General features: G+C 38.0%; 1 protein-coding gene across 4 annotated transcripts; it reads left to right on the top strand.

Annotated features, from left to right (window-relative positions):
- The first annotated feature begins 1,084 nt into the window (after positions 1-1,084).
- WWC3 (WWC family member 3) lies at positions 1,085-98,407 on the top strand. Of its 4 annotated transcripts, none has more exons than XM_027735279.2 (23): positions 1,085-1,217; positions 36,892-37,001; positions 41,656-41,859; positions 44,920-44,996; positions 46,846-46,925; positions 53,214-53,343; positions 58,889-59,038; positions 60,569-60,642; positions 69,687-69,929; positions 73,115-73,204; positions 74,354-74,928; positions 80,976-81,096; positions 81,838-81,912; positions 82,943-83,029; positions 84,581-84,773; positions 88,481-88,648; positions 89,345-89,496; positions 90,175-90,334; positions 91,491-91,655; positions 92,970-93,062; positions 93,982-94,209; positions 94,951-95,078; positions 95,877-98,407. In XM_027735279.2, the coding sequence occupies exons 2-23, from the start codon at positions 36,986-36,988 to the stop codon at positions 95,941-95,943; spliced, it is 3,276 nt and encodes a 1,091-aa protein (XP_027591080.1). In that variant the 5' UTR covers positions 1,085-1,217; positions 36,892-36,985; the 3' UTR covers positions 95,944-98,407. The 4 variants fall into 4 exon arrangements, with proteins under 4 accessions (XP_027591080.1, XP_027591079.1, XP_027591077.1 ...); XM_027735278.2 differs by having other exon boundaries at positions 1,086-1,217; positions 93,979-94,209; XM_027735276.2 differs by lacking the exon at positions 1,085-1,217 and having other exon boundaries at positions 36,909-37,001; positions 88,481-88,630; positions 93,979-94,209.
- The last annotated feature ends 3,029 nt before the right edge of the window (positions 98,408-101,436 follow it).

The raw sequence follows: 101,436 nt of genomic DNA on the forward strand, positions 1-101,436 counted from the left end.
AGTTTTGTGGAATTTAGTTCTAGATGGTAGCTGGAACCCTGCTCTGCGGTCTCCAGCAGGCTCAGGTCAAATCACACTCAGCTGCTTTCTGCTCTACAGAATGGGGTTAAGGGACCAGGTTAAGATGTCAAGCAAGCAAGATGTACAATTTTCCATTCTCCTTTATCAGAGCATGGATACAGCATGATCTCTGTGACTCGTGTGGTCTCCAGCACCTCTGCTCCATCACCTTTTGAGGCTCTGCAGCAGACCCCCCTCCCTTCCCCGTGTCCCTGTGCACATCCAGATTGCTCAGCACCTCCGAGGCTTTTCGGGAGGGCATTGGGGGATGCATGACCCAGTGAGGGCCAGCCACGGCTCCCCTTTTCCTTCATCCCCCCACGGGGCCGTGGCACAGGCACAGGCCCCGAGGCAGGACAGGACGGGCCCCGACGGGGCCTCAAGTCTCCTTCCCCCGGCCCGGGCGGACGGCTGCCGCCCTCTCTGAGCGCCGATGTGCCTGGGTCTGGGCCCGGCTTCCGCGGGGCGCGGCCCCGGGCTCGGCCCCGCTGCTTCCCCCGTGCCCCGGGGAGCGGGCCGGGGCGGGAGGGCTCCGCGGCCCCGGCGTGGGAACGGCCGGGCGGGGCGGAGGGAGGGAAGATGGCCGGGGCAGGCGCCGGGCGGGAGGCGGCGGCGGGGCGCTGCTGAGCGGCGGGGCGGGGGCACTCGGGCCGGGATCGGGGGCTGGGAGCCGCGGCGGCGCGGGGCAGGTCCCGGGCGGGGTTAGGAAGCGCGGCGGGGCTGGTCCCGGCTTGGAGCGGAGCTGGCGCGGGGGAGGATGAGCTCGGCGCGGCGCAGCCGGAGCCGCCCGAGTCCCGCTCCCTGCGGGGCCGCCTGTTAGTGCTGGAGGAGGAAGAGGAGGAGGAGGCGGCGGGCGGCCGCGGCCCGGGCGGGACTGGAGCTGCCCCGGCGGCGGGCGGGCAGCGGGTTTCGGCCGGAGCGGGGCGGCGGCGGCCCGGCGGCGGAGCGGCCATGCCGTGGCTGAGCGGCGGGCGGCGGCGGCGGCAGCAGCAGGCGGCGGGACAGGGCGGGGGGCCGGCGGCGGGCGGGCAGCGCGGCCGAGAGAGCTCCGAGCTGCCGCTGCCCGCTGGCTGGGAGGAGGCGAGGGACTTCGACGGGCGAGTCTTCTACATCGACCACAACACCCGGCAGACCTCGTGGATCGACCCCCGAGACAGGTATGAGGGAGATCCCGGGGGGAGGAGGGATCGAGCCCAGTTCACCTCGCTGGGCGCCGGCGCCGGGCCCGTCGGCGACATTTTCCTTCCCCCGTCCGCCGGGAGGGTGTGGGCGGCGGGGCCGCCGGTGCCGCTGCCGGCGGGGCGCTCCGAGGCTTCTCCCTGCGGCGGGGCGGCGGGACGGCGGCCCGGGGTGGGGGCTTTGCCACACTGGCCCTCCCCGGCCCATCGTGGAGGGACGCGAGGGGCAGAGCCCCTACCACTGCTGCTGACGGGTTTGCCGCCAGCCTTAATGTTAAATTAGATATAGAAAAAAACCCAACCAAACAAAAAAACCCCTGAGGCTTTCCTTCCTGCGGTGGGTGCTCTGACCAAGCGTAGTCTCAGTGCGGGGGGAGATGGGGAAGCAGGAGCAGTGACACCGCCCGTGTTTGTACTCGCCGCGTACCGGAGCAGCCCCGCTGTAACCGAGCGGCTTGGCCATCCTGATTTATTAGCCGGGCTGAACTAATTGGCAGCAGCAGGCTGGAGGCATGCTGGAGTAATTTGGTAGATTACCTCCTCATAAAAGATAACGCTGCGTGGAGGTAAGCAAACCGGGAAATTCCTGCACTTAATTTGACAAATACGCGGTCTGCTGCAAATTAGCAGCAAAAATCTGCTGCTGTGTGGTGTTCGGGGCAGCGTCTGCACGGCCCGGCGGTGCTGGGGACACCGAGTTAGGCCTTTTCTTCTCGTTTAGGGTGAATAAATACGGGCAGGTCTTATGGCTTCTAGCAGAATTGCGTTATAAGCAGTATTTAAGCGTCGTGGCTGAAATCTGGTGGAAGCGTGGGCTCTCTGTTGCGGGTACTGCCCGGTGAAAGCGACCTCGCTTCAAAGCGTTCACTTAAAAATTTCCACGCGGAGTTAGTGAACACAAGTGTCAGTATTCTAGGTGTCTGCGAAATAAGAAACATATGTCTCTGTGTATACTTTTCTATATTAAACAATGTTTTTATAGTAAGTGAAAGTTGGACAAGGACAGTTTGAACCTCAGCCAGAGCTACCTTGCCAGAAGTATGCCTGGAATGTTAAGCAGGCCACAGAAACATTTAAGCAGAGTCTGGTTTAAAGACTGTAGTAATTTGCGAGATTCCTGCCGTCTTGCACGACGATACATAACTGTTTAAATGGCCTAAATGTTTACCTACCGGATCAAGATCTTTTGTCTCATTATTTGGACGTACTTATGCATGCACATATTTTTTTTGCCGAGGTATTAAATCTTTGTTTGTGTGCTTTAGATAGCACATTTTTCTACATTAAAATGCACATACACGTTGTTAGCTTACTTTTAAAACTGTGTTGTAAAGGTAACTGATGACACCACTATGTGTCTGTTGCTTCTCTGCATGTCATCCTTACCATTAAATTTCAGAGAGTATGAGGTTTTGTCTTCTAGAATATCTTCCATACAGACAGTAACAGAAAAGATTTAGCCATTTACTACAGTGTTAAAATTGAGTTACTGTTCGACTTAAATAGTGTTACTAAAATTAGGACGCCATGTTTTGAAGAAATAATTGGAATGCCATATGTTGCTTGAAATTTTGTCTAAATATTTCACACCAAGGTTTAAACTTAGACTTATTTTTCACATTGGGTAAGAACAGGCTGTAGAGCAGAGATTGAGAGATTTACATTGGGGTAGATAGAAAAGACATGATGTTTTCATGAGTGTGTTATCATGTTATCTGTTCTGCAGTACAGAATTCAAGTAGCAGGAGCTAGTTCTGTGACTGCAGAGTTAATCTCTGGTTGGGAATAGGCTACTGTTGTTGTTTTAGTGAGATGCCTGGGTTCTGGATAGTGGAAAGTGACCAGTCTTTTTGGGTTTCATTGAAGCTATTCAGATTCCCGTGGGCAGCAGCAAAGTAGGAAAGGATCGGGTTAGTTGTTTTCTGCCAAGGTTTGTGAAAGATAGGTAAGAGTAGCAGTGAAACGGTACTGAAGCTGTATTTTTGCAAAAAATGGTTAGGTGGAGGGCAGAATAACCTGCTTATAGCATATGTACCTCAGCGTTATGAGTTTGGCATGGAGTGACAAGAGTTCAGCCCCCCATTTCTGTGTTCAAGTGGTTTTGTTTCTATCCAGGAGGAATTGGACTAAGAAGTGAGACCTCCGGCCCTGCTGCACTTGATCAAGGGCTCTGAGAATCAGCACCTCCAAGCTTTCCTATGGGCAGTAGTCTCTAAGCATCCCCACAGGCTCCTCTTTCCATGTAGCTGGCATTCAGTAGTTTGTTTTTCTTTTCAGCATTCCCCCTGAGATTTCTCAGCCTTTTGTGTAGTTTGGTTAGTGAATTTGATTTGAAGTAATTATTTGATTAAAAATCCCCCCACAAAACAACACAAAAATCCCTTCTTTCCCCCACCCCCAGTGTTTTCCCATTGAAGCCAAGAAGACAAAGAAATGCTAATTGGAGAAGTTGAGGCGAGAAATGTGCTTTATAAAGGATTTTGGAGTTTGGGAAAGAGATGATGATGAGGGCAAGGGAGGCCAATCAAAATAATAAGAAGTAAGAAGGGATAAAGGAGTCAGAAATGGGTACCTTATGGTTTTCTGTAAGAAAAAAGAGGTAGAAGAGTGATAAAATGAGCAGATTTGAGAAGGATCTTTAGTATCAAATCAGTGGTTAGGTTCGGGAAGATACTGTGTTGCTCTGTGTGGATTGTGTGTAATGAATAGATTGGGGGCAGTTGTCTGGCAGATCCTGTAGGTCTTGGATAGGAGCCCTTCAGTGCATGTTTTCATCTTGTGGTAGCAGTTGTCTTTTATCTTAATAGATTGTAAGTTTTTTAAGGCAGTGAACTGCCTTTTTATCTTTTGTTTGCACAGTACTTGCTACATTGAGATTCTGGTCAATAACTGGAGATTGTAAATGATTTTATAGAAGACTGACTATGTTTGTGGTTGATATTGATGATCCTTGTGGCACCAAGGATCTTATTACTCTTACTGTTTGTTACAAGACTCTGTTTTCAAGTGATTAGAGCTTAGCCAAAATTCTTGGAGTGTGGCAGAAGCTTTCCAAGCTGGTGAGTCTTGCTAGATTTGCTCTATGGAGAAACTTCAGCTAAAATACAGTGTTGTTTTATTGGAACAAGTCTAGGGGAGAGGGAGTGTTTCCTTCAACTTCTTAATGAGACTTGTCTTGTTTTTTTAAAGATTTAAATCATGTTGTTTTGGAGTGAGGATTTTAGACTTCTAAGGTGTAGAAGTGTTTTTGCATAGAGAAATCATCTATTTGGACCAGTTTGGGAGCAATTAAAAAATCAGTATGGGCTGGGTAAAGACCTAGGTTGTAGCAGATGCATTTGCAGAAACTTCCTCCAAGCTGGACTACTGGTATGGTAATTGAAATCGGGGAGCTTTTCTGTCCTGTGTCCTCATTAGCATCTTAATTCTGAGGCCTAAAAGCTGAATAATTTGAGCACATGAGAAAAAGCTTGGCCTTGTTGAACAGTGGGTTGGAACAAGGAGTATAGGATCAAATGGGATTGGCCCTGGAATTTGACAGAAGGGGGAAATTTTGGTAGATTTTGAAAGCAAAGTAATCAGGAGCTGGGGGTAGGGAGAAGGAGGATGGCACCTGAAGCCTGGGAAGAAAAAAGTAGGGAAACTGGACTGCAAACCAGTAGGGCAGGGAAAAACAGGTAAGGAGGAACCGGTCTGGTGAAGGTTCAGAGTGTGAGGGTGTCAGCTCTTTTCTTGGCTGTACAGGGAACCCTAAGGGAAAAGAAGGAACGCGGAGTTTGGCTGAGGAATCTTCAGAGTGATAAAATATGCATAAGGGGCAGCATGTGAAGTCTAGGTGAAGAAGGAAAGATGGTTGGAAAGTAAAGCATAAGAACTATATGTGAGATATGAGAATGGAGGTCAAGAAGTGTAAGATGTGCTGGACAAGGAGATTGTTGAAAAGTCAGAATGGTAAAGATTGGAAATAAGCAGGAAAGGCTAATGGGCTTGAAACAAGGAATCAGCTTGGGAAAGTCACTAGAGGTAGATATCTGTTATTAGGGATGCAGAGTGGAAATGTCAAGTGAGTAATGGGCAGAAAAGTCCAGAAGTGCCAGCTGCTTTTTGCTGGACTATTTCAGGACTCCTTATTCTCATAATTTATTTGATTTTAGCAAATATCTGTATTAACCGATTTGCAACTATTCCTGTTGAGTAGGACAAAGACAGTCCATTACTACTGTTGTTTGCTCTGTTATAGCAAATGGCAAAGCAAGGTGTTCAAATGCATATGCTGGTGTGATGCTGCATAATATGATTTCTCTTTCCCCACTCTGGCTTTTTAAAGGAGTAAGAAATTGCAAGCTGGAAGCTTGAATAAAGAGCATATTTATGTCAGATATTGAAATCTAGAAAATCCCACACTTAGTCACTTAACTACTGCTTGTTTTGTATTAAGAGAGTATTTTTAGGGACACACCATATTCTCATATATTTTCTTGCCTTATTTGATACATGGAGAGAAGCAATTCTGAGGGCAGATGGTAGAACTGTGAAGTGATGAGAATTGCTTCTGAATTTTTTTGCCCAAATTGGAAAATGGGCCTCTCTCTAGTGAGGCAAAGGATCTTTTGACATGCCACCACAGGATAAGGTTAGAAAATCAGTGTCCTCTTTGTCAAGGCAAGAGAATATCTCCTGGAGGGTTGGAATTTATCTGTCCAGTTCCCAGTACTTGGCAAACCAAAGACAATCAGAAGAAGCATTAATTTTTTTTCACAAATGGCGTTTTTCTGGGCTTGCCTTAAGCCCCCACACTGAGTTGAAATTAGTGACATTCATTATTAGAACTCAAATACTTCTATTCCAAAGTATCTGAAAGATGAAGGCAACAGTGTAGTAAGTACTACTGCCATTTTTGAAAGTTTTCTTAAAGTTTGTGTATGCTTTCAGACCTTTTTTGTCTACTTTCTATTTGTTGTATTTTGATACAACTGTCAACTCATAGTTTTGTTTTGAGCTAATGACATTTGTGGAATGGGAAGAAAACAAAGCAACTGTTGATTATTATTTTAATCTTCCCTCTGAAAATGTTATGATGACTAGACATTTAAATCACATGCTGTATTTGATTATGATGCAGGTTTTTAATGTAAAACATAAAATGTAACCTACAGGGTACAGAGATGTACTTTTGGAAGTGATGCTCTGAAAATGTTTGAAGGGGAGCAGAACTGTTGAAATACTAATTTGATTGTGATTTTGTAAATCACTGGCTTTCCAGGCTGTTAGTACCAGACTTGCAAGAGATGAAGAAGCTTGCAAAGGGAAAAAAAATTGCTGAATGAGTATAGATCTGAAAAATATGCTCTCCCATGAGAGCAAAAGAGCTGGATTTATTCAGTTGAAGAGGTGTTTAAGAAGTGGTTTGAATACTGTTCATAAAAAAGAGATGGTACCAGAGACTTCAGAACTCTTTTTCTTTAGTAGATTTATAATAGTATCTGATAGTCAGAAGTTGAAACTAGAAATATAATATGGCTTTAATAGTAAGAGATATTAAATGTCAGAGTAGTTTTTCCACTCCTTTAGCTTTCTAGATGAAATTACCTAATTCAATTTTTCCCCCAATTTAGGTCGGCTATCACTTGGAGTCCCATTGTTTGCGACCATCAATTTTTAATGCCTCCATTGCATGATATATCATTTGACCTGTATATAATATATATATGTAGCTAAGTATATCTTATAAAGATTGGCAGAGCAGCCAATTAGAAAGTGGAGAACTGCTCTGTTTGGTTGTTTCTCTTGATGCACCCAGGAGGGAATCCTATTTATCCTCATCACTTGAGGCATCTGGGTCACTGCAGTTATACCACTTCATTACCTCAAGTTAGCAGTAAATACGCTGGACTTGATAGAATTTATATTAAAAGCATTGCATATAAAGTAATACTTGAGATCCAGATGTTTTGAATTTTCTGTGCAAATGTCAAGCCTGGATGCAGCCACAGCGTGGATGGGAAAGCTGTGCAGCTGTGCAACTGCTCTCCTGGCATGTGACTGGGAATACATGCTGCAGCATATGGTGTTGGGAAAGGGCTGCGGTGCCCCGAGCCTCTCTGAGCAATCTGCACATATTTGTACTTCAGTTCTTGTTCAGAATAATTCAGTAATATTTTTAAAGGCGTGCTGTAGCTGACATTTTGTTTTGAAAGCTTCATATACATATGTGCCATGATAAATCTACTTCTCTGCCTTTCATGAGGGAGATGCACTCATTTTTTTTCATCCTGTCCAGTAGGTCTTCAGACAGATATTTAAATTTATATTATGAGTAAACCCCATGAAAATGTTTATGATTAAAAATGAATGAAGATGCAAGTGTCCTAGAGTTAATGTTAGTTGGTATTAGGTATGATTTTGATTGGTAGATTCTGATTACATGTAGATGTTAATCAGCTGATTCATGGTGAATACTTCTAAATTGCTACTTTCCCTCCCCTCCCCTCTTGAGCTCACCTCTCTGATTTAAGTGTTTTAAAAAAAGTAACTTTTAATTTCTTATGTTTCTTGGGAAAAAACAATGCCTGTATGAAGTGAGCATTTGTGTTTTCTTGTAATTCAGCATTCCTACAAATGAGTGCTACATTTCCAGTCATTGGGCATTATAAATGGTTTTAATAGTTTTTTAGCGTCTTGGAAAGTAGAGGTGGGAAGCATCCACTGTTTCTTCCTAAGGGTGAAAGGTTTTCCTTATAGTACAATAATAGTGATTTATGGTTTATGTAATTGGTTTTTTCTAGTTAAAATACATATCCTTTGAAAATCTGGCTTACGTAGCACAAAACTGCAAGACCTAATGCATGTGTGCTAAAGCATCAAAACATCTATTGAGCCACTGAAACCTGATTAACAAAAAACCACTGTTAAGAAGCTTAACATTTTGTTAAAGGTGAAGGGTTTTTTGTTTGTGTGTGTGCATGTAGTTTTTACCTCTTAATGGAATTGTTTGCAGCAATTAGATACAGAATGAAGACACCTGCCCTATTGTATTTGTGTGCATGCTAGAAAGGACTCGTGACTTCAGTGTGGAGCAGCACGATGGCACATGTTATGAAGGGTTTCTCGAAGGGTTCTGTGACATGGTACTGGCTCTCACATATGCATTGGATCTTGCAAACTGAGAAACTGTGATCTGCTAGATCTTGTCAGTGCTTGATATTTATTGTCATTAAACAGCACCAGGCATTGTTCAAATTGGGTATTTGCATTATCGTGTCTTCTGAAGGGTATGGGGAGGGAAGTGTCTGCTTTTCAGGATCTACAGTCTGTACATGTGAGAATGCAAGATTTGAAATGTCACAAGGCTAGGGCTGGGATTTAAGTTCTATTATCCGGACCAAAAATTCCTATTTAGGCTTGGATTCTGGTGATAAGTTTAGTTTGAGAGATAAGTTTCATGGTTTTAGCAAATGTAAATATAGTGACAACACTGTATAAACATAAGAACAAATGACTTGTAGGCAATAAAAAAAATTAGAAACTTATCTATAGCAAAGTCCTGTTAACAAGCTTCTTAGAGGTGCCTGTTAAATGTAATGTTGGTTTATAGTTTTGTGTTGTTTGCTGGAAGGTAGAGCTTTGTAAAGTTGTATGTGAGGCCAAACAGAAGTGTTTCGTTGATATTTTGTTGAAACAAAGTAAAATTAATACTTTTTCTGCCTACAGTTAAAAATAGAACTTCCTGAATATCTTATCTGCTGCAGATGTGACAGTTCACATTCACCAGCAAAGCCAGCCAGTATTGTAGCTTTTAAGTAATCTTCAACTTGTTTCTGAAAGAAGCGAGCTAAAGAAAACATGCTCTAGGTACTTTTCCTACCTTCCCTCTCTGCCTGCTGTGGCAAGGCAGTGAGCACGCTCAGCAAGGTTTGGCAGTACAGCACTCCTGAGCTAATAGTTCACTGCTGCCAAAACCAGCAGTGTCCTCCCTGCCAGCCACATAGTCTCACCCCTCTTGCACTGGTACCATTGCTTATCTGACCCTACAGTAAGAAAAATTAGGAAATTCCCCAACCCTATGCAGTATTGGTATCTTTTTCTGGGGGGAAGGGTAGTTTTCATCTGGTTTGGTTCCCTAAGCTGACTTAACCTTCAGGGCAGATGGGTATTTAAGTGGTTTATGTCAATTAAGTTTGATTCAATCAGGAATTGGATTAGGCAAAAGTGATGAGTCAATTTAAAACCTTCTTTGAGTAAATCCTCTTTGTGAATGGCAGTCTTGACTACTGATTTTTAAAATACTCCCATAGTAAAACAACACATTTCTAAACATGCTTCAAGTTATGTTTAAAAAGGAAGGATTCACTTTTCAGGTGTAAGATGGATATTTAAAGTCAACAGAAGAAAAATAGGTGTCAGAGTCAGTTTTTCAGTCAAGTAGCAGCACTGAAGTGGCTATTAAGAGATGAGAGAGCTACAGAACCGTTTTGGGGACTGAGCTTGTGATATCTTTACCAACTTGGAAACATTCCTGAAAGATTTGATGAAATCAGTGGTGAGTCTTGCCTTTGCTGGCAGGGAGCAAAGTTGATGTGTGAGGGAATTAGATCTAGGACCAGATGGGTGTCTGGGGAGGATATCAGTAGTGTGGTACCTTGGGGTGTGTGTGAAAGGGAAGTGACTGTAAGGTCAGCTAGATGTGGGGAGGATCTTGGTAGTGGAACACCTCCAAGGAAGATCTCAGTTGGGTGTCAAGTGTAGGGCGTGACTGGAAAAGGATGGAGCATGAAAAGGCATGTCAAGGTAATAACAAAAACCACTGAACAGATATTGGGGTGACTTGCAAGGTGGTTTTGTCACCAGTGTTTGGAGCTAGAACTCATTAAAAGATCACTACAGTGCATCTGGGCAGTTTTTTAAGGGAGCTGAATGGGTTCAAGTGGAAATTGCCAGGTCACAGAGGAGAAGGTTGTAATATTTGAATTAAATGAACAAGTTTTTTGTCTCTGCTTCTGGAGAGGAACAGGGACTCCAGTGTAATTTTTTGCCTTGACACCAACCCCAAGCCTATTTTGTGGATATAAATCTCTCAGTTCTTAACTAGTCGTTAATAGCAAGGTAATGGGGGTATAGGCTTTGCTCTGCCGTGCTACAAGGGTCTTGATCTCTTCTTGATTCTGTTCCAGATAGGAAAATCAATTTGGACTTAACACAGTGAGAGTGTACAAGACACGATCTGTCACTTTTTAATTGCCCATTGAATCGTTTGAGTCAGCCATTTAATACAGCCACCCTCCCAGCAAGGCTTCCTCTAGATATATGTGTTATGATCAAATAAGATGGAATATTTCTCAGTTTGTTTCTCTGCCTTTTTGTGGGTGTTGGCTGGAGTAGGAAAGGATCTTGTGTCCAGTGATGAGCTTGGTGGTCTCTCCGTGGTTTGCAGGATGGAGGCAGTTCTGTGCTGTACTGTTAGCTCTTTGGCTGAAAGAGCTGATTGCCATCAAGGGCTGAATTAGTACATATCAAAACCTAAAGCAACTAGTTTTTTTATTTTTGTTTTCAATGACTTTTTTATTTCAGTATATTTAATTGGCAACGGGACAAAAATAAAGTACAGTGATATCAACACCCTTGAACCAAAACAGTATCAAAGGCTACCTTTCATAGAGTTCTGAAAGAGTTATTTTTCAAGATTAAATAATCTATGGAGAATCTTGTTGAAACTATTTTGATTTATATTGTACTTAGGGTGAAGCTCTTTCGCACACAGAGTGCTTAGGGTTCTTTATGGCAAAGTGCAAAATTTGATATCAAAGCTGAAAATGCATAATATTACAAAATAGATTTATTTACTGTTGGATTGCAGTTTAAACAGCTAAAAATAAGACTTTTAAAAAAACTTAATGCATAATGCTTTCTTAGAAAGAGTGGCCTATCCATGTTTGGGAAGGCAGCTGAAGTACTGCATAATTATCTAATTCAATAACATAAACAAATTGTGACACACTTCTCAAAGGTGGATACTGTCCAAAGTTACTTGACTTGAACAGCAATTCCATGAGTGCTTAAAAGAGAATTACAGAATAAAAAGTAAACTACCTTTTTTTTTTCCTTTCTTTTTGCAGTGTAGGGATAGTTAGTAGATGGAGAAGTGCATGTGTTTGGAAATTACTGTTTAAACCCTTGTGTGTTTTCTGCTTCCCCCAGGTTACATCTTTTGGATAAGACTAAGACTTACAGTATTAAAGATATGAAAAGGCATGTAGGTAAAAATCCCTGAACCCCAAACTTCAGAATAAGTTAACCACAAAACCCAAGAAAAATTGATTTTATGACTATGATGGCTTTCAAATCATAGGCCAGTTTTAGTAGCATCTCAGTGGTCTCTGACACTATAATTGATGGTTAATGCAAGTTAACTTGATGATCATCTGTTATGAGGTAGAGAAGCATAATTGACTTCTTTTTATAATAAAAAAATAAATAAATTGGAAATGCATATGAATGGAAGTGCAATAGGTAATTTGTCAAAATTCAGTTAAAGAACATGGATATTCATATTGCATATTTGTGTGCTTGTTTTCAACTGTATGCAGTGTACTGATTGACAAAAAAAGTGTACAATACTTTGTGTTGGTTTGAGTTGTCTTATCTTTTGCCTCAATACACCTACACCTGTGAGCTTCCAGTGTCTTCATTTGATAATGCTTCAGATGATGAATTTTTCTTTTAGAAGTACTTTGAAAATCCATTGTAGCCTACTTCTTAATTACAGTTGGATTTTGATGCTTCTGTCTTTCCTGTATGGCGGAAGATGTCATTTTAACTAAATCTCTGTTTCACAAAGGTTTTAAAAAAATCATTTTCCCCAAATGGAAAGAAAAAGCATTTTAATTAGAAATGGTGAGATATTTTTGGATCAGCTGCATTTTGCTTCTGGACTGATTAGCCATAATTTTGTGTTTGTTCTAGGGGAACTTTGGGAGTAAATGTCATATCACAAAGAGGAATATTTGTTGTGAAAACTTCTTGATTTCACGCAGTTCTCAACCCTTGGAAACTGCAACTTCATGCATGGTCCAATATTTTAATGTACTTGTTTATAGCCAGGACTTCAGAAAGAGGTGACCCTCCAGTTACCTGCATTACTACAGAGTAGCTACAATGTATATGGGAGTTCAAGAAATAAGTGATTTCTTAAGCGGTTACCCTAGTTAAGGGGAGCACAGAGATGGAATGAGAGATCCTTGGGCTTGTATTCATTCTTGCTTACGTGCTCTTTGTGTTTAATAATTCTTTGAGTATTGGGTCTCCTGTACTGCTTCAGGTAAACAACTCCTTGATTTCTCATAACACCCTGTAATATACTGAATTTCAGAAGCATTTTCTTTGATCTTAGTGAGTGGCTAGTTTCAGCTAAGTTCCTTGGAACTGATCTGCTGTGTGAAGCATGATTACTGTTCTTGAAGTGTGTTACTTCATGTCTTCTATTCAGGAAGATGATCATGTTGTTGAGGGAAAAAATTAAGTGTTGAACCCTGCATACTTGTGTTAAGCAGAGTTAAAGTGGTAGGTTGGTATTTTTTGTGTTCTGTATGGGTTGATTGGATTTTTTTTTTTAATAGGATTTCCCAAGAAATCCCTTTAACTTTTGGTTTTAAGCAAATCTTTCCCTTTAGCCTATTTTTTGGAGTAAAATGTCAAGATATCTATGATCAGGCCGACTCTTGGATTCTGGTGGATTGATGGTGCAATGAAGAGACTGTATTTCCAGTTCCAGGAATTAATTTCTTACTGTAAAATAAGCTGCTTTGCAAATTCCTAGTTGTCTTTTTTAGTGGTTTTGTGTATGCACTTCTATGAAGTTTTGGTGAAGTGTTACAAATTTCTTCGATTAAATATGATAGAAGGCTTTTGGAGCAAAGAGCCCTTTTAGTTCATGAGCAAGTATCCAAACACAAATGTGTAGGAAGGAGTATGTGAATATTCTGTCATTTAATTGTCTGAAATTTCAGGCAATTTATAATCTACAATATTTGTTTACAGCCGTAGTCTCAATGCTGCTGTTAGTAAACATTATTCTGATTTTGCATCTGGAAGGCTGAAGTTGAGAAATGTTTGTGGGAAGTGATCTGTGGAAAATTTGCAGTGGGTTTTTGTTGTTTTGTTTGGTTTTTTTTTTTTTAAGAAAAGGCATAGTAGTGTTTCCTGTCATTGGCTGTGAATGTCACTCAGAACCTCCTTACTCCTTGTACTGAGTTCTTAGGGATTCGAGGGTGTTTTATTGAATTATCAGCTTTCTTAATTCTTAATAAATTTTCAGAAACTGCTTGTGGGAATTTTGGCACAAATTTTTATATCCCAACTTTTTCTGGAGTGTGTCATGTGTCTATAAAAAAAAAAGTCATGTATTTCCCAGAAGGACATCTAAAAAAAAATCGCTCGAATGTTTCACTGAGCTTAGATGTAAACCTGTTTTCAAGCTAAGCCAGGTTGTAGGGTGTCTTTTATGACTTAATAAAAGGCAAACCAGCAGGTGATTAATGTGGATGAAGATATATATGAATATCTTTTTAAAACCAATGTTCATAAAATTTGTCACAGTATTCTGGAAATAGGCTAAATAAAACTCCAGTGATTATGGAAAGTATTCCATTTGTGCAAACTTCTCCCACTGAAATATCAAATGACTCATATGTAGAGTGAATTCTCGTGTACCAGAGTATCCTGTTAGGGAAATTACTCCTGGGAGTAATCTTGGAGATCTGTCCGTGCCTGTTCAGGGCTTCTGTTTGGTTACAGATGATGTAGCTGATCTTGTTCTCTGGACATCTGCCTGCTAGGAGTGAGATGTGTCCTCTGTTCCATCTCCTAATATCTGCCAAAAAGCCCTAAGGCAATAACATCCTTTCATTACTATTGATGGGACCTGATTTGGATCCTTGAATTAAAGACTTTCTCCCTATGTCTGTTTTCTGATTTGTACAAATATTTTTGGCTATTACCTGTTTCTTCTGGAAATAGTATCTTCAAGGGAATATTGATTATTTTTTTTCCTCTAACGCCTGACATGTAAGGGGTTCAGAATTTTTAAAGAGTTTTGTTATTTTAAAATACAGCTGCATCATTTTATCATTAAAACATACTGTAATAAATTGCTGGAATATCTCCTTTGAGGTAATTATGTTTGGTATGTGAACATCTGGAGTTTTTGAAGTTGTGCACATATGACTGTTTGCCCACATGGTTCTTAAGCTATTTGTTTTATTCTTTCTGAAGTGAGTTGATAAAGAAAATAATGTTCATTTTTTACCTTAATCACAATTGTAAGTTTCTTTTCTTAACATTTAGAATCTGTGGAACATTTATAAAAGGCTTTCGTGTCCTCTTTAAAATATAAATAACCCTGTGTCCAAAACACTGGTTCTGCTAGGAACACCCCAAAACTATGGATAGTGTCCTGATTGTGCAAATTTTCTTCCCACCCTCCAGTCCATGAATAGCGTTCTTTAAAATGCAAGTCTTTTGAGATCGTATGTTCATTTTTCTGTCTTAGGCCTTTTTATGTGTGTGCTCAGAAGCTTATTTTTGAAGTGGATGAAGATTTTCATACTAATACCTGTATCCAGATATTTTTAGTTTTCTTGTAAAGAAAAAAAAAATCCTGAGATGTTATAGAGACTAACAGGTTCTTAATGTAGTGTTAGTACATGATGTTAAAAGTGAATTAGTTCCCCTTTACTCTGCTTTCTTTCTCAAATTAGGAATACATTTTTTTCCTCCCCATTAGCAAAGGTGGTCAGTTGCCCAGACTTTTACAAGAATGATTTTGAAATAGTTGTGAGAGCACTTTATTTAAAGAATTTTTGAACATTTTAAGATACTACACCTGGTAGAATTTAAAATATATGAATTTTGTTGGCGTTTGAGGTGTTTAAATGTTTGGGGGTTTGTTGTTTTTTAGGAGAGGGAAATCTGTGTTATGAGTAAAGTGCTAATACAGGATATTTTTCTTGCCTTCACGTTTTGCTCATTTTATATACTCTGTGTATGCTAGGCAGGCACACTTTTAAAATGTTGGGATTTTTTTTCATGGCAAAAATAGCTTGCAGCTTATTGAAAAACAAGGCAGACCTGTGCCTCAAAATCCAAATGAAACTGCTGCTTGGATGAGGCTCTAAAGAGGGCATTTATATGTTGTGGAATGAATGGCATGTCTGCGCTAACTCCCGCAGGCCGGATATTTCCAAGGTATCAGACAGAGCTGTATATACTGCACTCTTCCCCCTTTGGATCCAAAGATTTCTCCCTTGGCAAGGTCTGAAGGACCCCTGGCCTCGGTGGGGAGGATGAGATGGGGACTGAGGGCTCGTGGGGGGAAGGAAAAATGAGCTAGGTGACTGTATTTGTGCATTTGACTCTTTTTTTTATATTATTTAATTTTCCACCCAGACTACCCTTCTTGTACTTCGTGAGCTTGCGTTGTTTTTCTAATCATTGTTCTTTGAACAGTGTAGTTAGGAATTTCCTGTTCACGTTTTACTACAATGGTTTGTTTAAAATGATAGACCGCAGTCTTTCCTGACTTAAAACTAGATTAGCCTTGAATGTCGAAAAGAAGTCAGACAAATAAAGAGGATAGGCTGTATTTGCTTATGTCATGGAGAGAGGCCTTTTAACCACGGGCTCAGTTGTATCAAATACCACAAGTCATGTTTCTTAAATATTTATTAAAACAAATAAACATAGTTATTGTATGAACTGGCACATCTCCAAATTTCTGTTTCTGATTCTCATGGGTGGGTCGCTTTTAATCAGGAGAAATATATTTAGTCAAGACTGCCAGTATCTACTGAATTACTGAATCCAGCCTTACCTCAGTTCTACCCTCTCCCCTGCTTTGTTACATTTTTAAAATGCAACAAAATAAACCTCAGCGAAGTGAAGTTTTAAAATATCAAGCAACAAATTATCAGGAAATGCATTGGGAATGAATCTGCTTTTTCTTGATGCATCTGGTGCCTGTGGTAAGGAAAGTTTAGCATAGTCTTTGTATGTATTGCGATATGTTTGCTTTCAAATTTTTGGGGAAAAAAAATCTCCCAAGCCCAGCAGTGTTAGATGTACAAGGAATTGCAGCATCCTTATTATACAATTTATGTTTAATTAGGGCAGGTTCCTTGTATAACACTGCTAATCTATGGAAATAGTGCACATCTATATTGATGGAACAGTACAGGTAATAAGGCTATTGATTTTTATCTGGAAAGAGATAAAATTTCAGTGTTAAAAGCAATATATGACCTCCACTTTGGGTTTTTATTTTACAGAAAAAATACGATATCATAATTTATCTTATGGTGTGGCACAAAAGTTTTATTCAGTTTTGGAGGGATGGTGTATTGACCTGCCTGAGTTGGCTACTGAAGTTATTACTCACAAGTATCAAACTCATCAATATACACTTTTATACAATGCTCGAGTATTTTTAATGCAAGAATGTCTGTGAACACGTGCATGTGAAATTCTGTTAAACCTGCTAAATTAATTTTCAAGCTGGGAGATGTCAGATTTGTAAGGTTGTGGAGTCTCTAGCTGATATGACACACAGGCATGTCATTACAAGGGTGTTGCCAGTTAAAATACTCAGCTGTTATGGTATTTCCAGCTTAGCATCTAACTTTGTTCCACCCAGCAAATAGTCACATAAATAGGACTAGCTGTGGATTTTTAAAGGAAATATTTAATGTATTTTTAAAGAAAATAACATTTGGAAGGGAAAATATTTGGGTAGCTTGTCTAGGGTAGGGGAGGGAGATGCCTTGCAGGGTACAGAGTTTGATGTGCTGAAGAAGCTCTCAGTAGATGTTATGTGGAAAGTGTTACCATTTATAGAAATCAGGTGTTTCTGTCAGTAGCAGAACTAATGAAGCCTGGTTACCTGTGGGTTTGAGTCTTACAGCTCGTTGACTTTGGTGTCTGAGAAGGTGAAAGTTGTGCTGGATGTCTTTTGCCTTGTGTTTGGGGTATTTGTATTCACTTGTTCCTGAACAGATTTTCTGACGCTGATTAGATGTGAACATGCATCTCTCACTTTCTGTGAGGCCTCCTACTTTCATAAACTTTCACAGGTAATGGAATTATCTAGGGGGTTTCCCTAAAGTTTGAAGCTCATCAGTAGAACAAAACCCAAATAGACTTAGGTATATTAATTAATATTGTTACTAATAAAAATCACATATCCATATTTTTATTGGAAATGGGACTATGAGTCCTTGGGTTTTTTTTGTTTGTTTTGGTTTTTTTTTTAGTACCTCTGTTATCTGCTAGCTTCTAGTAGCCAGTTTTGTTTGAACAAGAAGCCAGTTCCTAAAAATCCAATGATGCTTTTACCTACTACATGATAGAGATACATTTTGAGATTAATGTGCCAGATGCTGTGGTACAGGCTTGGACTACAATTGTTCTGTAGTGTGTGTGCAATGGATGCAGTATTCACCCACAAATGAAACAAAGCATTGGATGGGTGAGTTGCCTGTGCTTTTTAGGTTTGGTTTTCTGTAAGCATGAACAAAAAATGGAATCTTGACCAGAGATCCAGAGTCCCACAGAAGATTTATCAGTGAGATACCTGCTGTTAGTGCACCTCCTAGAGCTGTTAGCAGTCAGTTTTTGTTCTTAAGTCTCAGAGATATGTTGTGTGAAATACTGTCAGGGGCAGTGGGTGCCATTGGTTTCACTGTCAGCAAAAATCGTTCACTTTGGTCTTGACCTTCGCTAAGCACAGATTTTTCTACCTGGAAAAACTCAGTAAGTTTGGATGTGAATAAACAGGGCCCCCGATCTTCTGTACGAATGCCTTTCGGGTATCAGCATGGGTGAGTAGTTTATTCCACTAGATGCAGTAAGTGAGGTGAATAAGGTGAGTAAGCAATTTCATTATGAAATGCTCTCAGTTGTGTCTAAATGCTATGTTGCAAGTTCGGCTCATGCTTTGAGCTGGTCGTGAGCCAGGTGGCTGTGGTTAATTCATCACTGAACCTGAGCTGACAAGCCCTGTGTAGGGTAGGTTATATTAGATGGAGCGCCGTGCCACACTGAAGTAGCTGGAAGCTGTACTCACAGGAGCCAGGGCAAAGCAGCTTTGAGTCTGCTGGAAACATCCTGTTTAGACAAATCTAGAAGTGTTTGTGTGGGGTAAATAATTTACTATATGAATTTACAGTAACTTTAATGTTACTTTCTTTACAGAGATCAGTTAATGTTCTTTTTGTGTGAGTTGCAGGCACTGGTTATTTCTCTTAGGGTTGTATTTATAAATTATGCATAAAACCTCTATTATCATAGGATGTATCACCAGTGTTAGTTACATAGGTTGATAGTGTTTTTACCTGTTGGTTTGCAGTAGTACAGCATTTTCTATACAGTACAGTTATCTTAAGCAACGATCTTTGAAATAAAGCCATGACTTCAGGAAGATTTCCATATAATCCAATCACAATAGCTGCTTGGAAGGCTAAGTTGACTCTTCCCGCTCCTGCAGGCTGAAAGGAGCTGGGGGAGCCTGGTGACAGAGCTTGGTGACGCTGGCATGGTGTTCACAGACACGCTGCTGGAGCTGGCCATGCTTGTATTGGAACAGGCTGCCCTCAGCTCTGGAGGGCTTAGGTTGCTCCCAGTGCTGTGAGAAGGCATTTGTGTGCTTCCAGGAAAGAAAAATGGAGACAGTACTAAGAAAGCATTTTTGTCATTGTTTGGATAGCTGTATGTTGTGTACAGTCAAAATTTACACTTATGAAAGCTTGTAATTGGCAGTAAGGGAACAGAGTAATCTGTGCCATTAATATGTTTGTGCATGGGAAAGCGCTTGCCTGATCTGGAAGGTGTGTTTGAGAATGCTTTTGTAGTTCCCTTGTTTTGGAAATTGAAGATCAAAGGAATGTAGGTTCAAAACAATGGAACAATGTACAGGGCTTAATTGTAAAAAATACATGAGGATGAGCTGTTTTACTGAGGGCAAGGCGAGTTCATTTTCACAGCTATTTTTAAAGGAAGCAAGAATAAAAGTAAAATTAATGTTGGATCTTTGAAGACAATGATTTCTTATTTCTTCTCAACATTGAAGTTTGATGGATGGTAAAAGTTGCCAGAAGAATTTGTCCATGCTTACAATATCTTTAATCCCTGTTAAATTAAACCATTTGTTGGACAAGCTACTATTAAAAATGGCATTTGTGTACTTTGTTTTCCTTTGTAAAATTGATAGAGTCCATAAACATTTTTGTTTACTTTTATACTGTTCTTGGATCATGTAAATTGTTACATTGTTTTGACTCAGCTGTCAATAAATTGTATGTTACCCTTTTAAATGTTCTGGATTTATATTATGGCAACAGCGATGATCCCATCCCCTGCTTCTGTCAGCACTCATTTTCTACAAAGAAGGAAAGTGCCCCTTTTATGTGTTTGCTGGAATTTTGAGAAATACAGATTATTCAATCAGTAGAAATGTGTTTGCATCCATGGGTGTCTGCCCTTAGCATTGCTGTAGTGCCGCCTCAGAAAGCAGTGTGATTCAGAGACGTCTTGGTTAGTTGATATGCTGCCTTGCATATTGCTCTATTTAGAGAGCTTAGGGTTTGGTTTTTGGGGGGTGGGTGGGATCGATATTCTTCCCCAAATCAGCGTTCCACTTGAAACTTAACTGCTGTCTTTAAATCAGTGTATTTATTACTGCTTCTTTGTTGAGAGGAGTTAGGGAAAATTAATTGTCGCCATAAAACTAACTTTTGCAGGAATTAGAAGCGTTAAGTCGTTGTAAGATGCATTGCTCAGTATATGGCCAGAGGGAAGGAGAGGGTCTAGACCAGTCATATCTGTAAAATCCAGGCTTCCATTAAAAGGTAGCCCAGCAACAGGGCTTAACTGAGTGTGCAGCGAGGTTCCGTGGCTTAGAAGGCTGTTCTGAAAAGCAATTAAAGATAATCAGATAAACTGAAAAGTAGTGCTCCTGAATGGTCATTAAAACACCTCATTAATTGGATGGGGGAGGAACAGATTTAATGCAATATGATAATAATTTGTTTAATTGGTGATATCTTCATTGTATTCTAATTAGAAATCGAGGGCGAAATTGTCAAGGAAGTTAATTTCTCAATGACATTAAAAATTTAGGATTAGACTTTCAACTATGATGAAGAGTAGGGAAGAGATGGACTGAAGACCTCTGCTCTTCTCATAGCTTCCATCTTTAGTAATTCCTTGTTGTTATGCTGCGGCAGCATGAAATCAGAAAACCAAATCCTGTGATTAAGAATCCTGTGGATTTCATGCTGAGAAGAGCAGAGAGGCTATGTATGTGAGCATCTGGGTTCACTTATAGGGAAGTAAGACCTGCAGAAGGAAGCTAGATGAAGGGTGGCGGCAGCAGACTGGCTTTCCTGGCAGCAGTGGTCTAAGAAATGGTGAGAAAATCTCTTCAAATTAGTTGTTCAGTTGTGGCATAAGTACAGGATGGGGGAGGTAAGAGGGAGTGCTCTTGTTTCTTTTTCCACAGCTATCTTGAGAGGCTTTCTTCTTGCTTAATAGATAATAGTAAAAGGTTTTTAGAAAATGATACATGAAATTGTGTGGAGCAGAGTATGTAAAGAGTCATTACCACATTTTTCTGGGATTTTCCTGTCATGCTTGTACGCTGTCCTGCCTTCCTGTGCACCATAGTTTCCCTTTCAGTTCCCTTGGGTTTCCTAATAGCCTTTGAGTTGCTGGTGGTAAGTTTTGAAGTTCTGCTCTCTTAAACAGACTTAAGTCACAAAGTTTTCAGCACATTAGGCATTTACTGTCTGGAATAGCAGTCATAGTTCAGTTTGCATCATGTGCTCCTTTTAATGGATTTCCTGAAGTATTGCTCATCAACCCAGCTAAGCAAGCAGGCTTACAACACTTGTGAAAACTGTGGGGATTTTTCTCTTTTAAAGTACTCATGGATTGAATCAGTAAATCTTTCAGTAATTGGAAATAGCTGGTATTGTTGGGAAAAGTTTGCCACCTGTCTAAAATTTTCCTGAAGAGCTTCTAAGTCCAGGAGACAGTTCTGCCTACCATCCTCACTTCAGAGACTGAGGAGGGCCCATTGATGGCTAGGTCTTGCATATAAGTAGTTTTGAAGAAAGTAGGTGCATTGGAGTTAAAGAAACTAAAACTTTAGATGCTTCCTCTGCTAGCAACACAGAAGGCTGTGAAATGCAGGGAACATCTCTGACAAGATTTTGCATAATTTCTGTGGGCAGGTAATTTTCTTAATATATCAGATATAAACTCCACTTCTCTTCTGAATTCATCTGTCCAGCCTGCTTGTTACTCAGTGTCAGACAGGCCTCGTGGGAATGCAAATGTTTTTCTACCTTGAATTTCCTGCTGTTCATTTAGTCTGCATTTCTAATGTCTTTATGGGTTTTGATGATGCATGAGAGTGAGTGCGCTCTGCATTAAAGATAAACTTATATGAGAAAAAGAAGAGAAGCTGAGATGAGATTTTAATTGCAGTTACTATGGAACAATAGCTTTTAGTGGGCATATAGTTGAGGATATGACTCAAAACACAGTGGCTCTCTCCCTTTGCATTCTTTTCTTTTAATGGTTGTTTGGTCAGTCAATCATTACACGTGCATGAGTAGTTAATTTCCTTCATGAAATTTAGTTATTTCCTATGCAGCTCCCAGAGTGTGTTGGTTGGGTGTGTGGTGGTTTTGTTTTGTGGTTTTTTTTGGTTGTTTTTTTTTTTTTTTTTTTTTTTTTTTTTTTTTTTTTTTTTTTTTTTTTTTTTTTTTTTTTTTTTACAATCTTGACAGATAAAGGGATTAATTAGTTGGTTTCCCAACACGTTATCCATGTCCATTTCCTATGTTGTTATGTGTGCTTTTGTGAGCACTTAAGGAAGTGTTCATATTGGACATTATTCCTGGGGGCAGCAGTACCATTGCCTAGCAGTGAATATTCAAAGGTACTTTTGAGGTTTTAGGTTTTCATTTGCTATGTACTTGAGTTTCTCAGAAACTTTTAAAATAGACTTTATTCTTCCCCCAAACTTTAGAAGGCTCTTTAAGATATGGATCCTGGTGCCTCAATGTTCTCTTCCTAACTGAGATGCTTTTGTCATGCATCTGTATGGTTTTTTCATGTTTATTAACATTGCATAGCCAAACTTAGACCAGATGTTGTATTTAAAATGCCAGAATTCAGGTCTGCATTGTCATTATTTTGAAACTGTCTTTATGTGGCTGTTCTGATTTTATTTGGGTGGGTTTTTTTTTTTTTGTTCTTCTTTCCCCCTAACCCCAGAGTTAGGCTTAGCATATCAGTAGTATACTGCAAGTTGGATTAATAGCTTGTTACGAATAGTAGGAGGTCTTGCTCACCACCCACCTCTTCTACATTGCCTTTTTTTCTCATCTGATAGCAAAATAAACTGATTTAGTTCAGTAACCGTGCCCCCCCCCCCATTGCTTCTTTCCTCCTTCCTCATTCCTTTTTTGTAGTTCTGGTGAGTTGAAGCATACCCACTGCTACTTTACTGTATGATTAGATGAGTGTCAGAAGTGTGTCAGATGAGTGCTATGAAGTGATGGGATTGTGCAGTTCAGGGCAGCAGAGAGGGACACATTGGAAGGCAGCAGTGATCTCTCCAGTTTGATGGTACCAAGCTGTTAATCCAGCTTTCATACAAAACTACAGGTGGGATTTATGGTGTAGTTGGGGTGGAGAGCACAGGGGAGGCTAGAGCCATATTCAGAGTCTCAGAGCTGAGGGGTGTAGAGGGCAGTCTTTCCTTTCCACATCAGCCGGTTAGACTGTGGCCTGTTCACACCACTGCTGGCCAGTCCCTTTGCTCCAGCTCTCCTGTCTATGCCTCCCTGGATCATTCATTGTTTTCTGATTGCCACCTTCTCTTCTTCCAGCACCTGGTTCCCATGCTCTCCATCCTTCTGTGCCACCATGTGCCCGCTTCCTTCTTTTCCTGGTGTTCAGATGCTAACAGGGTTCAGATGCTTTCTCCTTCAGACCAGAAGGAGAAACTGACTTCCTAGTCTCTTTTCCTGCAATGAGTAGGGTTGTACTGGAATTATTTTTCTGGAGCTCCTCCTTGCTGGAGCAATCCTTTTGGATGTCCTGGAACACTGGGGTTGGGTGGCTGTGTAGCCAGGAGAGGTCCTGAGAAGCTGGCACATGTTCAGTGGAAATTAAATCTCCAAAGACCGGGGCTTCCGACTTCACAGAATTGTGTTGAGCATTGTGCAACAATATTGCCCTCTTCCACTCTCTTGTACCTTCACCAAACTTGAATGACTTTCCTTGGGAACAGTAGGATGCCTAAAAAATTCAGGTCCTGTGGTTAACAGTGCTGAGATTATCTAGACTATTGTAAAACTTGAAGCGGGGGGTGGGGAGGGACTTGACAGCATTTTTCCTGTGCTTCATCATTTCAAATGGCAGAGCTGTTTTAATTGAAGGTCTCACAAGAGATTGGAAGGAGTAACACCCTCAGGAGGGAGAACTTCAGGCAGGGCGACTTCACTCTAGCAGAATAAAAAGCAATCAAAAAATGAGGGAATGCCTAACGAAGCATACCAGACTTTCTAATGAATGGATGTCACTGCACTGTAGTTGTGTGTAGGTGGTACAACATCATACTACATCAGAGTTTAGATATGTGCTACTTTTTGTATGTTGATATGCAGTGCTTCCAGATAAAGAGTTCAGATGCTTATTCTGCAATGTACATATTTTCAGTATAAAGAGACATATGGTCTAGGTTGCCCATGAGATGTTGGGCTGGATGCAAGAAGTGCCAGCTACAGTTTTGTAACTTGTATTATGCGGGAGGTCAATTAGAGAATAACAGTGACCTTCTGACCTTAAAATATGGACCTGGACAGCTGGGGCTGCTCTGTGCTGCCATGGTGGAAGTTAGAGGCTTCCTTTGGCTCTGACTTCCTCAAAGGCTCAGGGCTAGGAGAGAGGGAGCTGAAGCTGTATTTCTATGGCTCTTAAGCTCTCCTTCCTAGTACTGGGGCTGCTTTTGGATGTGGGGAATTGAGCACTGTGCACTGAAAATATCTGTGTTTACTAACTGCAAAGGAATGCATAAATATAGAAAAATATGCCAGTACAGCTTACTCCCAAAATATGTTACTATGTGGTGCAAGGGGCCTTTGGGTGAGCAATATCCAAAGGGAAACTTCAGAAGAGAAACCTACAACTTCTAGAGAGAGTTGTCATTTAGAAGTGATAATAATAACACAAACCACAGAAGTCAGTTTCCTGAGTTGCTGTAAATGTGTGTTTTTAACACTCCTTTTCTAACACAAATGTAGGAAGCTGGCAAAGTAGCTAATTTCAGTGCTCTAGAAAAGCCTAAAGTGAAATAATCTAAGGAAACGGAAGCCTCTATTTTTAACCTTCTCTGTCATGGGAGATGGGGAGAAAGAAGAGGAGGCCATCTACTGTTGAAGTCTCTTTGGTATGTTACTATAAATTTAATCTGATTTTCACTGCTGTGGTACTTGATGTTCAGTTATGTTCAGATTAAGGTCACCATAGGTTTGATAGCACAGTGTGTATTCTAGAATTGTGCTTAATCTCCTGTTGCCTGGTTTTTAATTTCTGATTTTTTGGTATATGTGAAATTTTATACTGTAAAATAACCCTCAACATTGCTTGTATTGTCTCACTCTGATTTATTTTCTTATAACAAAAATTAATTTTTCTGATAATTCTAAGTACTTTTTAATGTTGGATTTGAGCAGGTTCTCTTAGGATTTTTTTCCATACTGCATTATTATAGTTCATTAAATTACATTATCTGTCTGGATTTCTCTGGATTTTTTCACAAAGTATTTTATATTTTTATATATAAACAAAATCATGACAGTGAAGTTATGAGTAATTCCTTGTGTTACTTATTTGGAAGTACTTTACTGGTCCAACTCGAAGCTTAAATATGATATATTGCACAACTACTGGCAACCATAGAAGTAACAGCATCAAGCTTCATAACTTTAACCTCTTAAAAAATTTCAGATGAACATAAATCTGTAAAACCGTCTGTCTTTGGGATATAGTGCTAAATTACAAATATTGGTTGGAGAGAATACTGCATTAGTTTGCAAGGTCAGCATTAAGGAGGACTATAGGAAGCAAGTGTGTTTGGGGAATGATAATAATAGTAGGATACTTAAATATTGGGAAAAAAGAGACTGGACTGAGTTTCCCTAAAAGCTTGAAAATTACTGTCTGACAAGGATGTTGACCCGGAGTGTGGAAGCAGTTGTAAGAGTTTAAGTGCATGTTTTAGAGAATATTCTCCACAACACCTATATTAACATTATATTAATATAGTTGGCTGTTTGTACAGAAGGGGAATGATATGATGGAAAGCAGTGCCATGGAAAGGAACCTGGGGGTCCTGGTTGACAGCAAGTTGAATATGAGTCAGCAGTGCCCTGGCAGCCAGGAGGGCCAACTGTGTCCTGGGGGGCATCAGGCAAAGCATCGCCAGCCAGTCGAGGGGGGGGATTGTCCCACTCTACTCTGCACTGGGGCAGCCTCACCTGAATATTGTGTGCAGGTTTGGGCACCACAATATAAGAAAGGTATTAAGCTGTTAGAGAGTGTCCAAAGGAGGGCAAGGAAGATGGTGAAGGGCCTTGAGGGGAAACCATATGAGGAGCAGCTAAAGGCACTTGTGTTCAGCCTGGGGAAAAGGAGGCTGAACAGTCTACTTGTCACAGTCTACAACTTCCTTGTGAGGGGAAGAGGAGGGGCAGGCACTGATCTCTTCTCTGTGGTGACCAGTGACCTGAGGGAATGCCCTGAAGTTGTGTGAGGGGAGGTTTAGAACCTTTAGAAAAAGGTTCTTCACCCAGAGGATGGTTGGGCACTGGAACAGGCTCCCCAGGGAAGTGGTCACAGCACCAAGCCTGACAGAGCTCAAGAAGCATTTGGATGATGCTCTTGGGCACATGGTGTGACTCTTGGGGATGGTCCTGTGGAGGGCCAGGAGTTGGACTTGATGATCCTTTGGGTCCCTTACAACTTGGCATAATCTATGATTCTGTGTGATTCTGTGATTATGTATTTGTAGATAACGTGACCTTCTGTTTGTGACTGGTAGATTGAGAATGCTGAGAATCAAAAGTTTAGAAATTATATAAATTAGCATGTCAGCTGTGGAAAAGAAAATATATAAAGGCTGCAAATCATTGCAGAACCATTGCTTTTTCCCTTAGGTAGTTATTTGGCTTAAAGACATTATTTTACTTTGCAGGGGGTTTCTTGCTCCATTGGTATAAAAGCAGCAAAGATTTCAGGGAGATAAAATTTCTTTTGTTAGCTCTCCTGATATGTTTGGAAAATCAGACACATTTTAAGCATGGTTTTCTTTAATAGGTTTATTTTTAGAACACTTTTAATATCTTGTAGGTAACCATTACCTGTTTTTGTAATACCATTTAAAATATGGAGGTTCACAATGAACGGGTAGATGGAGGATGTCTATACATGTGTGCTAATGTATACAATAGTCACTAATGGCTTGTCCATCACCAGTTCTAGGCAGCTGAAACATGCATCCATATGTGCTTGACTAAGGGTCTGTTACTCCTGGAAGAGTGGAAAAACCTTAAATAATGAGGTGACTGCCATAGATCACTGCTTGCAAGAAATGGACTCTGAAACCAAAAGCATCAAAGATCCTGTCAACATATTTCCACTTCAGTTGCTTAGTGCTAAGTCAAGCTTAGTAACTCTTCAGGCAAGTGATTGAAATGGTGCCCTTCGATCCTGTGTGTGTGTCACATTAGTTGCACTCTTTCATTCCTGTGTACCCTATTGCTTTATTACTGCAGTTCAGAAACTTAAGAAGCAGCAGTCTGGAAAGCCTTCCTTACAGATCTGCAGCATAGTTTGGGCAGGGAGCTGCTGGAGTGCAGTGTAATGCCCCCTGGTTGCAGGTTTCCCTCCATGTCCTTGGGCACCCACTCCACTGAGGGGGGCTTGGAGCCACAGCTGAGGCCTTTTACAAGGCAAAATTTCTCTCTCTACAGGCAGAGTCAGTGTGTGATAGCACAGTAGCCTGTTAGAAGACATTACATAGAAATGGTACAAGAGTCCATAAAACTTCTAGGAATGTGATACTTGAATGTGTTTGAGAAATGCCATATGTGGTACTTTTAGAAAAAATACAAGATGAGTATAACACTATTTTAAAGTGGGTTGGAAGAGGAGAAGGAGCAAAGCTGTTCTGAAAGGTTAAATGAGAAACTCTTGTCTTGAATTTTTAGTATTAGCTGGCAGTGTAGACTTTTCTGGGTGTGAGGCCTATATTTACTGTTGTACCTCACAATTTGTTTTGAATAGGATGTATGTGAAGTCATGGTATGCATATTCTTTTGGCACTTATCTACACATCACTTTGTTCTAAGGCTTGAAAAGAATAGTCTCTTGAATATATATTTTTCCAACCATTGTTTTATACTCAGTCCAGTTCCATTTACTTTTTCCTCCCATTGTTTGTCACTTTTTGCTTCATTTCTCTAGAAATGGTTTCTGGTAACTTTTAATGTGAGTTTTCTCTTTTATTAATATCACTGAATAACACTTATCGGTGAAAATATTGTTAGGAAATTAATTTCAGTGAAATTTAATTTATTGCAAGTATAGTAAGTTTTTGGAGGATTGGGGCTTAAAATATTTTAAAACATCAGATTAATTAATTTTTCACCGATAGTAGTGCTGGGCTTGTTTGTGCACATAGACATAACAGATGTCTGTTTCTAATCTCATTAAACTGCAGTTTACCTCTAGGGGAACACGAGCTGTAGCCTGTTCTAAAACATTGTTTCTCTCAAACTACAGATATAAAAAATCCCTTTAGCATCATGTTTGTTGGCAAGTTTTATAGAATGATGGACCTTCTTAGTGTATGAGGAGGATTTTCTTCTGTTAATAGGCAATTGTGGACTGCAGCAGGATGTAATTGCGTGTATACCTCAAGATTCTGGTGCTAACCTCTGTGCATCTTCAACTACTTGCCTTTCTATTTGACCCAAAGATTACCAGTTAATGTAAGATTCTCTGTTTTGCTGACTGAGATTTTTCTAAAGTGGTTTGAAGTGTTCACAAAAGTGTTTCACAATGCTTTTCTCTATTGAAGAATGTTTAAGTTAAACTGTCATTTGACACTTGAATGGTATTTGGACAAATCAATTAATGGTATGTGTGGACAAATCAATTGCGTGTGTGTATGTGTGTATATATATATACATGTGCGTGCACACACACACATATATATGTATATTTAATTATTTCCAATCTGGCTAACTGGTAAAGAAGAATGATGAATTTAAGGGAGGGGAACGCCTTCAGCAGTGCAGAGGTAACCGTACATTACCAGTGGCTGTTAGAATGTTGTAGAAAAACCTCTACTGTAATCACATAGACTTCAAAATGTCAAAGAAATGGTTAGTCAGACTTAAGGGTAACAAGGTAGTCAGTTAATTCTGGCATAATGTTTCTGGATTTAGGGCATATGAGGTTAGCGAGAGAACATAGTAGATGGGCAGACAGTTTTGAAGAACTTTACCCTTTTGCTTCTGTACTGCTGTAGTGAGCACTGATAGCCCACACATCTTAATAAACTAGAAATGAAAGAGGCAATGTAATAGTTAGGATGTGCTAGTCTCTTTTCATATAAACTTTAAGTGATCCTGCAAGAGTCCTCAGGAAGTATTCCACTGCATGGTAGTGTCTTGCACCATGTAAGACCATTTTAGTTACTTCTTACTGAGATGTAAAGCTTATTTTGATGCCTCCTATTCTTCTAACACATGGAACTTCATGGACTTGAATTTGGACTTTTATGTCCCATTTTTGTTCCTCCTTGTCTGCTGAGGACCTCCCTTTTCCTGTCTGCTGCATTTCCTTTCTGCTTTGAACTCCTCCCATTAGTTCGTGTGCAAAGGGCTTATTAAGAACTTGCTGGTAGGCTCTTGCAGGTGCACTTTTTCACCCTTGCTCAGATGACTTCCATAAGCAAAGTGCAGGTGTTTCCTCCTCATTTGATAGTTGCATATGGAAGTTGTGACCAGCAGTCAGAAGTGAACAATTCTGTGTGTGTGTGTATATATGCATATGCTTATGCACAAGCATATGTACAGTCTCTTTGGGGATGATACTGTGTAGGGCCATGAGTTGGACTCAATGATCCTTGTGGGTCCCTTCCAACTCAGCATAGTCTATGATTCTATGCTTACTTGCCTGCTCTAAAGCTGTGCTGTGCCTGGACAGGTGTAGTGTCATGTTTGGCTTCTTACGTAGGTGGAAGAATTCAGCTTGCTTCTCAAATTTTGAAATTCTCTGTTAAATTTTCTTCCTGTTTTAGTTTAGGCTTTTGATTCTTATCCATTTGGTTTTAGTTTTTTATTTTTTAAGGCTCTCCTGTTATGCCAGTCCTCGAGAAAATCTTGTAAATATTTAGAGATTTTGAGTAGCAAAGGGAGGTTTATTAGGATTGGCAAAAGAAGAGTCATAAATGTTTTGCGTGTTATGGTTTCTAGCTAAGAGCATATTCAATATGAAGGTGCAATTTGAAATCAGTTTGGTGCAACTGTAGTCTCCTAATTTCTCCTCCTTAACTGTCTTATCTGTCACGTATCCCTGCTGTCCTCTTGTGGCTTATTCCCAGCTGCCATATGTAATTTTGTCTGTTTTCTGCTTTAGATGTCAAGTTGCCTGCTGTCCAGGGTGCCTTTCTTCATTCAGCAAGTCCCTCCAGCAATTGCATCTGGCCCATTGCTAATCTTAGCTTTTGGCTAGTGGCTTTGTACAGTTGCCTGTCACTTCGGGCTATCTGTGCACACACAAACTATGTTTTAAAGTGTTCATGGAGAGTCTTACTTAACCCCTCTGCCCCATTTTTAATTGTTTATCTTCTGTTAAAAAAATAATAAATTGCAAAACCAAATTCAGTTTTCTTAAAACCACTGACATATAACCCAGCTGTGATTTTTGAAGGGGGAATTTGGGTTGTGTACATAAAATGTGGGTATATTTTCAGCAAGAATTTCCCATAATATTTGTGTTCTGAATTTGGATATGGACCATAGCTGCTGTTAAGAAATGGATAGCTGCTTGGAAGACTTGTCTGCTTGTGTGGAACTGTTTCAGCAGTTCCTGAGCAGCCAGACAAGTTATGCGTGAGCTGCAGTTGGACATAGCATTTTATTTTATGTTTCAACACACTAAGCCAATATTTCTTAGTTGTTTTGGTTTTTGGAAATATGATAAAGGATAAAAACAAAAGTATATTATTTTTTGTTGTTGCTTGTTAGTAAATATTTATTGTTTCTAAAATAGTGAAAGGTAAGGGGATACATTTCTTAGAGGTGTTTGTAGGCAATACCGAGTGCTTTTACTTCTTCCAAGTCAACAAATTGGATAGGTTCTCTCTTACTTGTACATGTGGCTTCACATACATTTTACATCACAAAATCTAATTGTTTGGAGTTTAAATTAAAAAAAAAAAGGTTTAATAGTGATCAGACATTTTTCTCACATTTGAAGACGTTGATTCATTACTATACAAATGGCTGCCTAATTCCATCCTGTGGCTTCTGTTTTGCATGGTGATGTGTGCTGTGCTGGCTTATGTTATTGTCAAAATAATTGAAGCAAATAAACTGATTGGACACTATTAGCACTCCTTCATCTACTTATTTGCAGTTCTTGAAAAAAAGAAATAATGAAAATTATTTCTGCAAAATACAGTGTGGTCTTAAAAAGACAGAATTTTAAGTGACCTTTAGAAGAGCTTGTGCTGTTATTTCCTTGCTCTAGGGTATGTTTTTATTTCCAAGGGAAATGCCTCCCAGTGATGACTGAATACAAGTTACCTTTTTAAGTCCTTTTGTCCTGAGCACAGCAACTCATTTGTGTAAGTTTCTGTCCAGCCATCTGTATTATGGATTTATTTTAATGAGGGATTGAATAGACACTCAGTAAGTTAAGAATTTGAGGTTAAATTATGCAGTAAAATGAAGATACATATATATAATTTGGATTAAGAAGCAGGTTATAAGGAATTTTTACCTTGGAAAGATGCATATAGTTTGATGACCTTTGTTGTACTTTTGACTAAGCACTTAGTATGTCATTTGCCAAAATCCAGTCCATTTTTGTGACTTGGCTGCTTGTGGAGAGCTGAATCTGTGATGGAGGACAAACAGGGAGGAAAACCATGGTGTACTCCAGAGTGCTTTACAGGGGATCTGGATTTCATGGTGGCACTTGCTGCAAACAGCCTGAGCCTGACTGGCATGTGCTGCCCCAGGGTGAGGCCGCAGGGTCTGACTGGTGTGTGCCTATTTCTGAATTGTGGAGGAAGCTCCTGCTCAGCAGCCAGGCAGTGCCTGACAGGTCCCTCCCTGCCCGGTGGGGTGGGAGGCAGGGGCTGTTGAGGAGGGGAGTGCTCCTTCCAGGGGAGCCTGCTTGGAGGAGTCTGCTGGGGAGCCATGGCTCAGCTGGGTGGCCACAGACCCTCAGAGAGGGTCTGTCTGCCCAGACCCGAGCTATGGTGGTGGAGGAGGATGTCCATGAAGTGCCTCCAGGACAGCAGTGTGACTTCTGAAAACAAAATAATAATAAGCCCCCCATTCTTCCCTTTGGTGTAAACAGCTCTTCTTGCTGGTGTCTATGAAACAACAAAAAAATCGTCTTCCATTACTGCTCAATTTAGGATAGTTAAATTTTATAACAGTGGCTGTAGCTTAACTTCATGTTTGAAAGGAGGTACGAAAAAAATGTCTGGCTGAAAGCTTCAAAGTGTGTGCATGTTTTTTCATTTTGCCTTCTCTCTTGCCTTTTGACACTTCAGTAATATACTCAGTGTAATACTTTCCTTGGATAAATTGTTGCTAGATTTATCAGATTGGTAATTCTTATCTGTTATTTATTTTTAAATTGCTTGGTATTCTTCAGAGCTGTAATGTGAATTAATACAGTTTCCTAGTTTATAGTCTACATTTCGCAGCAAAATCATCTATCCCATTAGATGGCAATTCACACTGAGACCAGATTTAAGACATTGTTACTCCTAGTTGTCTGTTGAGGAGTATCAAATTTTATTAGACATTTTCTGCTTCTTCTGTTGGATCTGACTAAAATCAGAAACAAAAATAAAAGCATTTTCGTCAGCTGCTGTACTTGAATCCTTCCCTCTGTCACCCCTATAGATGGTGACTTTTCTTCAGAACTTCATGGTTCTTTTTCATAATTAACCCTCGTGGTTAGTGCTTTCCTCTTAATCCAGGGCCACTTTGGAAGATAGGGTGGCCCTGGATGTAATTTAGGTATCTAGGCAGTATTTGAGAGATGGCAGCTAGTTTGCAACAGTGTTTCTACTTTGGAAACACCTTTTCGATTTCCTGTTCAAGATCTTGGAAAAACAGGCTCTGTTTGTCTTAATTTAGTTCCTCCCAGGGGAAGTTTTACTCAATTAGGCTTAGGGATTTCAGGCAGCAAGGGCCCTCTGATGTGGCATCAGGGCCATGGGAAGACTGAGAATCTTATCTAATATTTTCTGAAGCCTTGTGTATTTAGTGGTCTGGTTCTGGTTTTGAATGTCTATGAGAATGAAGTTACTGCCCTGCTCTATCCATCAGACTGTGTTTTGGAGATTTGAAGTATACTTTTTCTTTGAACTCAGGAGTGTTCCTTTAAAGGTAAAGGTTTTCTGTGTTTTTTTGAGGGGGTTGAAATTAGATCCTCTTAACAAAGTGTCTAAAGCTGAGAGTACTTTTGCAGTAATTTATCCAAAATATATTTAGCCATTGTCTTTTGCTTTCTTTTCTTCTTCCCACCCAGTCCCTGCCGTGAACTGATGCATTCAAGAAATACTTGTTGCTGCTGCACATTCAGAAAGCTGTAGTACTGTATTCTGGAATCCTTCTGCATATGGTAGTGGCTAAAGATATGAAAATGTATGCAAAGCGGAGGAAAAACATCTCTTAGTTTAGTCACATGTTTGGTTTTATTTTGCAGTTTAATTTCTGTATTCTAACTGTTTAACCTGGTAATTGATGCAGAGAAAATGTTAAAACTTGGGGTTTTAGATGTGTCTGTTTTACTGCATACAAATACCGGACTTATACTTCTATTTAGCAAAAACATGTAATTTGGGCAGACTTAGAAGCGACAGATCCAAGATGCTCGACGTTGCTCAAAGATTTTTGTGTCTTGGGTAGATGTGAAGGATTTGGGTTATGGAAGCTTTCTTACATGATTCTGTGTTTGCTTCTGAAGGGTTTCAAGGTCACCAAAGGTTAGGTGTCTAAGGACTGAAGAGCATCATTACTTTTGGAAAGGATAAACCTTTCGAGTTGATGAAGAACCAGCAAGTCAGTTAATCTGAAGTTATGGTTGGTTCTTTGATCTATCCAGTATTGGCCCCCATGGACAACTGTCACTCGTACCTGCCCTGTAGCTTCAGTGGCCACAACCAGTTAATGTTGTAAACTGATCCCAGAGAATTTCTGAGTCTTCAGCTGAAAGTTCAGAACCTTCTTATTAGTGTGTACCAGTTGTTGTGGGTAGAACAGGAGATGATTAGGGGGGAATGCCTTAGCTATTGTTTACTACTATGATCACAGAGAAGTGCCTTAGTTGTTCTTTACTGCTAGCTGTTATTCTTTACTACTATACTGTGAATAGCACAGATCTGGGCAGCCCTGTTTTTTGTGTAATTAAAGATGGCAGCATTTTTGTTCTGTCTTTGTCTTTATAATACTTTGAAAAGTTTTTTGTCTTTCATACTTTGAAATGTTTTAACAGATGTACTTGTACCTTGTACAATTCTTTATATAGAAGCAGAAAAGATCTGATCTATTTTATAGTGCTTAAGCTAATTAAAAACAAATCCAGAGGGTAAAGCAGTATTTCCAGAAGATACTTAATTTCAGCAGTCTACTGCTGTCATTTGTGGCTGACCTCCAATATACATATCTGCATCTGTTCCATTTTGTCTTTGTTGTTCTGAAAACCCTTAGTTTCCCTAACTGCAAAAAACTAATCTTGTACTCAGAGTTGTGCTGCTTAAACCAGAAAGGTATTTTTTCAGTTCTTAGTTAAAGCAGTACAAAACACAGGGAGAAACTTCCAGTTCTTAGTTTAATATTTTGACCTGGGTTAATTGAATGAAGGTTCAGCTACATGGGTATAAATGTGACTGAACTGAGAATCAATGTGACATTATGCTTTGTCAGGAATCCAACTTTGAGCAACTTTGATTATAGTTTAAAATGAGCAACATCAACTTAATAATGGCCTGAATATCTGGAAGATAGCTTTTTATGTGTTAGGATGTTTTTCTTAAAATTTTTCCTTCAAAACCATTAATTAAACTGTTCACACATGCTTTATATCATTGGAATGAAAACCAGTTAGACCAGATGCATTGGTTTTCTTCAGTCTCCCTTTTCCCAAAAGCGAACATTGTCCTTGTCCTGGAAGTCTGAGCCCTGGTGTGATCACGGAGAGCATTGAATTAAAGTTCTTGTTGTGTGAAAGGTTAGAGTATCATGTGCAGGTTTTATTTATGAATAAAGGGTTGAGGGTATGTTTGTATAACAGGCAAGCAAATCTCATAACTCATTCCAAAGAAAATCTTGTCTATAGTGCAGTAATTTAGGAGCCAATGTCTAGACTACTTTGAGAAATTGTAAACATGATGTCTTCAGAATAAGACCATGGGAGTTAAAGAAAAAATGCCACATGTTGTATTTTTAATATTTGACTGAATTCCAGGGAGATCAGAAGTATTTTGGCAATATTTGGTCTGCCTGACTGCTAGATGAATTACTGAGAGAGTGCATATGTCAGTTCACAGTAACATTTTCTTTCTTGAATGCAGCAGCTTTGGATTTGCTTGATTACGTGATGTGAACTACGTATTTGGCGGTAACGGAAAACTTTTACTTTAAATAGTGGCGCACAAGTTTGTGTACAAGTCTGTGTACAAGTCTGTGTACAAGTCTGTGTACATCTTCATCTTACTAAATGTTTATACATGTTGGAGAATCCAGAGAATGTGATCTTTGTACTGTTGTGCAAAGCTGTTCAAACATTACATTGAAACTAGTAAGGACACTTTTATTATTTTACTACAGTTGATTTTGAGCACTGTAAGAATACTTATGTAATGTACTACTAGTTTTAGGAGGCAGGTAAACACGGTTTTTCTGTTTGCTGTGTGCAAAGTTTTGTGCTTTTGTTAGTGGTTGAATAGTGTGCTTACTGGACCATTGGAATAGCTGGAATGTAGCTTCCGTGGTATTTCCATCATTTGAAGGCTTTATCACTGGATTGGGTTGGTTTTGTTTTGGGGAAGGAATTCTGAGTTCAAAGACAGACATATTTTAATTCAAAGTTACTGTTTTATATCAGTGTTATCAGATGAAGTGCAAATACCTGTCCCTCTCTATTCCGCAACATGTTTGTAAGCACCGTTCAAATGTGGTGTCAGTAAACCTGAGTTGGGTATTATACCATACTGCTGGAATTATGAATAACAGTGTTATGTCATAGGTTGTGCTAAACTTAAGTCTGTCCTGAAATTAATGAATGTATTTAAGGTTTGCAAAGTTGTCATCATTCTAGGTGTTAGAAATGCCTCAACAAATACGTGAGGAAGGTGTTGGATCTGTATCCCATGTATCATTGAAATTACTGTACTAGTAAAGGAAACCATTATCTTAGGGGTTAAGTAAAGATTAAAATGATTTTGGAAATAGGCATGATTAGACTGAATGCAAAGGCTTTTTTATTTGGATTATTTGTTCTTCCTAGTTTTTTATATACCTTGATGTTCTAGAGCAGTGTTGATTTAAAGTCTTTCTGTAGAATTTGGAATCCGATATTTTAAACATTCCTGTCAACACTGATATGCTGTTTTGGTTTTCTGTTATCCACTGGTCTAGGAAGAGTTTGCCTATCCAGAGATGTGACATTTTAAGCTGCTAGATAGCAATGCTGTTACATATTAATTACTACTTCTACTCTAATTGCTTCAGAATTCTTCAGACGTTTGTTTGTCTCTTCTTTTTGAGGGAAAGGAAGTAATTTGGATGTGTCTGGACCACAAGAATATCATTAATAGTTGAAAATATGTAAACAAAAAGTGGAAATCTGTTATATAGTGCTGTCTTAAGTTTTATGTTATTTTTTCAGGACAAGCAATTATCCTGCTTTTTCACCTTACGGAAGTTAAAACCTATAAAGGTTCTAGTAGTTTTAGCAGTGGTGAACTCCAGCTTCACAACTGTGTTCTTTGCGGTATGGGAGAAAAACTGGCAGGACTGCATGCCATTATAATTAAATTGTTATACATGGAAACTTGAGGGGAGAAGCTAGTTTTACCTGTTTGGGGAGTATCTGTCAGCATATTTAAATAAAATTTTATTTTGAAACTGTATGACTGTAATTATCAGCACATTCCTAAGCAGCATAACTAGTTCGTAATCAAATGGTGGAGGTATCTTCAAAACATGTAATAACATTCATTGCATTATAAACTCTGCGCCTTTTGTATTTATTCGTGTTATTTTTGTTTTTACAGGATTACAAAGCCATTGACATTTGCTGACTGTGTCGGTGATGAGCTTCCTTTAGGATGGGAAACTGTTTACGATCAACAGATTGGAGTTTATTATATGGACCACATAAATCGTGAGTAGATGCATGATTATTTTGAGGAATACTAGCAAACTGATGTTAACTCATGGCACTAACTTTGTTTCCAATACCATTTATGCACCTCATGCTACAGTGAGAAAATACGTGCAAGTAATTTCTTGCAGAATCTGTTTTCTCATCTTTCACATGGGGCACAATGCTTCTTCCATTTGTAAAGAATTTTACAAACTATGATTGAGTTATAGTGTATAAAACTTGTTTTGCTGTGTCATACTGTGAAGTATCAATAATTTTGTTGTTGCTTTTTGTCATACGTCAGTTACAAAGATTTTTCCTGTTTTTCAGTCACCCGTAGTTCACTCTTCTGTATTGAAAAGCAAAATGTGCTCATTTTTAATCAGAAGTGTCATGAAATACAGTAATCTCATCCTCGCTTAAGCAGTGCTTGTTTTATGCTTTAATGCAGTATAAAGTGCTATAAAAAAGACAACAGATGTCCCTTTTGGAAACTAACTTCTAACATTTTCCCTTTTGGACTGTTGCTGAGCTTTGTATCACCACTGTCTGGCATGTTTGCCAGTTCTACTTTTAAGAAAATGTCTTATCTTTATAGCTTTGTACTACTGCTGCTGTTACTGTTGTGCTGCTATCATTAAGCTTCTTATCACTAGTGAGTGAATGCCTTCAATACTGTTGGAATTGGCAGTTGGTGAGGAGTGAGTAAAGAAGCAAGTATTTATATGGGCTATCACAGCAGTAGTAAATAGTATAATCTACAAAACCCACTTCAATACTATCTACTTGAAATCTAGTCAACTAAAAAATAAAAGTGTAGAAATAGTTTTGGGCTTCCAGCCATTATTGGAATGACTTGTCTGTTGTGGTTTCACACTCACTTATTTTAAAAAACCCAAACAACATAATAATAAATGTTTCCATGGTATTTTTTGACCCACACAGGTACTTATTTGTTGTGAAATTTAACAAAGATCACTAATTAAATTACAGACTTTAAAGAGCTGTTAATACACGAATCACAAGGATAGATAGCCAAGAAAATTCGAAGACAATAAATACAGATTGTTGGGTAATTCTTACAATAACTGTGTTTAAAAGAAGCAGTAGTTTAAGAGTTGCTGTCATGGTAACTTTAGTAATGTTGAAGTTTAGTAAAAAGTGAGGATTACGTTGGAGTAATCCTCCAACGTAATAATTGGTGCACTTGCACCAATGTATGTAAATGTGTGTGAATGCACATATTTTAAAAAAAAGAAAAAGAGGGTATTGGCAACTCTTTTTTTTTTTTTTTTTAATTGTAAAAGGTTTTAGGAGTCCCTGTAGAACATGAATGCTTATAGGCATCTTTTATAGCAATAACAATCACTGTCATATGCAAAAGAAATCAGTCCCTTTTGCTTTTCAGATTTTGTTATTAGCAACTTTACCACAGACATGAAGTTTGAACTTACAGAAAGGATATTAATCATTGTAGGCATGTCAGATCTGGCTTGCCTTTTTTTCTGTGCAATTGAGAGCAAAAATTGTAGAAAAGAGTCTTTGCAGAGATAAACTGAGTTCCCAAATGCTCAATGGGTAGACACAGAAAGAAAAGATTAATATTAATGGGTCTGAGAAAGTAAAGCTAATCATATTAGGTATGAAACAAAACTGATGTGTGAACAGAGGGATAGAAACTTCATAGGGCCAGTGCTGAACTGAGTAAAAGGAATCATTCAGCAATTAACAAGGTTGCAAAATTAGTCTCTTTCATGATAACTAATTACTTGCAGCCCACAGATATTATCCTAAATGGTAATTCAAACGTCACAGCCAAATGGGTTTGTCACCCTTAGGCTAATACAGTGCTTGCATATACCAGTAAGAATTATATTAAGAGGGAAGACAGACTCAATATTATAGCTGGATAATCATTATTCAAAACTAATAGGATACTCGATCCAGTTTTTAAACTGTGGACAACAAAGGGAGCAATCAAAAGACTACATTAACTTCCTTTGTAGAAGTGAGAACTAATGAGTGCATCATGAGATTGTGTCAGGCAAGTGGCAGAGATAGTGTAGGAGCTAAAGAAATGTTTTTCTGAAATGAGTATGTCTAAAACACTTGGAATGGCAGCTTCATGTGAAAACATTTAGGCTGCCTTTTGTGTCTGACTGGGTTCAATGCTTTACAGAGCATTGGAGTTCTGTGTTAATTGACAAAACAGTTTAGAAGTGCTTTGGTTCCAAGAAATACTGTGAGAAAGTGCAAGGGATAATTCAGAGTCTTTCTACAGTTATGCTTACCAGGGACCTCTCATGCTTTGTGCACTCTCACAAGCTTTTTGCCCTTGCACCTTCTAAAAGAAAACAGCAATACATCTGATTTTTCTAAGCCTCTTGCGATGTTTGTTTACCCAGGAAGCAAGGAAAAGATTTCTAGGCAATAGCTTTCCATTTATATTGAAAAAAACCAGGAACAGAGGAATCTTCTGTAAATCTCAATGGTGCTTCCAATCCTGATCTCCATCTTGTTCTGTAAATTCAGTACTTTGTTGACACCCTTACTAAGCTGCTCTTGGCTTTTGTCCAACCATTGCTTAAAAACCTTGGCGGCTGCCAGCCACAGAATTCCTTTCCCTCCTCCTCAGAATCTTGGAAGCCTTTGAAGTCTCCTTTAAGCACTTGAACATTCCCTAGTGAGGGAGTAATATATTCTCTGCATTTGTCTGGGGCTGTTCTTGAGTTACTATAGTGTTTTGGGTTTTTTAATTGGTTATAAAGAAATGAAGGAAGTTAATTTTATCATAACAGTGTAGCTTTAATGTTGTTGTTATGTGGCAAACTTATTTAGAAATCCAGGGCAAAGTTTCATAAAACAGAAGAAAATGTCACTACTGTACTAAAGAAGCTTTCTGTCTCAGAAGAATGCTGCCAGGTTTTCAGAAGGCTTCTGAAATAATTCTATAAGAGGTGCAGTGCCCTGAAGTAAAGGATAAATAATAATCTCAGTAAACAGCCAAGGCCAAGATGTTATGTGATAGAACATAACATCTTGGCCTTGGCTGTTTACTGAGGTTAGGACTAATAATTTCCTATTCAAAAAGAAACGCTTACTAGGATCCAGCTTCTCTGTCTTATAAAGATTTATTAATTTCTGCATAGTTTCCATGAGGGATTAGCAGTTTTAGGAATATTAAATTTGCACAGATTTCAGGAGTACTTATGGACAGGTGAGATAGCATTGCAAATTGACATGCTGTCAGTGAAGGATGGGCAGCCATCTGAACTCTGTTTTCTTCTGCTTGCCCTCCATGTAGAGAAGGATTTATTGTAACTGAACAAGTCAGAGCACAGCCTGTCCTTGGCTGCAGAGATAGTTTGGGGTCATGGGAGCCAGAAGGTGCTGCTGGGAATCAAGGATCCCAGGGATGTGGGAAGAAATTCCAAAACGATGGGAAAAATCTTTATACTGTTTCAGTGTGAGGAGTTGCAGGGAGAGAAAGGGGACAGCTGTTAAGAGAAAAAGTTGGAGCAAATCTGTTGGAAGTACTGCTCTTTGAGCTTTCTGGTTTTGTTTATACACTTTTCACATGGCTCTCAAATGGTAGAGTTGCTAACGTGACCTGACACCAGTGGAATTCTTAATTTGTTGGACTCAGTCTTTTACAGTTTTGTATTTCATCACTGACACCAATCTACTGAATTATGTACTCATGATTAATGCAAAACATAACTGACTTTCATCTCTCATAAGAAACCAAATTTGGAAAAAACTGCTAGGTGCTTACCTCCTCACTGTGCTGCAGGTTCTACCATTACTTTGAAAACTGGCATTGTGTCTGCATCAACTTCTTACTGGTAGAGCTTCAATCACCAGAAATTAACCTTATGCTTAAAGATGAGACTTTACGTGGACATCCTCATGTAAAACAGTTTTGTTAGTTCACAAAAAGAAAACAAATGAACCAATAATTTTTTAGGATTTTAGTGCACGTGTCCTTCTCAAATGCCTTTGCAGCTGCAAAGAGATTGTTTTGCAGTAACTTTGAGAATCAATATATGTATGGGAAAGATTTTGTGGTGGAAACTTTGATTTGTGTTTGAATATAAACTGTTCTAAACCCTGGAAAGTGAAAACATGAGACTGCTGTTTCTTAAAACAAAAATAGAAGCGATTTGAATGCTTTATGGATTTGAGATTAAAATGCTGACTTTTCTGTTGAATTACCTTATTCTTTTTAAGTATGCAGAGACAGTCTCTGACCTTTCAGGATGTTGCACTTACAAAGTTGTATGTAGTATGATAAGGTAGTTCCAGCTCTCTGTAGAGTTATGGGTTAAGCATTGGGATACCTTTCACTGTCCTTTATGGTTCTGGGCTTTTTGGTAGTTCTCAAAATTTTCAAGTTGGCTATGGGGGAAGGTTAGAGCCAAAGTACTGTTTTCTTCGCGTTTGCACTAGTTGGTAAAGAAAAGAATCAAATTTAAATGCCTTTTATATTTGAAAAGGCTTTTCCCATTCTTTCACTCTGCATCCTTTCTTCTTCTCGTCCTGGCTGGAGCAATTTTATGCACTGTAGTGTTAGGTATGTTAGTTCAGAACGGACACGAACAAAATAATTTGTACCTTGTAGCATAAAGTATCTTACAAATTTTTTTTAATGCTTTTAATTTTTTCTCCTTAGAGCTCACACAAATTGAGGACCCAAGGGAGCAATGGAGAAGGGAGCAAGAACGCATGCTGAAGGAATATTTAATAGTTGCCCAGGAGGCACTCAATGCCAAGAAAGAGATTTACCAAATAAAGCAGCAGCGTTTTGAACTAGCCCAAGAAGAATATCAACAATTGCACAAAATGTGTGAGGATGACAGCCGTTCTTATGCCAGCTGTGAGTTTATAGTCTTTTCTTGATTTTACTCACCTGCCTCTCACAAGATGTGTTGTAAGAAATGTTGTGAAGTATTTCTGTCACTGGATTCTTCTCTGAATGAAGATTCTGACTACAGAAGTGAGGTGCTATCCTTTCACTCTGCTATTTCAGGTCTTTCATTTCCTGTTAGTTCTATTAGAATACAGATTTAACATTTAACAGGGAAAAATATTAACACTAAACTGGGATGTAACACTAAACAGGGATATATCCCAGCTAGCATCTCTACCCATCTTGGAACCAGCTCTAGTGATGCTCTCTGCAAGGCAGTGAAGGCAAGACTGAATGTCGCTAGACCAGCCACCCACTTGCACTCCTAAACTCACAGATTGTTCTACCCTCAACGTGGGTGGAAGCCATCAACTTAGGGGAAAACTTCTGTAGATCCATGGTCTGTTTAGCAACTTTATAAGGTGTTAGGGGCACACCGTTGTGGTCAAGGGCACCTCTGACCACAAAGTAGGAAGCAGTATTTCCTTAGTGCACCTCATTCTTGAATGTCAGCCTGTGATATTATTGGTGGTGTAGGTCGTAGAGCTTTGATTTCCTGCCCTTTTCATTTTTCTGAATTCTAAAGATGTTGCACTGCTGTCACAGCTGTTGGCTGGTGCAATAGGAAAAGGTGTCTTTGCCAGAGAGCCAAACATTCGAGTTCAAAGAAGTGTGTCAAGTGGATATACCCAACAGCCACGTGGAAATGTGGTGGAGTTTTACTGCACTGGTGGCTTTTCAGTGGCTGCTGTGTGTGCTGACATTGTTTAACTGCGGGTTTCATGTTAAATGACAAGTACATGGTAAGAATGGAAAACTCTGCTTTAGCCTTTTCTGAAAACATTCAAGAAACCTGACTGTGGAGGGGAACTTAGAGCAGGCATGTGGATAGAAGTATTTAGCTACTGATCCACTGGTATTTATTAATCCAAGGTAATTCATATGTAAGCCAAAATCCTGTGTTTGTAGGGCTGAAGTATCCCACATGGATTGGACCAAGTATTCTGTTACTGTTGAACTGGGATTCTCATCTATTTGTTTAGTTTTAAATACATGTGTTCTGTGATTTAGTTGTGACGTAACTGAACAGTTGTGACTAGTTTTATTTCTCCCTGTTACGTTCAATCTTAAGAAGTATTAAGATTTTTTTCTTACTAAGAAAGAAATCTTTAAAAAGAAATTATTGTTTAAAGTGTGTTTACCTACTGTTTAAAGACTTGGAATAGGATAAAATAGTGTCGTCAGTATTTTTTGAGATTATAAAATCAAAATAGACATTTATTGCAATACCTTTCTAGGAACTTGGGCTTTTTGTTTTTAAAAAAATTGCAATAGTTCTGTGGAATATTTTGTTGAATTACTTCAGGTGAATATACAGAAAGAAACTTCTCTGGAAGATGAAAATATACTAGAAAAATATAACCTGTTTTTCATATTTTTGAAGCTCTTGGAAAAACAAGTTGCTTGAAGCGGCAACAAAATATGGCTTAAAACAACAAAATTGGAGCTTATCTGTAACAAATGGAAATGCTCTGTCAATTGACTTATGTTTCTCAATCTTCTGATAGTTTTGGGTTTTTTAGGTATGTCTGGAATTGATAATGAGACTCTGTAAGAGCATTTAAATAAAATCTTCTCTTTGTTTCGAGGTGAAAAAATATTTAAATTTTCTACAGATGTGTTAATATATTTTATATTGGTTTAAGGTCATATGCATCTGTTTCGAGAAAATGGGGCAGGCTGATTTAGCCAGATTATTTTTTTTTTAAATTTCCTCTTGGGGTTTAATTGTGCTGTCAACTTAAGATTCCCAGAGGCTTCCTCTCCACTTGTTTTTCTTAATTTGACTCCTCCACTCCACTGTGGGATGCTTGCTTCTCCATTTATTGTGCAGAAATAGTAGGCTTCTAATTTGAGTGCAATTACATAACCAAAGTTGGGTGCTTATATTGCGAATATCCTTGCCTCCACTACTACTTGTTTCAGGTTGTTGCATTGAAAGAACTAAAACTTCACAAAGTGTTTTCCTCCACTTTGCTTGTGGGTGCTGCCATTGACTCAGTGTCGTACGCTCATGAGTGGGAGGTGTTGTGAGCTCAGCGGCTGTGGATTGGCAGGGAGGTGCCCATGCAGCAGTTTTGTGACTCAGTTGTGATCAGCACTGTTAAAAAAAAAAAAATCCATAGAAAATCCTGGATTTAGAGAATTAGTCCAGGCATGACTACTCATTTTGGCAAGTTCCTGCACGCTCGACATGACCTTGGTGTTGCAGTATTCTTTCGAGAGTCGAAAGGTTCACTGCAGCGCAGACACGGATATGGGTTTCAAAGCAGCAGCCTTCAGCTCTGCAAAAGGATGGAAGGTCTGACAGCACAACCCCATCCACTCACATACCAGGCATTTTTCAGTGGGCCAGTGCTGCCTTGAGTGGCTCACTCTATAAATCATGGTTGCTCTTGCCCAGCCTCCTCTAGGACCTTTACTTCATCTGTCTAGGCTTTAGCTTGTAATGGCACAGCTTGAAATCATTGCCTGACTCCAGATACACTGCGTGGAGAGCTCACTTGCCAGAGTTTGATCTGTATGTTGGTTCTCTACACTGTTGCTTTAGGAGGCAGCTTTTCTTCCTAGCTGGTGTGATTTTTTTCTGACAATTGGGATTTTTTTTATATCTTTAGTCCCTATCATACTGTTAATTCAATATACCTAGGAAGGAGCTAGCAATTGTTAATATTATACAAATTCCTTGCATCAGTAAATGCTACCATCCAGTCATAAAAGCTAGTTGCTTTTAGGAATATGCAGTGCTGCTATATGCAATTATTGTTGTTCAGATCAAAAACGTTTCAGGTGGGCCAAATGGAAATCTTCAGTTGTACTTTAGCACAGAGGATTATTTTAAAGCCTAATGACTTGTAACTCAAAGAATTTAATGCAACTGTTTATTAAAATAGTGCCACATCTTAACAAGTGTATTAAAGAAGAGTGTTGGAAAAAAAAATAAAATGCTGTTTTCTATCTGTTTAGCATTCTCTGGATTTTCAACTAATACCAAGTATGACCCATATCAGATTAAAGCAGAAATAGCCAGCCGTCGTGACAGAGTGAGTAATGTTTTTTTAATTTTTTAATTTTGTAAAAATATTAATTATGCATGGGGAAGGGAGGGAGACTGTTTTTTAGCCTTTAAAGTTGAATACATTTTTAGAAATATGGTATTAAAAAACTGCTTTTTTATTCGAGCCTGTTGTTCTGTTAAAAGGACTCTACATTAACTGCATTTCAGTGACTTGCAAAGTAATGCTTTTTCCATGTTACAAGTGTAAACATTTTTGTCACAGATGTCAGAGGCAAGCTCAGCCAGGCTTCCAGAAATTGCTTTCTCTGTGAGACAGCCACAAGTAGTAAATACTCTGCAGCGAAATTCTTTCATTATTAAATGGAGTTCAATCCCACTCTCTTCATACCATTTACCCATTTCAGTGAGGTTCCACTGAACTCTAGATTTAGCCACTTATTTGGAAATCTCTTTACGATTCAGTAGACCTGTTGACCAAATAGAATTTTTTAGCTGATTTGGCCAGAGCTCCTTTTTGAGGAGAAGTTCAAGTATTCTGACAGTGGTAAGCAGTTCAGTAATAAAAATGTTCCATACTTATATATTTATATATTTAAAAAAAAATGGAATCGTGGTTTTGGTACCATGTTTGCTGAAGGCAAAATAGTTGACTTCTTGAATTTCTCTCATGATACTTCAGCACAGAGATAAATATTGCACATTGGCTTCAAGCAAATTGATTTAACAGTCATAAGAAATTATAAAAAGCAGTTTATAGTACTAAGCTCTAGAACCTATTTAAAAACTGTACCTTTCTTTTTCTTAGAGGATAAAATGGTTTTTAGCATGCCAGGTGCTCAACTCACAAAATAAATAAAAAAATACTTCTCTTCACAGGATAGTGTTCCGTTTTTGTTGGAGTGACCACTCTTCACATGAATGCCTCTGAAAATAAATCCCATTTGCCACCCTCCAAAGGCATTTATTCTATCTGTATATATTTACTACATGCTGACTAGTGTTTGCTTGTTTTACATATTCTAAATGTCAGCATATTCCGAACAAGAAAATAAGCCTTATTTCTTATTTATTTAAAGAAAATAAACAGGGTCTTCACTTATATGACTATTTGCCTCTGTTCCTCCATCTTAAAACAAAATGACCTAATGAGTGAATGGGATAATGTGTTCATCCAAATGTGTGCATAGCCATTGAGTTATTGCAGGAAATAGAATGAAATATGCACTATAAAATGTTTGTGTACATGATGTTAAGTGGTGCATTTTTTCATTTTACTTTTGGTGAGCTTGTGAGTGTTCAAAAGAGTTGGTGAGGGTACAGGAGTGTTTTAGAGGCTGGTACCATGAGTTTTGAGGAAAGGGCAAGAACAAATGGGGAAGGGGGAGGGCTACACAGGATGGTGGGACTCTGACAGTCCTGGATACCCTAGATGCTGTGAAGCCCCTCACACAGGCCAGTTCTGCTGCCATAATTTTGTTTTCCCAGATGGAAAAATTATCAGCATTGAATATTCAGGCTTTTTAAAAGTTGACTAAAGAGTTGAAGACAGTTGAGATGTGTCTCTACTATGAAGAGAGAAGAAAAGTTCTGTGGATTGAAACATGCTGTTAGCATAACCTATTGGAGATAGAAACACGACAGAATAGATGAAGCAATTGATACTTTAAAAGCTGAATGTTGTGACTGATGTTTTATCGGATCTTATGATATTTGAGAAAGTCCTCTGTTATTTCAATGCAGATTTTAAAGCAAAAAAAGGAAGAAAACTTATCACTTTTTTGAAGTAACTTAAAATTTTATATTTAAACCCAATTATTTTTTTAGGGAAGTTTCTGTTGAATATTCTTACTTTTAAGTTATTTTGTTCTATTCAGCTTTCTCGGCTAAAACGGGAGTTGGCACAGATGAAGCAGGAGCTGCAATATAAAGAAAAAGGAGTGGAAACACTGCAAGAGTAAGTTAAGAGTTTGAGGGAGGATTATTTTTATTTATTTATTTATTTATCCATCTATTTATCATTATCATTATCAGTATCATTATCATTATGATTATTATGATTATGATTATGATTATTATTATTATTATTATTATTATCTGATGGGTTTTTTTAAATTTGTCTTGGAATTAATTTCTTAGAACTGTGTTGCCAAAAAGAAAAAGTTAAATGCTTTGCTTCAGACTTTCTTCTGTGATAATGATGCAGGGTGAGAGCAATGTGAAATGGTGGAAGAAATGTTGGACAAAATTGGTTGGAGTGGTGATTTTATGGATTCCCGCGCAAGAACAGTTTTACAGGCCCTGTTCTTTAACTCTTCCTGAAGATATTGTCAGAGTGGAATTGGATTTTTAAAATATTTTCCAAATGTTTTCTGGAAATATCTACTGCCTGGAGCACAGCCCAGAGCACCATGCTGTGGAGTAGTTTTCCTGTAGCAGTGCCAAGGCTTTCTGGCTGGGCACAGTACTTCTCCTTGGGGGGAAAACTGTACACCACAACAGTGCTGCTTCCTTTTACCTGGTGGTCAGGCCACCTCATTCTGCACAGTATAACTGACTCGTGCTTGTAAATCTGGTGGTCTGTGGGACCTTGGATTTTGTTGCATGTGTGCAAAATGACTGCAAGTAAATGTGACTCCTTGTCTTCTCCTAGCAAGGAAAGGAAACTCTGGTAATATGCCACTGCTCCCAGGGCTATTAGGCAGCCCGTGCTCTGTTTCCTGTGTGTTCAATGGTGTCAAAGGTTGTGAAATGGTGTGGTGACACTCTCCCTGCCACTCTTCCAGCAGGACATCAGATGAGAACTGAGTGACTTCCATCTGTGTGCTGCTTAGTCACCTACACATGTAGCACATACACAGGATTCCTGCTGGGATAGGGTGAGAGGTTGCCAGGCCATAGAGAAGATGGCAGGTAAACACAGGTTGTTGTGACTTGCAGATCTGTTCAGCGAGGCCAGGGGCTAGACCAAGAGCTTGAACAGCACTTGGATTTGCCTTGGATATGTGGCTGTGCCTTTAGAAATCTTGGCCTTTTTTCCAGCATGCATATGAACGAACTGCCTAATGCAGGAGCTTCCTGCAAATGTTGGAACTGTTGCATGTCTAATGCATTTTACAGCATAAGTACAGTATCTGCAGAAACATTTTGAAGCTTTGGATTTATTGCATTGGTGCTAAAAAGCATGGGCTCACACTTTCACTTCAGGAATTCTAACAAAGTCCCAGGGATCCTGGAGCAGTTAAGCTGCTTATTTTCCAGCTTTGATTTTGATTGGTACTACATTAACAAAACAATATAAAGGGAGATATTCAGATTTTACTTTTAAAGAAGAGGGAGTAGCCCATGCACTTCATATTTTTGGTGTCTTTGTTTTTTGTTTGTTTGTTTTGTTTTTGGGGTGTTTTTTTGTTTGTTGGTATTTTTAAATCAGCTTATGAGGCTCCTTTGTTTTATAAAGCATTTAAAAAGTTTCAGAGAAGAAAACTTGTTCAACCAAAATTCTTCATTGGCAGATATAATGTAATAATTTTCAGGCATAACTATGTTGTTATTGAAGCATTTATAGGTAGTTAGGGGAATCGTTAATGTGTGATATTAACTGAAAATTAGTAAAATAAAGCACTCAAATATTTGCTGTTTCGATATGCTAAGTAATATTTTATGTATGATCAATGTCTCAGTATGGTGACCTAGATATGTAAGCAGTAACAGAACAAATGCAATTTTGTCTTAAGATTCTTACTCGTATTTTCTTTGAGTAAGGATTGCCTTGCCTTTTCTGCTTTCTTTATTTGTTTTCCTTCTTCTGGTTTTTGGGTTATTTTAAGGGTATAGGTTCAATTGTTTTATAAAAGGACTAACCACTTGACTAGGATGATGAAAGTATTTGAAGGCCATTTGAAACTCAAGATTGTTTTAATTAGTATAATTCATTTAAGATAGTCCAGCAAAGTAGTGCAACTTTTTGAGAAGTAAAGTCTGCAAATGATTAAGAATACAAATGTTAATCTTGGATATAGCCCAAGTCAAGTTGCCCATGCTACAGGATGGGGTTATAGGAGAGACATTCAAGAGAGGAATTATTTTAAAGCATATCTGATTCATCAGTGGGTCTCTGTAATCATGTAGTGTACAAGTTCAAGCATGACAACTTGGTGCTTCAGTGCTGCCATTGCTGCTGTTGGTACAGTCACAGTCTGTTCCATCCGTGCACTGGGTGGCACTTGTCATTGCTTGCTGAAGCTGGGGAGAACCTTTTGCCTGTGTGTTGTCTGGAATTGCATTGAATTTCTCTCAGTGTTTGTGCCTTGCTGAGCTCTGCTCTCTGCAGTAACTCCTTTGCTTGTGAAAGAGACTTGTGGTTTTGTTTTTGGTTTGTGTTTTTAAGTAATTTCTTTATTTTCCTTTCTGGTGAGATATGTGCTTTCTTTTGAGTATTTTGCTTCTAGTAGGAAGTGAGCCAATTTGAAGAGTACTTGCAGTGAAAACTGAAGAGAGGAGTTTCTCTCCTTGTGTAGTCAGTAGGCAAATCAGGCTAAAAGCCTAACTGTGCTCTAGCTTTTCCCTGGGTGATCTCTCCTCTAGCTCTTGTATTTGTCGGGAGAGAAGGGTCAAGTACCAAGGCTGAAGTAGTTTAGTTTTCGCATATCCTCAAAGTAAGTATATGGTCTAAAAACATATTGATTGCTCCTTCTTTAAAACAATAATGCTGATTTCTGCCTCTCCCTCCCCTTTTTTTAAAGGTTATTGCATCTCAGACATTTCCCACTTTTGTTTTGTTTCCTAAATTTTTGGTCTGTGTAATTCTTCTTCCTTTTTGTGCTAGGTCAAATCTTCAAGTAATGGCCAGGCTGCAAATGGCATGCATCCCGTTCAGGTTTTTTAAAGCCATGTTCATCACTTTATTTCAAGTATAAGCCAAGAACAATACTGGGAGCTGTCACACTTGGGGCTTAACATCTGGCTGAATGTTTGCTTTGAAAGTCTTACCAGAATGGCATTATGAGCGGTATTGGAACCTGCTGCCATGTGACTCCCTGTGCAACCTTTCCTGGGTATAGTTCTCAGAGAAGAGACAACTTTTATGGTGATGGTGGTTAGGTTGCTCAGTATTTCCATCAGTTTATGTTGCTCTCTAATTCAAATGCCTTTGTTAAATACAAATCTCTTGTGCTGACATTTTCCATGTACAGTGTCTGCCTTGGACTGTGTTTTGTTTTCTGTTCTTTTTAATTTTAATAAAATGGCTTAGCCATCTTTGAAGAGAACAAAAAGGAAACAAAACCACAAAACGACTAGAGAGAAGTGGGGTTTTGTGGGGGGAGACAGGATTGAAGGTTTTTTTGATACCTTTACAACTTCAATACAGCCAAAATTTCAGTCTTTGTAGTGCTGCTTTTATCAGGGCTGTACTTTCTACAGTTTCATCTATATTTGGCAATGTTGTGATAAACCTTTGGACATCAAAGTTTGTGTTTGTCCACTGGAGACTTTCTAGAGCTCACTGTTTAAAGCCTGCAGAGATCCCCTCTCTGCGGGAAGGTGTTCCTCGGCCTTTGCCAGTGCCTTTGCCCCAAGGTGTGTCTGATCCTGTCACAGTCCAGAGTTACAGGGTTAAATATGAGCCTTTTCTGGAACAAATTCCTTCCTCTGGCCTGACAGCAGTTCCTCCTCCCCTGTGTTTTCAGTGACCCTTCTGCTCCCCGGCAGGAATTTTGGAGGAAGAAGGCATTTAGCAACAAAGGAAATGAAAACTTGGCCAGTTGGCCATGAGAGCGAAGTGAACGCTGTGAGAAGTTGGGAGTGACAGGGAATTAGGACTGGCTAAACAGTTTGTAGCTACAGGCTAATTTAGAGGATAGGAGACCTGACAAAAGCTTTAGAATCGGATTTTAACTCAAATACAGACCTGTGCTTTGGTGAGGATGGGGGGAGTCTTGTATATTTGAGAGCACATGGAGGAAAATAGAAGAACACAGAATCTGCCCTATACGGCTGAAACATATTAATAGTCTGTGTCTCCTAGAAATATCTTCCTCAGAAAACATACAGTTTTGTGTGTTAGTTGAACATTTTTTCTGTTCGTACAAAGGTCTGATCTATATTTGTATCATGCTATTTTCCATTAATAAAATTGAAGACTCCTGTTAACTCCATGCCTTTCAAAAATAGATCTTTATAAAAAACAGAAAAAAATTAACAGACAATAAATAACAAGTAATTTTGTAAGCTACTTAAGTCAGTTTGGGTTGACAGCAATACTGATTTAAGCCTAAATACTTTTGGCAGTATTTCTGATTCTTTCCTTAAACAAATTTCGATTCATAAGGCAGGCTCCAAAGTGATGTCTAGGAACACGAATATGTGGGTTACTGGACAAAAATCTGGTTGAAATTAAATAATTTCCTTTTCCTGAAATGCCACCTTGGTCCTAGCAAACAGTATAATGAGGCATTTTCATGTCCAATGTTTGGATGGAATCTATATTCTTAACATTACAGTCACCTTCAGCTAAAAACGTGCTGTCTTTTCCATATGACTTTTAGTGAATTGGATTAGTTGTTTTACCATGGTTTTATATTTTCAGGACTTTAACTAAAAATTAGTGAAGATTAAAAGGAAAACAAAACCAACCAAACAAAAACTCCAACCTTAATCCACATGAAATTTAAGTCCCTTCTTGTTCTTGAACCAATAATCATAAAAGTTTATATATTTTCTTATGTAACATGGTGAAAATTGTGTTTAAGTTGAAATCTTGACATTCAGACTTATTTTGTGTTGTCTCTGAAAGGAGGAACTATCAGAAAAAAAAACCAAACAAACCAAAACCGTAGAAACCCAACCTGTGGTTTTTTTCCTAACTATTGTGAGCTGCACAATAAAACCACAGGATTTTCATTCAAGTCTTTTTATTTTTCATTTTAGTATTTTAATTTTAAAGCAAGTAATTTGATGCAAGTGGAATTTCACTGATTGTATTTAACTGACAGAACATGCTGAGTGTTGCTGATACTCTTAGCTTAATATAATACCTATCTTGAAACTTTTAGTTATTCTCGATATTTTAAATAGAGTTTGGATATTCTTGTCCTATATGTATAGCACGCCCTCTCCTACTACATCTTTTTGAAAACTGGTGCCCTTTGTAGTGACCAGTGTATGTTTTTACCTTTAATTCTGTTAACCAGATACACCTTTTCCTGAAGATGTTTGTTCTGAGCATTGGCTTAAGCACCATTACACATAGCTCCTTTTTTCTACATGCACACTTTGTATGCTACATTAACAGGAAAATTGAGTTTTTAATATTTTAACTGGAACTTCACATGATTTTCTCTAATTGCTGTGGACAACCTGTAAAACCTGTTAAAACCCTATGGCCATTTGTTGTAAATCCAGGACCGAATGATTATTCTTTTAAGTTCAGTGGGATCTCTGGTCTTGTTCTTTATCTATAAATCAAAGCAAATTATCAAGATGGTACACTGGATTATGCTTCTGCATCCTGATATGTTGTCCTTTGCTGTTGAGAATTGTTGGAAAAAAGGTTGAAAATTCAGCCAGTAGATGTTCCACTTGAGAGTTTTTTATGTCAAGATGGAAACATTAGTAGTACTTCAACCTTATGTCATGATTAGTGCTCTTGTTCTTTGCTGAGTTTACATTTAAAATCTTCTGGGATGGTCCCGTGTCATGATTTTAAGTGCAGAATGATGATGTCTTATAGAAAAGATACTCAAAGATCCTTTAAGAGCAGGAAGGCATTTGCAGTAAAATTTTAGGAATTAAAATTTTCATCCTGAGAAAATGAATAGCCTTTGTTAGAAACTTCTAAAGCAAGATCAGATAAAAGTCCTGGAAGAGATATTGCAATGTGTAGTGCTGCATGGAAAATGTGACAGCTAGACTGCTACCTTATCTTTTGAGTTACCACCACGTAGGTTAGTTTTAGGTTGATTTTACTTTTGTTGCTTGAAATAGGCCACTGACATTGCCCGTAGGAAGCTCTGTATTAGGACATTAAACCAAGGAGATTTGTTGGTTCTGAAGAACCTTGGTAGATAATTGCTTTGCTTTGTGTTTAGAGTGGACTTAGCACTGAGTGCTCTGTTAGTTCTGAGCAGAGTATAATTTTATTTCTGGAAATGAAGTGGTACATGAGTAAGCAAGCGATCTTAAGAAGTCTATGTGCTTTCTAATTATGTGAAAATTCCTGAATTTGTCTTAATCTTTTGAACAGGATTGATCGTAAGATGTCAAATGCTCATACAAATTATAGACTGGATGAAGCACAAGCTATAATGAGTGAACTTCGAACCATAAAGAAAGCTATATGCACAGGTGAAAAAGAAAGGCAGGACCTTATGCAGGTAAAAAATATGCTACTAAACAGATGGCTGCTAAATAGTAATTACCTACCGCTATTTTCTTGTTAGGGATTGCATTGGGTTTACCAAGTTTAAATAATGAAGTAGGGTGCCCTAAACTGATTTTTCTGTTTGATAATTACCAATATCAAGCAGCTCAAAAAAGGTAAGTAGTCATTTTCTTTAGTGTGAACTCATAGTTTTGTACACATTTTGCATTTTTGTCTTAGATAATGTAGTTACCTAAGTTACATTTAGGTCAATGTCTTTATTGAATATAGCTTTCCATTGTTGCTATGTCTAAGGCTGCCATGGAGTAATTATGCTGCATTAAAAAAAAAAAATCTTTGTTTTGCACTATTTGTTTTTCATTTTGTTTAATGTCTCTTTGTATTACCTATAATGAAGTAAGATTGAGAATTCACGTGTGAAAATGTTTACCATGTCAACCATGTTTTTCCAAGTATTTCACAAAACTGGATCTCTATGTTACTATGTCACTTTTTGCCCCAAACTCTGAAGTACCCACATCAAAGCACATGTTAATTTAAAATGTTCTCACAAAACCCTAAAGAGTATGATTAAATACAGTGTATACAGAAACCATAATGAAACCTTTAAATTATTTTATGAATCAGAACATGAGGATTGAGGGGAGATACATGCCTGAGTAGTGGTCTAACTTTTGAATGGATTCTGCATCCTGCTTTGAGCTTTCAGTTGTGTGTCTGTGTTATTAATGTGATAGGGACTTGATCAAAGGAAAATGAGCCTCTACCACCACAGGGACTTCAATATAGACTTGCTAAAATATGCTGCAGATACAGAGAGGTGATAAGGGCAATTCTCTTCATGCAGTCTTCAAACATCTGTATGAAAAAAAGACATCTTTGTTATCTAAAGTTTTGGAACTATGCTAAATTAATATTGGTATTCAAACATTTTCTTTCAATTTTCTCTGCAGTAGTTTTTTGATTTTTTTTTCTTTTTTTTTTAATTGTTAAATGATATGGGTAGCTTATAATCTACATATAATGAATTTCCATAGTTATACAATTATTCAGTCTCCAAAGCATTACACAAAGGTCATTTGATGGACCACAAATCCTCGTTCAAGTATACAGAACACTTAAGTTACTATGAAAAGTTTCTGCTTTGGCAGCTTTTAACATATTTGATATTTTGGGTTGGCTAAGTTTTAAAGTGATTCTCAGCCTGCCACATGCCTGGCTAGCAAGAAATTATTAGAAAGGCAGTTCTTCATGGATATGGTAACACACATTTTAGGAAACGAACTGGTAATATAAAGACTTAAGTGTGAGATCTTGGAGCAACTTAACTACTGGCCTTGTTTTCAGTCCCCCAATACATTTTTTCCCCCTCTTTTCCTAACATTTTTGTCCCTCAGTGGCAGTAAATTTAGCTGTAAACATTGAGATGCTGAAAATCATATATGTTAAACCAACTTTAAGTGCACTTGCAGTTTCTTTAAATAAAGTGTTGAGCGAGTTAGAAGTCTGGGATCAAGCTTAGCATCAAGGATTGGGCAATACTCACAGAACCAGAATGTAAAGGTTGCACAAGACAGAAGCAAAAATGAAAAGTGTTTAATCCTTCTTCATGTGTCTACATGAAATACAGGAAATATGAGTCTAGGAAGTATCATTTTTTTAATGAATCTGTTGTGATAGCATCCGATAACAGACATATAGTCCAGGACAATCTAGAAAATAGCTTCCCACAGGAATGTAGCATGCAAAACAGTTCTCCATGTTTTGTTGCAATGGTAATAAGGAATTAAATGCCATAGTTTACAACATCTACAGTTGTTGAAGTTGTGTATTTCTGCCAACTTCTGCAAAAATATCCAGCTCTCTGCCTGATACTTTTTTAATTTTGACCTAAAGATTACTTTTGTTGTCACCATAGTTACCTGTGCTTTTTCTTTTTATAATTACTTGAAGATTATTGTTCTGGATTTATTTAGCTTTGTCTAACAAGTGCAAGTCTATTTTAAGTATCTTCCTAATGAGTTCAGAATTTGATTTTTAATTTCCTATCAATATTGAAATTGTTTTGTCCTTGAAAATGCTACATTTTAAAGCTACTGCTGGTAAAACAAACTTTGTTATGAAATCTTTTTTGCTTTGAAATTTGTTAATAGAGGAGTTTGAAGTATTGTGTAAAAAGACGGGGATTTATTTCAGAGAAAGGAAGTAGACAGGGGCCAGTGTAAGCAACAGAACTAAACATAGTAGAAGTGACTCAGTCTTGTGTAGGTGCTTGGAAAATTGTAGCTGCTGTAGAAATATGATAATTGGATTTAGTTGTGTGGGAGAAAAGGTTGACAAGGAAAGGAGAGGGTGGTCAAATTTAAACTGAATGCTGTGGTTACAAATAAAGCCAAATATGCAGTGTCAGCGCTCCAAAACAGTGGGTGAACTTTTTTATATAAGATTGAATAATAAAGGTGTATGGTTAGGTTCCTGAAAGCAGTTTGTTTGTCTCTCCTCCCCAGTCTCTTTCATACTTTTTTTTGCTGTCCCAGCGTGCATGTGCTTTTAAAATATCGTCCTTCATCCTTGGGAAGCACAGGAATTTGCTTTTTGTGGGTTTTTTATTTTTTTTCTTTTCATTTCTTTTTGTTACCAGTGAGATTAGATTAGATAGGTTAGATAGGAACTGCGCTGAAATTGTGTGGAGAGCTCCCAAATCAATTGGCAACAGACAATGATGAAATGACAGTGCTTATTTGTCTCTTTTTGGGTAAGTCTGGGCTGCTGTGCTTAGAACTTCACATTAACAGTAGGCTCTCTGGTAGTTTCTGCGGGATTGCAATAAACAATTCTTAAATTCTAGATGAAAGATGGATGCCTCCATATAGCTGGGGAGGAAATTACTCCGAGCAGTTTATGTAAATCGTTTCTATTTAAAAGTAGTCTAATTTGGGTTGTAATTTTCCACATTAGGATTGGCTGTGTTTTCACTCATCCAACTATAAGGACTGAAGGCATTTATGCTTGCCCTAGGGCACAGTCACCTGTGAACATAGATGTAAGTTAATGTGATGCTACTTGGTGATTGCCACCTGTCAAATGCTTTGTAGTTTGTAAGTAGTGACCAGGGTTCAGCAACTGTGCCCAGACAGAAAGCCTGGCCAGCAGCCAAGTAGCCCTTCATTAACTGCCAGAGAGAATGCTGGAGGGTGTCCGGAGCATACCAGGAGTGTATAAAGTAGCTGAAATACAGGCAGAAATTTAGATTTAAATTCTGGCATCAGGATCTGTGGGGTTGCACATACCTGTAACATATGTGTGTTAGCCAAAGAGGGCAAATTGGACATAATTTATTTGGGAGAAACTGCAGGCTTTTTTTTTGTTCGTGTGACTGGCCATGCTTTACTGGGAAGAGGCCATGATCTGAAATTATTATTTCCATGTTGCAAACCCACTAGGGTTCCCTCTTGATCTTCCATACAACAGGAGACTTGACAGGATGATTTCCAGTGAGTTTTGAAGAAGAAATTTAGACAGGAGTCTGCAGTTTTTTTAAAGTAAAAGACGCTTCTTTTTTCCATGCTGTGGAGCAGTTTCTTTTGGAGCAAGTCTTGGAGGATAAAGGGACACGAGCTAGGGACTTCTTGGCGATGTAACTTCAAATTGAATTTTGCTGTCTCAGAAATGAGAAGAAAATATTTTGTTCTTCATATTAAGATGGCTCAGTTCAATTGGAAGGTGGCAGAAGAGCTGGCTTTTCTGGAGGACCCAAGACAAGTAAGGTTTCTGGAGGCAAGTGGTGGTAGCCTTGTCCCACTGCCGGCATATCTGGCATTGCTCTGCACTGTCCTCCATCCCTGCCAATGCTGAGCATGAAATCCCAGCCCCACTCAGACCCTGTAGTAAGAGCAGAGAGAGACTGAGGAGGGAGCAGCACCTGGTCTCTGACATTGTACCTATGTCCCTCCTTGCCTTTCCTTTCTCCACCTGAGGGGGTGTCAGGGAGGAACACAGGCTCCCACATTCTTCTAGCCAGGAACCTGCTTGTTCATTCATCCTGTACCACACTTCGTGTTTTCCCTCTTTTTCATCTCCAGTGGAGGCTGACCTGAGGGAGAGACTGGTATATGAGAGCGAATGGATGGACTATGTATGATGGAAATGGAAGCCACCAGAAGAAGCTGCTTTTTCTGGCCAGTTTCAGGCCTGCTGCAGTTCCACCCTATGAGATGCTTCCTAGGCTCCGAAACCAGATAGCTAGGATGGCCACCTTCAGGGTGGCCTTGCTGTTCCTATCAACAGCAAACAGTTCTTGTTACGCAGGTTCATTTCTGGACTCCATTAGTTGAATTTGTTGTAAGAAGAAGCAGCATTGCTGTGTTATCCTTTTTAAATTGCACTTTGAGAAATCTGATAATTGGATATGGACAGTAACCTGGGCTTGTTGCAAATCACCAGTGGTCGCTGAGATTCCTAAGGGCCAGCCTTTTCTCGATGCAGTGCTTCAGATTTGTTTCTGATTCTGTAGTTCAGACACTGGACTAAGCAGTTTTAGAGATTTTTTTTTTTTTTTTTTAAAATCTGTATTTTTAGAACCAGATTGTTTGATTATGATGTGATTTATAAATTACTACAGCTCCTCAAATTTCTGATTTTTTTTTCCACATTAGATTGCCCTTCATCTTCTGGTGAGAGGACAGAATTTATTTATTTATTTATTTAAGTATTTGTTTGATGTTTTTTGCTTATGGTCTCTGTCATAAATGACAGCCTGCACAGTGATTTTTGTTACTAATACTACATTATCTGTAATTTTTGAAAAAGAGAGAATGCACAATGAGAAAATAAAAGCAATGTTAACAATTTTATCTTTTTTTTTTATGAGTTTTAAGAGCCTGTCAACCAAGCTTATATTGTCAGAAAAGTTATTTTTATGATTTTGTGTGATTCTGTTGTGTTCCCCTTTGCCCTTAAAGACTGCTTGAGTCTGCTTTACCCTGACAGTTTGTGTCATTGTCTAGACATTTCAGCGATGTGCCTTGCTTAACCCAAAGTGTAAAATATCTCTTAACTATGTGAACCTTGGGTAAGAGAGCACAAGGGTGAAATCAGCTGTCATAAAAGTACAATCAATACAAGGTATTCATCAAGTTGGGTGTGATAACAGTAGTGGCTAAGGAATGTAACCTGTGCAGAAGATGGCAAAAGGGCAGGTGAATCACATTTGTCTTCCCTTTCAGCTAATGTGAAGTTGACAGCTGCTAGATTTAAAGAACTGCAAGCCATACAGAAGATAAAGCATTCATAGATCTGAATCAAATAATTTAAAATCTGTTTACTGTTACATGCATCTTTAAAAGAGGAGGTTTATTTCCAAGCAAAGCTTGTGCATGTTAGTAACACTGCGATGAATTTTACTTTCTGTAAATAGTTACTCTGTAGGCAAGCTACCAGTCATATTTCTTAAATACAATTTTCCTAATTTGTTTTCTGTTACTAAAAAGTATTATAAAATATTTTTTCTAATTTTAAAAAAATCTCTTCTCCTGTAGAGTCTGGCCAAGTTAACAGATGGATTCAGGAATAGCTGTTGTATTACAGATTCTCTGCAGGATCTGCAGCACAATTCTAGTTCGCTCAGTGACTCCTGTTTACCTCAACAACACTGTGATGCTTGTTCTCAGACTGACATCACTGGAGAGGTATGTGTTCCTGTGTGAAACATTTGCTGTAGGAAAATAGCTGGTTTTGAACTATAGTGATACATTGTTATTTCCTGTTTTAATTGAAGAGGTGCTGGCTGGAGCAGAACCAAAAATACAAAGCAATACTGGTGTTCAGGGAATTGCATTTGCTTATTGTTTCCAGAGTGTTTGAGCTGTGGGCTTGGTGGTTCTGCTGCTTGAACATGGCACAGGGATATAGGGACATTGTTCACAGGTCAGTGACAGGTAAAATCAACTCCTGGACTCAGCCAGCCCAGCAGAGCACGTCTCATGTTACTACTTTGGTAATAAAGCATTTGCTTCTGTGGATGATTGATACCAAAGTAAGAAGACAACCTGTTTGTAGTTTGTTAGTACTGCAGTCTGGATGTTATCCACATATGGTTAGAAATCATCTCAATTATTGACTCTTATCATCCCATCTGTCCTGTATTGTCTTTGTTCACTGATGACTCATTGTCAAGTTGGATGTCTCCAGAGGGTCCCTACAAAAGAGGAAATCTTGTGTTTTTAAGAAGATACACTTCTCAAGAATCTAAGAAAACTTAGCTAATGCTAGGCTGTCCTTGAGTGTTAGGTAGATGGTGTCTTTGGGATGACGTTTTTCAGATAGGTGGTGAATGGGATTATTGAATTCTGAAAGGAATTACCAAAAGGAACATAGCAGCATTTTCCCGTTCCAGTACACATTAAATGCTGGCCAAGATAAGTACAGTCTGAAAATTGTGTTTATCAGGTATAGGTTTTTTGTAAGGAAAATAAAATTAAATATTTATGTTGATTTTTTCCCTGAATTACTGGTAGTAAGATGTGAGTAGAAAAAAGGTGGATTTTTTACCCATGTTGTGCTGCAGAGAGCAAAACCAGCAGCTGGATGAGAACTCCGGGGATGCAGCAATGCACTTGCATAGGGACTTAAGTTTTAACTTTTAGACCATACACAGACTTCTGAGTAGGGAACTGCTAATGCCTTAAGAATGAAATTGCTGTAGAAATGGAACTGTATACAGTAGGAGTTGTAACGTAAATACACACTATAACTGCTTCAAGGATCAGGTAATTTTTTTGTACTAATATTTAAAATGTACTAATGCTGTAAGTGTTGGGTAACACATCACAGTACAGGGAATGTAATGTGAATTGCTTCTAATTAAGCTATCCATAAAATAGCTGTATCAAATAGTAAAATATTTCACTTTTTGTGTTTTAGGCTTGGATAGATTTGAAAAGCTTTGAACATTCATCAATGATTCACTTTGCTAACTCTTGATTTCCAGGATCATAATTTATTGAAAGGGCTCTTTTATCTTCTGTATTTTTAGCAATAAACTAGTTTTGTATTTCTAAAGCATAAAATTGATTTTTATTATGTTATTACTTAAAGCATGGAGGGTTTTTTAGTGAGTCCAGTAAGTGAGACTAATTTATCCCTTTGTGGTTAGTGTTTTTAAATTCTGATTTTTCCTCTCTTTTTTTCCCCCTCTCCTCGCTCTTCAACTCTGCAAGTTTGGGTTTGATGACAAAACAAGACTTGTAGACAAAGTAAGACTGAACTGGCAATATGAAGAGGCCAAGAAAAGGTAATTAAAGATAAATTTATTGGGTTTCACATTTACTCTTGTGATTAAAATTTTCAAAGTAGAACTGGAACCGGCCTTCCTTCTGAAACATCGTTGGAAAGACTAATTTGTTCAGCATTGAGTAGTTCACAGATAATAAAATTTTAGGTAAACATAAGAGTTTTTCATAAGATTGTTATATTGTTTGCAGAGATAAAGCTAAATGTCAGCCCTATTCTACACTTGTATAAACACAAAATTGTGGTAGTTCAGTTAAACTGTTCTACATTTTTTCACCCTCCTTCTCAAACCTCAGTATAAACAGTTTTTAAATTTACACTTACCAGCCTCGTCTGTCAGTATATCCAAAGCTTTGCATACCTGTGTTCTAAGTTCAGTGTACTGAAGTTGTGAACCCAGTGTGAAGAAAGAATGCAGAACCTCACGTGAGACAAATGAAGATGTTCAGAGCTGAACAAAAGGGTACATAAAAATAAACGCTGAGATTCAAAAAAATTGATAAAAGTGAAAAAATTATTAATTGAAATAGATTAATTATTCACTAAGTCATTCAATCTGGTTGCTTATTGTAAGAATTTCTGTTGCGGAGGTCAGTCGCGCAGTGTTTTTCCATGAGTTTCTAGAAGTAGTCTTTTCTTATTTAGTACTGTTTTAAAAGTACTATCTACTTGTATGGTTTAGTGGAATCTCATTGAACCTCATTGTTTTCAAACTATTTGCCACATATTCAGGACAATGGTGTGGGTATAGATGATGACTCGAACACGGTATTTAATGCGCTTATGATTTTTGTAATTTGTGCTGATAGAACATTCTGTTATTGATATTGACTGACACTTAAAAGATTCTGTATAGTTAACTTCGAAAACCTTAGTTTTAAATTTTTATCAAGTTAGAACTTTTTTTTCTTTTTGGTGTTGTCTATTTTTCCACTTTTTTACATCTCTCAGAACAAGGGTTAAAAAAAGAAGTTCAATGCTTTTGCCTCTTTTTTTCATATCATGGTGACTTTTTCTTTAGGGGAATATGTAATGCTGTCATGCCTTGGCAGGAATTGGAAGCTTTATAGACAGTTCACCATTTCGTTGTTCTTGGAAGATTTATCCACATTTGAACACAGTACAAGGTTCAAAAAATTAAACTGGTGAAAGCATGTTAGATGAACATAGCTAAATCTTCAGGATTTATACCTTGAATGAAAGTCTGCATTGTAAATACTGTATGTGAATACTGGTGACGATTACCTAACAAAGGTTAAATAACTGGGGAAAAAAGAACAAAACAAAAACGTGTCAGTGTCCTATTTTGTCACAGGCTTAACACTTAGCACTTACTAGTCCAGTGGTAGTTTAGGGACTTGTTGCTGAAAGAAGAACGATAGAATTTAGTTTTACACTGTTTAGTTTAACAGAGCCATTGATGCTGTGAAGATTGTATTAAAATGTTTTAATTCACTTTTCTGACATATCTTTTCGGTGTGTTTTTCAAAACAATTCTCTTCTTCTGTGTTATTGCAGGGAAAAGATGGAGTGGTGTTTTTTTGGAGGGGGCAGAGAGGTATTGGGGTTTTTTGGGTTAATTTTTTTTTAGTAGCAAAGCATTTCTCAGCTGGAAATGCTGAACATTTGTTTCTGCATGGAATGCAGTGTTTCTGAACATCAGAAGTGAGCTGGGGCTTAATCTTAATTAAGTGTAGAAAATCTGGGTAACTAACCTTCCAACCAGAGAATGGTAATTGCAGTAAGAGTAGTTTCACTGTCCTGGGATAGTAGCTCTGACAGTGGTCTGTTATTTACCAAAAACATATTAGTTGCTTTAAAATAGTAGCCTTATTCTGCACAGTGTGTTGTACGGAAGTAATCAGCTTTCAGCTTTTGAGTGGAACTGCACAAAGCTCATTGCCCCTACCAGTTATCTCTGTGGTTGCATTCTTCATTTATCATGCATTCCTTCCCCTTAGCTTGCTGGCATTTCTGTAGAGCTTTTGTCTCTACTAAATATCTTTGTGTTCGTTCTCCCTTGGCTGGTGAAATAACTACTGTTACTGCACAGTGTGGGTGACGGAATGTGCTGTGATGGATTAAAATCTACAAAGTAGAAAATTAAAATGCTACAGTATGTCACAACTGTAAGGCAGTATTTATGACTACTTGCTTGTCAAGTGGGGTGTGGAAACGTATAGCAAATAAGTACAATAGACAAACTTTTAATGGGAGACCTTTAAAATGCACTGTTGGAGAAAAGCATGTCTTTTGCTTTAAAGGAAAGCAGGCAAAAAGCCCTGCAAACTGAGGGACAGTGTTGTGTTTTAGTTACTCTTGTGCATCTAGCCGGATAAAAGCAGAATATATGCCATATGTAGTAAGAAGTCTTTAAAAATAAAAATATGTTCTCTGTATATGGAGTCTATGCAAGGAAATGCACTGTTGGGATTTCTGAATGAACTATCTTGAGGAATTCAGGAGATGAGACCCAGTGATAGCAGAAAAGTTGGCTTGCGCTTGTGAAATATCTCTCTTCCCTCATAAAAGATAATTTCATTTTAATTCCTACTTCAAAAATCTCTCCATGTACTGAGTGGTTTGGCCTTTGAATAAATTAAGACATTCACATAGGTTCCCCCCCCCCTTCAGTTTCCCACTGGAAAGGAAGGAAGGATGATTTGCAATTTAATTTTTCCCATGGGTATTTCAGATGTTTTGTGCTGTGGGTTCTGGCATCTCCAGCACACTGGGGAAGAGATCCTCTCCCCTGTTTCTGGTCCAGGCTCTGGGAGGAGGTGTGTAAATTCTACTTTTTAACTCACCCAATCATGCTGAAGAGAGGCTCAATCATTTTTCTTCTGCTCTGTACTCTTCTTCTCTGTGCTGCTCTCCCCTCCCCCATTATTTCTAAATAAACTGTACCTTATTTCCATGAAATTTCTTCTTTCAGATCTGTCAGTGTGGCCCTCCAGAGAAGCAGGAGGGAGGGAGGACGGTCTTTTTGAACAGACAGCCCCGAGCTGCCTGGATAAATACTGTTTTTAGTTTCAGTTGCTATTTCAGTGAGACCACCTCTCATGAAAGCATTTGCACACTGGAAAGTGTACCCCTCGAGCACTTTTCTGAATAGACTGTTTCATAGAAAGAGAAATCAAAAGCAAATTGTTTTTCTTTGATAACTCTTAAGTTGTGCAGTTCAGTATAATGACTACATGAAGTATATTAGCAAATGATCATGAAATGTCATTGCTGCAGTGCCACATTTCCTTGAATTGTATTAATTGGTAGATGAAAAATGATCCCTCCAATAAGAAGCACCAAAAGCTTTAACTGTGATTTTTTTTTTATTTTACTTTTTAATAGTCCAGTCTGGTGGTAGCTGACTTTAATGAACTAATACATCCAGGCATCTTCAACCAGCTTACCTAATTTGGGTGAAAAAGCAGTAGTTTGTTTGTGTCTTCTGTAAATTTGAATTCAAAGATGTTACTTTTTATTTCATTTCATAGAAGCATACACTGGCTGTCAAGAGATTTATTTTAGCCTTCTAAAAGCCTTTTCCTCAGCTATGCTTAATATTTCTACATTTTCTTTAAGAATGTTTCTTCTTTCTGTTCAGTACAGTTTGTTGCATACTCGTCTCTTTTCAAAAATTAAATTCCAACTGGGCTTTTAAAAACACTAGCACAATCAGAAGTGTGTCAGTGCGGTTTGAACTTGTACTGACAAAATATGTGTTGGTTGGATATTGGTAGCAACATTCCAGTACTTATACAATAGCACAGTCAAGTATTTTCCTGTTAAACTTCATCTTGTGTAGGCGGGATTCAAGGCAACTAGCCTAATACCTAGTGAAATTCAGTAATTTGTATGCTTTATTCCACTAAACTAATTTAAAAATCTGATTTAAGCATGAAGTAATCTGTTCGATATCATAAAATACATGGCCCAGCCAAACCTTAATCTCCCAGTGTCAATTTTTAAACATAAAACAGTTTCTTTGGGTCATAAAAGGAGCTGAGACATGCTTTTGAACTGTCTGTAAAGTTTTCATCTTACCACTTCACCTGTGAATTGGGGAAAAATACTGATTCCTCTCCATTGGTTTTTAGTAGGCTTTTGCAATTTTCCTTAATTTCAGTACCGAGTTTTATCTGCAAAATGCCAGTGGACTCTAAAGGTTTCATGAGTTTCTTTAAGCTAATTTAAGAGCTCGTTGTTATTGAATGAATCAGGCTGCCAGGAAGGCTGGATATTCTACAGAGCGTACTCGTGTTGTCCGCCAAAGCCACAGTGGCACATACTTGCAGGAACAGCCAAAGTAGACACAGTGGAGAAATTTTGTGAGCGTTTGGCTGAGTTCCCCAGCTTCTTGTTCTTTCCATGTCTTTTTTCCTCTTTCTTTAGCCTTCCCCTCTTTGGATATAAATCATAATCCATGCTGAAGTGGGTCACTAGATGCCAGAAATTACAAAGTTCTTACACCCTTCATTATGTGTCTTCAGTGCCACAGCCACCTCCTCTGGGTGTTGTATGTCGGAGAAGTTCCCTGTTACCTGAAGTGTCAGAGAACTGGATCCAATTATAAGCCTAAAGAAAAGAGTTAAGCAGGGCTGATTTATGTGATCTTAGCCACTGTTCTCCTTCAGATCATAACTGTGGAATTTTTTCATTATTTTATCCCCACTGGTCTTCCCATTCCACAGGTAACAAAGGCCTCAGCTCTAGAGTGGTCTGGTATGTCACCCAGAAGTGTAGGCATTTAAATGTAGGGGGATATTTTTTGTTTGTTTGGTTGATTTTTTTTCTCCTTGGAAAATTCAAACAAAGTAAGTTTGAAGAACTTGTTTAGGCTAGAAAGACCAGAGCTTGTAGATTAGGAAGTGCCAACTGTATGATACTCATAATTTGTCTTTTTTATGAGCATGAGTTAGTATCTTTGAATTGATTCAGGGCATTTCCCTCCCCAAGACACTTGTCTTATTCAAAATCTGAGTAATAGTCTAATTGTACTTGTAAATCACTCATCTCACAAAAAGTGATTTTTACTCACTTCTCATATTTAATAAATATCCTCAAGCTCTTGAGCTCAGCAGTATAATTTAGTTAGTGCTGGATTCAGATAGCAGTCTTGAAAGTGAGGTTCTAGACACTAATGAAATCTTTAAGGTTCCCCAGATATTTTCAGTGACAGAAGGGTTGCCTCTTTTGTCTGGGGGAGCTATATAGATCTGTAATGATTCAGACATGTTATTAAATTTAATTAAATTCTATCTAATTAAATTTTGGAAATAAATGCTTTTCTGCCCCCATGATGTATTTTGTGTAGTAAACTACTGACTGTACTGATCTCCACCCTCATGCTCTGTCTACATTATCTTGGGCGAGGCATCGTTAGAGCTACCTTGTATGGCCTTTTCAGGGCAAGTGTGCTGTTACAAAGCAGTGTACCCCTCCTGCTTAACCAGAAGCTGTTATGTTCATCTCTATTCAAAATTTTTAAATACTGAAATAAGCAGCAAATTGGTCTGCCTACCTAGGAAACCAGTCATTTGATACCACCTACTCCAGTGTGGAATGCTAGCTCCTCAGCACTTGTTATGCAAGGATGGGAATGGGCAAAATGCCTGGAATGTTGATGGCTCAAAATTAACTGTTTTCTCCCCAGGAGTATGTTAAATTGCTGTATCAGTAGGGACCTCAGTATCTGGCATTAGGCCAGATAAAAGCATTCTTTTACGGTGACTGTTCTTAAAAAGTAGTATCTTAAAAACACTCAGTAGGAAGGAAAATGTGTTTGAAAAACAGAGGCTTCATAATGGATCCTAAATATTTTTTCCTTAAATTGCAATCTGTGTGAAGTAATTGATTTATTTAAGTGGATATTTAATGTAGGTTAATATATGCACTAAGTTTGAAAATGGAAACCAGCCACTGTTTTGTAACATACCAGCGGTGAGAATGGCTGGTGTAGTATGGGCATAAAATCTGGCCTAGATGAGCGTAGTGAAATGGCTTATTTATGTATTTGTTGTGATTGGGAAGAAAAGCCGGTGTTCGAGAAGACAGATTGTAACTGTGGAACACGCATAAGAGGATATTTTATTAAGGTTTAGCAGAACTGAACATGACTCCTCAGATATTTTTCTTAGTTTTGAGTGAGTGAGACCATAAAAGCCTTAAGGATGTTTTCTAGCCAAGGAGATAAATTCTGAAAAGTTTGCCACTAGTAGCTTTTTGGAATAACTTACCATACAGAGAGAGTCCTCAGTGGAAAGCAAGCAACAAAATTGCCTCAAAACTTCAGTTCACTTGCAGGAAATACAGGCTACAGAAAACTGGCTTTTTGGTGCTTCAAGATTCCTGCATTATGAAGTGTTTTGTGACTGCTTTTTCTTTGTTTAAAGGAAGAACTCTAGAAACAAGAAGAGCTAGCTGAAATGCTAAGTGTCGAGGGAATCAAAGTAAACACCTAATCAGATTTTGGAACTCTTCAGTGATACAAACCCTTCTCCACAGCAGTACTTTTCCCCCTTTAATAGCAGTATAATTAAGTTATTGTATGACAACTTCCTACTTTCAAAGCATCACCATAACAGAAATTGAGGGGAAAAAACAAACTTTAGGCTGGAATGTCATACACAAAGGGAGTTATGTGCTCTCAGCAAGCTCAAGAGTCTAAATTAAAACCTCTTGTATTCAGTGAGGGTGGTGTTTTACTCTACAGATGAGTGGCTTCACTGGTTCAGTAGTGCTGAAAGGGGTGATCCCACCTTCCCCTCTTCCCTGATCATACTTCTCTCTTCCTTTTTGCTTTCATTCGTGTTCATTTGCCCCTATGGTCAGCTTCTTAACCAGCTCACCCTGCAATGTAAAAATAGCTAGCAAAACAGTTGTGAGTGTTAAAATGGAGAGGGTCAGTCCTTCAGCTGTCTTGTAAAACAACCCAGAGACTTCACCAGGTGAATCTCACGTTCTTTTGTCCACAAGCTGCGTAAAAGCTTATGAACATGGTCACTCAAATAGTCAGGGCTCATCTGATTCATACTTGCTTGCCAAGCTGTGATAACTTAATTGTACCTGAATTCTGTGATTCTGCTGAAAGGACCTTGAGTCCTTTCATTTGGCACTGAACACTTGAAAATCAAGCTGTATAAGCTGTATATGCCTTCAGGAGTGTTTGCTGAATCTTTAACAGCATAGCGGCCCAGGCAGGGGAGAAGAGGCGTCCTGACTCTGCTTGTTCTTCCTGGTCCTGACATTTGGTCAATGGGGCGAGGTGTTCTTCAGGAAGCTGCATCTGGAATTCATGCACAATAGCTGAAGCATGAAATATGTAGACTGCATGTATTGATTCACAGTGGTGCTTTGAGTAGATATTGGCAGGAAGTTGGTTATTAATGCAAGGAGAAGGAAATGGTATTGAAGGGCTTGATAAAATACTCTGCTTTAGACTAAGATATAACATAAAACACAATTTCTTTACTTACTGTAAATGAAATCTAAGGAGGGATCACAGTAAAATTCATATTCCTATATGAATGCAGTCATTGCAAAATGACTTATATTGATACTTTATTTCCCTTCCCCAGATAATAAGATGGCCAGATACTTTCCACATGTCAGTATGAAATAAACATTGCATGAGCTTTTATTTTCAGATGGGGGAAACCTTACCTTTGTCTTGTTTATGCCTTTCCTTTTATTGTGAATCACATTTTAGCACACTGTGGATCTTCTGTTTGCATGTTATGTGCTTTTACCTTGCTTTGTTTATTATTAACTTTACTTTCTTACCAAGTAATTTTGAAAAAAGATTACTTAAACTAACCAAAAAGAGTGAACCATATCCTACTTTTATGGCTGCCTTAAATGTGCCTTTATTTATTTAGCTAGTTAGCTGAAGGGTGGTAATCTTTTATGGTGCACTGAATTTTATTTGAATGCTACCATTTCAAAGTGAAGATGAAACTTAGATGTAAACTGCATAAATATTGTACAGTTCTCGAGTTTCAAATGTCCAAAAATCAGAAAGCTAGATTTTCTCTTATTTTCTTTTTATTTTAACTGTAACATTCTGAAGTGTCTAAATTGTCATTGTAAGACAAACATAAATACCTATCAATAAGTGTTCTCCCTCTTATGCTTATATACCTTTCGGTTCTGCCAAAAGAAACATTTGTGAAATGTCTAGCTTTACCCTTTTTTGTAATATTGATAGAAGTTCTACATTTGTTTTTAAAAGAACATTTTCTTAAAATGTCGACTGTGGAAGTATTCTTGCAACTGTTGTTTCATGTAATAGTTCAGCATCTTGATTTATAGGAAATTACTTTTGACTATAAAGAATACTACGGGAAAAACATTATGTTAGTTTATTTAATTGCTTGATTTTATGATGGATTCGTATAAAGCCACCTGTATTTTGTAACCAGTAAATCTTTTTTCCAGACCTATATTTCTGTTTTACTGACAGCTTATTTATTCTTAAAGTTTTGTTGTTAGTTAAAACAACCTAATTTTTTCAGCCAGTCCTCTATTAGGTGAGACATGAATGGCTGGACCTGTTACCACTAGTTGTGCATCTCACCTTCAACCCCTTCAACTTTTTCCTGCACTTTTGAAATCCCAGTTTGAGATCTTATCATAGAAGAATGAGGAATGAAAGGAGGTTCAACTTCATCAGCTCTATAGGCAGCAAACTTGAGCTGTAAAATATCAATTTATTACAAAATGAGAAAGCTCTGAAATCAGATAACATCCATGTGATAGATAAATGCACTGTAGTTCTTATACAGCTACAGACTTAGGAACGCTTGCAGTTGTTTTAAAAATGCACAAAACAACAAAAAACCCCCTCAAACCAACCAAACAAAACCCCCCAAAAATCCACCTCAAAACCCAGAAACAAATAATCCTTCCAAACTCGTCTAGATTTTCTTGTTCTGAAATTTAGAAGAAAAAAGGCACAGGAGTCAACAGGCTTCACCTTTTGATAATTTTCTTCTTACTTGTCTTTGTCTCTTCTTAATTTTGAAATGTATTTATCCTCTTTTAAAGAGTTTCGAATATACAACAGCAGCTGGCCTTGCTAGATAATGAGTCTTGGCCAGGAATGGCTGAAGCGGACAGGGACCGTCTTCAGCTCATCAAAGAGAAGGAGGCTCTTCTTCAGGAGCTGCAGCTCATCAGTCAGCAGAGACGATCCCCAGAAGACATTGCACGATTGGAAGATGAAAAAAGACGCTTGGAGGATGAAATACAACGGGCTCGAGCAACGTCTGCTCATGGGGCCACTGAAAGGTTTGGGAACTTAAATAATTTTCTTATCTATTGTAAGATCCATATTGGTAGTTTCAAAAGGAAGAGTAGGGAATTTCCTTAAGTTTAAGGGGAAAAAAATAGTTACTAGAGTAGTTTGGTTTCAGAAGAGTCTGCTCCTGACTGCCACTATTTAATTCTGTCTTGAAGTTTTCTGGAGTTGCAGTGAGGTTGACTAGTTAGTTTTCCTTTCATTTGCATAAAGAGTGAACAGGAAGACAAGATCAGAATAGAGTATGAAAAGATGCTTGGAAAAAGTGATACTGTCTGATAATAGAGACCTGAATAACAATTCTGCTATAGTGAAAGATTTTTTCTGTTATTTGCAGTAGAGTAGTATTCATCTCCAAAACCAACAGAACAAAGGTCCTTTGCTATATGTAGTTTCTGGCTTATAACAGGAAGGTTAAATGATGACCTTTTTGCTGCCTTTTATATACATTTCCTTTTCATTTGCAATCTTAGCAGTGAGAGCACATCCCAACTCAGAGATTCAGAGAACATAGTAAACAGAGTCATTCTTAAACTTAAATATCAAGTTATATGTAAAATAAACAATCCAAAAACATATTAATGGAAACACTGTGTTTATTTTGAAATTGCCCAGTTTTTCCTGTAGCCAAAGAAACGGACAAAACCTCTTAACCTCTTTTTACTGTAGACTGCTTCTAGTGAAAGCAAGAAACTACTTGTTCTTACTTCTCTTGAACAGTGGTAAAACCTCATGTTTGACCCTTCAGGAAAACCTACATGAACCAGGTTTAATGTGATCTGTGCAAAGGTTAATATTTACACAATTAAGACACTTTAAAAATATTGGAAAGTGCCTTCCATATACAGATTCTGACAACTTCAGTTCTTTTGAACAGGCTTACTTCAGACAGTAAATTCAGGCAATAAATAGAAAATTCACAGCCAGCCTACAGGTCAGTGTAATATATTTTGCAATTTTTGCTGTATCGTTACATTGGCTTTTCAGCTTAAGCTGACAGAAAAGGGAGTTCATTTTACACTGCAGTGCAGTAAGTTTTATTTGTTGGTTTTGGGCTCTCATGTTAGGTAGTTCATACTATATTGGCAAGAAGGCCAAGCTATTTTTCCATGTAGTTCATGCTGTGGAAACCAGCGTTCCAGTGTGGTACTTGATGTTTCAAATGCTAGCAAAAAGTTGAGTAGATATTAGAATAATATTGATGGACACTCTCTTTTTGTATAACTAATTGGAGGAAAACTTAACTATTAGTAGCCCTAATTGATTTGGTTTTTTTTGTTTTAGATTGAGGAATAACCAAAAACCTTCCTAGTTTTGCTTTTCTATTACCACTTTCTTCTAATCGTGAAATACAGATGATTTTCTTTTTAAAATTATTACCAGTTCTGTTCTATTACTGAGTATTTAAGACACAGAATTATGGACAGATGAAAACAAACTTAAAATCAGTATGACAGAGGTGGGAAGGGGTGTTTTTTTTGTTGTTTGTTTGGTTGGTTTTTTTGGTTTTTTTTTGGTTTTGTTTGTTTTTGGTTTTGTTTTTTTTTTTTTTTAATTGTTGTAGTGTTGGTTTTTGTAAAATTGGCTGATAGCCGTAGTTGGAGGCATTTCTTCCCTTTTAGCACAGGTACCTACCTTGCAGCATTGATCATTGTGGAGTGTAGGTTCCTAAGTGTGTTTTTTAAAGTAGATAGCGTGAATATCCCTGCTTTCCCCTGCAAACTTTTGAGTCAATTAAGTTTCTTGCATCCATTCGTCTTTTTCTTTTGGTTCCTGCATGCAGTGCCTGTATCATGTAAGTTTGTGTAGCTGAACTGCAACCTTCCTTGGGCCACTGGGTCGACCTGGTCTGGGTTCCACAACAGCAGGAGAAAAGCGTCAGCACTGCACCGTGCGGGCGTGCAGCCCCTGCCCTGCGGTTGCAATGGAGGGAGCCTTCCCAGAGGGCTGTGGTGGTGCTGGAGTGTAGCACTGCAGCCCCTTGCCAGCATAGGAACTGATGAAGTTGGAGGCCAAAGAGGTTGAGAGATTTATGTTTCTAGTGCTAACAGAGACATACTTTTTTTCATATCTTAAGCATCCAAAGTTTATTGAAACTAATGCTGCTGTTTTATCCAGGAGAACCCTCTTTTTGCTGATTTTTTTTTCCCCAATTTTTTTTTAATCCTGCACTATAACATGTTGAGTTCAACAGCCATCTTTGCAGCTGAAGAAGGTCTGAGGCACTCAGATAAGTTTGATCTGCTTTATCCAGGCTGTCTGTCAGAATCCAAATTTCTAGCCAACTTTTAAATGCAGGGCTGGAGCAGTAGCTTCCTGGACACAAAAATCTACAGCACAAAGCAGAATACTACCCTGATTTTAGCTTGAAATTCAGTGACTAGGCTTGGAAAAACAAAACACCAAGAATAGAATTCTTGATCCAGAAAAAGAATAAATCAATAGATAAAATCTATCATTTGGAGTTCTAATAATCTCAAAACGCAGAATTTAGGATATTTTATAGGTGTGTGAGATTGACAGCATTAAAAGTACATTCTGTTTGTGTTGTGGAGTAGTACTGAGTAATTCAGCTGCTTGTTTTTAGAACGGACAAAAAAGTTGCAGCATGAGATTTTTGTCATAACGTAGTATTCAAAATGCTGTATCACCTGCTTAAATATGATGATATATAAATGCACCTAAAACACCTAGAATAAGAGTGTAAGTTTGACTTTTATGGTTACATTCAACAAAAAACCTCCAAAAATTTTCTTTTTATCTTTGAAATTTTATACTAATTAGCTTGCATAATAGGGCTATTTGGAATATTTTTTTTTCCTGAGAAGCTGGAAAGTCATAGTATTTTACTGGCAGAGTCAGGTTGATGCAAGAGAAAAAAATATAGAGTCTCATGTTTTTACCTAGGACTTTGTATGACTTTGCTAATTGCTGTAATTCTTACATTGTACCTCAATTACTTTTCTTGTCTGGGATTTTGGCTGGAGTTCTTGTGTTCTTACTGGAATTATCATTGCTGCATATGAGTAGCATAAATTAAAATTTTTCATTTAAGGTTTTTTTTTACATTCCAAACTGGAATGCAACGATATTTTTCCATAATTGGAAAGCTCCTAGCACTTCTTGAACACTACTTTGATGAAGAAAATAGTAATATGTATCTGTTTAATTATAGGATACTGTTACAGGAAAAGAGAAATTGTTTGCTTATGCAACTAGAAGAAGCTACACGTTTAACTTCATATTTACACTCCCAGTTAAAAAGGTAAGTTATGTAAAACCAGCAGGTTTTGAAGTTTAACTGCAGCAGAGAAAAATATTAATAATGTATGAAGTTTACTTTTTTATTCTCCTGTGTATGTGTGCCAAGAAAATTAACTTTTTACTACGTTTATACAGTTTGGTCTATGGAATGTGGTGATTTGAATGGAGTTTTATAAATAGTTTTAGTGATGGCTATTTGGGCTACATTATTAAGCACATCTGTGAATTTTGTATTTTATCTGGGAATTTTATATGTTATCTCCTTTTCAGAAAATAAGTCCTTACAACCTGTTGTAATACTGTTACAGTTTTACTAATAAGAACATAACATTCTTTTAAGTTCTGTGAGTTTTTAATATTCTGATACCTTCTCTAAAGGAGGGGTTTTTGATCCCTGGTGAGATGACAAAATTTTGCCATTTAAATATGAGAATGTGCTAAGACCCACACAGAAGCCCAGAATGTTTTGCATATTCACACTCACAGCTGCCTCTTAGATGCAACTCTTGGGGATTCCTCAGCTCAACGCCACACCAACATCAAAAGCTCAGTTCCTGCTGTGTCTCACTTCATCTCTCTTTGTCACTTATATTTTTCTCTCCCTTAACTGTGAGTGGTAAGAGGAACTGGAATAGGATTCAGCCTAAACTCTTTTTTTATTTTGCACTGGAAAAACCTGTAAGAGTGAAGCTTACACAGCAGTTTGACTTTGCAAATCCCTTTGCACTTCTTCTCTGTGGATTGTTTATGACCAATCATTAATGTAAATTTAAACTGGATCATGGTAATGTATCCTTCCTGGCTTTACATTGAGCCTGCTGATCCAAAGCCTGCTCTGGCCTCTTTTCTGCCAAATTACAGCTGCTTACATGTTGGAGGAAAGAGTAGGCTCGTCCTGTTGGACCGTTTGTCTTCAGGCACTTGGCCTTGATTTGGTTGTCACATGTGCTGTTTCAGTCTTGATTGTACTTGAGACCAGGGCAGGAGACACAAGCCTAGACATTAAAGTGCCAAATCATCTCTCTGTCACCATACTGAATACATGTAAAATTGCTTGTGTGATCTGGATTGATGTTTTCATGTCTGCATTGGTGTTTCTGATTATATTTGAAAGGGCCTTTTTTGTTTTCTCTTTTTTTGCCTACCGTAGTCTGTCAGCTAGCACCCTCACAATGTCCTCTGGCAGCAGCAGGGGATCCCTGGCCTCCAGTCGAGGATCCTTGGCCTCCAGCAGAGGCTCCCTCAGCTCAGTCAGCTTTACGGACATCTATGGCCTTCCACAGTACGACAAATCAGACAGCGTTACAGACTACGGGCAACACTTGCGCTTTGACATAATTCCCTTTGAATCCCTCACAAAGGATGTGCCATATGTCGATCCCATTGGACACTCGAATTTCAATAAGCAGCGGAGGTCTCTGGACACCCCGCAGTCCCTGGCATCCCTGTCATCACGGTCCTCCTTGTCATCATTGTCCCCTCCAAGCTCACCTCTGGACACCCCATTTCTCTCTGCGTCTCGAGACTCTCCCTTGGCTCAGATGTCAGAAGGTTTTGAGGAGATGGCAGGCATAGGAGCCCTGGAAATGCTCAGGGCTCAGACCACAGCATTGGGTGACGATGATGCACAAGGAACGAGCTCTTCTCAGACGTCCACTTACCCTCTGGACAGTGAAGGGCTACGAGAAATGGGACCACACCTGACTGCTGTCCAAACTGGTGGAGGTGAGTTTATGGACATTAGTATTTTATCACATTATCATAGAAAATGTCACACAGACCTAAGCATACCAGCACAGTAGAGATTGTCCCTCAGTTTTACTAATATTACTAAATACTACTATAGACCAAAATACTGCTTATTTTACTACCATCAGTTAAAAATTACATAGTAGCCGTTAACTGTTAAAAAAGCCTGACCAAAAAACAGGAAAAAAACCCCCAAGCCCAAACTTTAGGTTTAGAGCAAAGAACGGAAAGAGTAGAGAAATGCCTGTGAATAGATCTCAAAACAGTGGTGCATTGGGTGGAAGAAAGGGAATGGAATATAGACTTTCTCTGGAGTGTAGCATATCAAGGAATTGGTAAGAATTAGTGAGGTATTAGTAAGAAAAAGCATGGGTTACTTACTTCTGAGGCCCCTAGTTGTGCCCATGTTGCCATTATTCTGATAATGTAAAGCAACACAAACACAGGGGAGATAGGAAAGAATCAAAAAACACCCCCTAAAAAACCCCCAAACACAAAACATGGTGATTCTGCTGACAGTGCTTGCTGGCCGGCTGACTCCATGCTGAATTTGTACACACCCCAGACAAGGTTCTCTTGTCCAAGTTCTGTGAGAGGAGCAGAACCTACAGTGGCATGGCTGTCAGGAGTGCATGATGCACTCATGAGTAGAGTGCTTCATCAGCAAACCAGCATCTTTTGTAGGGGCTGCGTGAGAAGTATTGGCTTGGCTGGTTGTCTCTAAGTACTTGTGCTCTGTGATGGCAGAGGAGTGATGTGTGCAGTTACCACAACACACATACTGTGGAGTTTTCGTTTCCTTCTTGACTGTGAAGTTCATGGACTTGCTTTAGCTTGCATTGGCAGAAGCTTCTGAGGCACTGCAGTTGAGAAACATAAATTAGAGAGATCAAAAGAGGAAACAGAAAACATTCTAAAAAATGAAACAAAATTAAAAACCTGAGCATACAAGCACATGACAAATTTATTTTCCTGTTTTAACCAATCAAATTAAGAACTGCTGTTAATATGAAAGAGAGTATTCCTTCATGATAACATTTTTGTGTTGGCTTCCTTGTTTTTCTAATAAAATCAAACCAGTAGAGAAATGCTTTTTAATATTAAAGGTTTGATTCCCATCCCATTTCTATCTCCAGAATTCTGTGTTAGCAGTAGTGTAAAATGTTGTATTTGGGACTTAGGACAACAGGAATAATATGAAATATAACCAGAGAATGTATCATCTTATCCTGCCAAAATCTTATTTTGTCAAGTGATAATTTGAAGGAACATTGGCAGTATCTACAGAAAAACTTTCAGGTTTTTATTTTTATAAAGAAAACATTGCTACTGTGCTAAAAAGCCTCTATTGTTCAGTGTTTGAGTCTAGACTTACCTACTTTCCTTGGTGCAGCTAGCATTGCCAGAAGATACTGCTGCAGAATTTACTTCTACTAGTTGTAAACATTTCTAGTGCCCATATTGTAGCTTTCAGACCAAAATAAATAGAATTCCAGAGACCAACATGTAAACTTGTGCTTAAAGTAGTGCCATGAAGAGGCTTCCTGAGGCTTTCTTTAAACCTCAAATCAGACCACAGCATGTCTTCATCCATTGTGGTAAGTGAAAATATCCAAGTAGTTCGTTTATAGCTCGTACGTGTTTCCTAGAAGTGAAGCCTGGTGTGAGGGCCTAGGGAGCAATATAGGATGAGGGTCAAGTTCCTGCTTTGATTTTCCCTTTCTTCTTTCTCTATTATGTTTCTACACATTTCACATTTCTCTGAAAACCTCTGTGCTACCTGCTGTCAGTGCTGTGGTGTCCAACTCCTAGTCTGGGGTTACAACTTTTCACTTTTCTCTATGTACAACAGGCTATTTTGTGCTGCTTTTTGAGGAAGAATGTATGGTTCAAAAGTAGCCAGGCTGCCTTTTTTTGAGACAATTTTTTTTTTTTTTAGTATTTGCATTTGAAAATGATTGATTTAGAAAACTTTGTTTAACCTTTCTGATTTTTGACTACTTTTTGCTTCACACTCCATAGCTGGTGGTTTGCAATTGTAACACAGTTGTTTGCAAGTAGCAGTTGAAAGTTTTGAAATTATTTTGGTTTTGTACTCTTTTATTGGAAGAATTTCATGGAGCATCCAGTTCTTACATTACAGTTTGGGAACCCCCAGATGTTGGGGGGGTTTTGGGTTTCAATGAGGTCCTAGGCAGTGTGCCCTACTGCTGCCACCCAGTGGTCTGGTAGCATAAAGCGACGCTGTAAAACCAGTAAGTCTTCGTTCCAACAAATCTTTTGCCTCTTCCTTCACTGGTTTTCGGGGCTGGAAGGATTAACACTGAATGTACTGCATGTACTTTGCACTGACACAGCACTTGAGCAAGTTCAAGGGGTTTTTCAGGAACTGCAGTTTTGATGTTTAGTTGCTGATCCGCTGTTTTATTGTTCTGCATCTGTCACAGGGACACATTGTGAAATATGCTTTCATATGTGAGTGGAGGGAATATGCTTGAAAAGTTAAATCCATCATATTTATAAAGCTGGGAGTGGGAGGAAACGTGTTAATAAAATAGTGGGGTTTCATATCTTCACTATCTCTAATCTATACTAAAATAATCTTTCATGTGCTAATTTCTTTTAATGCCTAAATAATCTCTTGTTTGCAAAGTATCGTCATAGGTCTAAAAGGTGATTTATCACTGTATGCTTTTCATTTTGTCTTGTTTCTCATGCGGCAAAACAGAAAAATTCACTGTAAGTGAACCTGAAATTTCTTATTGTGCTGTTTTTGCCTGTAATTCCCAGTGTGTTTTTCTGTGTGAAGTGCTGGTTGTTTTGTTTTGGTTAGTGGTTGGTTATTTTTTAGTTGTTGTTGGTTGTTTGGTTTTTTTTTTTGAGTTGCATGAGAAGAAACAGGAGATTTTGCTACATTTGGTTTTGTTTGATATTGTGCTGTATCTGTTTAATCATTCTGGCATACTTAATTTTTTTGCGATGTCAACTAAATACATTCACAGCTGTAGTTAAATTCCTGGGAGAAGTGGTCTCTGATGTTCAGCTTTATTGTATCATAGTAATGCCTGACAGCGTCTTGGTAGGTAAGGTCAGTTTGTATCTGATTAGTTTTTAGGAGATGTTTTACTGACATGCAGTATTTGTAGTCTCCTATGCTTGTGAAACATGCTTTAGATTTATTTATATATTTTTTAGCTAATAGCTAATTAAAGTTTGGGCACCCAGAGTTTGCTTTTTCAACTAATCACATTGAGAATATTCTTTTATTCAGGGCTGTCTTATATTTATCAAGCTTTGGCACCCAGTAGGTCTGGAAAATCATATACATTCTTCACTGATTTTGTTATTTAAATAAGAAAATTAAAGGTGATTATCTGTCTTAGAAACTTAATTTTTAACAATTCAGCATTGCAAGGTCTGTAACCTGTGCTAAACTTTTTCTGTTTAAACCAAAATCTGATGTCTCTTTCATCTTGACCAATTTTTCCTGCTGATTTTCCCCCCTCTAGTCAAGGGCATATTTGGTGCATCTCTCCCAAATTTGCTGGGATTATCCAGAGATTATTGAATGCTTCCATGACCTGCAGGCAGTGAGCAAATCATAATCAAGTTACAACATTGTTGTAACATGTCAGTTTTTCATTTCATTGTATTGGTGCTTGAAACCAACTTTTTCTTCCAGACAAATTGGGAACATGAACTTCCAAAGGAGAGAGTCCACAAGGTCCTTTGTCCAGTACCTCTATACAAAGTGTTCACATAGGGGGTGAGACAAGGGTTTATTTACAAAAAGAAGTCATCCTACTGTAACTTGTTGATATTAGTACAGAAATTATAAAAGCACTTTCATGAAAAAGTTATGCACTTTTGTTCAGCTTCTTTCTAGTGACATAAAATTATTGGGAAACTTTGATATGTTTTTCTGTAGATGTCTCTACAGAGTGCTGGTTTTGATTCTGCATAAGTACCAGTGACAGAACTGAGGTAGGCTCACCAAATCAAAAGTTTTTTAACCAAAAAAAAGAAGAAAAAACCAACCAAACTAACCAACCAACCAAAAAACCCTCCCAGAAAAACACAAACAACCAAAACAACCCACAAACTCATAACTTTAGTACAAGTGATATAGAGGAGAGTGTGGTTCAAATACAGTTTCCTTGCTTTCTGTGTGGTCGCTTGAACTTGGCTCTCATTTGTGGTGAGGATGCCATGAGCAGCACTGCACAATGTATGAAGTACAATAAGGGTAGGATGCTGTACCTAGAGATGGGGTGGAATGGTGGGTCTTTCTCCAGGCACAGAGACAAGTGCAGAGTGGGCTACTCCTAGCCAGCAGATAAGTTTCTTGCATAACTGATGATGACTAAGTCCTTCATTGAATGTGGAGAGGTCCATAGGACTATTTATGAATCCAAAGGACAGAGAACTTGCTCTGCTGATATACAGGAATTTTAGCTCCAAAAAAGACTCTGATTTTTGTAACACCTTTGGGTATTTCATGCTGTTAGTGGCCTGATAACAGAAATGTACCTTGGGCTAGCATAGAACTGCTGAGCTTGGGTGCACCCTGTCTGCCAGTCCCACAGTGACCTCAGCCAGAGCCTTCTGTTGATAACAGTGGCATGGTTGTTAATCTGTAAGACTTCTGTTGAGCTCCCGAGCCTGATGTCCTGTCCTGGTGGTGCTCGGGTGGGAGGTGAGATGGGTACCAAGCAGGAGGGTGGCTCACCACACCTCAGCTGGGTTCTGCAGGCAGAGCTCAGGTCGTGGGTTGGTGTTCAGCTGGAGGAAACTTACTGGTAGGTATCAGAAATAGATTTTGATGCCTTAAGATAATGCGTAACAGAGGTATTCAGGAAGTTGTTACTTTCAGTAAGACATGCTTCATCCTTAGTTGGGGGCAGTAAGCTGTGAATGTCAGCTGGTGCTTGTCTCCCACGCAATATGCTCTGTGCTGCTGTCACTCTGCTGGAACTGTGAATGCTTCCATGCTGTCTTAAGTTTCTTAAGCATGAGCAGAAGCAAATAAAATGCTTTCCCCACTTTTGAAGTGGCATCTCTTTTCCATTGCTTTCCCGCTTTGAGGATAGTTCACTGAACTTTAAGTAGAAGAGGGTAACAGTTCTTCACTGCACAGTGAAGAAACTGCACTTCACAAGTCTGTTTAATGGTTCTCGCAGTACTCAGAAGAAAACAACCTTAAGTTAGGAGCTATCATTGAAGTGTTGAAACCTTTCCTATCCAGTTCTTGATCATGTCTGCTTGTGCATGTACTTTAAAGGACTGGTAGCTGCTATACCTACTTGCCTGTGCAAAACCTGATGTATAACATAATTTTTGTTGGTACATTTACGATGAGAAAATGTTGCTATTTATGGTGTTGCTGGTGATTCAGGGAAGGGTGGAAGAGGGGTTTGAATATTGCTTCCTCCTTCCCCCAGTCAAAGTTATTCACCAAGAATTTGAAAAAACAGTGGTCTGAGTGAGTTGGAAAGCACTGGTTCTTTTTGATAATGCCTCTCGGACTGTAAATAAAGCTGCTATTATGTGATGTTATAAACAGTATGCTTTGAGATTTTGTATTAGGAAACAAATGAGAACAAAACCTCACATTGTTTTATCAGATAACTTTTTAAAAGAATTAGTCTCTGTGTTTGTTTTCAACCTATTGTATATTCAGTAGGTAAATCTGAAAAGTTTAGGATATCATGTGTACGTATGTTGAATTAATGTAAGTCTTCCTTTATGAAGGGATTATTCTATGAGAAAAACATTTAGTAACAATGCAATTGGTTTATACTTAGTCTTGTCAGAGAGCAATTGCCCACAAACTTCCTTCCTTAATTCTCCCACAGAAAATCTCCGGTCAATTGTATTCTAGATTTTTAATTTAAAGTCAGATGAAAAAATCAGTGAACTGTTTGTGCTTTTTTGTTGCTAGTTTTGATACAATAGATGTTTCTTGTTTGATTTTAAGAAATTGCCTTGAGCTGATGTTGTTTTCACTTTTTTCTCCGTGACAGCTGTAACTCTGCGAGGAGACAGTGGTAGAAGATCGGAGAGGAGAGCCAGGCGAGTTTCAGCATGTCTCTCAGATCATTCACTGGCTAGTGACAGTGGCGTGTTTGAAGCTTTAAGCAAAAGGTCAGGTGTATAAATGCATAGTAAGCTGGAAATATTCCTTTTCTACCACATGGTCCAAAAGAGTTAGTTGTGAATTTCTGAATAGGCTTTCAACATTCCTAGTTCTTTGTAACATAGAAATACTAGATTGCAAGTTTTAAAGGAGAGAAGCTTTTTACATGCAGTCCCATGGTCATCTTCACAACATTTTAACACCGTATCATTCTCCCTTGAAAAACAGTTTTCTCAGGTTATTAGTTGTAAATCAGTAATTTTATTTCAACCATCTATAACAAAATAAACTTATACAGAGTGTGACTTAAAATTCTGAGTAGCATGTGATAAAAGTATAACCGAGAGGAAGAAATATACAAACTACTAAAAATCTAAAAATGTGTAGGTTGACCAAGTGATTGAAGGATGCATAAAGGCATGTTACTTAATACAATTGTTTTAACACACTAAACAGTAACTGGGAAGAAGATAAGGTTTGGAGGATGCTAAAGAGAAATGGAAGACAGAATAGATATTAAAATAACATAAATGTCTTGAAAAAGTAATTCTAAAACTTCAGTTTTTACAACTGTAAATTACTGCTGCTTTGTGTTTTTAAATAGATGTCTCAGTTCCTTCTACATTACCAGTCCTTCCTATATTACCAAACAGTTGCTTGTATCCACAAATCACAAAATAAATGTTAGTTTCGTTATGTTTTAACAGCTTAGGTCACTATGTAGTTTACAGTACTCTCTGTTCCCACAGGAATGAAGATCTGGAAGAGCCTGTTTATGGTGATGCTGCCAGTAATGAAGAACCACAAATACATGTTGGATTTCTGTGAGTAGTTACTCCTCTTTCTCGCTGTCAACTCTGCAGGAATTGCTAACTACCTTTCTTGGGTTTGTTAAATTTTTAATGAACTGAACTTCAGTGGGTATTTTTAAGAAGTTTCTGAACTGACAGCTGAAGTTTAGTGTGTGTACAGATTAGTTAGTCACATGCCACTTTGTGCTGGGGATATGCCTTAACCGCAGTTCATTCAGTTCATCCTTTCAATGCTGACTGCTGAAAGGGCCTTCACTACTTCTTTCAGTAGCATTTATTTTCATTGTCTCAGCCATTAGTATCAGTATGGGTATAGGGATATGTCTCTGTAAGCGAGATCTTTTTATGCCAGATAAAGGAGGATTACCTTAGAAAAGTCACAGGTAAAGAGACACAAATTGGAACACAGTTCCCAAATATGGCACGCTGTTGTTGCTGGTGGGAATAACGTACGAAAGGGTAAATTATTGCTGTGCAAGGCAGGATGTCATATCTTAGGGAGCCCTCCAGAGTTGTCTCTACCTCTTGGAAAATTAATTCCTAAGCTTGGGAGTTTTGTAAATCTCAAAACTGTTAGTGCCATTTCAAAATTCATGTAGATGTGAAAGAGTAGAATTTTAAAATTTATTTTCAATAACCCATGAAAATAATGCAGACCGATTTGTCTAATGTAACCGATATGTTTTTACGCATGTGTGCACATGCACACACATATAAGCATGTGGTCTAACTGTTTAAGGAATGTAGTTTATAAAAACCGTTTGTTATCAAGAGGCATAGTGTAAGGCAACTTATTCTTTTGAAACTGAATAATGTTTAATTCTCTTAGTTCTATTAACTGTGTTACTGGAGCTAATGTTATTAATACTATTCTGTTACCAGAATGTGGTATCTATAATTGCTTTTAATTGAAACTGATTTGTCTAAGAAATTCGTTTAACAACAAAATGTGCTTTTATATTCTTTAAATCTTTCTAGTCATCTCTATTTCTTAAGCAAAATATTGATGATTGGTGACTAACACAGGAAATTTATTTTCCAGGCATGACAGTGGAAGTGAATGTCTGTTAGTACATGTATTACAGCTGAAGAACTTTACGAGTCTAGTTGTTAAAGAAAACTGCAAAATGTAAGCTTAAATTTCACCCAGAGTCTGATCTTTGCTTGTTTTGTGCCACAGTCATAAATACTGTAGATTTATTTGCTTTCGTTCAAAATTAAGCTATTTCTGGAGAAGATAATATGTCTTAGTTTTCATGAGGAAAGGGTTAATTTTATGGACACAAAGTGTCCCTTTCATAGAACCTCTGTCACAATGGTCAAGTAACAAACGTAGTCTTTAATGACCTATGTTCTTATGTGTTTATTATGCATGTTTATTACTCCAAGAGCTTTACTGGACATTGTTGTCAAGGCAATCAGGCATCTAAATGACTCAGAAAGGCAGTTCTGTTCTCCATCCTTCTCAACCCTACCTGGGCTGGATTTAAGAAATTGCATTGCTGCAGGGTGAATCGATTGGTTTTATCAAAAAATAAGTTTCTGTTACCAAAAAAAGCAGAAAAAAACTTTTGGCCAGTTAAATGAACTCCTCCATGCAACTGTGCATTCATTGGATCAGGCGCTGGGCCAGCTGGGGAGAAGTTCACCTGCAGCAGCCAGTGAGCAGAGGAGCTGGATCTCTTAATTTTTACAGCACGTGAATCTGTTTAATTAACTGATGCTCCAGTGCTGCAGTTCCACCATAATGAGCTCTTCCAATAGTCCTCTAACCATTTATTTGCCTGCCAGTGTCAGCCCCTCTCTGGTGGTGCCATAAGAGTTCATGCAGCTGTGCAGTGGAGTTGAGTGAGCCTCTCAGCTGGAGTGGATTTTTTAATCCTTGAGATTTTGTGGGAGTTTTTTGGTAGGTTTAACCCAGATTAAGTTTTCTAATCTGGTTCACAATACAGTTCCATGAAACTGTTTGCTGGCATGGGGGAAGGAGTAGGATGCTGCAGGGGCTGGACAAGCAGTCAGGACTGGGAGAACATGGAAACAATTCTCTAAGTAGCTCTACTGCCTTCTGTCAGATGAAAATGATTGTTGATTTTGGTTTTGGCTTGGAGTCTCAAATGGGATGGTATGAGATATTTAAATTAGTTTTTTAAGACTGCAGATGGATGCAATGACTGCAGATTTCTTTGCCATCCTTGCTGAATTTTTTAAGGAGGAAACAAAAGGTTAGTTCGTGGAAGGAAGAAATGGATCAGTGACACTTATGGGGTAATTCAATTGCCTAAATATAGGCATGTGTTTCCATACGAAATATCATAGCGTAGCACCTGGCCTCCAGCTGCTGCTGGTCAGAGGAGAGCTCTATGTAGCTCTCCCACAACTCCTATGTCATAATTGCTAGCTCCTTGTAGATGCTTTGGATAGCTCAGGGCAGCTCAAGTGCCACTTGGTGCCTCTGTTAAGCAGCAAGTTGGAAAAAAAATAGTTTTAGTTAGAAAATATAGCATTTCTGGATTAGCTTTGCAGATCTTGTGTGTTAAGAATGCAAAGTAAATTTCTGTGATGATGAGATCCCAGAGCAGATTCTTAATGTAGGTGTTACACTAACATAGCTTAATTTTGAGAAATGCGAAATAGATTTCTTTGTCTGAATTGTGCTATTTGTCTGTTTTGATGTTCTCAGTCATGTGAGAGTTTATTTGCCACCGCTTGAGTCAGACACACCAACCACTTACTGCTCTAGAGCTTTGGAATTCCAAACTCCGTTAATATTTAATGAAGTGTTCCGAATCCCTGTGCATTCAAGTGTTTTGAAATTAAAATCACTGCAGCTGTATATCTGTTCAGTTGATCATCAGCAACAAGAAGAACTATTGGTAAGTGGTTCTGTTTCTTAAAAGCCATTGATACGGGAAACTAAAGTTACTTGAGGAATAATTTTTAAGATTATAAAGAGAAAGTGAAGTCTTTGTTTTTCCGTAAGAAGTTCTGATAGAGTTGCTTGTTAATGTGTCCATTTGTGTACATATGTAAGTATAGTTCTGTGAATAAAAAGGTGGGATTTTTAAAAAGTTGAAATATGTGTATTTTGGGGTTACATGAAGTCTTACTAAATTAGCAGAAGTTGAGAATTGGAGAGTTTTAAGCCATGTTGAAAGTAATCTGTTCTACTGTTTACTGTTACATTGCAGAGGCATGTTGAAAATTGATGTAAGGTTTACATTCATTGCTATGGGATTTAGTAGATAAGGAGTTAATTTTTTATTTATTTAATGCATTTCTTAGAAGTGTCTGTTTTGTGGAAAGTTGAAAATCTGCTGTTGCTAAATTTTGGTGCAAGAAGGAATGCACTGTGTAAAAAATTAAACTTCTCCTAAAAGACTTAATCTGACAGCTTTTAGACTACAGTGTGCTCAAGACTTCCATTTCTGCATGGAACTATAATGCCTGTGTGTGTCCTGGCTATTTTGAAGTGAGTTGTCATTGCAGCGAGGGGTTTGAATGGGTTAGAGAAGTTTTAAGCCTATCAAAGAAGTTAAGTGGTACAGGCATCTCACTGGCATGCTGGGCTTTAGGTAAGAGGTGTTTATTTGAGCAAATCTAGTCAAGAGTGCATGTTTAATAGTCCACCTTTAAAACTAAGTAGCATCTTACATAAATAGAGGTCCTAACACTGACAGAAGTGGACTCAAGGTCTTGTAGTCCACTTGTAGTAGGACATTTTGTCCTTTTTGCACTACAGCATAATGAAAGAGAAAGCATCTCAAGAACAGGCTGGATATATTGATGTAAAATGCTTTATACTGGTATAGCCTGTTCCTATGGCAAGCTAAATAGCTATTTAAGTGTAAAGTATCTTGGTACTGGCACAGGTACATCTAAGTTTAGGGTGCTTTTATTTTAACTGCTGTTACTGAATCGCCAAAAAAAAAAGATAGGTCTTCACGTTATATTGGTAGGGATTTTTTCTTTTTCATAGTCTTACTGTAGTTTTGTCAGAAATATCTTTGTTAACAGTAGCTAGTAATATACTTTAAGGTAAGTTAGCAATGCTACTCAAAAGGAGAGAAACAATGTCACAATTTCTTAAGGTAGATGCATTGAAGTATCTGTTTAAACATTATGATTATTACTCTCTTTAGCAAATTGAGCATTTTCTCAAACTGAGAAAACATTTCCTATCTCTCTTTGGAACTGCTGTGATGGTCTCTGTCAACAAGGCCTTTGTCTTTCAAGGTCTCTTCCACTGAGATTACCGTTTATCCCATCTATTTAGTAATGCATAAAGTTCTCAAATTCTTGATGACGGCTTTCTTTTCAATTAGATTATGCCAGTGTAATGTTTTCCTAAATGCAGAAGCCAGGCTGGAGTTTATCTTAAGTTATACAAGTATTTGAACATAACAGAGAGTTAAAAAAAAATAAATTCTGTCAAATAGTTCTAAACTTCACTTATAAAGAAATAAATATATTAAATTTGTGGGATGGTCTTTCCATTCCCTCAGCCTTTTACTCATATGCACTGCATGGCTTTGAAAGACCTTTTTCTGGGTTAAATTGGCTTATTTTTTCCCCGGTGGCCTCATCAATGTTGAGATAAGGGAATTGTTATTTTCCATGATTAGCATATGTAGTTCATGACAAAACATCAAAGAAATGTGAATGCCTTTCTTACGATCACACAGCATTGCTGTTTCACTCTGAGTTTCTGATCTTTTACAGCCCTGAACAACTGATTATTCCCCATGTCTTAATTTATTTGAATTCTTCTTGAGTGAGACTTGTTTTGCATTTTGTGTTTTTATTTCAGAATGTTTGTCCCATTTTTTAGTATTATTTTAAATTTTGATCCTTTTTTCATAAAGAGACACGCCTATCTGATGTCACAGAGAGATTCATAAATACTTCTACTCTCCTGCCATCCAAGTTGTTAACAAATGTGTCAGAGCAGGCATGTGACAGACCTCTAGCAGACCCACCTGTGACAGACCTCTAGCAGACCCACCTTGGTTTCTTCATCCTTTCCTTCTTCATCCAAATCTTGAGGCGGAGGTGAAATATTAATTAATCCTTTCAGTACTGATAATTATCAGTTGGATTTGATGGTGATTTTCTACTCAGTTAGTGATTCACTTTGTAGTGACAGCTTCTTTAGCAGGTTTGCTTAGCTGCTTAATAAATGCACTGTGTAGGGCAGTATCAGATGTCTTAAGCATATGTTTTCTGCAATATTGATGGCAGGAAGACTTTTACTCTCTACTACTAAAACCATGCTCAGAATGTCTTAAACATTTTCCAACTCTGATATAAAAATATCAGTATTTGGTACACATTTCTTTTATACGCTGCATCAGAGGAAATAGATAATTAGAAGACATCTCTATTTTATGTAGAAAAAAGAAAAGTCATCTCTCTAGCCACTGAGATGAAATTACTTCCTCAGTAACATGCTGTATCCCGGTATCACATTATTTTGTTAGTCTCAAAACCTTTTCTCCATTGTCCTTTATGCACCTGTTTAAACAGAGCCCCAGGGAACATTTGTCTTGGAAAAACAATACAATGTTTTTTTAATTAATGTTTTCTAATTAACTGTTTCTTTACCTGCTTAAAGTTGAATGCAGTTTCTGTGTACAATTCCTACTGCCTTTACTATTAGAATCATTGTATCCAGCTGGTTTATGAGAGATGAAAACCATCTTACAGGACTTTACAGTGATATAAATGAAAATATTCTTAGCATGTGGTCCACTAGCATGGAAATGAACAGGTTGTAGAGATAGCCAGATAAAGCCAAAAACAGCACTCAAAGGCTAACTGATATAAAATCATTGGTAGGTGATAATAAATAATAAATAAATAATAAATAAAATAGGCAGCATAGATTTGCTTACAGCTGTTCTTAATTTAGGTGAACACCACTGAGAATTTCTTACATGTACACTCTCTGATGGAGTAGGGCTACTTCAAAGTTTGAAACACTTTTAGTGGGAAGCCTCCATTAAACCTCTTTTCACGTGAATCTGGGAGATGTAAGGATGGCCTGCAACGAGGAAAAATAGCTTTGTGGCCCATTTGACAATCTTATGATATAAATAGGCAGGAAAAGAATTAGTTTACACAACATTTTTTTTTCCATTTAAAAGATGCCTTTGAGGACCAGAGAACAGAAGGGTATCAGAATATAGTTCTCTCCAAAACCCCACAAATTAAAGTAACATTGTTAAAGTTATAATAATTTAAGCAAATGTAGAAATCAAGTATGTAATTGAGAGGGTTTTAAAAATAAAATATTAATAGCTGTCAGGTTTCAAGCATATCTACATCAGTCATACAATTTTAGTTTTTCAACTTTAAAAATTTAATATCTACTCCAATCCTTCCTGGTAGTAATAGTAAGCAAGAGACAAGAAATTCAGAATCTTAGACATCGTAACACAATGGAACAAAACTCTCTTTTAAAGAGAGACAGTATTTGATGAAGTGGGGCTTTTACATTGTAAGTAAAACACGCTTGAAAGAAGGTGTCTGTTCTGCAGAGAATGTTTATCTTATTGTGGTCAATGCTTTTTGTTTTTCATAGGGCATTGCTCAGATAAACCTGACGGATGCAGAGAGTTCTGGTGAGATGCAGCTTCACTGGTATACTGTTCAGATCTTCACTGGTTCAGAGCCCCAGAGAGCAAAGACCAAAAACCAGTGTGAAGACAGTATTCCTCAGTCTTCTGGAAATGTAACTACAGTTAAAACAGTATGGCTCTATAAGAGTGATTTGTTTATTTATTTGTCAAATAAGACCTTCAGTGTGGTTGTTTGTGGTCTTATCTCAGGTGCAGGTTTTTGAGGTGTTTAATTTAACTCTTATGGTTAGAGCTGGATTTCAGAAGAATAATTAAAAACTAGATCATGTCCAGACGGGTGCTTGTGATAGTACCCTATGTATGTTTGTATGGACATTTCCAGTCCAACTGTTAAAAATTTCTGCCTCTGCACTTGAAGAACTTGTCAAAAAGGTTGTGCAATTTCCATCCTTGGAGATTTTTCAGCCCTTGACTGGGTTCTGGACAACCTGATGTGGCTATGACGCCTTGCCTGCTTTGCACAGGACATCAGACTAGGTGACCTTCAGAGGTCTCTTCTGACTATCTTGCTGGATGATGTTCCACAGTGAGATAAAGTCTGCTCAGTTTCTGTGACAAGTTGAACACCACGTACTTTTTGATCATTAAGATTCAGGGCAGATTTTTTTTTTGTTTGTGGTTTGGTTTGGGTTATTTGTTGTTGTGGTTTTTGGTTGTGTTTTTATTTGGTTTTGTTTAGGTTTTTTTGTTGTTTTTTTTTCTGAAGGAACAGTGGCTTTGTTTTTATTCTGTTTTCTCTAAATAATATGCATTAAGTATATTTCTTTTTTCGAACAGTTTTATTTGAAGTCTAATTTACCTTTCAGGATGCAGTGACAGCCCTATTAGCTAGGACCACTGCCCAGCTAGAAGCAGTTGAGAGAGAGCTGGCAGAAGAGAGAGTGAAGCTGGAGTACACAGAGGAAGAAATCTTGGAGATGGAAAGAAAGGAAGATCAGGCAGAAGCCATATCAGAAAGGTAAAAATGGTTGCTTTAATGCCGCGTGAAACAGTTAATAATTAATACCTCATCAAAGATATTTAAACTACGGGTATAGTCTGAAATAGAGAAGGAGTACAGTAGGTCCTTATTCTGAGATCTGCTCCCTGTTAGTGCTGCAAGTATAAAATTCTGGTTTGTCATGATGTGCAAACAGGAGAAAACCTTACTCGAATAGCTGGTTGAGTTTAGAGGACTTGGAATTTGGGGAGTGGGAAAACATTTTATCATACAGAAACTTTGCTAGGGAGGCAACTGTAATGGGTTTGTAATAGCCCTGTACTAATAAATAAAATTTTGTGGAGACATGGGAAAATATTAGGGTTGTGATTTCATCCCTAATAATACTCCTAATTTGTTACATGAGTGGTGGTGTTCTTTTTGTTATGTTTTTTTTTAGTATTGTTAAAAAGACCAGAACATGTGCTTAAAGAAAATTAGGGAAGGTGAATTTTTTTGCTATGAAATGTATTTACTTCTCTGTACCTGCAGAAATGCAAACAGGCTGTGTTCTACCTGTGAAAATTCTGTATTTTTATTGGAGAAATAATACTTTTAATTGATAAACTGACTTGGATAATGAAATACATAAACATGATGCATAATTGCATGAGTTTTTTTAATGCCTGCAAAATTATTGTGATGTTCTGACTTTAGGAGTTGGCAAGCAGAATCTGTTGACAGTGGATGCAGTAATTGCACCCAGACTAGTCCTCCTTATCCAGAGCCATTTTGTGGGGATTCATTAGCTGGACACATGTTTGCGACTCAAGCAGGCCAGTACAGTTCTGGAAAAATGCAGCCTCCACCACTAAAGGTAATGAGAGAAGACACTGCAGTACAGAAACTGCCAAATGCCTCGCCCACACACTGTGTGTTACCTCTGCTCCTAGAGTTTGAGTCTGAATTGATCAGGAGAGAAAAGAATCAGAAATTACATTAACAACCCTGTTGTATCAGCACTGCCTTCATTACAGCAGTGTTGCTATTGAGTTGTTAGCAATGCCCCTTTAGGGCTGGGTTTTTTTGTTTGCTTGCTAGTTATTTCTAAATAGAATTTGGTTTTTATATCAAGAGGCAAACTATTTTTACTGTGGCCTTTACATAATCTGTAAATATGCACCTGTATCAATTTCTGTGTTTACCTGAAATTGTAACAGAAAAGATCACGATCAGCTTCCAGTGCTCTTAGAAATAAGAATTTTGAAGGAACTGTGAAGAAGGAAGTGTAATGTTTTAAGACTTGCATTACTGTTTCAGTGTTACAATAACATGGAATAATTGTGTTGAAACTGATGTATTTAAAATCTTTTTTATTCAAGATATGAGACACTAAAAATAATCCTGAACAAGCTGAAATCAGCACATTTTCATTGAAGTAGAGGAACATAAGCCATTTGTGCTGACTTTTAGGGAAGATCATACCTGCTTTTGAGGAGAGAGTTCACTAAAAGTTTGGAAACTTTGCTAGATAGCCCATGTTTTCTGTCTTTCTGAATATTTTAGTGTTCTTGTATCATTGTTTGAACAGTCTTTCAGTACCTTTTTTCCCCTTCCTTCTCTTCATTTAACTTCTTCTAGTTTTAAGGTGGTTATTTGCTTCAGTCACTGTTCTTATTGAAAAGTGACTCAGTTTTCTTCTGTTGAGGCTGGAGATCAGGTGGTAGCTTGGTTAATGCCTATTTGCCAGTCCTGAATGCAGTCCTTGTGCTCTGCAGCTATGATTCATGTTATAACTGCATCTCATAATTGTTACTGTTGCAGTAAAGGTTTCTGAAAGGTAATCTTAAAATTTTGAATGACCTCGTTTTAAAACTTTTTAAAATATGAGGTAATTCATGCTCTGTTCTCAGTGCTCATTCAGATTTGAATCTAGCTAGCAGAGCAAATTGTTTACTTTTGATATTGTTGAAATGCCTGATTGTTTTGGCTACAAGAGAAAAAATAAAAAAAATTCCTTCATTGAAATATAGGTGGATAAGGAAACTAACACCGAGGATCTGTTTCCTGAAGAAGTTGCTATTATTCCAAAAGAGAGAACCAGCCGCAGGCCACGGGGTTCTGCTTTTGTTCGAAGCAGCACCATTGTTCGCTCCCAGACCTTCTCGCCTGGAGCACGAAGTCAATATGTTTGCAGAGTGAGTAAGGCTTAAAAAGAAGGAGGGGGGGAGGGGCCCCCATGCAAATATAATATATGTTTTTGATAATTGCTTTTTAAGGCTGTGTTGCATTTATAAGAAATTTATGCTACTTTTTAATAGTAATGAATAATCTTTCATTGAATTTAAACATAGCAGTGGGGAAGAGTTTCCCTGACTCTTTTTAAGAGTTTAAACCTGGATGGATTTAATTTGAAATTTAAGAATCTATGAAAAATTAGATATTAAGCTCTATCCCTTTGCAATCTCAGATGTTAGGCTAGGGTGATTGGCTTTACAGAGGTTCAGTGCTGTCTGATGAGGCGTATAAACGGTTAGCTTAGAAGCCATGTTTAACTTTCACATCTATAAAAGTTTGGAAAAGGGCACTGAATGTTTAATCTTATGGTTATTGCATAAATATTCTTATGACTCTATTGGTGTCATGAGTATCAGTCATAGGGTGCCTGTTACAGCAGCGTAACATAGGATTCCTGGGTGCACTAGGGCAAGTAATTGAAGATCTACTCACATTAGTCGATTGCTGTGTTCAGTGGTGAAAGGCTTATAAGCAGTTGGCTGTGGTTTTGTAGATTGATATGTGGGTATTGGTTTTGCAACATTGATGGAATACACATAGCTTTGATCATACTCTTTCATAAGTTTCTGAGAGCTTGAGTTTGAAAATGCAGTGATGATTTTTAAATTTTGTGCTTTGTCCTAAACCAAGGAAATTCTGTTTTTTGTTCTTTCTTACATTGTGCACAGTGCACACAAACTCTCAAATTTTTCAGTTTGATTTCTGAATTACGTATCTGTTTTGTAATATAGAAAATGTGAGTAAAAGACCCTTGCACACCAGATAACAGATAGCACCAAAAGGAAAAGATCATTGAACACTGTCACTTAACCTGCATTTACTTAAAATCAGATGGGAGGTAAAAGTGGGAGACTGTATTCTTTGTGTCCATGACAGTAAATGCTTTAGGATTAAATATTATTGCTTCTAAATCCCCCCTCCACGTTTTTTTAGGTTCTTTTGTCTTGGATATAGTAGAATGGTTGGTGGAGCTTATCTGTATAACACTGATGATTTTAAGTTTTCTTGAATTATTGTAACTATACCATATAAGCACTATTATATATACATTTTTATAAATAACTAAAACTGAAAAAAAATCAGTTGCTTAAAACAAGACAGTTTCAGTGTATTTAAAAAAATAAGTCTGAAAACCAAAAAAAGAAAAAGTAATACAGATTTCTTAATGAAGATGACCTTGTAAGCAACTTATTTTCACTATCTTTTCTCCTCAGCTGTATCGCAGTGACAGTGACAGTTCAACCCTGCCAAGGAAGTCCCCTTTTGTCCGGAATACGTTGGAGAGGCGCACTCTACGGTATAAGCAGGTAATATACCTAGGAAGCGGATTTTTACTTTTCACTAGGTTACTAGAACACTGGTACTTATTACACTTAAGCTTTAGATGTCTGCAGGTGCATTCTGGTCCTTTTAGGAAGTGTAGAAAGCTTCTGCAATGTAATTGGAGGGGCGGGGCATGTTTTGTGTTTGTTTTGGGCTTTTTAAGCTAAAGGGTAGACCTGGAGAAGTTAAATACAGTTGTGAACAATTATTAAGGAGGGAAAAAAGTGTGGCAGACAAAAATCAGTTTAATGGGGACTGAATTTGTATTGATTTAGATGTAAAGTTTGATAAATCTTTACAATCTAGTTTATGATGCAGGGTGCGGGCCCAGAGAAGTGTATGTGAATATGGCAGTAAAACATTCATCTCCCCTCCCATTCAGCCTAACAAATTTGAGACCCAAGTATTCAGGAATTAATAGGTTAAGCTCTTCTTTTGTCCCTGTGCCACTCGTCATGCTGTGGAACAAGTGGGCAGAGAAAGGCAGGAATCTTGCTCAGTACAGTATTTTCTGATGTCATGACTTCATTATGAATTTTTCATATTACATCCCTTTTATTATCATCATAACATGGAATTTTAGTCCATAAACTTCAATTAGTTAAATATTTATAAGTCAAAAGGAAACTGTAAAAGGAGGTAGTAGAAAAATTCAAAAGTAGACTGTCAAAGGAGGTAGTAGAAAGCATTAATTGAAAAAGTTTATGTATGATACAGAAAACCCCTACAGCTAGCTAGCCTTTCACTGGGGGATATAAATAATCTCCAAAACTTCATATGAAAAAGACTTTGTGTGTGAAATAAGTATAGAAAATGTATGGTGTATATAGCTAAAGCAAGACCAGTAAACCATATTGAGAGTAATAAATTGTGCATTTTATTTGAATCCTAATAACTCAGCAGTCCTGCAGATCATCTTTGGCTGAGCTTATGGCAAGGACATCCTTAGACCTGGAGCTGGATCTCCAGGCATCCAGAACTAGACAGAGACAGCTGAATGAGGAGATATGTGTTTTAAGAGAGTTGAGACAGCGTCTGGAAGATGCCCAGCTCAGAGGGCAGACAGATCTACCCCACTGGGTCCTTCGGGATGAGCGATTCCGAAACTTGTTGAAGGAAGCAGAAAGGCAGGTATGGTAACATGATATATAAACACTCCATGTGTTCAGAAATTTCTGATTACAAAATGTCTTGATTGTGACAAGATGTCTATAGAGCTGTTTTTTACAGAAACAGTGAGTTTCTTCCCTTGAAGTTTGCACAATAAAAACTATTGCATTGATTGTTACCAAACTCTGTATTTATTTGAGGACAGGTTTTTAGAGAATGGCACGATTTGCCAGTGGCACTTTTGGTTTTGTTTTGGGTTTTATTTATTTATTGTTGTTGTTCATTTGTTTTGGTTTAGGTATTTGTTATTGGAACTTTAATAATTGTCTTTCTTTTGATCTTTGAAAGAAATTTTGCTTATTTGATATTTTTTTACAAGTATTTGGAATGTCCCTAAGTATGTGATTTTTTTTTCCTGTTCTTGGAGAAAGAAGTTGTAGACAAAGGTGGGAAAACTGCACAACAAATAAGATTGTCATTGGATTATCTGAGACAAAGACTAAATTTATTGTAAGATCTTGTTTGACAGTTCTGTGTGCAGTAAATTTTGTTAATTTAATACATATCTGTCTGAAGAGCATTAAGAAATGAAGCACCTCAGTCTTTTGCATTTATAATTCTTAGATGATCTGCTGTTTCAGACAATGTACTTGTGTGGTTTCACTGTGGTGAGTGGGAAAAAAATCCATTATTTTAATGTGGGTATTCTTGTGTTTTGTATATTGACATGTCCATTTTAAGCATTATGTTTCTTGTTTTCAGACCAGACAGACCAAATTTGAACATCACCAAGAGCAAGCAGCTGAAAAAATGCTAAAGAAAGCATCAAAAGAAATATACCAGTTGCGTGGGCAAAATCAGAAGGAGCCTATTCAGGTGCAGACTTTTAGGTAAGTGATAATGCATACTGAAATAGCATAGGAACAGTTGATTAGAGAGATTAAAGCTTTCTGAAACATTTAGCTTAAATTCTGTGTGTCTTTTGATAGCCAGTCTTGTATCTGGATTTGCACAGAAGTTCCTTTTGAATTCTTTGTACTGCAAAGAGCCAAAGCTAAGGTAAAATTGCAGTGTTACAATTCTAATACACATAAAATTAAAAAATTTAAAAAAAGCTTCAAATGTAAACACAGCTTAGATGATTCTTCCAACTTAGTCTAGTCGCTATTAAGTTCAAATGATTTGTCAGTTCTTCAATACAAGCCTACGCACGTAGTCTGTTTAATGTAATACGTATATGTCATTAGTAACACACTTTCCCTAAAAATTACCCAGTAATATTCCAGCTTTATCTCAAGAAGCCTTTTCTTTGGACTGTGTTTTCAGTGTTGCAATTTTTTTTGTTCTCCCTTCTTTTTGTAGACATTATTGCAAAATGTACAAGGGTGTATTTTGCTTGGCAGGACTTGTCCTGCGAAGCCTTTTTACAGTCAGCTGTGACTGGTGTTCAGTGAGTTGTATAAAGCTTCCACCTAGATTTTAAAAAAATAGTGATTGTGTTCCACAGAATGTTGTCAAAAGTATATGGTGAGGTTTAGTATTTAAGTTTGTTGTACTCAAATAAACCACCAGTTCAGTACATAAGTAACAAATACTAACCACTAACCAGAGTAAAGAAATCATTTTCTTGCGAGGAGGAGGGGAAACGTAGTTTGATTTATTTCCTTTTTCTCTTGTTTTGATCACAGAGAGAAGATAGCTTTTTTTACAAGACCAAGGATTAACATACCTCCTCTGCCAGCTGATGATGTATGACCTGTTGCATTGTAAACATGAAGTATTTATCGCTTTTATTTTAATGAAGTTCCTAGATTAGCCAAGTTTCTTTAAAAAAAAATTGTGCAAAAGCTAATATACACGTTTTGTAAAAAATAAAAAAAAGTAAAAAAAATTAAACATAAACAAAAACATATATATAAATATATATACATATATATTTTATAATAGCGACTGCAACAAGGCTTGGTTTTTCCTTGTTGTGAAACTGACATCTCTGAAGACAACTTATTTTATAAAAGATCGACTATCCTGTTAAGAGCGTGTACAGTTTTTATGCTGTTTTATTTGACTTAAAAGGCTGGAAGACAGAAACAAAGTGAGTTCAGGCAAATTCACTGTAGTGTAATTTATTTATAGTGCCTTTTTTCCTTGAAGGAAAATACCTACTTTAAGATGTATTTTAAGACTGAAATTTTGTTCCTCAGTATTTGTCATACAGTAGAATGGAATCATTGAGCTGGTTTTGTTTCTGATACCTGAAATGAAAATACTATGTTTCTAAAATTGTCACTTTTTTCAGCTTTATTATCTGTAGCTTATTATGTACATTGTATCCTTTAGCACTGTCTGTGTTATAGCAAAATATTATCACCTGCAGTGTGTTTAACACTGATTAGAAGTGATGTTAAACATTGCAGAATTCATTTGCATGTTCTTACTGTGCACTAATAGATTGTTTTCATTTCAGTTGTGTCTAAAGTATCTTTATATTCTTAACTAGATCCTCAGTATAAACGGGGGAAGGAAAAGGGTGACAGGTCTTTGCATTTTAATAAAAAGGGAGTTAAAAGAGCAGTGTGAGCGAGCTTTATGGAAAGACTGCTAATGGAATATTACAGTAATTTCTAGAGTTTTAAAGATTCTGATCTGATTCAGGAAAGCATGTGTGTTCTGACTTGGGGAAGCAGCTGCTTTAAGTAAGGGTGCTTAAACACGTGTTCATCCTAAAGGATGTGCTTTGCGGTTACTGCATGCGAGTTCTGTTGAACAGTGAAACTTTCCACGAGAAAGGTGTATAATTCTGGAAGGTACAGCTCACTTGATTGCTAGCTGAACCAGCTAAAATCTGGTTAGAAATAATTTTACTTGTGATCATTCGTTTTAATGAAAGACTGTCACCCTAAATTCCCGAGAATGCCAGTTTTGTGTCCTTGCATCCTGCAAGTATGTAAAAATACTTCTTTACTAAGCTACTATAATAGAGTTTCTCATATTTTTCTAATTTTACATTACCTACAAAGAGAGGTGCCCAACACAAGACTGATTTTGCAAATTGCTGGAATCTCCTAGAAGGAAGATAGCGTTGTCTTTTAATTAAATATCAGATTGGTTCCAGATTTTTATATGTCAGGAAATCCAAACAACAGCCAACACCTAAACAGACCTATCAGAATATTTTCAAATATTTTGTGAGTAAGTTCTCTTTGTGAATTTCTGTTACCTTGTTAAAGGTCAGGAAAACCTGGAAGTGTAATTGATTTACTTTTACTTATCCATGCTGAGGCAAAAAGTAATGGGAAAAAAAGATTGTAAACCTAAATCATTAATTAATGAGGTTGATTAACACAGACATTTAATCTTAAGGTAGTATTCCCTGTTTCCTAATATGACCTATAATCATTACAGGCATCAAGTGTTGCGATCATATATATGTGAAATTAAAGTATATTTAGCATTTATCATGCTAAATCATTTATCATCCCGAAGCCTGTTTTTGCCACTAAGTTTTGGTGGGTGTATATTGGGTTTCTTGGGCACAACTAGACGTATTCAGAAACTATGCAGATAAAAAACAAATCGTGTAAGAAATTTGCAGTGTTTGTGTAAAAGTCTAGGGACAGCAAGCTTTTCAGTGCTCATTACTTGAAAAGACCAGTTAGTCAGAATTTCGCTTCTCATTTTCAGCTGAGGCCGTCACATAGTAGCATTTATCCAAATTTATCATGCAGTGACACCAGAAGTACTTGCTGTGCCCTAAGAACAGACAACACCATGTTCCTAGGAGGCTGGTCAGGTACTGGAAGGGGTTGCCCAGAGAGGCGGAGCACTGTGTCCCGTAGGGTGGATGAAGACTTGAGTGGACATAGCCCGGAGATGCTGGGTTGCATTAGGCCTGCTTTGAGCAGGGGTTGGGGTGGGGACCTTTCTTCTACAGTGAATTCTTCTGTGACTGTATAACAAAGGAGCAATGTCTGGTGGCCTCTCTGCTAGGGGGTTCAGTTGGTGTTTTTAAATTGTGACTGCTGTGAGATGTCATCAGTGTATCTTGTGGGTCTGTGATTCTGACTGCTGTAATGAGTTCTGTCTTGATGTGGTAATGAGCTATCATATTCAGTATTCATCTCTCTTGTTTTTGTCACAGTTCTGTATGATTGTGTCATTTTTGTATTATTTGAAAGTATTTCTTCTACAAAATAAAATAATTTGCCATAAACAGAAATAGAGTCTTGTTATATATCAAAGACATTTTTTGAATGTTTTATATTTGCTATGTTCCTGGTGCTTTCATTAAAAAATTGTATTTTGAATAATACTGTCATTTAAGTGAATGTAATGAATTTTCAAATAAAAATAAGAGAAGAAATCTGAGAAACTGGAGATCCTAGAGAGGTTATACTGAAGACCTGAAAGGGATGCAGACTGTGTAAGGAGTGGCAGGTATGTTCTTCCAAGAGCTTATCAATCATGATAAGAGGACAACTGTATCAGCAGCTCATAGTTGAATATTCCCAGAATTCTTGGGTAGCTCCACTTAAAACACATTGAATTGCCTTTTTTCATAGCAAACATTTGTACTTTGTAGATTTGTATTGAAAACATGTTGACATTATTAGTTCTGTAATTATGACTAATTCCAAGGTGGAAACCACTCAAAAGAATACTGGGTAACTTTTTTAGGCAGGAGTTCATTGCTGCTTTCACGAAGGAAACATTAAACCTGCGTAAGTACAGAAAGGCCATTTCTCAGTTTCCCTCTGCAACCCTAAGCTGCAAGAGCACAGGCAAAATCATGGACATGTCACAGGCATGGACATGTGACCCCTGTCTCCATCCAGTATTTGCAAGGCGCAAAGGGTATGACAGAGTTTAGGTTATTTTTAAACAGTCTGCTAGAAATAGTCATTTGGGATACCAACTGTCTCTGTCTCACTGCCATCAGGATCAACAACAAAAGCTATAATGGGTATGTCATTTTGGATTTTCTGTGATGAGAACGAAGTATTATTGGTATTTCTTGCTGCAGTTCTTGTAAGCACTTAAAGGTAAGTGCAGAATAAAAAGATTTATTTTTTAGGAATTGGATGAACTATGTATTTTGTTTTCAGTGGATGTAAAACTGAAGTTTGAATTTTAGGGAAGAGGACCCTTCACAGCTGGTTTTGACTCTAATCTCCTATATAACTATAGAGTTGCACATTTTTGAGAGGAAGAAGCATTTACAGAGAGACTTGAGAAACTGCAGGCTAGCAAAAGCAAGAACTGTCTTTTCTAAAACATCATGTGAAGTGTATTTTCTTTATTCTGATATCACACAATTGACTGAGTACCACTGGAAGAAAATACCAAGGAGTAAAGTTGATTTAGTTTTGGAATTTGTAAATGTCTGTTAAATCACTTGCTTGCACTTTGGAAAATCACCATATTCTTGGATTTAAAAGCTTTTTAGGAGCTGGTTCTGGTTTCTTCTGATTCTGAAAAATCCCTTAAAATTGAGCATACGTGATCTAGGTTATAGAATTACATTTTCTATAGAAAATTAGGTATTCTGTCCCTTGTTTGCAGTTTGACCATCCAGCTAAAAATGTACTTTCAGTAGGAGACTTAATGAGTTCAGCTGTGGTAATAGACGAGGAAAAAACAGGAAATGAATTTAGGAAAGTCTGTCCAGAAAAAAAATCGGGAGATTGAGAGCTTTATGCTCTTTTGGTAAGTGCATAAAATTACTATTCTGTGTCTAGGGCACAGTGTTTCTGTTAAAGTGTGTGTCTTTGGCATAGAAGTTCCCAGGTGTAGATGTTTGACAAATGCTGCTTGCTGTTTTCCATATTTCCCTCTCATAAACTGATTAAAGAAAATTGCAGTTACATTATCAAGAAAATGAATTTCAAGTGCTCAGTGTTAAACTTCCTCCTCAGAATTCAGTTGGCCTATTAGTACTGATTTTAATGGGCACAAAGAACAGACACTGGCAGGAAGCTGGGATTTCTATCACTTTTCCACTTTTCACTGACATGGTTATGAAGGCCTGGGGCTGTTACTGATCTATGAGTGGTAGAGGACTATGATCTGCAGTGCTGTGTGTGAAGGGCATAATCAAATCTCTTCTCTAAAGGCATGCTCCTTGCTCCAGAAAGGTGTGGGAACTTCAGATGTAGCAAGCTAATTGTTCACATTTCACAATAAAATCCAGCATGTGGCTTCTGCTTTGGAAGTCCCAGTCAGAAGTAAGGAGTACAGGAACTTTCTTCAGCTCACAGACAAAAGTTGGAAAGAGCCATGTGGCCATTCACAACAAAAAAGGTTTTGTACACCCGATATCAGCTGGCTTGCTTTGCTGGCTGGGCTGCTTGCACGGCACATCCATAAATTACTACTCAAACACACTGGGACAAAAAGGTCTTCCAGAACTGCATTCCTTCACCTTTGAAGTGAGTTGAAGTCACGTGTGGACCTTCAGTCACCTGTGGATATTTTCATGGGTCCTTGTGCAAGACCTCCCTCTACCTGGCTGTCGCATCTGCTTGGAAACACAAAGCATGAGCCTGGATACCCCTAAGGGTAAAACCAGTCTGTGCAATATTCCAATACAGGTGAATGGCCTGAAATAGAGCGCACTGCACGTGTATAAACACGTACGTGGGCTTCACAAAACCAGTTACAACCTCTGTCTTGCAGAATATAATCCTAGTGGCTTGTACAAAATTTGTGCAAATCAGAACTTTGTAGATTCTTATCTTGTAGAAATCAAATACATTGTTATGATAAAACTCTCAAACACCCCACTTACACCTCAAAACAAACAAACAAACAAACAACAAACCAACCAAAACCCACAAACCAAAAATACAGTTCTGAGGTGTAATACTCAGTTAACTAAAACCTGATAGGCTAATTGTTGTGGGGAGGTTTTTTATATATTTTAGAATGTTGTAGCTTTTACATATTTGGGAAAGCTTAAGCAGACATTTTGAAAAGGAAAAGTAGGCTGGCATATAGAAGAGGATCTTTCAAGCAATGACTGTTGCATTGAAGAAAAGGCAGAAGGCTGCAAGTGGAGGGATGAATGGATGGTGAGGAGAATGAAGAAGTGAAGGTAACAGGGATGAAACCTTTGAGAGAAGTTTGCAAAGTATGAATATGATACAGAAGATGGAGGGAAGTCAGTCTGGATAAACTTGACATGGAGCGTAGGGAGAAGGAAAAATGCGAGAGATGGTGAAATTGTGGTTTGTCTCATTTCCAAGCTGC

Source organism: Pipra filicauda, unplaced genomic scaffold (assembly GCF_003945595.2).
Source record: "Pipra filicauda isolate LSUMZ 115617 unplaced genomic scaffold, ASM394559v2 scaffold160_size1671714_pilon, whole genome shotgun sequence".
In the NCBI taxonomy this organism is placed as follows: domain Eukaryota; kingdom Metazoa; phylum Chordata; class Aves; order Passeriformes; family Pipridae; genus Pipra; species Pipra filicauda.

What these genes read in the sequence shown, in the direction of transcription:
- WWC3 (XM_027735278.2), top strand. An exon ending in TAGCCAGCCGTCGTGACAGA is followed by an intron (nt 44,997 to 46,845) that starts GTGAGTAATGTT and finishes TGTTCTATTCAG; the next exon opens with CTTTCTCGGCTAAAACGGGA. An exon ending in GAAGTCAATATGTTTGCAGA is followed by an intron (nt 91,656 to 92,969) that starts GTGAGTAAGGCT and finishes TTTTCTCCTCAG; the next exon opens with CTGTATCGCAGTGACAGTGA.